The sequence below is a fragment of the Panthera leo genome, chromosome E2, assembly GCF_018350215.1.
Source record: "Panthera leo isolate Ple1 chromosome E2, P.leo_Ple1_pat1.1, whole genome shotgun sequence".
NCBI lineage: Eukaryota > Metazoa > Chordata > Mammalia > Carnivora > Felidae > Panthera > Panthera leo.
This window is the reverse complement of record NC_056693.1, coordinates 11,317,253-11,454,034: the sequence shown is the minus strand read 5'-3', so window position 1 is coordinate 11,454,034 and position 136,782 is coordinate 11,317,253. Positions and strand designations below refer to the sequence as shown.

General features: G+C 55.0%; 7 protein-coding genes and 1 pseudogene across 11 annotated transcripts in view; 3 read left to right on the top strand and 5 right to left on the bottom strand.

Moving 5' to 3' along the window:
- MARK4 (microtubule affinity regulating kinase 4) overlaps positions 1 to 26,168 on the top strand; it is a 29,853-nt gene extending 3,685 nt beyond the window's left edge. The window contains exons 2-18 of one of the 3 annotated variants that reach the window (XM_042918481.1): positions 1,138 to 1,338; positions 3,831 to 3,884; positions 3,988 to 4,036; positions 4,755 to 4,820; positions 4,898 to 4,968; positions 5,599 to 5,655; positions 7,629 to 7,865; positions 11,139 to 11,258; positions 11,739 to 11,838; positions 13,116 to 13,225; positions 13,334 to 13,493; positions 16,346 to 16,563; positions 19,469 to 19,572; positions 21,684 to 21,962; positions 22,160 to 22,239; positions 23,097 to 23,141; positions 24,844 to 24,908. In XM_042918481.1, coding sequence (XP_042774415.1) covers positions 1,138 to 1,338; positions 3,831 to 3,884; positions 3,988 to 4,036; positions 4,755 to 4,820; positions 4,898 to 4,968; positions 5,599 to 5,655; positions 7,629 to 7,865; positions 11,139 to 11,258; positions 11,739 to 11,838; positions 13,116 to 13,225; positions 13,334 to 13,493; positions 16,346 to 16,563; positions 19,469 to 19,572; positions 21,684 to 21,962; positions 22,160 to 22,239; positions 23,097 to 23,141; positions 24,844 to 24,908 — 2,016 coding nt within the window. Of the gene's footprint in view, positions 1 to 542; positions 1,339 to 3,830; positions 3,885 to 3,987; positions 4,037 to 4,754; positions 4,821 to 4,897; positions 4,969 to 5,598; positions 5,656 to 7,628; positions 7,866 to 11,138; positions 11,259 to 11,738; positions 11,839 to 13,115; positions 13,226 to 13,333; positions 13,494 to 16,345; positions 16,564 to 19,468; positions 19,573 to 21,683; positions 21,963 to 22,159; positions 22,240 to 23,096; positions 23,142 to 24,843 lie in introns of those variants that run through there. The other 2 variants (XM_042918480.1, XM_042918479.1) reach the window with 2 other exon arrangements.
- Positions 26,169 to 29,222: 3,054 nt separating this feature from the next.
- On the bottom strand, positions 29,223 to 39,999 carry CKM (creatine kinase, M-type). Its single transcript, XM_042918571.1, has 8 exons — positions 39,907 to 39,999; positions 37,433 to 37,643; positions 36,512 to 36,666; positions 35,983 to 36,115; positions 32,592 to 32,763; positions 31,469 to 31,592; positions 30,143 to 30,332; positions 29,223 to 29,627 (listed from the first exon to the last, which is right to left on the bottom strand). Exons 2-8 carry the CDS (start codon positions 37,623 to 37,625, stop codon positions 29,449 to 29,451), a joined length of 1,146 nt encoding a protein of 381 aa, XP_042774505.1. The 5' UTR covers positions 37,626 to 37,643; positions 39,907 to 39,999; the 3' UTR covers positions 29,223 to 29,448.
- An 11,627-nt stretch (positions 40,000 to 51,626) lies between these two features.
- On the top strand, positions 51,627 to 58,162 carry KLC3 (kinesin light chain 3). Its single transcript, XM_042919310.1, has 13 exons — positions 51,627 to 51,831; positions 53,449 to 53,714; positions 54,193 to 54,423; positions 54,731 to 54,800; positions 55,156 to 55,375; positions 55,710 to 55,797; positions 55,871 to 55,972; positions 56,398 to 56,571; positions 57,100 to 57,190; positions 57,268 to 57,308; positions 57,392 to 57,498; positions 57,686 to 57,749; positions 57,929 to 58,162. Exons 1-13 carry the CDS (start codon positions 51,828 to 51,830, stop codon positions 57,998 to 58,000), a joined length of 1,530 nt encoding a protein of 509 aa, XP_042775244.1. The 5' UTR covers positions 51,627 to 51,827; the 3' UTR covers positions 58,001 to 58,162.
- Positions 58,035 to 74,566, bottom strand: ERCC2 (ERCC excision repair 2, TFIIH core complex helicase subunit). 2 transcript variants are annotated; one of them, XM_042919308.1, is made up of 23 exons: positions 74,536 to 74,566; positions 74,116 to 74,215; positions 72,707 to 72,784; positions 72,566 to 72,628; positions 72,258 to 72,371; positions 69,064 to 69,180; positions 68,861 to 68,977; positions 68,509 to 68,632; positions 68,329 to 68,425; positions 67,999 to 68,132; positions 67,754 to 67,922; positions 65,937 to 66,055; positions 63,601 to 63,670; positions 63,451 to 63,520; positions 63,263 to 63,364; positions 61,673 to 61,736; positions 60,927 to 61,048; positions 59,707 to 59,799; positions 59,534 to 59,606; positions 59,213 to 59,283; positions 58,958 to 59,101; positions 58,715 to 58,858; positions 58,035 to 58,354 (listed from the first exon to the last, which is right to left on the bottom strand). In XM_042919308.1, exons 1-23 carry the CDS (start codon positions 74,538 to 74,540, stop codon positions 58,262 to 58,264), a joined length of 2,283 nt encoding a protein of 760 aa, XP_042775242.1. In that variant the 5' UTR covers positions 74,541 to 74,566; the 3' UTR covers positions 58,035 to 58,261. The 2 variants fall into 2 exon arrangements, with proteins under 2 accessions (XP_042775242.1, XP_042775243.1); XM_042919309.1 differs by lacking the exon at positions 74,536 to 74,566 and adding an exon at positions 74,475 to 74,514.
- Positions 74,567 to 78,423: 3,857 nt separating this feature from the next.
- On the bottom strand, positions 78,424 to 79,968 carry LOC122208896 (annotated as a pseudogene).
- A 3,505-nt stretch (positions 79,969 to 83,473) lies between these two features.
- On the bottom strand, positions 83,474 to 100,480 carry PPP1R13L (protein phosphatase 1 regulatory subunit 13 like). Of its 2 annotated transcripts, XM_042919292.1 has the most exons (15): positions 100,443 to 100,480; positions 99,049 to 99,329; positions 97,982 to 98,085; positions 94,804 to 94,880; positions 94,555 to 94,697; positions 93,661 to 94,174; positions 93,473 to 93,571; positions 93,285 to 93,376; positions 92,496 to 92,976; positions 90,876 to 91,339; positions 87,438 to 87,569; positions 87,222 to 87,355; positions 86,942 to 87,108; positions 85,187 to 85,386; positions 83,474 to 84,176 (listed from the first exon to the last, which is right to left on the bottom strand). In XM_042919292.1, exons 4-15 carry the CDS (start codon positions 94,856 to 94,858, stop codon positions 84,138 to 84,140), a joined length of 2,520 nt encoding a protein of 839 aa, XP_042775226.1. In that variant the 5' UTR covers positions 94,859 to 94,880; positions 97,982 to 98,085; positions 99,049 to 99,329; positions 100,443 to 100,480; the 3' UTR covers positions 83,474 to 84,137. The 2 variants fall into 2 exon arrangements, with proteins under 2 accessions (XP_042775226.1, XP_042775227.1); XM_042919293.1 differs by lacking the exon at positions 97,982 to 98,085.
- Positions 100,481 to 100,766: 286 nt separating this feature from the next.
- Positions 100,767 to 103,350, top strand: POLR1G (RNA polymerase I subunit G). The gene is made up of 3 exons (XM_042919294.1): positions 100,767 to 100,871; positions 101,238 to 101,379; positions 101,569 to 103,350. The coding sequence occupies exons 1-3, from the start codon at positions 100,850 to 100,852 to the stop codon at positions 102,842 to 102,844; spliced, it is 1,440 nt and encodes a 479-aa protein (XP_042775228.1). The 5' UTR covers positions 100,767 to 100,849; the 3' UTR covers positions 102,845 to 103,350.
- ERCC1 (ERCC excision repair 1, endonuclease non-catalytic subunit) lies at positions 103,188 to 117,656 on the bottom strand. The gene is made up of 10 exons (XM_042919296.1): positions 117,566 to 117,656; positions 116,986 to 117,096; positions 115,808 to 116,023; positions 113,850 to 113,951; positions 112,896 to 112,995; positions 111,859 to 111,935; positions 104,780 to 104,879; positions 103,884 to 103,955; positions 103,615 to 103,683; positions 103,188 to 103,291 (listed from the first exon to the last, which is right to left on the bottom strand). Exons 2-10 carry the CDS (start codon positions 117,075 to 117,077, stop codon positions 103,238 to 103,240), a joined length of 882 nt encoding a protein of 293 aa, XP_042775230.1. The 5' UTR covers positions 117,078 to 117,096; positions 117,566 to 117,656; the 3' UTR covers positions 103,188 to 103,237.
- Between the last annotated feature and the right edge of the window lie 19,126 nt (positions 117,657 to 136,782).

Genomic DNA, 136,782 nt, shown 5'->3' with positions numbered 1-136,782 from the left:
GGGGTAAACGTTGTCCAGCTCTGGGCCTCGGTTTCCCTGCCTTAAAAACGGGGATGAGGACACATTAATGGCCAGTGCTCATTAAGTCGCAGTCATCATCACTTAGTTAAGTAGCCACGCGGATTCCCTGCGGCAAGCCCTCGTCCTTGGCCTTCTCTCTTCCTCAGCTCCCTTTGTCCACCTGCTTCCCACCCCCGCCCTGGGAAGGGCATGGGGGCAGCACAGGGTCTGAGCAGAGCCGCCTTGGCTCAGGCCTCTGGCTGCCTCCGTCGCCTGCACCCTGGGCCCCAGCGCTGAAAGGGAGGCACAGTCCCTGGGGCTGACAATCAGGACAGGGCAGCCCGGAGCAGGCAGTGACCTGCGGGGGAGAGGCCCAGGAGGGACAGGACGGCAGGAACAGAACATCGGGGCCAGATGGGAGGGCTGGCGTGGGAGACGGCCGGTCAGGGCGTGGATGGAGCCACAGAGGTTCCCAGGGCGGTGGGGGGTGGGGGGAGCGACGGTTGGGGGTGGGGGGGAAGCAACAACGTTTTCCACGGAAGGAAGGTGACCGTGCAGGGCCAGCCCGTCAGGGCAGAATGAAGGACTGTTGGTCACAGTGTTTGAAGTCGGATTTGGGGCAAATAGTGGAAGAAAATGTTAGGGCCAGTAAACTGGGAATAAAATGTTGTTCGTGGGCTTCAGAGCAGAGCTGCGGGGCCTGACAGGGAGGTGATGGGTGACCTGGGACGTCAAGAGCAGTAAGAGAGACCTGGGGCCCGGTGTGGCCACCAGATTGAGGACCCGGACTGGGGTTGAGGGCCGCAGCATTTCGAAGAAAATATTATGTGGCCTCAGCAGCTAGAAAAGGAAGTTGGGGGTAGGCCGCAGGGAGGGGTGAGGAGGAGGCCTGATGTCGGGGACCCCCAGCTGCTGCAGAGTTGGGGCGCGTTTATGTTCTTGGAGGCGTCTGTTTGTAGAGGCGGTGGGGGCGGGGGGACCCAAAGGCATCGTGCTTCTCTCGGGCCTGGGTTTGAGAAGGACCACGAAGGGGCCGGTGGCCAAGGCTGGCATCGACCGCCCCGGCCCACAGGTGCCATTGACGGTGGGATCGGGCAGGCGCTGCCCCACCGCTCACACTCTGTCTCCGCTGTCCAGCATGGCACCTTGGGCAGTGGCCGCTCCTCGGACAAGGGACCATCCTGGTCCAGCCGCTCCCTGGGTGCCCGCTGCCGGAACTCTATCGCCTCCTGTCCCGAGGAGCAGCCCCACGTGGGCAACTACCGCCTGCTGAGGACCATCGGGAAGGGCAACTTCGCCAAAGTCAAGCTGGCCCGGCACATCCTCACTGGCCGAGAGGTGAGTGGGGGGATGGGTGGGGCTCAGGGCCCAACCCTGCAGCACCCGCGTGCGTTGTGGGAGGTGGGGCGAGGTCAGACTTGGCCCTCACTCTGCTTTGTGACCTCAGGTACATCCCTGGACTCTCTCCAGGGCAGGTCAGGACATCTCAGATTTTTCTAGAACAATCCAAGTAGAACTGGGCTACCGTGGGAATTAAATGTACCTGAGGTCCTTATTAGCCCAGGACTTAGCCCACAGTAAATGCTGTTTAGTAAAAATGATGTGGGCGGGGCGCCTGGCCAGCTCAGTCCGGTAGAACATGTGACTCTTGATCTCCGGTCCTGAGTTCAAGCCCCACGTTGGGCCTAGAGTTTACTTTAAAAAAAAAAAAAAAAAAAAAAAAGGTGTGGGAGTGTGAGGTGATGAAGATTGTCAACTCCGGAGTAAACGTTGTCCAGCTCTGGGCCTCAGTTTTCCCACCTTAAAACAGGGATGATGATGCATTAATGGCCGGCACTCATTAAATATTGGTCATCATCCCTGGAATTGTTGGGAACTCTCAGATGGCAGGCAGAGAACTGTGTGTCGTAGCTCTAAGAATTCTCACGGCTTCTGTGGCTAAACCTGGACAGCATCCCTGTTTCACTGGTGACTTTTGTTCCACCGAATCTCGCGGCAATCTCCATGAGAATTCGTGAGAACTTGAATTCTCTCTCTCTCTCTCTTTTTTTAATGTTTATTTTTGAGAGGGAGAGAGAGAGAGAGAGAGCATGAGTGGAGGCAGGGCAGAGAGAGGGAGACACAGAATCCGAAGCAGGCTCCAGGCTCTGAGCTGTCAGCACAGAGCCCGAAGCAGGACTCGAACCCACGGACCGTGAGATCATGACCTGAGCCGAAGTTGGGTGCTTAACTGACCGAGCCACCCAGGTGCCCCTTGAATTCTCAGTTAGGCACAGTCTGAGTCTCCCCACCTCCCCTCCAAGAGTGGGCATGTGTTGGGAGTATGGCAACATTATTGCAGAAGGGCCCACGCAGACCTTGTAATCTGGATATGAAGCCTCTCACTCACTCTTGGGAGGAGGGTATGACTCTTCTGTACCTCCTTTAATTTTAGAGAACATGGCTGGAGCGATTTCTCCTGCCTCGGATGAACTCTCTTCCTGCCCCCACGCCATCTACTCCAGACACACAAAAGATACCAGGCCCCAATGGTTTTATGGGCACATTCTACCAAACATTCCAATTTTATGCCAATACTTCCAGAGACTGAGGAAAGAAATGCCGCTGCCCAGCTGATTTTAAGTGCTAGCTGGACAGTGACCAAAATGTCAGAACCGGCTCTGAACACCATGATGGGCCGGCCTTACACGCGAACATCAATACAAAAATCTTAAACAAAATCGGAGCGGATAGACGCGGGCACATCCGTTAAAGAAGGCTGTGTGATGACAAAGCTCGGTTCGTCCCAGGAATACACAGTTCTTTTCAAATTGACAATTTATTCATGTACTTCGCCACATTCACAGACTTGAGGAGAGAGACCATATGATCCTCTCGATACTGGCATGAAAAGTGCGTGACAAAATTAAAAACCCGTTTTTGAGGATGTGAGGAAAGCTAACGGACCCTCTCCCGCACGAGGAACGTGTTGTTCCCCTCGTGTGGATCTTGAACATGATTCCAGGGGCTTCTCAGAGGACCAGCTTCTAAGGAAACAGGATCTCCCGGGGGAAGGGTTCTGTAATCCAGGATATCTGGAGGTGACCAGGCCCCAAAACCCTTCAGGGAAACGAGGCACCTAGAGCTGAGTTTGGCCCCTCGCTACTGAAAAACTTACGGTGCTCTGCCCCAAAGTGCAATTCAAAATAAAAACTCAACCACACTGCAAGATAAATATAAGGAGAGTTTCATAACTTTCTGATTCTTCCTCCGTGCTGACTGCCTCAAAGCTCTTTTAGAACAAGGGGTGCTGGGGCGCTTGGCTGGCTCAGTTAGGAGAGCGTGCGACTCTTGACTTCAGGGTCTTAAGTTCAAATCCCACGTTGGGCGTGGAGCCTACTTAAAGAAATGAAGGGGGCACCTGGGTGGCTTAGTCCGTTAAGCGTCTGACTTCAGCTCAGGTCATGGATCTCACGGTTTGTGGGTTCGAGCCCCGCATTGGGCTCTGTGCTGGCAGCTCAGAGCCCAGAGCCTGCTTCGAATTCTGTGTCTCCCTCTCTCTCTGCCCCTCCCCGCTCATGGTCTGTCTCTCAAAAATAAATAAACGTTAAAAAAAATTTTTTTTTAAATTAAGAAAAGCCAAACACAAAAAAGTAGGGGCGCCTGGCTGGCTCAGTCAGAGGAGCGTGAGGCTCTTGATCTTGGGGTCGTGAGTTCAAGCCCCACGTTGGGTGTAGATGTTACTTTAAAAAAAACACAAAAAAGCCCTTGCGTGATCTGAGCTGGGGTAGCCTTTCCCAGCTCAAGAGCCCTCAGCACTTTGATCTTTTCCCCCTTCCTTCCACCTCCAGGTCGCCATCAAGATCATCGACAAAACCCAGCTGAACCCCAGCAGCCTGCAGAAAGTGAGGCCCAGGGAGAGGGAGCGGGGGGGGGACAGGTCGGGAAGACAGTCTTTGAAACCACCCACCATCATCTTTCTCTTTCTTCTGTTTTGGCCGTGTCCAGCTGTTCCGGGAAGTCCGCATCATGAAGGGCCTAAACCACCCCAACATCGGTGAGGAGGGGAAGAGGATGGGCTCAGAGGCTACGAGCTGGGGGCACTTGGCAGAGGAGGGAGTCAGGGGACAGAAGAACCGGCAGCTCTAACAGTTAGAAAGACCTGTTTGCTCTTGGCAGTACTGCTGCTCGCTGGCTGGGTGACCTTGGGCAAGTCATTTCACCTCCCTGAGCCTCAGTTTCCTCCTCTGGAGTGGGGCTGATAAGGGACCTACTTCAAGGTCATTGTGAGGATTGGATAAGATCGAGCATTCGAAACCCTTCCTTCAAAGCTGCGCTGTGGGAGCTGGTCTGATTATCGGTAGCAGCCGCTGTCATTGTCATCGTTAGGCAGAGGGGGGAGGGGGGTCTTGACCTAGAGAAGCAGGATTTGGCCTGGCCTGGATGGGGCCACGGCATTTATTCATCCATTTGTTTTTTCACTGGGAAGTGTTTATTGAGTGGCTGCATTATGCCAGGGGCTGGGGACATCAGACATAGGCAGTGAAGAAAACCGACACACACCTTGGCCTCACACAGCCCGCTTTCTTGCAAGAAAGTAGGAAAGGTGGTGAAGTAGGGCTGAGGAGTTTGGAAAACGGTGCCATCAGTAGGGAGCCATTGAGTGTTCGTGAGTGAGGGGGTTCTGGTTAGCACACGCATAGTTAGAGATGTGGGTGGAGTTGGGGGGAGTGCGTCTCTTCCCGAATAACCCCCTCCCTCCCCGGTCATTGCAGTGAAGCTCTTCGAGGTGATCGAGACGGAGAAAACTCTGTACTTGGTGATGGAATACGCAAGTGCCGGTGAGGCCTCCCTCCCCGCCCTGCCCACCGCGCCCCGCACGCCCCTCGCTGACCCCACTTTGGCCTCTGCCCTGCAGGAGAAGTGTTTGACTACCTCGTGTCACACGGCCGCATGAAGGAGAAGGAAGCTCGAGCCAAGTTCCGACAGGTGGGGGGGCGGGGGGGTCACAGCTGCTGGCCGGGCTGGACACAGTGCCTCGGTCCCCGGGGAGGAGGGACGGGGCGCTCCGCGCGGGTCTGGGCTGTCCGCTGGCCCCGGGGGGCTTCGGCCTGGGTGGGAGTGAGGGTGGCCCGCTGGGTGCCCACGAGCGTGCAAATGCCCAGGTGTGAGGATAGCCTGATGGCAGGCGTGCGGGTGTGTGGGTAAAAGGACACGCTGAGGGGTGTCTGGCCAACAGGGGTGAGGGGTGGAGCGCGGGCGGTGTTGGCCCGGGGCTGTGCTGCGTGTGCTGGGGCCGAGTGTTTCTCTGCAGGTACGCAGCGTTCTTATGTGTGTTTCCGGAAAGCCGGGAGGGGACTCGTGGTGTCCCGGTTCTGGCGCCCCTGCCGGGAGGGTGTCTGGGGGTCTGAGGCCGTCTGGGGGGTCTGAGTGGAGGCCTGCAGCCGCGGGTCCCAGGGGCGTTCCCTGCTGTGACCGAATCGGAGCGTGAGGCCCCAGCATCTCGGCCTGTGCCTCGGGGAGGCCTGGGGTCCTGGGTCTCGGTTGTGAGTAGGGGTCTGAGAGAGGCCGCGGGGTTCGGGGTCTCGAGGGACTGACCCTCCCTGCTCTCCCCTCCAGATCGTGTCGGCTGTGCACTACTGTCACCAGAAAAACATTGTACACAGGGACCTGAAGGTGAGCCCCCCACCCCCGCGCAAGCTCCCCAACTCGGCCCACAGACCCCCCCCCCACACACACACGCACGCGTATTTGTCCCCGGTCCTGCCTTCAGTCGCCCTGGGGTTCTCCAGTAGCCTCCGCATTCCCCCCTCTTCTCCCGTGCTCCTCCCTCAGCATCCAGGGCTCCTTGACTTTTTCCCAAGCTGTTTCGGCAGAGGAAGGGCCAGCAGATAGGGGAGCAGGTAGGGCGGCGGGGACAGGAAGAGAGAACAAAGGGAAAGAGACAAAATGTCCTGGGGCGCCCCGCACGGTTCCGTGTGTGCCGAACAAGGACACAGGCTGCGATAAAAGGGTTCGCCACCCTCAGAGCCTCTGGAGCCTTGGCATCTCTCAGACTTTAGAACATTCAGGAATCTTCGAGAACTGAGGTTCATAGAGCCCCAGAGTCACAGAGCCTCCGGGTCTCAGAATCACAGGCCTCTCAGAAGTTGAGGAGGACCTTTGAGAGGGAGCCCCTGAGGCAGCCCCGGGCAGGGAAGGGACTCAGCCAGCCTGGACCCCGGCCGCCTGGTCGAGGTGAGCAGGGGCAGCCCCTCGAGCCCTGCCCCCCACCCCGAGAGAGCCCCCCACCCTGAGAGAGCCACACTGAGTCAGGGCTTCTTGTCCTAGACCGGAGAGAGAGAAACGTTTGTCCTGCTCAATCAATCGAGTTGTCTTGACTATCGTTTCTTGAGCCACCTACTGTGTGCTAGGTGCTGTGCTTTAAGGAAGGTCTTCTCGAGGTATCTGTAGTGAAGGACCAGGTTTGTTTTAATATTTTCAACTCCCAGTCCATTGTGATGGATACGCTTGTGAAGTACATACGATAAAGGTGAAAAAAAAAAAAAAAAAAGTCCAAAATACAAGACCCAATTTAAAAAAACAACAACAACTATGATTACATTCAAAAGACATAAAAAATCAACTGTCACGTTGCTGTAGAAGTTTCTAGACGTTCTCTCTGTGGGTACCCGCCCTCTGAGAAAGCCCCTTAGAGGCTTGGGGGTTTGTTTGCCCTGTGCCGGTGCTGGAGATTCCCGTCACCCAGAGGAGGCACGCCCCCTGGTGGAGGGTCCTGGAAGTGGCTGAAAGGGATTTCGGGGATCTGGTTGGTGCACCCAGTGGGGAACCAACCTAAGGGACCAGCCCACATGTGGGGTTGCGGCTGGATTGTGGAGGCTCAAATTCTGGGACCAGAAGTTATCACCCTGAGCGAGATCAAGAGGCCATTACATTGAGGTTTGGGGACGATCCCTCTGAAGCGTGTGTCTTTGTGGGTTCGCTCCCCGCTGTGGGGTTGGAGGTGGGGGAGGGTGGGTAACCCCGAGGGTGAGGAGGTAGGGAGACCATGAGGAAGCCAGAGGTGCTGGCGGCCTGACTGGGGAAGGGCCGTGGTCGGGAGGGGCCACACGTGAACGACACTTCGAAGGGTGGATCTGTGTGCCCCCAAAGCCGCAAGAGGCAGGGAGCTGGAGCCTCCTTCCAACGCCCAGGCCATGGGGACACCGGTTCTGCCACTTTCTTGCTGTGGGCATGACTTGCGTCCTCCCTAAGCCTCTGCTTCCTCATTCGTGAATGTATTCCTCGTTATACGAACACGTACCACCAAAGGTAGACAGAACCTTGATTTTTTTTTTCATTTTTCATGGGTCTTGAGCAGTCAGTCCTCATGTTTGTTTGTTTGTTTGTTTGTTTTCCTGCTGGGTAAACTAAGGCCCAGAAAGGGGCAGGAGGTTGCCTGAGGACCCCCGGCTCTGCAGACCCCATAGGATAATGCCATAAGGCACTTACTGCATGTGAAAGATTGTTCTAGGCCTTTTAGGACTCACTGAGTCCTCAAACAGCCTGCTGAGACAGAAGCTGTGATTATCCCCCTTCTGCGGATGAGGAAACTGAGGCCCAGGCAAAGCCACTGCCCCAGGTCATGTCCACCTTCTACCCTCTGCCAGGCCGAGAACCTCTTGCTGGATGCCGAGGCCAACATCAAGATCGCCGACTTTGGCTTCAGCAACGAGTTTACCCTGGGCTCAAAGCTGGACACATTCTGTGGGAGCCCCCCGTATGCCGCCCCGGAGCTGTTCCAGGGCAAGAAGTACGACGGGCCAGAGGTGGACATCTGGAGCCTCGGTGTCATCCTGTACACCCTCGTCAGCGGCTCCCTGCCCTTCGACGGGCACAACCTCAAGGTGCTGGGCGGGGCTGGCGTGGAGGTCTTCATCTCCTGGGGAGGGTCTCTCCGGTAGGCCCCCAGCCCCTCCCCCCACACCTCCTCTGGAGAGGGCCAGAGGGGCGGGGCTGGCCTGAGGTCACACGGCAAGAAGGTTGGGGGGGGGGGGCGGGTCCAGGCAGGACCCGGGTCCCCACCATGGGTCATGTGGCCAGCCCCAGGGGACCATGCTGCGCTGGGGTTCAGGGCATGGGCTTTGCAGCCGGCAGGCTTGAGTTCAAATCTCAGCTCACTCCCTCATTCACTCAGTAAATATTCATTGCCCACCATGGGGGGGGGGGGGGGATCAGGTTGTTTTAGGTTTTCCAGATACCATATGAAGAAAAGAGACAAAAATCTCTGCCTTCATACGTGCTGGGCCATGGGTGAACCTTGAGAAGACAACCAAAGTGGGAAAAGCCAATCACAAAGGCCACCCATCATATGATTCCATTTCTATGAAGTGTCCAGAACGGGCAAATCCCTAGAGGTGGGAGCAGATGAGTGGGTATCTCAGGCTGGGGGAGTTGGAGAACAGGCTTAACTGACTGGTGATGGCCACACCACTCGGTGAATGTACTCGAAACCTTTGTATAGGGTACCGCAAACAGAAAAATTCCTGCCCCCGGGGGAGGGAGCAGAGCGGGGCCAAAAACAAAATAAATAAGCAAACTGCATAATATTATGTCAATGTCGAATGCTGACCAGTGCTGGGGGGGAGGGGGTGCGTGGAGGGGTGGGAAGTATGTGGTGAGTGGCAGGATGGTGTGAGGTTTTCTTCTCTGACCTTTTGGGTTTTTTTTTTTTAATGTTTTATTTTTGAGAGAGAGTGTGTGAACAGGGGAGGGGGAGAGAGAGAGGGACAGAGGATCTAAAGCGGGCCCTGCCCTGGCCTGATGCGGGACTCGAACTCACGAACCGTGAGATCATGACCTGAGCCGAAATCAGGAGTCAGACGCTTAACCCCCCGAGCCACCCAGGTGCCCTCCGTTCTTTGACCTTTTTATTCTGAAACGTGGCCAGTCTGTGGAGAAGTCGCAGGACTGGGACAGAGAACACATAGGACCTTTCAGGACATGCTCCGGCCACGTTTTCCATCAGTCTGTACGGGCACACGCCGTTGCCTCTGCCGTTACTGATGGAACGTTTGGGGGTCGGCCGCAGACACGATGCGCCTCTGTCCCTGCGGGGGACACACAGCAGGTATCTCCTGAGACTGGACGTTTTCCTGTCTACAGTCACACTCGGGAAAATCCAGCCAGGGTGCAGTCCTGGCCTGCAACCCGCGACCATCCTCCGATGTCCCCAGTCGTCCTGAGAATGTCCTCGTAGCTGTTTTTCTCCCGCACCGGCACTCGGGCTCCCGAGTCGTCTGCAGCTGACCTGTATCTTTCATCTCCTGTCATGTGGAGCAGCAATTCTGTCCCGCGTGGCATGGCTTTGTGGCCATCAGGCCACTTGTGCCACGGGGCCCCCCTCGGTTTGGGGTGACCCGCGTCTCCTCGCGATGGGGTCCCAGGGGTGCGTTTTGGGGCAGGAATTCCACAGCCGGGATGCTCGGTCCTGCTCGAGGTGGCCCGCAAGGAGCGTTCAGAGGTCAGGAAGCCACTACTGGGGACAGGCCACCAGAGCAGGGACCTGAGTGATGAGCAGGAAGGAGCCCCTTCTTCACAGAGGCCTCAGCTGAGGCGCTGACCCCTCTGAGCCTCAGTCTCCCCTCTGTTCGGTGTCCAGCTATGTAGCAGCGACTCGAGGGCTCGCTAAGATCAGACATGCGAAGTGCTCACCATCACAGAGTAATCTCTCTGAGCCCCGGGCATCAAGCCAAGAGACTTTTTTAGAAGGCTAGGCCACATCCCACCTGCCCCAGGCCCTTGTCACCTCCTGCTGTCCTGGTTTCCCACCCTCAGCCTTTCTGGGCAAAGGAGACATGCAGCTAGGGACAGGTCCCCGCTCTGTCATTTCCTTGCTAAGCGACCTGGGACATACTCCCTTTCAGAACCTCAGTTTCCCTGTCTGTAAGATGGGGACATTGAGAGTATCCACTGACGGCCAGCCTGGGTGTCTAAAGCCCTCCACCAGGGCCTGGCATCTGGCCAGGGTGTTACACTTGGGAGCCACACTGGTGGTGGCGATGGCGATGGCCCCTTGGCGACTCCTCATTACCACATGACAGTGGCAGTGTGGTGCGGTGGTCACGTAGCACGGGCTCCGGAGCCAGACTGCCTGGCTTGGAACCCTGGCCCTGCCATTTCCCGGCTGCACACTCCTAGCACCAGTGACTTAACCCCTCTAAGCCTCAGTTTCCTGGTCTGAAAAACGGGCAGCACAGCCCTGCTTCACAGCATCGTTGGGAGCACAGAGGTAACTTGCGTAAAGCACTCAGAACATGGCCCGCGCGGGGTAAGTGCCCTGCTCGGAAAGCGATACTCGTTAGTATTAAATATTCACGACCCTCCGGGCTGTAGTGATCTGGAGACCCAGGAGGCTCCCAGCCCTTTCAGGAGGATGCCCAGGAGGAGAGCTCCCAGCCCAGAGCTCCACCCAGAGATTCCGCCCCCCCCACCCCCCTACCCAACACCGGTCCCCCCTCCGTTTCCTGTCTCCCCCAGTTCTTCTTCAGGATGGAAGGGGCTGTCCCTGGCCTGCCATGCGGCTGGGAGTTTCTTTTCTCTGTCTTGGCAAGGTCCCTCAAAAAAGGCCCTTAAAAGAGAGAAAAAAGTCTGCCTGTAAATGGGCTCTCGTGCTTTGAGACTGCCAGTGTCTCACAGTTCTTTGGAAAGACAGGCATGCCCAGGGAAGGGGGGAGCCGAGGGGTGGGAGGCGGGAGGGCAGGATCCCCACCCTCTTCATAAACCTAACAGTTAAGTCGCACTTACCCTGGGCCAGACGTGTGCTGTGCATTTTACTTATGTAGCGTTATGGGTGCTGTGAGCCCTGGGTCCCCAGACGAGGAGACTGAGGCCCGGATGCTGACTCCCCTCTTCCTGGCTTGTAGAATTTGCTTTCTCGGTGGGATTTCCTCTGAATGAAAAATCCTTTTTTTTTTTTTTTGAAAATGCCTACACCTGGTACGGGGTTTCCATTTTATAGATGGGCAGCTGTGGGTCAGGAGAGAGGGGTGGGGGGTTCTGCCACCTGTCGCTTCTGTCAGGAGATTGGGAGAAGGAGAGTGTGTGTGTGTGTGTGTGTGTGTGTGAGATGGGTCAGGGAGGCCGGGTGGATCCCTCCCCCAGTAACCCCGTCCCCCTAGGAGCTGCGGGAGCGAGTCCTCAGAGGGAAGTACCGGGTCCCTTTCTACATGTCAACAGACTGTGAGAGCATCCTGCGGAGATTTTTGGTGCTGAACCCAGCTAAACGCTGTACTCTCGAGGTAAGCCCTGGTCCCGGCCCCCTCTCACTACAGCCTTCTTGCCCTCACTTTCGTCTCCTGTGCCCATCTACCTGAGATCGCTGCTGGAAGGTGGGGGGAGCCGGGCAGCCCGAGAAAAGGCTCCCGGGCCCGTCTCGACGCCACCCCCAGCTTCGCCCACTCCCTGCCATGCCAGTAATTAGCTAATGAGCTCCTAGGCTGATTACAGGGTGCCGGGGACCCAGATGATGCGGAGGAGGGAGGTGACATCGGGAGGCTCCGACGGTGGGGGGGGGGGGGGGGGGTTGCTGGGGTTGTGGTGAGGAGGCGCTGGCTCTCAGGAAGCCCTCGATTCTGGGGTGTTAGGTCTTGGAGGGGGTGGGGGGGGCAGGGCACGCAGCCCTACTTGAGGGCCGGCCTGGGAGACGAGGAACTGTATTTTCCCCGGTTTTGTCTGACGTCTGTCTTCCCCCTTCCCTATCCTGCCCGCGATTCTTGCAGCAAATCATGAAAGACAAGTGGATCAACATTGGCTATGAGGGTGAGGAGTTGAAGCCATACACGGAGCCCGAGGAAGACTTCGGGGACACCAAGCGAATCGGTGAGGGTCGGGGAGAGCAGGCGCCCCAGCTCCTCAGAGCCACGGGCCCCCCCGAGCCAGGGGGAGGAGCTTCCCAGCACCTACAATACCCCTTTGATGAGCGCAAGGCAATTAGGGAGAGTGAAGTCGGGGCTCTGATCCCCGTGCTGCTACTTCCTCGCTGTGTGACCCTGGGCAGGCGGCTTCCCCTCTCTGTGCTGCCATTGCCTCATCGGTAAAATGGGACAGCCATAGAACCTGTCATAGGGCTGTTGTGACTATGAAGTGAGTGAACCCCCATAAAGCACTTGGTTTTGACTCTCAAGACACAAAAAGAAATCACAGCTCACTTCCAGAAATGTTGGGGCACAAGTCATCGGTAATCTGTACGTTTGGGGAAAGCCCCTATGTTGGCATGTGCCTCACCCACCAACCCTTTGGTCTCAAATCCTCCGGCCTGGAACCCTTGAACTCTGGACCCCGAAGGCATTAGCCCCGCAAGAGCCCCTTAGGAGCCGTCCGCTCACTGGCCGTTATACAGTGGAGGAGACCAAGGCCACCGTCAGAGCTGGTTACATTAGTCAGGACTTTTGTGGTTATATGTTAATGGAAAACCCAAGCCATTCTGGCTTCAACCAATAATAATAATAGGCTGAGCCATTTGAAATTGGTATTTTTGTGGGTCCAAATTTGTCAGCGTTAGCACCTTTATCTGGTATAACCTACAAGTGGTAACTTATTCACATAACTGAAAACGCCAGAGTATGTCGACCTTCAGGCACAGCTGGACCCAGGCGCTCAAAGACAGTCGTTGGAAATCTTAGTGGTGGCTCCTGTCCCCAGGGGCTCACGTCACAGGAGCAAGCTGGCAACAGCATATACTAGGGGCCTGGACACCCCGGCAAGGAAAGAAGCCACTTTCCTAAATGTTCCAAGGGAAGCTCTAGGCTGGTACCCATTGGCTACCCCTGAACCAGGCCGTGGGGATGGAGTGCTCTGATTGGCCAGAACTGGGTCATACGCCTGCTGTGAACCAATCAGTGTGGCTATGGGGATGGACTACTCTGTTGGGTCAGGCCTGGGTGTTACACCTGCCCTTGGGGGCTTGGCGCAGGCAGGAGTGGGCCAGGTGATCCAAGCGGGAAAGAAATGTTCTTCCAAGGAAATCGGGGTGCTGCCGACAGAAGGGGGAATGGATCCTGAACAGGCCAAAGAGCAGGTGTTGCTGTGTGGGGCAGAAGCGAGTCCAAGGGAAGGGTCTGGGGAGATTGAACCTCCTCTCCATCCCCCTCTCCCAGAGGTGATGGTGGGTATGGGCTACACGCGGGAAGAAATCAAAGAGGCCTTGACCAGCCAGAAGTACAACGAAGTGACCGCCACCTACCTCCTGCTGGGCAGGAAGACTGAGGTCAGAAGGCGCCAGGGGCATTTGGGATGCGCGATGCCCGGGGTGGAGGGACTTCTGGGGCAGAGCGGGGGCAGAGGCTGAGGCTCTTCGTCTGTCATCCTCCTGCAGGAGGGTGGGGACCGGGGCACCCCGGGGCTGGCTCTTGCACGGGTGCGGGCGCCCAGCGACACCACCAATGGAGCGAGCTCCAGCAAAGGCACCAGCCACAGCAAAGGGCAGCGGACCTCCTCGTCCACCTACCACCGCCAGCGCAGGCATAGCGACTTCTGTGAGTATGGCCCCACGCCCTCCCACACCGTCCCTGCGTCACATCGGGGTCACCTGCACCAGAAGCCCACTGGAGCCAGCTGCAGAGGAGAGAGGAATTTTGCATAAAGATTGCAGGGATGGTACAGGGAACTTGGAGGCGGGAATGCCCAGCCAGGATCAGGAAGGGATTAGAAACTGGAAAAGCAGCTGGAGTAGACACCCTCTGTTCCTCTGGTTTTGCCTTTTTCTCTCACTTATCTCACCTTATCTTTTTCCTAGTTTCTCAATTCCTTCCATCTCTGTTTTGGAGACCAGCCCAAATGGTAGCATGAATCCCTTTGGTCCACTTGTCAGGCATAGAGTTCTCATGTCAGGGTCCACTTGGAATTTAGCCACTGTGATGGGGACACAGGAGGACACATTGCACAAAGTGGCTGCCGAGAGCTTGCCCTCTGGCTCTCCTCCACGCTGAAAGGATGGGAGGCCCTTCCTAGTGGAAAGGGGCTGGGCGGACACCTACTTGGACCCCACATTCTGTAACTGAAAGATAGTCATCACCCACAGAAAATAGATCCCACAACCACCACCACACATTAGGCATGGACGCTTCTCTTACCTACACCCTCCTCAAATGTTAATCCTCCCAACTATCTTTCTTAAGATTGTTTTATTATTTTTTTTAATGTTTGTTTATTTTTGAGAGAGACAGAGCATGAAACGGGGTAGGGGCAGAGAGAGAAGGAGACACAGAATCCGACGCAGGCTCCAGGCTCCGAACTGTCATCACAGAGCCCGATGCGGGGCTCAGACTCACGAACCAGGAGATCATGACCTGAGCTAAAGTCCGACACGTAACCGACTGAGCCATCCAGGTGCCCTGCCCCCAACTATTTTTTAAGCAGCTTTGTTGAGATATAATTCACATACCATACGATTCACCCAAAGTGGACAATTCAGTGGCGTTAGTGTATTCACAGAGTCGTGCGGCCAGCCCCACAATCCATTTTAGCCCATATTCATCGCCCCAGAAAGGAACTCCACAAGCCCCAGCTAGCCATCAACCCCCAAACCCCCATCCACCGCCCCTAGCCCCTGAGAACCACCAGTCTATTCCCTGTCTCTACAGATTCCCCTAGTCTGGACATTTCTTATAAGAAGAAGTTTACAACACGTGTCCTCTTGTGTCTGGCTTCTTTCACTTAGGCTAACGTTTTCATCCATGTGTTAGTGGCCCTTTTTCCACCTATAAATAGCCGGATCGGTCCAGAAAGTCCCTAAGGAGCTCAAGACTCCAGCATTCTATGGTTACAACGTGGTAACCTTAAAAAACACCCACATGGAAATCTTCTGGGTTCCCGGGGTTCCCGGAGGGTTGTCGACAGGTGCCCTGTGTCCGTCATTTACAGACCTTATTATGCTTCTGGGACTTCCAAGCATTAAGGTTCTTGAGAAATTAACACATAGACGTTTCAATTGTCTGAAGTTCGTGAACACATTCAAATCCGCTGGTTCTAAAACCGTAATCTCCTTACTGAGATGTTCTAAGGGACCAGATTTGTTTGTTTTGTTTTTGAAACGAATACATCCTTCAAAATTTGACAGTACAAGGAGGGTAGACAATAAAAAAGTTTTCATCGAACACCTGTCTCCCGGTTATCCGTGGAGGCAGCCACTGTTAATCAGTTTTATATGACTTCTTTTGGGGAGATTTTATTCACGTATAAATAAATAGAGTTAATCCTTGAACAATACTGGGGTCAGGGCACGAACCCCCTGTATGTTGAAAATCCACGTATAACTTTTGACTCCCTCAAAATGTAACTGCTCATAGCCTGCTGTGGACTAGACGCCTCGCTGATAACATAGCCCGTCAACACATAACTTTGTATGTTGTCTGTGTTATATACTGTAGTCTTACCGTAAAGGAAGCTAGAGGAAAGAAAATGTCCTTTAAGAGAATCGTTAGGAAAAGATAATTTGCAGTACCGGATAGTCTTTATCGAAAAAATCCCATGCGGAGTTCAAACGCCTGTTGTCCAAGGGTCAACTGTATATATAAGATAGATATGAAAAGGAGAGACAGGAAAAGAAAACAGCCATAAAGATGTATAAATACGACGCTAACATAGTCACGCACCATAAAGGTAATATTCTCACCTTGTAAGACAAACGATTGCCTCTGAAGATGTTCATGTATAAATATGTAGATAGAGATAGATAGAAATAGATCTGCACATTTCCCCTTTTTGGTACAAATGATAGGACACCGTGGACCTCAGGCTGTTGCCTTTCCTGCTGTACAATCCATCGTGAAGATCATTCTTTGTTGGTACACAAGCAGCTTCCTCCTAGCTGCAGAGTATTACATCGGATAGAAATATCTTGGGGCGCCTGGGTGGCTCAGTTGGTTGAGCGCCGGAGGTCGGCTCAGGTCTTATCTCACCGTTAGTGAATTCGAGTCCAGAGCCCGCTTCAGATCTTTTATCCACCCCTCCTCCCACCCTTCCCCTGCTTGCACGGTCTTTCTCGATCTCTCTCTCAAAAATAAATAAATCTTAAAAAAAAAAAAAAAATCTTGACTTGACTTAGACATTTCCCCAGTGACGAGCACTCAGGCTGTTGCCAGTCTTTCGGCCTTAAAAGAAAAACAAGGCTGCCGTGAATAAACCTGCGTGAGGATCACGTATCATGTACGTGATGTTGGGCAGGGGGATCAGTGCACGCATTTGTCACCCGGACGGATACTGTCAGAATGGCCTGCGCGGGAGCTTGTAGCCTGCGTGGGGAACTCTCCGGTTCCGAGGGTCACCCACAGTAGGTTCGGGCTCTTCCAGGGGACGCGAGCCCTAAACTGCCCCCTCCCTCCCCCAGGTGGCCCCTCCCCCGCACCCCTGCACCCCAAGCGCAGCCCAACCAGCACGGGGGAGACGGAGCTGAAGGAGGAGCGCCTGCCAGGCCGGAAGGCGAGCTGCAGCGCTGCCGGAAGCGGGAGCCGGGGGCTGCCCCCCTCCAGCCCCATGGTCAGCAGCGCCCACAACCCCAACAAGGCAGAGATCCCAGAGCGGCGGAAGGACAGCACGAGCACCCCGGTGAGTGGCCCGGCCTGGGGGCGGAGACCGCCTGGTGCACGTTTTCCAGACCCTGCTGTTTCCCAGCCTGCTCCCCCAGACCACCACGCAGGACTCCTGGTTTCATTCATTCATTCATTCATTCATTCCATAGACATTGGAGCGCGCTCTCTCTCTGCCGGAGCTTGTGCGTGACCGCTAGTGTATAAATTAGCATTCAGTGTCAGAAAGAAGCACGTTACTTGCTTTAGGTGGGAAGGACTTTATTTATTTACTTTTTAAAGCGTATTTATTGATTTTGAGAGACGCTGGAGCGGGGGGGGGCGGCGGGGAGAGAAAGAGAGAGAATCCCAAGCAGGATCTGCACTGCCAGCACAGAGCCTGACTCAGGGCTCGATCCCATGAAACCGTGAGATCATGACCTGACCTGAAACCGAGAGTCAGATGCTTAACCAACTGAGCCCCCGGGTGCCCCAGAAGAATTTTTTAAAAATATTTATTTATTTATTTATTTATTTATTTATTTATTTATTTAGAGAGTGACAGAGCGTGGGGGAGGGGCAGGGACACAGAGAGGGAATCCCAAGGAGGCTTCCGAGGGTCAGCACAGAGCCTGATGTGGGGCTCGATCCCGTGACCTCAAGATCACCACCCAAGCCGTCATCAAGAGCCAGACAGACGCTCAACCGACTGAGCCACCCAGGCACCCGGAAGGGTTTCAATACGGGGAATTAGGTACTTACAAAGTTGTCAAAAGGACCAGCGGAGCAGGCAGGGGATGATTAGACCCGCAGGGGATGATTAGACCCGCAGGGGTCACACCACAGCACAGCAGGTCTGACCCGCCACAGGGGCTGCTTAGCCCCTGGCACTGTGGAATTCAAGAGCACGTGGTGGTGACGATAATCCAAGGCTCAGAAACTTTCTTCTCTACCAGAAGGGCTCCTGGATGCCCGGAAGTCTGGAAAACGGGCACTGGGGCCCTCCGGAGGCAAAGACCCTCATCCCGTGACCTTGCCCATGGAAGGAGGAGGCAGAGGGGACATGAAGGCAATTACCATCCCATTTCCACCTTCCAAATCTTCCCGCGGGCAAAGGTGGCCAGAACCAGAGCTTCAGAGGAGTCTGGGGGATATAGTACTGGGCTTCCCTGCCTCTGCAGCTCCTTAATGTTTTTTTAATGTTTATTTCTTTTGTTTTATTTTATTTTTTGAGAGAGAGGGAGACACAAAATCCGAAGCAGTCTCTGAACTGTCAGCACAGAGCCTCCGATGCGGGGCTCGAACTCATGGACCGTGAGATCATGACCTGAGCTGAGGTCAGACACTTAACCAACGGGGCCATCCAGGCGCCCCTTTAAAATTTTTTTAATGTTTGTTTATTTTCTTTTTAATTTTTTTTTTTAACGTTTATTTATTTTTGAGACAGAGAGACAGAGCATGAACGGGGGAGGGGCAGAGAGAGAGGGAGACACAGAATCGGAAACAGGCTCCAGGCTCTGAGCTGTCAGCACAGAGACCGACGCGGGGCTCGAACTCACGAACCACAAGATCATGCGTGACCTGAGCCGAAGTCGGACTCTTGACCGACTGAGCCACCCAGGTGCCCCGGCTCTTGTTATTGTCAAGGTAAACCCACACCTTAAAAAGGTAGAAAAGAAGAGGAAATTAGCCCCCAGAACGTAGAAGAAGGGAAATAATAGACGGTAATAAAGGAGAAAACAGAAGGACCCTAGAGAAAACCAAAAAAAAGCTGCAGTCTGGTTCTTGAAAAGGTTGGTGCGATCATTGGACCCCACGAATTACTAATAGCAGAAGTGAAAGGGGCACCTGGGTGGCTCAGTCATTTGAGCGTCCAACCCTTCATTTTGGCTCAGGTCGTGATATCATGGTCGTGGGATTCAGCCCTGAGTCAGGCTCCACGCTCTAAGAATACTTGGGATTCTCTCTCTTTCTCTTTTTAAAAGAAAGAGGGAGGAAAAAATGAAGAAGGAAGCTATGTTCTAACATAAAGAGACAGTCAAAAGCTATTAGGAACCACCTTATGCCCATAAATGTGAGAGCTTAGATGAAATGGATAGATGCCTTCAAAAAACACAAGTAACTAAACTTGTCCGAGAAGAAGCAGAAAATCCGAACCGCCTTATATTCTTGTTCAAGAAACTGAATCCGTGACTTAAAACTTTCCCATAAAGAAAATTCCAGACCCTAAGTGGTGGGATTCTGCCAAACACTGAAAGAAGGAATAACACCAGCCAACTTTAGAAAGGCTTCCAGAGGATAGAAAAAGAGGGATCACTTCTCAGCTCATCTGGGGAGGTGGCATAATCCCGATGGGCACCCCATGATCCAAGAGAGCCCACAGTCCCATGCGGGGGTGGGGGGTGTCTAAGGGGACAGACGTCAGTGGTACAAAGTGATCAGGGCTGCAGCGGGGGCCCTGAGAAGGCTCCTGACTCAGCCGGGGGCCAGAGGCGGGGGTATATTATGAACCGACACCAGAAAGTTCCATAGGTGTGTGAGTCAAGGGGAGAGGTGGGAGGAATAGCCAAGCAGGTGGGCTAGCCTGTGCAAAGGCCAGGAGGAGGCACCAAATGTACCCGGAAGAAGTATGCTCCAAAAAGCTTGACGTGGCTGGCCCGTACCCAGGTGGGGCAGAGCTGGGAGAGGAGTGAGCAAGGCGCCCCCCACACCCCCCCCAGGCACCGCCCCTGAGCCACCCTCCTCGGCACCCGTCTCAGCAACGTGACTCTCGGCCTGGGTTGCTGGGATGGCTCATTAACCTTCCCTTTCTCCTGGAGTAAACCATCACCTACCCGCTCTTGGGCCCCTGCCTCCTTCATAATGAGGGAGGCCAGAGAGGGTAAACGGGGAGTTAAGGGGTGTCCCTTCGCCCCCTCACTCCCTCCTGGCCGTGTTCCCCACAGAACAGCCTCCCTCCCAGCATGATGACCCGAAGAAACACCTACGTTTGCACAGAACGCCCTGGGGCTGAGCGCCCGTCCCTGTTGCCAAATGGCAAAGAGAACAGGTATGGAGAGGGGACAGCAGCGGGGAGTGGCGGGCGGGGGGGTGGGGGGGAGTAGGGGAGCAGGACCCTCCTTTGAGCTAAGATGATAACCTTTGTGGGGAAGGGGTGCCGTGGGGACTGGGGAGCGTGCGTGTCTCTTCTTCCCAGAATCTGCCCAGGTCCTCCTCCTCCCAGACCCCCCTGAAAATCTTCCCCTCTTAATTAATTAATTAGTCATCAGCATCAGGAAAGCAGTTTGCCCTGTTCTCCGCCTACGAGCCTTGGGAAACAGAGTTGAATTTTTTTTTTTTTTTCCTCCTTGAATGATCAATTTTTAGAACTTTGAGAGAAGCCCCAGAATGTCACAGCTTCAACATCCTCTTGTTGGCTGGTTTTCAGACTAGTTTTCCTGAGTCTGTTCGATGTCGTTCAGCTGGCAAGTGAGGGAAACCAGTGCAGACTGGCTGGAGCCTAAAAAAGGGAATGAATGAGTTCACATCGCGGTTCAAGTTCAGGAGGGGGGCGGGCTTCAGGATCACGGCACTCCCGCCCACCGGGACTATAGGGCACGACACCGAGGTGGTGCACGCTGGGGAAAACCTGATAAACAGGTGGTACTGTGTGGTGGGGACAGGATGTGGGGTGCTCGAGAGCACTGATTCTGTGGCGGCTAAGTTCTGAGTTCACATCTTGCCTCCGCGCTCTGCTAGTCGGATTGTCTTGGCCAAGTCCCTGAGCCTCGCTTTCCTCCTCTGTAAAATGGGGCTGACGTTCCCTGCCTCTGGGCCCCGTGAGAGGGATCCGGTGGAGATCGCTTGTGTCCCGTACCTGGCGCAGGTTCTGTGACACAGAAAGCATTTGATGAGTGACCGCTAGTTTTGTGATTATTAAATAAAAATAATAACAGCGGATGCTCATCAAGCGGTAAGAGTATGCCAGGCCTTCGTGTGTATTTGCTGGTTGAATGCCCCTAACGACTCCGTGAGGTAGACCCCGGTGTCTCCATTTCACAGCTGAGGAAATGAGGCACAGAGAGATGAGGGAACTTGCCCAAGGCCACACAGCTGGTGAGTCAAGGAGCAAAGATCCCACACTGACGCCAGCGTGTGTCTCCAGTGTGAACGCTGTAACACACAGCCTTCCAGTTCTGGCTTCGATGAAACCGAGGCTTAGTCTTCCCCGATATAACCAGCCAGAGGTAGGCAGGCAGTCTCCTCCAAGGACCCAGATTGATTCTGCCAAACTCAGCGTGAGGCTCCAGCTCCGGGACCGAGGCCAGTGCACCAGTGCACCATTTCCTAACCAGAAGGAAGGATGGAAAGAGAGTGGAGCGCGGGCTGCATTTTTTTTTTTTTTTTCCCAGAGGCATGACCCAGAAATAGGACAAAGTACTTCTGTTTGTGGCCCACTGGGCAGAGAATAGTCCCATGACCATCCCGAACTGCAAAGGAGGCTGGGAAATGTAGTCTCTCGCTAGGTGGCCATGTGCAACATGCCTGCTCTTAGAAGTTTGGTCACTAAAAGTAAAACAAGGAGGACGGATTCCAAGGGAGGGGTGGTGGCATCTGTCATGGTCAGGCCCTCCTGTCAGGACTGCGAGGGCCTGGAGGAGGGTCCTGGGACACTGGAGCCACCACTGCCCACACAACAACAAAAGTTAGGAAAAGGGTCCCTTTTCACCTGTCAGCACATTCTCATAAGTGCCTATGATGTTCACACCTATTCCTATCCCGAGTTTGAATAATGATACTTGATATAGCAAAGTACAGTGTTTGCAAAGTTGACTCGGCTCCTGCGGTTTGGAGGCAAATGGCAAGGGATTCATCAAAAAATGTAATCTGAATCTATTCAGTTGCCGCGTTTGGAGAGAGGAGAGTCAGGATACGTTTGGAGCGGGTAGGGGTTGAAGAAAGGGCAGTTTGAAGAAGGGATGACTTAGGAAGACAGAAGAGTCCGTAAAACAACTAGGGTCATATAGTACACAGCCTGCCCAACTGTACACGGCAGCCCTTTCTCTGAGCTCTAGGTCTTTCGAGGTTTCTGATCTCAGGACAGGACAGTGAAGAATCAGAGGGACTGGGGCCTCGGCCTGCCTCGAGGCCCCACTCTGACTTGTCCCTCTCTGCCCACAGCTCGGGTACCCCACGGGTGCCCCCCGCCTCTCCCTCTAGTCACAGCCTGGCTCCCCCATCGGGGGAGCGGAGCCGCCTGGCACGCGGTTCCACCATCCGCAGCACCTTCCACGGTGGCCAGGTCCGGGACCGGAGGGCAGGGGGCGGGGGAGGCGGGGGTGTGCAGAATGGACCCCCTGCCTCTCCCACGTTGGCCCATGAGGCCACACCCCTGCCCACTGGGCGGCCCCGCCCCACCACCAACCTCTTCACCAAGCTGACCTCCAAACTGACCCGAAGGTGAGCCCCAGGGGACGTGGGGGGCAGGGGTGGGGTGGGGGGAATGGGACCTAACCTGTCTTCTGCTCTGCTCTGCCTTCTGTACCCTCACATCATCATCATCACCTCCTCCTCCTCCTCTTCCTCCTCCTCCTCCTCCTCCTCCTCCTCCTCCTCCTCCTCCTTCGTCACCCTTCACCTCGCCCCTCACACTACAGGGTTACCCTCGATCCCTCTAAACGGCAGAACTCTAACCGCTGCGTTTCGGGCGCCTCTCTGCCCCAGGGATCCAAGATCAGTAAGTCCCGCCACCCTCTGCTGTCCCCGGCTCTGCCTCCCTGTCTGCATGTCTGACCTGTGTGTACGGGCGAGGGGAGGGGGACTCTGTGCGAGCGGGAGGGGCACGGGTTGGGGGATCTGGCTGTTCGTTTACTCATTTAATAAACAATAGTCTGGCCTCTGGAGCCGGACTCTTGAGGGGTGGACCCTAGCTCTGCTGAGTGACCTCGAGGAAGTCACTCAACCTCTCTGGACCTCACTTTCTTCTGTAAGACGGAGTAGCGGTGACAGTGCCTTCCTCAGAGGGTTATCGGGTGGACTAAAAGGTGGTGTACGGGCTGAGCTTAGAATGTTGCCTTGCAAAAATGACGTTATGTTTACTTACTGAGCGCCTGGCGCGATCTTAGACCCCGGATGGAGGGAACAGAACGTGTAAAATCCCAGCCCAGGCAGAGCTGACGTTCTACACGGGGACCCAGACAGTAAATGAGTACTGAGAAGAAAAAGGGCAGGGAAGAGGGGGGCAGTTTTAAATGGAGCAGGCCTCACTAAGGAGGTTTGAGCAAAGCCGGAAGGAGGGTGTATGTATGTGTGTCCGTGGCCTTCTATACGTACCTGTGTGCCTCTGCCCCCCCCCCCCCTTTCTCTTTCGTCTTCCAAATTCTTCAGTATCTTTCCTACGACCTGCACTAACCATTTCAGAATGGGCTCCCCCCTCCTGGGCACGGAGACTCCCAGCCCTCCCCAGCCCAGCTCCAGCCAGCAGGGAGGGACCAGGGCTGAGGCAGGGGCTGCCCAGAGTCCTGGAGGCAGTGGGTTGGGGGAGGGGGCTCCGTGTGTGCAGATTAGACACTCTGCCCCCCTCCCCTCCTCTAGGGTCACAGACGAACCTGAGAGAATCGGGGGACCTGAGGTCACAAGGTGAGTGCATGAGCCTACCCTGACTGCCACACTAGCCCCTCCCCCTTTGCCTGCCTCAGACCCAGCTGCCTCGTGTCTGCACCTCCCCTATCCACCCCCCCCCCCCCCAACACACACACACCATTAGATGGGACCTGAGCCTCCTCCAAGCCAGCTGCCTGAATGTCCCTCTGACCCTTCTTCCTCTGCCGGCCCCTCTTATGCCCTGTCCCCCGTGACTTCCTCCGATTTCCACCCCCATCCATGAACATTGTCCCTTGACCATATTTAACGTCAGCCTGTTCCACCTATGACCAACTCCTCCTGTTGGCACACCTTTCCCCCCCTCCCCCCTCCCCTCCCCTCCCTTATCCAACGAGGCATAAGTGTTGCCAGGAGCTCTGGCACACATTACCTGTACAGCCCCACATGGTAAACAGTTTAGACTTTGAGGGCCAGGTAATCTCTCGTCGTGCCTATTCGGCTGTGCCATCGTAGCACGAAAGCAGCCATAATCAGTACAAAACCAAGTGGGTGGTGTGGGGGTGCGATAGACCTTACTTACAAAAGCAGGCAGCCCCATGCCACCTCGCTGAGCCCCGCTTCAGCTTGACACAAGCCCAGTCCCTGTAAAGACCCCAGTGCAAATAAAGAACCGCCCCTCCGGTTCCAAAGGTCCCAGGACTGACTCTCATTGGCTGGAACGGAGTCACGTGCCCATCCCTAAACCGATGCCTGTGGCCAGAAGGGTGGAGGACTCTGATTGGTGGGATCTGGTCATATGCTCAGCTTTGAACTAATCGCAGTGGGCAGGGAGGTGGAATGTGTTCATTGGCCAGAGCCGAGTCACGTGCTCAGCTTGGAGCTAAGAGGCCAAGGCCGCCCCGCCTAGACCAGAAAGACGGGATGTGCGATGCATCTCAAAGAGGAGCGCTCTTGGTGCTTTGGGTGGGATGGTTCTTCATTGGGCTGGACCCACTCACACACTGCAGCACATGCATCATCCCTGAACCCCCCCCACCCCCCCCCCCCCAGCTTAATGCCAGCGGCACCCCCATCCCCAAACGTTGTGGTGCTCCATAAGCCTCCAGAAATTTCCAGATACCTCTGGAGGGACGGTATGGCTTTTAGGCGAGAATCCCTGGTCTAGAGTGAGGAGGGTTGGTCCTCTGAGGAAAAAGGGATTATTCCCAGGAGGAGGATGTATTAGGAAACCAACCAAGCAAAGAGACTCCTCCCCCCCCCCCCCCCCCACCCAATAAGAGACAGGAATCAATTTCTCTGTCACATGAACCATGTGACTGGGCCAGGCTGGCAGGGCCCCTCTGTTCCATGAGGTCATGCAGGTACCCAAAGGTTCTTCAATCCCCAACACTTAGGGCTCTGTCTTCCTACAGTCGAGGTTCGTTCTGGCCGCAGCCGGGGCGTTCTTATAGGAGGTGGGGCAGGAGAGCCGAGGGCTTGCGGGTTTCCTTGGAAGGGGTTCCCCCCACCGCTTGCACTCACATCCGGGACTTTTGCACTCAGGCCGCAGCAGAGGCCGGGCAACGTAGTCTCCAGCCGGGCAGCCGTCTGTACCACTGAAACTCTGTCCCCGTCCCTGGGATCAGAGAGGGAGGTGGGTTTTGAGGGACGCCTAGGAGCCCGTCCCCGGGTGGGAAGCGTGGGTTACCCCTTTCCTCTCCTGTCCCCGTCTTTGACCCGTGATCTCTCCCCGCCCCAGTTGCCATCTACCTTGGGATCAAACGGAAACCGCCCCCCGGCTACTCCGATTCCCCTGGAGTGTGAAGCTGACCAGCTCACGCCCGCCCGAGGCCCTGATGGCGGCTCTGCGCCAGGCCACCGCGGCCGCCCGCTGTCGCTGCCGCCAGCCACAGCCGTTCCTGCTGGCCTGCCTGCACGGGGGTGCGGGCGGGCCCGAGCCCCTGTCCCACTTCGAAGTGGAGGTCTGCCAGCTGCCCCGGCCGGGCCTGCGGGGAGTTCTCTTCCGCCGCGTGGCGGGCACCGCCCTGGCCTTCCGCGCCCTCGTCACCCGCATCTCCAACGACCTCGAGCTCTGAGCCACCGCGGGCCCGGGTCCCCTCTTCTTCCTCTCCCTCGTCCCCTTCGCCTCTACGGCAGGGAGAGGGGGCAGGGAGGGGAGTCTCCCTCCGTCATCACCTCAGCTCCCGTGAATCCGACGTGGGGACAGAGAGTGTCCCCTGCGCTGTTGTCCGGGGCCGCTGGGCAGGAGAGAAAAGCTTGGGGGCAGAGCAGGGGGAGCTGGCACCTTCCTCGAGCCTCCAGCCGGTCCTGCCCCCGCCCCCCATCACCCCAACGTGGGGCACCTGAGGAGACTCTGGGGGCAGGGCAGGCGCAGAAAGGGAAACCGAGGAAACTTCCATTCCCACCCCCTTTCCCCCAACAGCTCAAGAATTAGGCCTTGGGCGGGGGCCGGAAGGGTTGCTGAGCCTAAAGACTGTAGAAGAGGGGAGGGGGGCTGGGAGTGGGGGTCAGAGAGGCAGATTCCTTCCCCTCCCCTGCCCTCCCCTCATGCTCGAACCCCCCCCTTCCTGCCCCAGGCTGGCGCGGGGCACTTTGTACAAATCCTTGTAAATACCCCCCACACCCTCCCCTCTGCAGAGATCTCTCGAGGAGCTGCCGGTTTTTAAGTTATTACACCCCCACCCTCCTCCTGTCAGCCCCCTCACCCGCAGCCTGTCGCCCAATAAACTTAGGAGAGTCCCCCCTTCCCCACGCGGACCCCGGGCTTTTCCTTCCCTGCCCTCACCTGCGGCTGAGATGAGGAGGTGCGTGACTTTGGGCCAAGTGGTTCCTCCTCTCTGAGCCTCGGTTTTCTCATCTGCAGAATGGGAGTAGTGGGGGGGTGAGGGTCAAGGATGATTGTGGACGAGGGCAGGACAGAACTCAGCCTCATCCAGGAGGCCCCCGGTTCCTATATCGGTCCCCCATTCATCCACTCACGTGCCCACCACATGTTATACCGGACTCTAAGCCACTTCTTAACTCCAGTAGTACATTTATTCAATAAACAGTCATTGACCTGTGCCTACTCCGTGCCAGGCCCGGTGCTGGACACGGAGACACAAGGAGCCCCTGTCTGTGGGGGACGGGGGTTCTGACACAAACACTAGAGAAACCATTGCTTTGGGGAGGCCAGGAGAGAACGTGAGGGGAGTCGGGGAAGCCACTCCAGAGAGGAGAGGATACCGGAGTTGGACTTTGAAGGACGAGTAGGAGTTGACCGCGCATGGGGTATGCGCTGGGCAAAAGCCGGTTTGTAGGAGTGCGCGATAAGCCTTCAGAGAACTTCGGGTAATTTCGGTGTGGCTGCTATGTTGGGGCCGGTGGAGAATTAGCAAGAGAAATACCGTGTTAGGACTAATAATCCATCTACACATAAGCAAAAGTTATTTGTTTGCTTATGTTCCTTAATAGTCTGGGGGTGCCCGACTTCAGGTACGGCTGGATCCAGGCAGCAGGCCACCTCACCTCTGGTTTTATTTTACCGTGAGGTTAGTGGTTTCACCCAGCAGTTCCAACCTCTCATCCCTTTGTCTAGTTTCCCTTCGTCTAGCAGAAAGTTGCTCATTGCCTACTTTTGTCAAAAATCCCAAGACAGGCTCTTATTGGCCCAGAGAAGTCATGTGACCATCCCTGAACCAGTCACTGTTGCTCTGGAGTGGCCAGGCCCCTACCTAGAGCTGGACTTAGAGGGGTTCCCCAGAGGAAAGTCCAGGTGACCTTAGCCAGAGGAAGGAAATGGAAACTGAGTAGAGTTAAGCAGTAGGTTGGGGGCGGGGGGGGGGGGGGGGGGGGGAGCGGAGGAGCTTGTTTACAAAAGGCCAAAGTGAGCGAGGGGTGGGCTCTCATCCAAGGGCACTGGAGAGCCATTGGAGGATTGTATGTAGGGAAGAGGCTTAGTTTACTGTGCCTCAGTTGCCCACTTGGGGCGTGGTAGAGTCTGCCCTTGTGTTCTTCATGGGGCTGATAGGAAACTAAAATGAAAACGGGGGGTTGGTAGAGACTGAGTGGTCAGCGTGGAAAAATTCAGGGTCTGGGGCAGAACCGCATTCCTGCCTTAAGAGCGAGGCCAGAATAGGGGTCTGCTGCAAAGTGTATATATTGAGTCGTGGGAGTGGGTGGGGTGGGGACCCCACCAACCCTGTCTGGAAATCTCAATCCCTGAGGGCTTCCCGTATGCCCAGCCCTGTGCTGGGGACATAGTGGTGACCAAGACTGCCCCAGCCCTGCCATCATCAGGCTCAGTCTAGTGGAGAAGGCAGCTGCATCCTCAGTGATGATCCTGGGTCCGGGGGTGGGGTGGGCAGAGGCTGGGGAGGGCCAAGGGGGTGCCAGTCGTAGCCAGGGAGGGCTTCCTGGAGGAGGAGGAGCTCAGCAGCAACTGGGAGAATGATGAGCAGCTAGCTAGACATGGCGGGTAGGGAGCTGGTGTTCTAGGTGGAGGGAACGGCTTGTACAATGGCTAAGAAGCAGGAGAGAGCACGGCAACTGGCCTATGGCTGGCAGTGAGCAGAGTCACCGGGAGACACGAGGCTGGAGATGTTGGCAGGGCCCTGAAGGCCGTGGAGAGGGGCTTGGGCTTTCTTCCAAGGGCACTGGGGAGCCACGGCAAGGTTGTGAGCAAGGGAGAGGCAGGGTCAGGTTTATGCTGTGAAGGGAGCGAAGAAGACAGGTCGGGAGGTTAGGGAGAAGGTCGAAGTGGGACAGAAGGTGGGGAGACAAGGGCCAGATTTGAGGCTTATGAGGCAAGATGGGCAGAACGGGCACCTGGACCGCAGATTTGGCTCAGACCGGGCGGCTGGAATGTTTGTGGTCTGTGTGGCTCCCCGGCGGCCGGGGGGGGGGGGGGGGTCAGAGGACGGAGCTGGGGTTAGTGATGGGATCTTCATTTGGGGACAGTGTTGTAAAGGACACCCTGACATCTGACAGATCCTGCCTTTCTCTTCTAACCTTCCTGTTTCAGCAATTTCTCTGGGAATTCTCGGAGACCTCCTCTGGCCTCAGTTTTCCCCTGGAAAACAGAGTACATTTCTTGATCTCTAAGGGCCCTTTACCTGTGTGCCTTCAGGTTTGAAAAATTCCCTCCCCCAGGTCCCTGAGGACTCTGTCTAACACTTACTCTGCCTCACGTTTCCTTCTGAAAGCTTTGCCTCTTTTTGAGGCCGCCGCTCTGCCTGTGCTGGTGGAGACCTCAGCCTATTGGGTCGAGCAGAGGTGATTGACGTGGTCAACACCCAATCCACGTTGACCTGCTTCTGGCCTTCTATTCCCCGCCCCTCCCCCTGTGCCCGACCCTCCTTCCTGGGACCAAGCTCTCCAAAAGGTGGGTCCCTGAAGACTTCGCGGGGATGCTAGGCGCCAAGCCCCGGTCTGGAGGAGGAAGGCGCATGGGCACATGCGTTAAGGTGGGAATTGCAGGGTGTCAGGAGCAAAAGTGTACAGACGAGTCATGGGCGAAAAACGGGAGCGATGAGCCTTCAGGGAAAGGTGCGCACCTCAGTTTGAAGAATCGAAACTAATAGGACTGCATTCTAGGAGATGTGGGGAGCTATGGCAGGTTCTTGAGCAAAGAAAGGGAAGTTTAAAGGACTGGCAGCAGCTATGGATGGATGAGGGGAGGTCACACAGAAAGAGGCCGGTGAAAAGTATAACGGGGTATATGTGAGGAGATGCACGTTAGGTCTCCAACCGGAGGCCCGTGGGCCAGATTCAAGTCTCAGACATTTTGTTTGGCTTACGTTTCTCCCTGGTGTGGGTCCTGTGTCTGAGATCCGAGCACGAGTGATTGATTGGGAGCGGAGGTTGGGAAGGGGTCACGCCTCTCTGGCTCTCAGATTCCTCGTAGTTTGGGATCGGACTGTGCACTTGCCTCATTTTAGGGATGGGGTAAGACATGACTAGGGAGGGCAAGCCGCACAGCGGCCAATGGCAAAAGCCCCTCGTCCTCTTGCTCAATTGCTATCGCACGAAAGCTAAGGCCGCCGTTTCTTTTATTTGTTGCTTTGAGTGTAGAAAAAGCATGAGCTCCAGATGTGCCTGCCAGCTCTCCATTAGCCAGAGTTCCTGGTGGTGGGCGGAGCTCTGGGAAAAGGAGACTCGGGGGGAGGTTTTTCACTGGCCACAACTCAGAGGATGAAGCCCGTTGGTTGGAACTCTGGCTGGAAATGGAATTCCGAAAATGGTGGAAAGAGCCCCCGGTGGACCGAACCCTTTTGGAGGGGGGGGGGGGAGGGGCGGGGCTCCGATGGGCCGAGTCCTCCCTTTGGCTGGGGCTCCAGCAGTCGGCGGCGGGTGGGCTGGACGCCTATTTCTGGGCGGGGATCATGTCGTCGATGGACTGGCCCTTTTCCAGTTTCTTCTCCATCTCCACCATGAGCTTCACACCATCCACCACCAGCTGCACCTGTTCCACTTCGGACGAGCCCAGCCGATCGGCGTTGGACACGTCGAATACTGAGCCCACAGCAGCTGTGTCCACACCACCTGCAGCAGCAGGAGGCAGGGGCATAAGGAGCGAGCGGAGATGCAGGAGCGGGGCCTGCGGCCCCTGTGCCAACTGAGCTGGCCGCACGTACTGAGGGCCTACTGTGTGACAGGTTACGTGCATGCAGAGCCTCCTAAATGTCTATTCATGGGCTCACGCCGCCGGCTAATTTAGGTACCTCGTGCCTCAACCCTCCAACATGAAAATAGAGCTTGATGGCCAAAAGTGAGCTCTGGAGCGAGAATGCCCCGGGGTTGAGTCCTGGCCATCCTCTCCTTTATAGATGGTAAACCGAGGTTCCTAGGGGGCACGGGGTATACACATGCGTGTTATATACCCATGATATCGTATCGATTCCTACGGGATAAGGCGTGCTGATGCCCATTTACAAGAGGAGGAAACTGAGGCTCACAGAGGGGCAGCCCTCGTCCACCCCACAACTCGCGTGGGTGCTCCGCCCCCACAAAGGGTCCGCCCCCGACGCCGCGGCGCGCGCATGCAAGCAGAGCCGCACCTGTGCCCCGCTTCTGCAGGCGCAGACGGGTGAGGATCTCCTCGAACTTGGGGTGCTTGCTCAGGTGCGCCAGCTTGACGTGCACGCCTCCACGCAGCCCGGTGCCCAGGTTGGATGGGCAGGTGAGCACGTAGCCCAAGTGCTCGTTCCACATGAAGGGGTGGCCGGCCTTCTTGAAGATCTCCTCAATCTGAGGTAAGGGGAGAGGATCTGGGGTCAGCGCCAGGGGGCGCCCCCCAAAGACACCCGCAACTCGAACGGGGCTGGGAGGGACACAGCGTGAGCACGTGGGTAGGGGGTGGGATTCCGACAGGGTGGGACCGGAAAACCGTGAGGGGTGAGCTTCTGAAGGGAGGGGCCCGACGACCCTGGTGGAGCCAGGGCTTGAGAACGCTTTAGAGCCGAGTTCTTAGGGGCGGGGCTTGGGCAGGATAGGGATGGGTGGAGCCAGGTGCGTGTGGGCGGGGCTTAGGCATAGGGTGGAGCCGGCCTCTTGGGGGCGGGGCTTAAGCATAGGCTGGACCTGGTCTCTTGGGGGCGGCTTGGGCGCTGGGTGGAGTCGGGTTCTTAGGGGCGGGGCTTGGGCGCTGGTGGAGCAGTCTCCTTGGGGCGGGGCTTAGGCGTAGGGTGGACCCGGTCTCTTAGGGGCGGGGCTTGGGCGCTGGCGGAGCCGTCTCCTTGGGGCGGGGCTTAGGCATACGGTGGACCCGGTCTCTTAGGGGCGGGGCTTGGGCAGGATAGGGGTGGGTGGAGCCAGGTGCTTGTGGGCGGGGCTTAGGCATAGGGTGGAGCCGGCCTCTTAGGGGCGGGGCTTAAGCGTAGGCTGGACCTGGTCTCTTGGGGGCGGCTTGGGCGCTGGGTGGAGTCGGGTTATTAGGGGCGGGGCTTGGGCGCTGGTGGAGCCGTCTCCTTGGGGAGGGGCTTAGGCAGAGGGTGGACCCCGTCTCTTAGGGGCGGGGCTTGGGCGCTGGCGGAGCCGTCTCCTAGGGGCAGGGCTGAGGCATAGGGTGGAGTCGGTCTCTTAGGGGCGGGGCTTGGGCACTGGCGGAGCCGTCTCCTTGGGGCGGGGCTTAGGCATAGGGTGGAGTCGGTCTCTTAGGGGCGGGGCTTGGGCACTGGGTGGAGCCGGTCTCTTATGGGCGGGGGTTAGGCATCAGTTGGACCGGGTCTGTTGGGGGGCGGCTAGGGCGCTGGGTGGGGTCGGGTTATTAGGGGCGGGGCTCGGGCGCTGGGTGGAGCCGGGTTCCCCGGGGGGGCGGGGTCTTGGAAAGCGGGTGGGGCGTTCAGCGGGGGTCAGAAGTCTGCCGTGAGAGGCAGGCTACCCACCTTCTGCAGCCCCACGCAGAAGCGGCGGAAAACCTCCTTCATGTTGCCCCCCTTCTCCATGGAGATGACTCGGAGGTGGTCTTCCTCGTTCACCCACACCAGGAAGCTCTTGTTGTCATTGTGCCTAGGGTGGGGCGCAGGAGGAGGCCAAGGGATCAGTCCCGCGTGGCCACCCCATTCCCGCCCCCTGGCAAAAGTACCCACCGCAAGGGGGCCCCGGGCCTGAGGAGTTTGAGGTGGTGACACCGGCTCCTGAAAATCGCGGAAGCTTACACCTGTAGACCCTAACGTCCTAGAATCTGAGAAATCGCCAGTCCTAGGATCAAAGACTTTTAGGGTCTTAAGTCTTTGAACAGCATTAAATTACAGACTCTTGGAATTTCAGAATCTTTGAAAAACAAAAGCTGGGAATCAGAATTGATAAATCTTGGAAATCCTACTACTGGTCCCAGGACCAATCTTCCCATCACCCTGTGACATCTCAGATAAAACATTAAGATCTGGAAATGTCTGCAACCGTGGAATCACAGAATCTGAAATTAGTGGAATCTTAGAACCCAAAAATATTTAAAATGTGTATGTCTTAGAACTCACACATTCTCCTGGTCATCGGAAACCTAGGCTTTTGAAACCTTTGAAAATCTTTGCCTATCAGAATCAGGGATTCAAGGATTCATACAAACCTAACTAGCAACAGTCGAAGATAAAACTAATAGCCAAGATGTTGGTCACTTACTATATACCAGACACTGGTGTATATATAGAGAGAGAAAAGGAGAGAAAGAGCAGGGGAGAGGAGCAGAGGGAGAGAGAGAATCTCACGCAGGCTCCACGCTCAGTGTGGAGCCCAATGTAGGGCTCGGTCGGCACAGAAATGTTAAATAATGTGCCTGAGGTCACATCTAGTAAATGGCAGTGCTGGGGTTAGAACCCAGGGAGTCTGGTTCAAGTCTAAGTCCCTAATTGCCACTTCCCTGGTCCAAGTTTCCTAAAATGTGACTCACAGACCACAAAGTAGGCAGGGGTGGAAGGCGAGGTCATTGTCTGGGGCGCCTGGAAACATAATTGTTTTTATGGTGTTGGCTTTGGTGAAGGAATGGGGAGGGGAGTGGGGGGACCTCACCAGATGCCGCGGGCGTCGGGCCAGTCTCGGGCCATGCCTGAGGCCAGCAGCAGTGGGGACACGGGCTTGTCGAACAGGAAGTGATCGTCAATAAGCTGCTGCTGTTCCTGCTCGGTCATGCTCTTCAGAGGGTAGTACTTCCCCTTGAACTCGCCTGTCAGGCTGTTGAGGGCTGAGGGGCCACACGAGGGAATGGTCAGCAGCCTGCGCCCCCACAACCTGGACGGGGAGGCCCCCGGAGTCCCCACACTGCTGCCCCCAACGAGCCTGGGGTTGGGCCCGTGGATGTCCTAACGGCACCCGAACACTAGGACGAAACCCAAATTCGCGACCTGTCCCCGAAGCATGCTCCCTCCTGCCTGCCCAGGCTCCGGGAACAGCCACGCCATGCGCTCTGCCCAGAAACAGGGAATCTCCCTTTCCTTGACCCTGGCATCCCATCCGCCTGGGAGCAACGGTGTGCTGGGGCCCCTTCAACCGGCCAGCCAGACAGATGATCAAAATCTTAGGAATGTGGGGAACCATCAGTAAAAATTATTAAAATATACCACACAAAATATTTGTGTACATTCATATGTAGAATGAATGTATATTATGCACATATGCATAATATATATTTCTGTAATATGTATGTATTTATATACATTTTATACATTTTTATGTAATGTTCTATATCACATACTATCTACTTACTATATCATATTGTTAAAAATAACTTATATAGGGGCACCTGGGTGGCTCAGTCAGTTAAGTGGCCAATTCTCGGTTTCAGCCCAGGTCATGACCTCACGGATCGTGGGTTTGAGCCCTGCATCAGGCTTCGCGCTGAAGGGCCTGATTGGGATTCTCTCTCTGCCCCTCCGCCCCTCACGCTGTCTCTCTCTCTCTCTCTCTCTCTCAAAATAAATAAATAAGCTTTAAAAAATAATAAACATTTATATAAACTTACAATTAAATATATTATATTTAATTTTTTTAATGTTTGTTTACTTTTGAGAGAGAGAGAGAGACAGAGCCCAAGTGGAGGAGGGGCACATAGAATCCGAAGCAGGCTCCAGGCTCTGAGCTGTCAGCATAGAGCCCGACGTGGGGCTCGAACTCCTGGACTGTGAGATCATGACCTGAGCCCACATCGGATGCTCAACCAACTGAGCCCCCAGGCGCCCCTTAAATATAGTTAAAACATAGGTAATAAATACTCAAAAGTATTGCTTCCTAATTATTTTACTCTTTCTTTTAAATTTTAGAGAGAGGGGGCACGAGCAGGGGCGGGGTCAAAGAGAGAGAGAGAGAGAGAGAGAGAGAGAGAATCTCAAGCAGACTCCATGCTCAGTGTGGAGCCTGACACGGGGCTCGATCCACGACCTGGGGACCATGACCTGAGCTGAAACCAAGAGTCTGACGCTCAACCGACTGAGCCACTCAGACGCCGCCTACATTCTGGAAGTTATTTTCATTTTTATTATCTACATCCTTGAAGTTATTTTCATCTGTATCTGTAAGGTGGGAATACTATGTAAGGATATGTTACCGCCCACCTTTTCCCGTCTTTCTATGACACCATGTTCATAGCTCAAAATTGGCCGTGGTAGAATTTATACCATAGAAATTGGCAGTCGCTATAGATTGGGGCTTTTTCTTTTTTCTTTTTTTTGAGAGCTAGTTGTTTAACACTTACCAGAACAATATGCCTGCCCACCTTGATGATTCTACCTCCCAAAGATCCCTGCTGTCTCTCCCCATCCCGTTGCCTATCTCCTACCCTCACCTGAACGACTGTGCCTTCCCCTCACGGTCTCTCTGCTCCTACCTTTGCCCACAGTCTGTTCCCCACCCAACAGCCAGAGGACTCCATGGCTTCCATCTCCCTCAGAGTCAAAGCCAAAGCCCTCCGGAGGGCACACAAGGCTCTGTGCAACCTGGCCACTCATACTCCTCGGACCCCATCTCCTCCCCCCGCCTCCACTCAGCTCTAGCCACACTGGTCTCCTGGCTGTTCCTCCCACACACTTGCCCACCTCAGGCCCTTTGCACTTGCTGCTCTGCTGGCCTGGAATTCTTCAGGCTCCTTCCTTGTCAGTCAGGTCTCCTCCTTTCTAAGGGAGCTCCCCTGAGTCATTCTGTGACCCACCCTCGTTTCTTGGCTACATGGCATTTGGGAATTATTCTTTTGTTGGTTTCTGTGTTCCCTCTTATCTCCTCACCAGGCTGACAGATCTGTGAGAACAGCGACCTCATCCATCCTATTCATCATGAAAGCCCCCAGCTCCCTACTCAGGACCATAACAGCTGTAAATGTTTGCTGGTTGGATAGATGGATAGATGATGGATGGATGGATGGATGGATGGATGATGGATGGATGATGGATGATGGATGATGGATGATGGATGGATGGATGGATGGATGAATGGATGGATGATGGATGATGGATGGATGGATGGAGGGATGGATGAATGGATGGATGGATGATGGATGGATGGATGGATGGATGGATGATGGATGGATGATGGATGGATGATGGATGATGGATGGATGGATGGATGGAGGGAGGGAGGGATGAATGGATGGATGGATGATGGATGGATGGATGGATGGATGGATGATGGATGATGGATGGATGATGAATGGATGGATGGATGATGGATGGATGGATGGATGGATGGATGGATGATGGATGATGGATGGATGATGGATGGATGATGGATGATGGATAGATGGATGATGGATGGATGATGAATGGATGGATGGATGATGGATGGATGGATGGAGGGAGGGAGGGATGATGAATGGATGGATGGATGATGGATGATGGATGGATGATGGATAGATGGATGGATGATGGATGATGGATGATGGATGGATGATGGATAGATGGATGGATGATGGATGATGGATGATGGATGGATGGATGGATGGATGAATGGATGGATGGATGGATGATGGATGATGGATGGATGATGGATAGATGGATGGATGATGGATGATGGATGATGGATGGATGGATGGATGGATGGATGAATGGATGGATGGATGATGGATGATGGATGGATGATGGATAGATGGATGGATGATGGATGATGGATGATGGATGGATGGATGGATGGATGGATGATGGATGATGGATGGATAATGAATGGATGGATGGATGATGGATGGATGGATGATGGAGGATGGATGGATGGGTGGGTGGATGGATGGATGGATGGAAGTCAGGTCCCTGGTGTCTACAGGCAGAGATCTGCTCAGATCTGACAGCACCCTCAGACTTCCACCAAGGGTAGTGCTGCCAGCCATCACTCACCAAGCAGCTATGATTTACCAAGCTCTTTCCATGGAGAAGCAGGGCCAGAGCTGGGTGGCCCCAATGGTGGGCAGGGTGGGGGTTCTCACCTTCCACGGAGAGCTTCTCCACCGCCCGGCGCTCGCCCCGGGAGCAGTGGGGGGGCAGCGTGTAGCCCTTGATGCTGCGGCCCGTGCGGACGCGGCTGCTGAGCACATAGTTGGGATCCAGATCGTCTCCGCCCTGGAGGGCAGGAGTGGGGGGTCAGGGCTGGGCATGCCGCCCAGGCTGCCCCTTCCCCAGCAAGCCTGTGACCCCCCAGATGCTCCCCGTTCTTACTCTCTGCTACTTTTTTCAGCTCCTCCTTGCCCCGCTCGCTGGGTTCTCCCTTCTCTGTCCGTCCCTCCATCTGTCTCTCTCCCCGCCCCTCATGCGTCCCTGTTTTTCTCTCCAAGCATCTCTTTCCCCACCTTGGCCCCCCACTTCCTGTGTCTCTTCATCTCCCTCCCTGGCTCCCCTCCCATCTGACCCCAGCCTCCTGGTCTGTCTTCTGTGCCTCTCTGTCCCTCTGTCCCTCTGTCTGCCTCCCTCCCTCCCCCATCCCTCCCCTCTGGTGGCGGGTGGGAGGGGGTGGCTGACCTTGAGGTTCTCATGGTTGAGATCGGTCTTGTGCTTGTCGGTGGGTTTGTAGCCCCCGTGCCGGTCCTGGATGATGGGGTCGAAGAGATCCTTGAAAACCTGGTAGGACTCCTCGTCGCCAGCCACACAGCCCACGGTCATGATGAAGGGGTGACCTGGGGATTCAGGGTGAGGTCAGAGCTGCCTGTCCCCAGCAAGGAAGGCCTGGGCTCCTGGGTCCAGCGTAGACTCTGTGTGTGTGTGTGTGTGTGTGTGTGTGTGTGTGCGCGCGCGCGCGCGCCTGTGAGTGTGTGTGTTTCAGAACTGCAGAGGCTGAGGGTTATGTGGATGGGGAGGGAAGGCTAGGAGAGGTCTAGGCAGCATCTGGGGTGAGGGCAAGGTGCTGGGGGCAGGGCAACGGAGAAAGGAGAGTCTTGGGGGGCCAGTTACAAGGTACTAAAAATATGACCACTTCAGAGTCCCCAAATCACATACTCTTCCTTTACCTAAACATTTTCAAAAGCTTATTAGACTATCGGCTCCCACAGATGATAAGAGACTTGAACAGCCCTCGTGTTCCCAGAGGGGAAAATAGGGGTCTGGAAAGAGGGGCCCTCCCTCCTCAATGGCACAGTGAGTTGGAGGCTAGGACGTGCTCTTTTGCCTCTGGTGCTGCTGACCCTCGCAGGGTGTCCTTGGAGAAAGAACCAGAGCACCAATGACATCCCTCCTCAGATCCCGAGTGGTGGCCCTGTACCAGGGGCTGCTCTAAGCACTTGTGTGCGCCGACTCCTATGTGTTCGCAACACGGGTGCCCATTTTTCGGATGAGGAAACTGAGGCCCAGGGAGGTGGGATCGAGGCCTGGCAGGCAGCTCCAGAGCCCCCCTCCCCCCCCCACTGCCATTCTAATCCCTGTCCCCGCTCCACCAAGGAGGCTTACCTGGGTTGTCCACACCTGTCTGGATGACGTCGTCCAGAGTGAAGCCGGATGGAGTCTCCTTGTCCCGCAACTTCTTGTAAATCTCAAGGGTCAGCGCCTTGGCCATGTGGTTGTTGTGCTTGCTGAGGTCAGGGTACTCCTCCTCAGGCTTGTAGTTCAGCTTGAACTTGTTGTGGGTGTTACCGAACGGCATGGTGGCGGCGTGGGGGGCCTGGTGGGCAGGGAAGGTGGAGAAGGTTAGCTCGCGTCCAGCAGAGACCAGCAAGGGAACAGAGCAAGGTCTGGGGGTCGACGGCTGCATGACTGGGGACAAGAAGGGCGCCCTCTCTGAGCCCCTGCGCCTTCACAGGATGCATCCGAACTCTATGGCTAAGATCCCAGCTCGGTCACACCCTGACAGGTGACCCCAGACTAATAATCTTGCTAGAGACAGTTTCTCCAGCTGGAAAATGAAGCGGGGGGCCTTTGGGATGGAATAGTAATGCCGGCATGGATAAAAGCGTAGTTTCCAGGATCAGACAGCCCGGGTTTAAATTCCAGGTCTGCCACTTACAAGACGCTGTGTGACCTTGGGCACCTTGCTTAACTTCTCTGTGCTTTCAGATTACTCATGTGTGGAATGGGGGGGTCATAATAGCACTCATCCCATGGGGCTATTGGGAGCACGAAAGGAGCCAAACTACGTAAAGCACTTGGGATAGTCCTGGCTCACAATAAGCATTATTTTGCTTGGCCATTATTATAATTATTGCTGTTATTTTTTTTAATTTTTTTAATGTTTATTTTTGAGAGGGAGAGACAGAGCACAAGCGGGGGAGGGGCAGAGAGAGAGAGAGAGAGAGAGAGAGAGAGATACAGAATCCGAAGCAGGCTCCAGGCTCTGAGCTGTCAGCACAGAGCCCGACGCGGGGCTCGAACTCACGGACCGTGAGATCGTGACCTGAGCCGAAGTCGGCCGCTTAACCGACTGAGCCCCGCCCCGGGCACCCCTGTTGTTATTATTTTAAAGGCCTGCGTGAGGAGTTTCAGAGAAGGTGGAGGGTGCTGCGGAGAACGAGCGAGCGTGCGAGCAGAGAAGGGACATCCTGTCTGCGGAGGTTCCTGGGTTCAAGGGATGAGGGGCAGGGTGGAAGGGAAGGCTGGGTGGCCGTCCCCACCCCTGTCTGCTGGCAGCCCTCCCTCAGGGCTCCGTTGAGAAGAGCTCAGCTGCGGGAGTCGTCAGAGCTGGGTTCAAATGCCACCTGGGCCACTTCCCTGCTGTGTGACCCCCAAGCCGGTTGCTCAGCCTCTCTGAGCCTCTGTCTCCTGTGGACTAAGCCTCGCCTAGGGGGTGGCCAAGAGGACTCTTCAGACTCCATCATGAGGCCAGCTGATCACATGCCCTCCCGTGGAGCTGGGGCCTGCTACCTGGAGGGCCGGCTGCTGTTGTTACCCTTACGTTTATCCATAAGAGCCAGGAAGGGGGAGGGACTCTTCAGTGGCCGTGGCAGGACTGGGAGCTCGCTCCCGGCTCCAGGAGTGGGAGGCAGGTAGGATGGTGAGAAGGGAATCAGGACCAGGGGGGAGCCGAAGGCTGCGGCATCAGGCCAGGGGCGGGTGGAATTCACCACGGAGCTGCCGTCCAGGGTTGGGGATTATTTATAGTCTGGCAGACTCCTCCTCCTCCCCCCCCCCAGCTGCTGTCCCCCCCACCCCCACCCCCCACATTCCAGGGGCTCGGCTTGCGCCAAGTCAGCAGGCCGGAGACAGGTGGGCCAAGGAGGCCGGGAGGACACGCGTCCAGGCCTCGGGCCTCAAGGGCTTCCAGCCCAGAAACCCCCCTTCATGCTCTCCCACCCCCACCCTGCAAGAGACATGTCAGCAGAGGGCACGGAGGCAAGGCGGGGGTGGCCCAGAGACACAGACAGAAATAGCCCCAGCACCACACACACACACACACACACACACACACACACACACCCCTCCAAGCTCAGGGACACACCCGGGGTGCAGGCACCCATGCGGGAGCCACAGAAAGTCCAGAACACAAGGTCACACTGTTGTGGGACACCACGGGGACCCACAGAATCACAAATGCCAAGACCCCGCGGAGCCTGCTCTTGCAGACCCTGCCGGTGGACATACGGACACTCCCCGCGGCTCGTGCCATCACCCCCCCCTCCCCCCCGTCGTTCTGGTGACAAACCATCACAATCACAGGCCCCGGCCTGCAGCCCTGCAGCCCCTCAGCCCCTTGCAGGGGTGACAGCTGGCAGCTGGCAGGACTCCCTTTGTCTCCAAGATCCCTCCCCGTGGCCCTGCGACACGGACCCTGCGGGCGGTGGGGGGGGTCACAGGTGGAGGTGACTTCCAGACGCAGGGCCAATCTCCCCACACACCAACCCTCCTGTGTGTAGGACCAGATCGGCTGCTGGCACCAGGGGGGGGGGGGTCCCCATTCTGGACCCCACCCTGATTCCCACCCCCAGTGGTACCTGGCTGGGCTGTGCTGAAAGGGGCTGTCTGTATCCTGGAGGCGACACTGACCCAAAGGAAGGGCCTGTAGCCCTGGCCTTATATAGGGGGGCCGGGCTGTGCAGCTGGGAGGGGCTGCCCCCCGGGGAAGGGAGCTGGAGGGCGGCTGAGCCTCTCACCTCGCTGCCCGGGCACCGTGCCCACCCTGAACCCAGGCATGCCTTGTGCCCAGCCCCATGGCCTTGTATGGGCTGCCCCAGGGGCTGAGCGTCACATCAAGCTGATTCCCTGACCAAGTGCTGAGTCGGGCTGGCAGGGACAGCTGGCCCCCCGCCCAGGACACGGGACCGTGGCAGGGGACGTCCCAGGCACGTAGAAGCCACCCTCCCCTGGCCCTGCACTGGGCCGCCAGCCCCTCCTATGCCCAGACCTCTCCTCCAGCCCCCAGTGGCCTTGACCTGGGCAAACAGCGGGTCCTGAGGCCTGCACCTGGGGAAGCCTTGCAATAGCCCCCCGGGAGGCCCGGTATCTGGTTTTGCGGAGACTTGCCCGTTGTCACCCAGCTATGGGGAGCACTTGGCCAAAGCCCAGGCCTGAACGCAGGACAGTGTAAGCCCAGAAGCCTGTGCTTGGGTGCACAGTGAGTAGGAGGGAAACTGAGGCTCTCCTGAGTCGAGAGGATTGGAACTCGAGGCCAGGTTGGGGGAAGGGGTTGCCCGCCCCCCCCCCAGCCACGGGGCTGACGCTGAGAGATTTCCGCTGGGCTGGCAGGGAGGGGACAGGGAGGGACTCATCCTGGAAAGGAGCTTATTTTTAGAGGGCGCTTCGCTGTCGCCTCTGCAAAGACCTAGACCCCAGGCGCTGGGGCTGGGGGGACACAGGGACAGGTGTTGGGGGGGTGGGGTCGCCACGTGTCTGAGTTAATTATAACCCGGCGTGTCGGGTGTCCGGGGTGTCACCTCCTTACAAGGGCAGCCGCTGACCCGGGAGGCCGCCCCCACCGCAGGGCGCAGGGGAAGGGGGCTGGGCAGCCACTTGGGTCAGAGCAGAGCACCCGCCCGCTCCTTCCCGCCAGATCCGGGCGGAGCAGGGACACTCCACCGTGACAGGGACCTGAAGGGCTGAGGAGCACATTCTGTGGACGCAGGGGTGGCTGAAGGAAGCTGCTTCCTCTGCCTAGAGGGCGCCAAGATTGCTGGGCAGGCGAGGCGAGTCCAGGGGCCAGGAGGAGTCCAGGGATCACCCAGGATTACAACCAAGAAGAGACCGTCCTTTTTTCCTCTGGGGCTCCTCCCTCCTCCCAGGTGTCCCCCATTTCTTCCCAGGCAGGTGGGGACGGACCTAGGGAAAGGGGGGCCTCTCTGCCTTTCCCCAGATTCCTGGTGGGGAGGGGGTGCTTAGAAAACTTTTCCTTGGGGCCCAGCCCCTGGTCTCTCCACCCACTGTCCCTTCCCACCAAGGTCGGAGTGGCAAAGCTCTCCTGCATGGCTAGGGAAACTGAGGCCCAGAGAACCAAAAGGAACTACACTGCAATAGTGAGGCATTTATCACGTCAACAATATTTTTTAAGTCTATTTATTTATTTTGAGAGAGGGAGGGAGGGAGGGAGAGAGAGAGCACGCAAGAGCAGGGGAGGCAGAGAGAGGAAGAGAGAGAATCCGAAGCAGCCTCTGCCCCGGCAGCACAGAGCCGGGCCCTGGGGCTCGAACCCACAAACCGTGAGAACATGACCTGAGCCGAAACCAAAAGTCGGATGCTTAACCCACTGAGCCACGCAGGCGCCCCTCAACAATTCTTTATTAAGCACTTACTGGGGAGACAGCAGAAAACAACCAAAACCACTGCCCTCATGGAGGTGACACTTTAGTGAGCGTGGAAAGTAAACATATGCTGTAATGTCAGGGGCCACAGGGCTCTGACAGAAAATCAAAGAGGGTAAGAGGTGAGAGCGAAGGCACAGCGGAGGAGGTCAGGTCAGGCATGTCAGGGGAAGTGACATCTGAGCAGCGACCTGAGGGGGAGAAGGGAGCCAGCTATGTGAGGATCTGGAAGCGGAACAGCAGGTGCAAAGGCCCTGAGGTGGGAGTGGCTTGGAGTATCTGAGAGACAAGGAAGAGGCTGGAGGGCTGGAGCAGAGGGGAGAGTGGGAGGAAGAAGATGAGGGGATAGGAGCAGACCCATGGGACCCTAGGGACCATGGAGGAGTTTCCAGCACGCTGTGAGTGGACGGGAGCCCCTGAGGGCTGTGAACAAGGGAGAGACAAGATCCGGACACATCACACACACGTGCACGCACACACATACACACACACACACAGGATTCAGCCCAGCCCAGCCCCCTGGAGCCCTAATAACCACTTATGGGGACATTTGACATTCCTTTTGGCCACACAACATAAGAAGCACTTTCTGTGTTTGGGGAGGTTGCTGCCCTATGACAGCCTCCTTTAGAGAAGCCAAAAATGGCAGAAACTCGGTTTCCCAGAATCCTTTGCAGCACTATTCCAGTCGTGTGACCTGGGCTGGGTGGCTCAAACACAGGGACTTGGGTCATGAGCTCTACTCCTTTACCTTCTTTGAGTCTCATAGAAACAGTCGGCCCTGGGGAGCCAAGACCCCCCCCCCCCGCCCGGTATATTCATCCCGGGCTCCAACCTCCCAAAGCCCGTCAGTCTCCCAGGCCTCCCCCTACCCTAGCTCAAGACCTCCTTCATGTTCTTCCCTTCTGCCCTCACCTCCTCCCTGATCTCCTGCCCCAAGCTGCCCCCTCCCACCTACTCTCTACCTGCAGCTTGCTCCGGCGCATAGAACTTGCCATGGCTCCCCAGTGCCCTCAGGCTACATGAGTATTTGTTGACTCCGGAAATAACAGTAGCCTTATCGGTCCATTGGAAACCATTCTACCCAGCTCATGCAGAAAAGGGCCTGACTACCAAATATTAGGTGCTTACAAAAATCATTGAAAGGGTTGAACATCTCTCGCCTCCCCCCCCCCCCCCCAGAACCACGCTCCCTTTAGAATGCTGGACACGCTAGAAGGAGGTTAGCATGGATGTTGAGTGGCCACTCCACAGTCCCCACCCTAACCGTTAAGTCTTAGGGAGCACTCCTGTATGTCAAGTGTAACGCGAAGTGCATTGTATATATTAACTCACTTAACACACCCAACAGTAAAGCTCAGAAAGGTGAAATGACTTGCCCAGGGTCGCGCAGCCTGAGAAGGGGCGGAGCTGGGAATCAAACAGGCACAAAGCTGCCGAGAGTAGGTTCAGGCTTTGACGAAGACAATGTACAGGCCTCTCCGCAAAGTCACATTGTCATCCCAGAGTCCCTTTCCTGGGGGACCTTCGGGCCCTGGTAATTTGGACCTCCTTCCCATGCCCCCTTCATCACCCCGGCCTTCTGGCTTCAGGGCCCAAGCATTGTATGTGTTTCAACCAATTTAATTCCCTGACCGTCCTAAGAGGTGTGTATTGAAAATTTCACAAATCAGAAAAGTGAAGCCCAGAGAGGTCGAGTTACTTGCCCAAAGTAACACAGCTGGGAAATAACAGAACCAAACTGGCCCAGGTAGTTAGTCCCTGAGTTTGTCTTTCTTATCCCTCCCCAATCCCACCTCTTCCTGCTGAGGCTCCATTTTACAGAAGATGGACACTGAGGCTGCAAAAAGGGCCAGGAGGGGGTGCCTGGGTGGCTCGTCCGTTGAGCCTCTGACTCTTGATTTCAGCTCAGGTCATGATTCCAGGGTCGTGGGATCGAGTCCCACATTGGGCTCCATGCTGAGTGTGGAGCTTGCTTGAGATTCTCTCTCTTTTCCCTCTGTCTCTCTCCCCAACTCGTTCCCTTTCTCTTTAAAATAATTTTAAACGGGGGGGGGGGGGGGGCAAGGATTGACCCAAGGCAACAGCCGGCATACTAGAATTTCAGGATTCTAAAATTTTAGAATTTTCCTTTCACCCCTAAGCCCTGGCATTACAGAACATCCCTGCTCCCAAACCCTCCCTTTTATCTACCACCTCCTCTGTCCCCACCCCTCCCCTAGGGATGAGGCTGCCACCTCCAGGAGAGGCTCCAAGAAGCAGCACTTCACCCCCATGAGCCATCACCCCAGAATGCTCTCCTCACCCAACTCCAAAATGCCTCTCCCAATCCTGGCAGTCCACGAACCCAACGGTTCAGGGAAGACAAGACATAAATCCAAGCCAGTCCCAGAACTGAAGAACCAGAGAGTTAAGGACGTGTCTGCTCCTTCTTGTTCCCCAAGAATCCCTGCGATCCACTGGATGTCAGACCTCCCGGTGGTGGAGCTGGTGGCAGAAAGACAGGCAAACAAGATAGTCTTTCATGACTCCCCACCAGCCCTACTCCAGTCCCTCCAAATCCATCTTTATCAACATAGCTATACATTTTCCTCTAGGGGTCGCTTTAGCTGCATCTTAGTTTCTTGCTGTTGTTTTTTGGTTGTTTTTACATTCTACTATTTCGAATGTGTTCTTTACTTTGAAAATGTTATATGTGGAGTGTATGGACGGTCACATTTATTAATATTTTAGTCTCTTAAATTTACCTCTGTGTTAAGGTATAACTTATATACCGCAAAGCGCTCTAATCTTAAGATCGATGAACTTTTATGTATATGTATATCTGAGTCACCAGCACCAAGATAAAGCCCTCCAAAAAGCTCTCCCATTCCCCCTCCCCATCAGAGTCCCCTCTTTTCTCCAACGGAACCACTATCCTGGCTTTTAAAACCCTAGTTTAGCTTTGCCTGTTAATTGAACTTCATGTAATATAATCATATATTCTTTTATTGAGTTTCTTTTGCTCAACATTCTGTCTCTTGAGATTCATTCATATTGTCACATGCAGCAATAGATTGTCCTTTTTTAAATGTATGTTGAGACAAACAGAGAGAGAGAGAGCACAAGCGGAGGAGAGGCAGAGAGAGAGGGGGACGGAGGATCCAAAGTGGGCTCTGTGATGACAGCAGAGAGCCCGATGCGGGGCTTGAAGTCAAGACCAGTGAGATCATGACCCGAGCCAAAGTCAAAGCTTTACCGGCTGAGCCACCCAGGTGCCCTCGGCAATAGATTGTCCTTTAGCAAGTTTTGTTGTAGAGTAGTTTGATGATTGGTCATTTCTAAATATTTTCTCATTTCTGTTATGATTTCTTCTTTGTCTTATGAATGGCTTTTTTTTTTTTTTGAATGGCTTTTTAAAAAAATCTTTTTATTGGGGCACCTGGCTGGCTCAGCAAGAAGAGCACGCTGCTCTTGATGTTGGGATCGTAAGTTCAAGCACCAATTGGGTGTAGAGATTTCCATATGTAAATGGATAATATATATATATATATATATATATATATATATATATATATATATGTATATGTATAAATGGATAAAAGATGAGACATCACTTAATGAAATAATGTGCTAATATGCAGCTGATGGGGCCTGGGTGGCTCAGTCAGTTAAGCATCAGACTTCAGTTCAGGTCATTATCTCGTCATTCGCGAGTTCAAGCCCCACATCGGGCTCTTTGCTGTCGGTGCAGAGCCCGCTTTGCGTCCTCTGTCCCCCCCCCCTCTGCCCCACTCGTACACACACACACACACTCTCTCTCTCTCTCTCTCTCTCAAAACTAAACATTTTTTTAAGTTAAAAGAAAGAAAAACTTGGCAGCTGTTAAAAAGAATAAAGGTAATCTAGGGGCACCTGGGTGGCTCCGTCGGTTGAGCATCCAACGTCAGCTCAGGTCGTAATCTCCCGTCTGTGAGTTCGAGCCCCGCGTCGGGCTCTGTGCTGACAGCTCAGAGCCTGGAGCCTGCTTCGGATTCTGTGTCTCCCTCTCTCTCTGCCCCTCCCCTGCTCGTGTTCTGTCTGTCTCTCTCAAAAATAAACGTTAAAAAAAAAAAAAGAAAAGAATAAAGCTGATCTATAGGTACCGCTTTGGAACAATTGCCAAATGTCTTAATCCATTCAGGATGCTGAATTACCGACTGGATGGCTACTAAACAACAGAAATTTATTGCTCATGGTCCTGGAAAGCGGGAAGTCTGAGAGCAGGGTGCCAGCTGCTCAGGTGGAGGTCCTCTTCTAGAACACAGACTGCTTGTATCCTCACGAGGGAGGAAGGATGAATCCTAATATCATCACCTTTGAGGGTTAGGATTTCAACATGTGAATCTGGAGGGAATACAGACATTCAGACCATAGCACCAAGATATATCGGGGGGGGGGGTTGGAATATGTATCTATTGCCACAAAAATGCCATGAAACACACCACACCAAAATGCAGTCACTTTATTTTTTTTTATGTCTATTTTTGAGAGACAAAGAGCACGAGTGGGGGAGGGGCAGAGAGAGCCCGGGACAGAGCATCCCAGGCGAACCCAGTGGTGACAACAGAGAGCCCGATGTGGGGCTCGAACTCATGAACCGTGAGATCATGACCTGAGCCAAAGTCGGACGCTCAACCGACTGAGCCACCCAGGTGCCCCAAAATGCAGTCACTTTATTTTTTTAAAATTTTTAATGTTTATTTTTGGGAGAGAGAGAGAGGGAGAGAGAGAGAGAGAACAAGCGGGGGAGGGCAGAGAGAGAGGGAGACCCAGAATCCGAAGCAGGCTCTAGGCTCTGAGCTGTCAGCACAGAGCCCGGCGCGGGGCTCGAACCCACAAACTGCGAGATCATGACCCGAGCCGAAGTCAGATGCTTAACTCACTGAGCCTCCCAGGTGCCTCCCGAAATGCAGTCACTTTAAAACAGATGTGCGTTTGGCTGAGAGGTGGCTGATCTGGGCTGGGCTCAGCTGGGAAGGTCTGCCCAATACTGTTAAAAGCAAGAAGAGCAGGCCCCAAATAGAGCCATTTATGCTAAGCCCCATGTCACCAAACTGGGACTTAAGACGGTTTCAGCTCTCCTGGAAATGCAATGTTAACCCGGTCAGTCAGGAGTCACCTGATCAACACTAGGAAGGTCATTCTCCTGATAGATCTCTGCCATCCCCTAAAGGAAAAAGTAACCTCGAAGTAATCAACCCACTTTTTTGCATCGTTTAAATTCCTTGTTCCTGCTCCCTCTGCCTAAAAGGTCTTTGATTTTCAACAGCTCCTGGGGACCCCTTTCCATCTGCTGGGCTGGGACGGGTTCAAATTGATTTTTGCTCAAAAAAACTTCTAAACTTTGTAACGTGCCTCAGGTTACTTTTTAACATTGTGGGGTGTGGGCCAAAGGGGGGACAGCCACACGAGGGAAGCCTTTCTCACACCTCTTGTTGGTTGCAAACGGAAACACTCTCAGCCTCTTAAGGTCTAAGCCCAGACCTTAGGGGGACAGAGGATCCGAAGCAGGCTTTGCCCTGACAGCAGCCAGCCCAATGCGGGGCTCAAACTCACGAGCCATGAGATCATAACCTGAAGTTGGATGCTCAACCGACTGAGCCCCCCAGCAATGCCCCAACATTAGTGAACTTTTTAAATTAAAAAGAAACTGGTGAGTTTAAGAAAAAAAAAAAAAAAAAAAAAAACATGGCTAAGAGGGAGGGGCATGTGGCTGGCTCAGTCAGTAGAACATGCAACGCTTGATCTCAGGGTTGTAAGTTCGAGCCCCATGTTGGGTGTAGAGATTCCTTAAAAATAAAATCTTAAAAAATAATAATAAAAATAAAAACTGTAGCCAAGAGGCGAAAATAGAAAAGCCCGCAAGTCATGTGCCCATTTTCCCGGCACGGCAAACTGAGGCCTTCAGTGATAGGATAGAGGTTTTGTTCAGTGCCGTCTTGGCGATGATCTTGGGCAGTGGATTTCTCCTCTCTGAGCCTCAGTTTCCTCATCTTTAGATAAGGCTAGTAATGGGGTGCCTGGGTGGCTCAGTTGGTTAAGCGTTCAGCTTCCACTCAGGTCATGATCTTGCAGTTTGTGAGTTCAAGCCCAGTGTCAGGATCCATGCTGACAACTCAGAGCCTGAAGCCTGCTTCAGATTCTGTGTTTCCCTCTCTCTCTGCCGCTCTCTCGCTCTCTCTCTCGAAACAAATAAACATTTTTTAAAAAAAAGTTTCTTTTTTTTTTTAAAGATAAGTCTAGTAACAATGCCTACGGCGGCCGTGTGGATTCAGGGGCTTTGTCACTCCTTGGCTGTGTGATCTTGGACAGGTCACTTGGCCTCTCTGTGTTTCATCTTCTTCACCTGTGGAATGGGTTAATCGTGGCACCTCCTCTGTCAGGCTGGTGTCGATTCACAGTTCATTTACAGGATTTGGCATAGGGCCCATCCTGGGCCAGAACTCAGAAACCCCAGCCCTCATGGGTTTGTGCAAAAGTGCGTGGCACAGGGCCAGCCTGAAGAAATGGTATCTTGGTTAATAATTTCGTCTTTCAGTCTTGATCTCACTTAATCCTCACCACTATGGTCTATGGACAGCGTGATCATTCAGGTTTTATAGATGAGGAAATGGGCGCTTAGAAACATCGCTTGCCCCGGGTTACGAGGAAACAGCAAGATCAGAATTTGAACTCAGATCTACCTGGCTCCAACTCCCTCCCCCCACCCCCCCAGCGGTACGAGCGCAGACACACACACACACACACACACACACACACACACACACACACTGTGTTTACCACGTGCCACTCTGTTCTAAGCCTTTTACAGGGATTACTCACTAATCCCACAACAGCCTCGAAAAGTAGGTTTCCTGTGAGTCCTGTTCTGCAGACCAGGAACCTTAGGCCCAGAGACGTTAGTTCCTGGCTCGGGGGTCACACAGCCAGCACATGATGTGCAGGTCCCGCACTGCCTCTCCGTAAGCATGTGGCAGATCCAGAGCCTGATGTCCAGTCCCCTGAGGCCAACCCGGTGAGGGGAGGGGGGGGAAGAGTTTGACCCTTTCTACCCTGTTCCTTAGAAATACCTGGAGAAGTTAGAGCGTGAATTTGAGTTGTGTTTTCCATTATTCAACCAACAGTTATTCGCCCAAGTGACTCCTCTGTGTTCAGCCTGTGCTGGGTGGCACTGGGGACACAATGGTGACTGAGACGCCTTGGCCCAGCAGTCCCCTCTTGGGACTACATTCGAATATTGGGGATAGACCTGTCTTCAAGACAGTGATGACCCAGAACGGGCACGACTGAGATGTGGGAGCCCAGAAGGCTACCGGATTCAGAAAGGGACGTCTCATCCGGCCTTGGGGTCCCCAGAGGGCTTCCGGGAGGAGGGAGCATCTGCACTGGGGCTCAGAGAACAAGGGAGCAGAAGGCAGGTTGGCTGAGGCTCGGAGGGAAGGTGCTGATCTGCGCTGTGGTCTGGGGCCTGGATCACGGGCCCGCAGCGCTCTCTGCTGGAAGCATCCTGTAGTGCAGGGACTGGGGTACGGCAGGAGTATGGAAACGCCTCCAGCTGAACCGAATTCCACGATGTGAAAATCCTGTGCGCCCAGCTTTGGCCGATCTACGTTTCTAAGACCTGACTTCACTCAGTCAACCGCTCGACAAATTGCTTATTGAGCACATACTTGGCACCAGGATCTGCTCTAGTGTTGAAGATCCGATGCTGACAATACAGAGTCCCATCTATATATGACCTCATTCAACCCTGGCAGCCTTTGACTATCCCCATTTTACAGACTCAGCACGTTGGGCACACACACAGAGTTTAAGTTACTTGCCCAAGGGCTTCGCAGCCAGTAGGTGCCGAAGTCAACTTTGAACACAGACCCCAAGCTTTAGCCATTACATCACCTCGCCAACCACGTGATGAGACACAGCACTAGGACATAACGTTACCTAGAATCATTTTAGGCCCTGAGAAGTTTTGCGAACCAGATCAAGCCGGGGAATGCGGGAGTGTTTTGGTGGGACAGTGTCATTTAGAAGGGGCAGTCGGGGAAGGCCTCTGGGACGAAGCGGCCTTTGAGAAGCTACCAGACGGACGGATGGGATCCGTGGGCAGAGGGGGCCGAGAGCGGCCGGCCCTGCAAGAAAGCCATCGGTCTGGGATCCAAAGTTTCCAACATTCCAGCTTCTCTGGGACCCGGCTGGCCGGACTCCATTGCGCCGGAATCATCCTCAGATTCGACGGGCCCCGCGGCCTGCGGGTTCGGCCTGCGCGGTGGTGCTGCTCCCGCAGGGCCGGGACCGCGGGGGCTCCGGTGGAGCCGGGCGGGGGGCGGGGCCGGCCTCACCTGCGGGGGCGGGGCTCCAGGCCGCCCCGCCCCTCGGAGGAGCCGCCCGCGGCCGGAGACCCGGGGCGCCGCCGGGAGCGGCGGGGCGAGCGCGGCGTGCCGGACGCGGGCGGGCGCGTAGCGGCGGAGCGGGTCCCGGAGCCGTCCGCGCTCAGGTGGGCGCCGAGGTGCCGGGCGGGGGGTCCCGGGGCCTTCGAGGATGGGGGCGGGGGCGGAGGGTGAGGGCCGGGGCCCGGCGCACCCTTGGGCCCGCCGGCCTGGGGACGGGGACGGGCCTTGGGGCCCCTGAACCCCCCCTGCCCCGCCCTGGGGCTCCCCCCCAGCTCCCCGGGTCTGGAGGCCTAGCTGGGGCCGCGCCCCCTCCCCCGTGCGCAGGTAAACAGGAGCGAAGACGGGGCGGGGCCTGGGGAAGGGGGGGGGGGGGCCCTTGTGACGCCCCGGCGCCGCGGGGGAAGCCCGGGTGCGCGGGGTCGGCGGGGTCAGACGGCCAGGGGTAAGGTGTGCGGTTTGGGGGGCTGGCCATGATGGGGGCCGCCTGATGCAGGTGTGTGTGTGTGTGTGTGTGTGTGTGTGTGTGTGTGGGTGGAGAGACGGTGTGCGAAGCTCCGGTGTGGGCGCGGTGGTGTCAGGCCGTGGGTGTGGGTGAGCAAGGGCGACGGACGGGCGGGGTCGCCCTGGGAGGGGCGCGGAGGGACCGCGTGGATGACGGGGAACGGCTTCCGAGAGATGGGAACGTGGGCGACACCTCGGACGGTGTGTCTCATGCGGGGGAGCGGGGGGCGCTGCGGGTGTGGGACGCAGTTGCACTGTTTATAGGATTAGGTGTGAGGGTGCGGGCGGGGTGGAGGAGGGGTGGGTGATGGGGGACCCACGCGGACGTGCAGGGTGGCTGTGTGATTCTCCCCGTCGGCCGTGAGCGTGTGCGCACGGGGCTGAGCGTGCGAAAGGGAGTTTGTTGCTTGGGGGGGGCGGGTACCGAGTGCGGGAACCGGTGTGTGTCGAGGCGGCGGGCCACGTGGCGTGTGGCTGTGGTCAAGCTGGTGGGTGGCGCCAGCAAGAGCGTTCGGCTCGGCGGAAGTCCACGCGGGCAAAATGGTGGGGACGGTGGTTGTGGTCGTCAGGCTGCCTCTCCGTGAACTTGGGGGACGGTGACTTCGTCTCGTGGGGCTCGTGTGGGAGGCGTGACACGCAGTATGGCGTGGCGTGCGCGCACGTACGTACGTATAGCGAGAGACCCGCGTATCCGTAGAGATGGCTGGCGAGTGAGAGCCGACGGTGTATAAAATCCATGATTCCGCGACCCCCTGACCGTGTGTCTAAGCGCACAGGTTTGGGAGCACGTGCGTAGGTGCCCGAACCGCGGGGCTGCTTCCGACGGAGCGGCCGCTTAAGTGACGTGTGCGTGAGAGGGTGTGTGTCCAAGCCGCGGACCCGCCTCTGCGGGTCTCCGCCGCTGTCTGTGCCCACAGTGGGCGCCTGCTTGTGACGGCACAACGGAGCCTGAGTTCAGGGGTCGTTTGCACGTCCACGCTTGAAGCTCTGTGTGTCCGTGTGTGTGCTGCGTGGGTGTGTGAATCCCTGGCCGGCCCGGCAGGGGGTGGGGGGTGCTGGAGGAAGGAGGAAGGTGCACAGTGAATCCGGACTTTATGTGTGTGTGCGTGCGTGCGCGCGCGCGCGCACTCTTACCCCTGGAGGAGACTATGGGCATATAATGGAGAGTTAGCTCCTTGCAGGACCATATGAGCGTGGGAGAGAGATGTCATGGGTAAAAGTGCACGAGAAGAGGCTGAATGTGATTTGGGATTTGATGGTATTTTCACTAGTGAGGGGGCACAGAGTTTCTATGTGTGTTGGCTTTTATTTCGTTTTATTATTAATGTTTATTTATTTTTGAGAGAGAGAGAGAGAACACAAGCAGAGGAGGGGGAGAGAGAGAGGGAGACACAGAGTCTGAAACAGGCTCCAGGCTCTGAGCTGTCAGCACAGAGCCCGACGCGGGGCTCGAACGCACGGACCGCGAGGTCATGACCTGAGCCAAAGTCGGGCGTTTAACCAACTGAGCCACCCGGGGGGCCCCTGTTGGCTTTTACTTCTGAGAGGAAAATATACTTTTGTGCTGGGTTGGAGTTCCACGAGGAAAGCGTGTTATTTCTGTGTATGTGTGTGTGCCCGAGTTAGTATGTTGCATTAGGATTTTTTTTTTTTTAACGTATTTATTTTGAGAGAGCGTGACCAGGTCAGGGCAGATAGAAACCCCAGCAGGCTCCCCACTGTCAGTGTGGGGCTCGAACTCACGAACCATGAGATCACGGCCTGAACCGAAGTCGGACGCTCAACCGACTGAACCACCCAGGCACCCCACGTTATATATTTAAGAAGGGAGTGTGTGTGTGCGTGCGTGTGTGTTTCTGAGAAACTAGGTATGTGTTGTGCTGTATTTGAAAAAAGAAAGAGCATGTATTCTGTTTCTGAGAGGAGAATGCGTGTGCCACCCTGTGTGATTAAGAAGGGAGGTTGTGGGGCGCCTGGGTGGCTCAGTCGGTTGAGGGTTCCAGAGGCCCCACCAGCTGTGTCACTGACTTTGTCACCCACATACAACCACATGAAGCGCCACATGTGAGACCCCCACGCGTCACCCTCTAGGCCTCGGACTCTGAGCTGTCACATGGCCAATGTGACATCCATGGGCCGTGCCTGGCACACGTGTGTCCCGACATGCCTTGGGCTGGCGGAGCCCGTCTGCCGTGGAGGGCGGAGCCCCTGTTCCCTTGGGATCTGTCGGCATCTCAGGCCCCGGGAGCTGACACATGGGCCCCCCCCTTTCCTGACCCCCCAATTCCAGAGGGCTCCTTTGCTTCTGGTGCCCCAGCCCCTTGGCCCTCATCTCTGGGCCCCACCCCACCCCCAGTGGTCTGACTGGTTCCCAACAAAAACACCCTAAGAATGAGCTCACGGAGAGGCTGCTGCCTCCACACGCCCCGCCCCACACGCCCAGCCGAGGAGGGCGCCTCCAGTCCCAGGTCACATAGCCCGGAGTGCTGGGCCAGCGTACCTGGGGCCCTTGGGGTGGAGGGGCCTGGCCAGGTGAGCTCAGGGCAGGTGAGAGGCCACAAGACCACCGTTTGCCCTCTTTTGGTCAGTGGCACACGGGGTTTGGAGTTGCCCTCAGGGCAGGGCCCTGGGCTGAGGACAGGCAAAGCTAGACTAGAACGTTTCCAGTTGCTGGAATGGGTGTGGAACAGGGAGCCGGCTGGCGTGGGGAGGGCACGGAGGCAGAGGGCTGGCGGGCTGGGGAGAGAGTCGGGAAGGGTCCTGCTGGCGGCTGACGGGCTGGCTTGCCTGGCTCCGGCAATGACGATCCCCCAATCCCTGCCGCCCCCAGGAGCGGCGATGTCCGTGCAGGTGGCGGCCCCCGGAAACGCGGCGCTGGGCCCCGAGCGCCTGAGCCCCGAGGAGCTGGTGCGCCAGACGCGGCAGGTGGTCCAGGGGCTGGAGGCCCTGCGGGCGGAGCACCGTGGCCTGGCCAGGCACCTGGCGGAGGCCCTGGCAGGGCAGGGCCTGGTGGCGGGCTCGGAGCTGCTGGAAGAAAAGCAGCAGGTGGTGAGCCACGCGCTGGAGGCCATCGAGCTGGGACTGGGTGAGGCCCAGGTATGAGGGGACCGGCCATCCCGCTGTGGTGCGGGGGAGGCTCGGAGCTGGGAGGAGGCCCAGGGATGAAGGGGGCAGGTGTGTGGGGTGGGGGAGGGAAGCCTGGAGCAGGGAAGGCCTAGGCTGGGTTAGGCTTAGGGGTCCCTGGGCAGCATCACCGGGTCCTTGTGTGGGACGGGGGCCCCTGAACCAGATAGTGGCCGTCTATAGAACTTGTCCTGGGGAGACTTTGGGGGTTACCTGGGCAGAATGTGAAGTGTCCCTACGCATAATTTGTGTGCCTAGGTAAAATCAGAAGGGTCCCTGCCCCTGGGAGCCTCTGCGTATGTATCCTTGGGGGTCACACGGAAGGGCCTCTGTAGAATCCGGGGGATCTTGGGTGGAATGGGGGTGCGCTGGCACGATCGGAGGCCCCGGGGGTGGACCAGGGGCTGTCTGGCAGGGTGGGGACCGGCCCCTGCTCCCCAACCCCCTACAGGTGCTGCTGGCCCTGTCCGCGCACGTGGGCTCCCTGGAGGCTGAGAAGCAGCGGCTGCGAGCGCAGGCCCGGCGGCTGGCCCAGGAGAACTCGTGGCTGCGGGAGGAGCTGGAGGAGACGCAGCGACGGCTGAGGGCCAGCGAGGAGGCCGTGGCCCAGCTGGAGGAGGAGAAGAGCCACCTCGAGTTCCTAGGGCAGCTGAGGCAGTATGACCCGCCCGCGGAGAACCAGGTGCTTCAGGGCCAGCGGGGGCCAGGGCCACAATGCGCTGCCCCCCCCACCACTGGCCCTCCTTAGGTACCCCACAGACCTGCACTCTCCACGGAGCCCCCAGCGCCGTAGACCCTTCAAAGAACCCCCTTGAATTTCCACAGAAGCCCCCCAGCTTCCACACCCCCTCTCCAGATCCTCCCCGAGCCCTCCGGAAACTTCCCGAGGCTCCTGAACGCTACCTCCCTCAAACCCTGAGATCCAGGACCCCGGTCTCTAAAACAAACTTCCCAGCCCTCATGACTCCCCGCTTTCCTGTCCTCTGCAGCGGCCTGAATCCCCGCCTCGCCGGGACAGCCTGGCCTCCCTGTTCCCCAGTGAGGAGGAAGAGAGGAAAGGTGGGTGTGGGGGAGCACGCGATGGTGGGGCCGTGAGCCCCCAAGGTCTCCGGGCAGGGATGTGGGCCTCGGGGCCGGCTATCGGGAGTAAGTGGCTGGGCCAGGGTGGGTGGCAGCTGGCAGGGGAGGCTGGTCGCCGTGAAGCCAGCCCTCCACCCTTGCCTACCCCCCACCCCGGGTAGACCCCATGTTCACAGCCCTTGGACCAGTTAGACGCCTGCGATCCCGATCTCAGACGTCAGCCCAGCGGCCGGTGGGGCTGCGAGGCAGCTATAGTTCTGGGGGTGCATGCGTTCCCTTTCGTGGGGTGGGAGGGGTAGGAGACCTGCAGTGACTCGACGCCCCCCACCTGCAGGTCCGGAGGCAGTGGGGGCCGCAGCCGCTCAGCAGGGGGGCTATGAGATCCCCGCCCGCCTTCGGACCCTGCACAACCTCGTGATCCAGTACGCAGGGCAGGGCCGCTACGAGGTCGCCGTGCCACTGTGCCGCCAGGCCTTAGAGGACCTGGAGCGGAGCTCAGGCCACTGCCACCCTGACGTGGCCACCATGCTCAACATCCTGGCGCTGGTGTACCGGTGAGGGCCGCCGTCGGTCGTGGACCCGTTGCTGGGGGCAGGGGAGCCAGCATGGGGCACCTGGACTGGTGGGTGGGGGCGTCGAGAGGGATCTGGGGAAGCCACTGTAACCCAGGCAAAGAGGAATCCGAGAACGTGGGCAACAGACCCCAACAGACAGGGAAGAGACGTTGGGGTGGTTGGAGGCAATCTGGGGGTAAAGGGACCCTGTGCTAGACTTGGGAGGTGCGGAGACCCAGAAGGGACCACGGAAGGGTGTTGCCACCCCGCTTGGTTCAGCCAAGTACTACCCAGCACAGCTGACCGCCCCCTCCGTCCCTGGGCCACCCCGCAGGGACCAGAACAAGTACAAAGAGGCCACAGACCTCCTCCACGATGCCCTGCAGATCCGGGAGCAGACGCTGGGCCCCGAGCACCCCGCGGTGAGGAGGGGACGAGGAGTGAGGGCTGCGGGGCCGTGCCTCCCACCCCTGACCTGCCTCCCCCGCTCCACAGGTGGCCGCCACCCTCAACAACCTGGCTGTGCTCTATGGGAAGCGCGGGCGTTACCGGGAGGCCGAGCCGCTGTGCCAGCGTGCCCTGGAGATCCGCGAGAAGGTATTGCCACCACCCCCTGCCCAGCACAGTCCCCTGCCCCTTCCCACTCGATCCTGATGCGCTGAAATCAGTGGCTCTCGCGTTGGAACCCTGATCCCATGATGTCCTTGCCATCTGATATCATGAGCACCCAGTTTGAGCCTAAATTACCCCATCACATGACTCACTACCCTTGACCTTCGGTGAGCTCCGCCTGATCTTGACTCTGATCCTCCTTAAAAATCCCCTCATGTGCCCTCCAACCCGGTCCTGACCTTCCAACCCCATCGGACCCCCCCCCCCCCCATGACTCTGTGACCTGATAAATGGCATTTGTGTGACTTCTACCCTCCCGCAACTCCCCCCATTGATCCTATAAACCTTAACTCCTGGCCCCCATCACGGCTGCTGGCATCACGTGGCCCACCAATCCCACTGACCCCTAGGTCCTGGGCAGCGACCACCCAGACGTGGCCAAGCAGCTCAACAACCTGGCCCTGCTCTGCCAGAACCAGGGCAAGTTCGAGGAGGTGGAACAGCACTATGCCCGAGCCCTGAGCATTTATGAGGCCCTGGGGGGGCCCCACGACCCGAACGTGGCCAAGACCAAGAACAACCTGGTAGGCCATGGCGGGGCACAGGTACAACCTGGGGCGGACTGCCAGGGTCCCTCGGGAACGAACCCCATTGGCTCAAGGGTGGGACAGGCTGGAGGCCAGGATCCCCCCTCCTCTGCTGAGCCCCTGGAGGAGGGGGTCCTCTCCAACCTGGCCTCAGCTCGAGATCGCTCAGCACAGGAAGGACATGGAAACATCAGGAAACCACGCACATAGGTGGGGCCAAGATGTCAGTGTCCTATTTATTGAGCTCTAGCCTCCCCCCCCCCCCCCCCTTTTTTAGTACCTTCCCGGTACCCTCCACTTCTTAAAGGGCCCTAGGAGGGAGTGCTGTTACCGTCCCATTTTGCAAACGAGGAAATGGAGGCACAAAGAGGTGGTGTCACTAGCCCAAGGCAGAGCAGGAACCAGTCACCTGCCCTTGGTCACTAGGTGGGAGGCTGGGGGCGGACGCGTCTGGCTCCTCCTGTAACACCGGGCCCAGGGAGGTAGATCGGAGCCGAGATCACCCAGGCCCTCCCCTCCCCGCAGGCCTCGGCCTACCTGAAACAGAACAAGTACCAGCAGGCAGAAGAGCTGTACAAAGAGATCCTCAGCCGGGAAGACCTGCCTGCCCCTCTGGGTGAGCCCCCTTCCCCGCCCCCCCCCCCCAGGTGACTTCTCAGTGTCCCCACTGCACTGTCCCCCATCTGTTCTTAGGAGCCCCCCCCACAGGCACGGCTGGGGACGCAGAACAGCAGGTGAGGATGGGCTTCGCTTCCGCCACAGGGGTGGGGCCTGGCTGAGAAGCGGGGACTGACCCCTTCCCCGGTGCCCTCCCCAGCCCCTGCGTCGGAGCAGCTCATTCTCCAAGTTCCGCGAGTCCCTCCGGCGTGGAAGCGAGAAGCTGGTCTCCCGTCTCCGAGGCGAGGGGGTGGCTGGGGCAGCAGGGTGAGTGGTCCACTGGGTCAGCACAGAGCCCGACGGCTGCAGCCTCTGCAACCCACCCCACCCCGTCCTGCTCGAGAACCGTCTATGGTTCCCATCTGCTCTGGGACACGAACAGTCAGATCAGGTGCTGGGACAGTCTTCCCCAGAGCAGGAGCCGGACCCTCCGGGACTCCCCCTCTTCTTACAGAATGAAGAAAGCCATGTCGCTCAATATGCTGAACGTGGATGGTCCAAAGGCTGCAGGGACCCAGGTGAGGGGGGCACTCGGGTCAAGGCTGGAGTAGGGGGCCACGCTGGGAGACCCAGAGGCAAGGCTGGGTCCGGTCAGGCTAGAGTGGGGACAGGGATGGACCAGCTAGTGAGCACGCTGGGGGGCGGCCCTCACGGTGACTGGAGCCAGGCCTCGTCCTGCCCACGTGCCTGTCCGCAGTTCGCCAACCAGCACCTGAGCAAGGCTGCTCGGACCCTCAGCGCCAGCACCCAGGACCTGGGCCCCCGCTGAAGTTGACAGGACCACACGGCTCCAGCTTCTCAGGAAGAGTGGGGAAGGGGCGGAGGGTGGCCTTTCAGCTCCCGGATGACCTCTCCCCTGGGGGGGCCCCCGGGGTATCGGGCTTCGCTGTGTCCCGCTCTCCTCCTGCGATTAAAGGCTGTACATTTGGAAGCCAGGAACGTCTGCCTGCGGCTTCGTGCAGGGATCCGGGGCGACTTCCAGGCTGCTGGGACCCAGGGCCAGGTAGGACTCTGGAGTCCCCGCCCTGAGCTACAGCTGCTGAGCAATCTGCTCTATCCTCCGCAGCGTCTCCTCCGATTCCAGCTGCTCCAGGCTGAGCAGGGACAGGCCCAGCTGGTCCTCCTGGAGGGGACGGAGCGATCAGGTCAGGGGCAGGCGGTGTAGCGCTTCCCCACGGGACTCAGGGATCCAAGACTTGAGCACCAGTAGTGACAGGAAGTGGCCTGCATCGGGCCTACTGGGGCTTTAGAAACACCCGTACGCTGGGGAACATACCATCCCCTGGCAGGCCAAAACAGGCCTGAGGGAGGGAGAGGGGAGCCGGCCGGACTCCCACACCCCTGCCCGATCACTACAGACGCCCCACGGGGCCCCCATTCCAAAGGCCTCTCTGGGGGGGGGGGGGGGGCAGGCTAGGGTTAGGGCTTGGGGAGAAAGTCAAGGGACCTTCCTGGACGAGGGGCTTAGCCACGTCCAGCTCACCCGGTGGAAGGGCTGAGCCATCTGCCTCAGGAAGTACTTGGCGACCTGGACCCCCTCATCCACCGTCAGGTTGAGGTTGGCGTCAGTGAGGTGCTCCTGGATCCAGCGGGGAAGCTTCCCGCGCTTGTCTGCCCGGGCGAACCGCTTTCGGCAGGCAGGCAAGGGAGAAAGGATAGACATCAGGACCCTGGGGGTGTGGGGGGGGGGGAGCACCCTGGCAGCCAGAGGCCCCTGAACCCCCACCTTATCGGCAAAGACCATGAGGCCATAGTCCGTCTTGCCCCTGATGGCCCGACCCACACACTGGGCTGCGTGGCGCATGGCATCGAAGGTGAGAAAGTCGTTCTCTCGGATCTGGAACTGGTCCCGCAGGTACTCCAGCCGCGCCTGCCGGTGAGAAGGTGGCAGAGCGGTCCCTCCGGCCCCCTCCACCAGGCACCCATTCTAGGGGTTGGCCCGAGGGGCCCTAACATCCTAGCGCCCCCGGGGGCTGCTCACCTTGAGAATGCGGCTCTGGGTGTAGACGTAGGGAACACCAAACATGATGACGGCCCTCCCGTAGTGGTGCACTGGGGGGCGAGCACAGGAGGGGCACGGGGTTACCGGGCGGCCTGACCTCGCGTGGGCCAGGAAGTTGTGCTGTCTCAATGGGAAGAGCGCGGCTACGCTCCGAGGGCCCCACTGGGTACTCGGGACTCAGGAAGGGGAGATCCCGGTGTGTGCGCAGGCGAGGGGGGGGGGTGCTGTCCCCTGGGGGACCAGAAACAGCCAGAGCTCCACGCAGACAAGGGGGGGGGGGGGGGGAGCTAGTCCACTCACCAAAGTCAATTCCCTCGGACACTTTGCCTCGGGCCACTGACAGCAGGATGGCTCCGCGGCCGTTCTCGCAGGCCTGGGGAGGGGAGGCCGAGACAGGAGCTGCGTGCCCTCGGAGCCGCCTCCTTCAGGCCCTCTGCACGCCGTCTCCCGGCATCCCCCACGCCCCTACCCACCTCCTGGTACTTCTCCAGGGCGACGCTGGTCTCGGCCCCATCTTGCGTCTCGATGAAGAGCAGCTTGTTCCTCTGGATGTTTTCGAGAATGCCCTAGGGAAGGACACCAGGCAGGTCGGGCTGCAGGTGGGCCGGAAGTGGACTAAGGGCACAGGCCTCCTGGCTAAACCCAGCTCTGCCCCAGCTTCTGTGCGCCAGCCTTGCACCTTCCTTCAGCCTTCCTCGTGGGAAGCTCTGTGATCTGCGGGGGGTGGGGGGGCAACCCCCGCACGCCATCCTTCGGACAAGTGGGGCGGCCATATGCCCCGAGGTGGCCCATTGGGACACTCCGGCCCCCGGCTGGTGGTTAGTAGAGAGGCTGATGTAGGTCAGGCAGAGCCAAACAGAGGCGGCCCAGGGATTTCCTGTGACACTGCATTTAACTGGGTGAGATCAAGGACGGACGCGGGGACAGACCAGAGGGTCCAGAAACGCACCCCCACACAGGTCATCCGTACCTGTGTCCGTCTCCAGTGGGGAGAGTGCTTTCCAGTTCTCCACACGGAGAAAAAAGAACCTGGGCCCTGACCTTACCCCCTACACAAGGACGAATCTGAGGTAACTCACAGACCCACATGTGAAAGCCAGAACTACAAGGCTTCTAGAAGACACACACGAGACCACCTTCATGACCCTGGGCCAGGCGACGTCTTCTTAAAGAGGACACCACTCAGGATGCAGATTCAGGTGGCCGGAAGCCACCTTCCCCACCGTGTGGGAAGCGCCCACGTGAGGACAAGACAAAGGTCTTGGCCAAGAGGATGAGGCCCCTCCCCCTCCCCCCCTTGCTCTGTTCCTGGGTCCTTGGATCAGCCACGTTCTCTCATCTCGCCCTCAGGAAGTGCCCACTTCCCCTCCCCCCCCCCCGAGAGCTGGGCCGTGGTGCACCAGGAGAGAGGTCACAGCAGCCACCCGGTGCCCAGCTGTGGTGAGCCCCTTTTCCAGAAGGCCCATGATCTCACCCACACACTGCCTAGCAGGGGCTCGAGTTTTTAACCTGGAGGGGGGGAGGGGGGAGAGGCACATGCGAGGGTACACACTGTGTATTCTTCGAACTGTTCGCTGTGTTCCACACGCTGTCCCGTCACCTGTGGTGCCCGTCGCCACTCAGAACGCAAGACAAAGGAAACCAACACGCTGAGGGGAGAGGGGACTTCCGGGGAGGGGGCGGCTGGGCGTACCTGCTCGTACCAGGAGGCCACGGTGCTCTCCATGTACTGGTAGCTGGTGAAGAAGGCCACGATGCCGTCGGGGACCACGGCGGACATCTCCAGCAGGAGGTTCCCGTAGTTCCGGATCACCGCTGGGAGGGGTCAGAGGGCGGCCTCGGTCCTCCTCCTCCCCGCTCCCTGTCAGGGCGCTCCTATCTAATGCCCTGGTTTTGGCTTTTTGGTTTTTTTTTTAAAGTAGGCTCCACTTGAACTCACGACCCTGAGCTCAAGACCTGAGCTGAGACTGAGCTACTCAGGCGCCCCTCTAGTGCCCGATCTTCAACTCGGGGTCCCCAGAAGCCCCACTGAGGCCAGCTGTAGGGCTGTTCACACACACACCACTTTTTCCAGCCACGTGGGTGGACTCCTCAGGTTAGGTGTGGCCACGTGACTCGTCTTGACCAACGAAATGAGTGGCCGGGAGTCACTTCTGGGGGCCGAACGCCTTTAGGAGGCACAGCACGATCACCAGGATCCCTCCCGTCACATCTCCCCACCGCCATGATGTGTCCAACAGTGAAGGTGCCCAGAGGGAGGGGACACCTGGGGAGGCCCCCCGCCCAACCCACAATGGCACACACCACGAGCAAGAAGCAAGAAGCACCCTCCGTGTGAAGCCACTCTGATTCGGGGCTATTTGTTACTGCGGCCTGACTCAGCCCATTGATACACCTCCCCTCTCGCAACCCATGCACCCAGCCCCGCGAGCAGCATACCAATATCTTCCCGGGTCTCAAATTTGGAGCTGATGGCCACCTGGTCATTGCCCCGACCGATGATCTGGAGAGAGCGAGAGCCATCACGGTAAGCAACCGGCAGTCACCACTCTAATGCGTTAGCTGCCAGCGTTTTATAGACACAATGTCACTGGACGAACCCTCAGCTACGCCGTTATCTGCCCGGCACAGATGAATGACCTAAGGCTCTGAGAAGGTGAGTTGCCTGCCCAAGGTCACACGGCAGATAAACGGCAGAGGCAGGACTGAACCCGTCTGTCCGTGTCGCTAACCAGCAAGGGTGTTCTACCGGCCCCAGCCTCCAGGTCAGGCGGCTCCAGGAGAACGTGTCACCCCGACCTCGACAGCCACCAGCCCCCGGCGCGTCCCTCCCCGGGCACCTCCACAAAACCGCAACGCAGTACGCGGTCACCACCGGTCCACGACCCCCAAGGGCAATTCCAAGAGCCAAAAGCCTCCAGAAACTCCCAGCTATTTGAATTTGGCACAAACACGTACGACAGCAGAATCTGCTCCGACCGGAGTCTGTTCAGAGTCCCGGCTTGCCTCCCTTTGACGTCTTAAAACCTCTTCCTGCTAAAACACGACTTGCACTGGAGGGAGCTGCCCACACCCCGCTGGCCATGTTTACATACCACACGGCACGTGCTTTGTTTTTAAAGTCTGGAAAAGTCTCAATTCTAAATTTTTTTTTTTTAATGTTTATTTTTGAGAGCGAGCAAGCGCGCAGTAGCGGGGGAGGGGTAGAAAGACGGAGACACAGAATCTGAAGCAGGCTCCAGGCTCTGAGCTGTCAACACAGAGCCCGACGCGGGGCTCAAACTCACAAGCAGTGAGATCACGACCTGAGCCGAAGTCAGACAACCAACTGAGCCACCCAGGCGCCCCAGGAAAAGCCTCAATTCTAACATACATCTGGCCAGGGCACCTGGGTGGCTCAGTTGGTTAAGCGTCTGACTCTTGATCTCAGCTCAGGTCATGATCTCACGGTTCGGGAGTTCGAGCCCCACGCTGGGCTCTGTGCTGGCAGTGCAGAGCCTGCTTGAGATTCTCTCTCTCCCCCCCTCTCTGCCCCTCCCCTGCTCGCGCTCTCTCTCTTGCAAAATAAGCTTTAAAAAAATAAAATACATCTGGCCCAAGGGATTCAGATAAAGGACGGAGGGCCCATGTTTTGATACCTGTTGACAAAGGAAACTGAGGCAAAGCAAAAAGGTCACTCACCAACGTTATGGCCCGATGACGAACCAGGCAAAGCCACGTTAACCGAGATGTTGACTGAGTGCCTACTGGCAGGCCCTGGGCTGCAGAAGCGTTTTATGCCCCTGATCTCACTATCCCCTCAAGCAGCCTGGGACATCAGCGAGGATGCATTCCCATTTTACAGATTAGAAACTGAGGCTTGCAAAGTCCTCCCTACCGGGAGAAGTAACATCAACCCCAGGTCTGTCTCTGAATCCAGAGTCTGTGCCCTCAGCTGTAAAACTCTCCTGCTGAGCAACAGAACAGAGGGAGGAAAGGCGGCCCCCATTCCCATCTCCCCTGCCCCAGCATCCACCCTCTCCCACGCACCATCGGGCAGAGGCACACCCGGGCCAGCGTCATGGTGAAGGTTGCCATGGTGACAGGATGGAAGTCCAGAATCTTGGGGTAGATGTCCAGTGGGGACAGCGTCTGTAGCAGAGACAGCAGGCGGGACCTCAGCAGGACTGGGCCAGGAACCCCATAGTGGAGGGCTGGGGGCAGAAAAGGGTCCTCACCCCAGATGTGATGATGACAGACTGGAAGCGCTCGAACACGGGTTTGATGGCCAGGGAAGCGTCCATGCAGCTGCAGGAAGAAGAGGGTGTTGAGGGCCATGCTGGGGCCCCTGTGGTCCGTTCACACCCCCCACTGGGGTGGGGTCTCACCTGAAGTGCAGGATGGGGTTGGCAATGGTGGGGGTCCGGTCATCAAAGGGCTCGATGATGATGGTGAAACCTACGAGCCAGCGAGATTCCAGGTCACCGGTCGGAGCCACGCCCACCTGGCCACACCCTCTTCCATCAGTGACCTGGACCACCAACCCTTTGCCCCAGCATCCAGAGTCCAACATACGCCCCAACCTGTCCGCTTCTCCCAGAGCCGACACCCACTCAGCATCATGAACAGAGAGCACCGAAGGTTTACTCCTGACTCTCCCAGAGCCTCGAGAACCTACCCCGCCACTCAAGCCAGAACCTGGAGCCTTTCCCCCAGATCTATCCAACCCATCAGGCTGGTCAGCTCTGCCTCCAAAGCCCATCTGCAACCTGACCACTCCTCCAACCCCCTTCCCAAGACCATCACCTCTGGCCTGGACCACTGCAGTCACCACCTCACTGGGCTTCCAGCTCCCACCCCCGCTCCCTTCCCAGCAGCCAGAGAGACCCTGTGAAATCCTAAGTCAGGTCATATCCCTGCCCTGCTCAGAAGCCCGGTATAGCTCCCCACACCCCTCTCAAGGTGCAAAATCATCTAGGACCCTGCCACGCTGACCCCATTTCCTCACTCACAGGCCTCCTGCCTAACTTTCAAAAACCACTGGGCTCACTCCACCCCAGGGCCTTTGCACTTGCTGGACCCACAGTCCGAAAAGATTCCCAAGGCAGCTGGTTCCATTTGGTCATTTGGGACTCAGCTTAAACGTCCACGCCTCAGGCCTCCCCTGGCCACCCCAGCCACCGCAGGCATGCTCCAACATGGCAATGTTTTTGTTTCTCATGAAAACGATCCCTTTTTAGAATTATCTTTCTTATCTGAGTCTTTGCTACCTGTCTTCCTTTCTACAATATAAGTTCCAGGAGATCAGAAATGAGGTCCCTCTTGATTCCTGTCACTTCCCTAGTGCGGGGCCTGGCCTGTTTGTTGAAAAAAAAAAAACAAAAAAAAAAAACAGGTGAATGGGGTCGTCTGGGTGTCTCGGTTGAGCCACTGACCCTTGGTTTCAGTTCAGGCCATGATCTCACAGTTTGGGGGTTTGTGCCCCTTTGCACTGGCAGTGCGGAGCCTGCTTGGGATTCTCGCTCTCCCTCTTTCCCTGCTTCCCTCCTGTGTGTGCGTGCACACACACTAAGACAAACATCAAAAAAAAAAAAAAAAAAAACAATAGGTGAATGAATGAACTCACATACTCAATTTCACCTAGTTAAAAAAGAAAACAATCAAGTTCTCTATGCCCAGCTCTGTACTGGGGACAGAGTGGGAACCAAGACAGCTCTGGCCCTGCCCTCTCAGGGCTCACAGTCTAATGACGGGGACGCAGTCCTGTCCCCAGTGAGTGACCAGGTGACCAGAGAGGGTTGGGACAGGGGAGCCAAGAGGAGGGGAGCCTGACGCAGCCTGGGGTCAGGAAGGGCTTCCTCGAACAGGGGCCATCTTTAACCAGCTAAACCGAAGGATGAGTAGGAGGTAGCTGGGGGCTGAGGAGTATCGGGCAAGATGTTCCAGGTCAAAGAACGGGAGGCGCTAGTGGATGGGAAGAGACGAGAAAGCCAGCCCCGGAAGAAGGTGGGCTGGGGCAGGAGAGGGATACAGAAGGAAGCCTGTAGCGGGACTTGCTACTGATGTGCGCCGGGTGGGGGGACAGACTCTCCATCCTGCTGCAGGGTGTCAGGAAGTCTGACCTGGTTTCCGGGACAGAGCAGTAATCCCTGGGGATCAGACTGAGCCCTTGGCCAGCTTAACACGTGCTGACCAGTAAAGCCTCGGGAACGGGAACAACATCCCCTCTCCCTGGCAAGCTGGAAACCTGAGCCGTGCACTCAGCTCCTTGCTCCCCAGCCCCCCTGCCTCCCCGCCCCCCCCACCCCAGACACCAGGTCCCACATCTCTCTCCAGCCCCTCCCGTCCTCCCATCCTTCCCCAGGCCCCTACCCCTCCCTTGCTCAGAACCTGCCATGGCTCCCTACTTCCCGGCAGTAGAAAGGCCCACTCCTTACCACACCCAACAGCGTGAGGGACCCCACAGAGTTTCTCTGGCCTCGTCCCCCATCCTACTCCACTTCGAAGCTAGAAAATACAAATCTGAGCGCGAGGCTTGCGCTAACCCAAGAACTATCTGTGGATCCTCACTGCGCTTGAAATAAAACCCAAACTCCCGAGCCCAGCCCTACAAGGTCCCGAAAGTCTAAGTCTCACTGACAACTCTCTGGACTCTGCCGGGCTCCCGATTCCACCTGCCGGGGCGGGGGGGGGGGCTGGCAGAGGTAGGAGAAGATGAGCTTACCCTTGGCGTAGGTGCTGACGAGGGTGGCGAAGTTAGCGAGGAGGGTGAGGGGAGAGAAGTCGGCAAGGTCGGCGATCTCCAGGGTGTGCAGCAGGGAGCGGAGGCGTTCGGCGCAGAATCTGGTGCGAAGGCCGGACGGGGTCAGGGGGGCGGCAGAGAGCCAACAGGACCAGCGACCTCCTCCGCCCTCGCCAGCACTCGGTCACACATCGGTCTCCCCGGGTGACCGGGTGCTCCGTGAGGGCAGAGACCGGGGCTGTTTCAGTCACCCCCGTGTCCCCACACCGTACAACTGCCCATCACGCAGAGCCACAGCTGTAGGACAGCGCACGCGGAGAAGTCACGCGTCATACGTCCAGAGTCCCGCGGTCATACGTCACACACGGCCACACCACCCCGTGCAGGCTCTTGGTCAAAAGAGGGGACCCACGAGCACCCCCAGAATCCCGGTCACAGCCCGAATCCCGCACGGCCGCAAGCAGCTCACAGCCACGACCTGTCACACCGTGTCAGTCACACCTGGCCACCGTGGTGGCACATCCAAGCATCAGAGCCCCGCGTACTCACAGAGGACAATCTCACATATGCCGTGTCGCCAGCCCTCCCACACAAGGCCGCCCAGGCACCTGACCGGTGGTCAGGCTTGAGGCTGTCGCCCCTCAAGGGCGGGTCATGGAGCGGGAACGCCTGGTTTCAGAGCCCGGGGGATGCCCGGAGCTTTAGAACCTGCCTCCGAATGCCACCGCTTCAAGCCTGTCATCTGTACGTCCCCACCCCGGCTGGATCAGGTGCCCCCTTTGAGCTCCCCCATCCCAGCCATGCTCACCCTGGTCATCCTGGTCTGGGGACAGACAGAGCCACCCTGAGGGCCGCCCCAGCCCCTTAGAGGCAGGGCAGTGAGGGGCTTTGGGGCCCTAAGGACCTGGCTTCGCACGACTGGCCCACAAAGTGCCAGGTGACCCCGGGGCAGTGGCTTCCCCTCTCTAGGCCACATCGTCCTCCTCTGCGGCACAGGAGTGCCCTCCCGAGCTCCCACAAGATGCAGAGCGTGAAGTGCTTAGCTCATCACCAGTGCTCAAGACAGGGCAAGTAAGTTATTTCTGTCAGTGCTTTCTCGTTTCACCACCAGAAACCCGGGAGGGAACATGACGGCCCTCCTACCCGTTGGAACAAAAGAGGAAACTGAGGTTCAGAGAAGACCAATGACTTAATGCAAAACAGCCAAAGCAAAGTACAGGAGGCCCCACCCCTCTCACAGGTCCATTCTCTGCTTGTTCCGTGCTAGGGATGATCCCCGCCAGACTGCCTGGCGGGGGGAGGCGGGGGGTTCCTGGTCCCTGCCGTCAGGCTTCTTGGGGACAAAGAGAAGCACCAGTAGGAGGCGACAGGGGTCCAGGGGACCTACAGCATTTGCCCCCAGCTCCCACCCTGCTGGAGCTTGTCAGGAGCCCCCTCCGGGGCCGTCCCTCCCCTGCCACCGTGGCCTCAGGCAGAAATACCTGAGCCGGACGAGGGTCCAGGACCCCTGTCGGACCTCCTGCCCTGCCCGCCTCTGTCAGTCACGCCTCCGTCAAGCTCTCTGGTTAAGCCACGCGTCGCCTGCCGGTTTCCCGCCCGACACACACAGGGACGCGGGGCCGGCTCCGACCTCCCCGGGGATCTGCCCGGTCTGCCGAGTCACCGCACACGCTCGCTCTGCGCCCGTCACTTACTCCTGACACCGGCCACGCGGCGGCCCCAGGCACAGAGGACGGGGCTGGGGGAGGCCCCGAACCCCCCGCGGGGACCGGACGCCCCGGCCGTGGGGGGGGCCGCACCTGAGGGGCTTGCGCTGGATGCACACACGCTGGGCCAGGCCGCTCAGGAAGGCGGGGGGGCTCTCCTGCACCACGTGCTGTACCCGCAGCCGCCACTTGACGTACTCCAGCAGCCGCCGGAGGAAGCCCAGGAAGTGCTCGGCCGTGCGGATGGAGCCGGGTACCGCCTCTGCGGGGAGACGCAATCAGCCACCACCGGGGAGGACGGGACCGGGGGCAGGTGGCAGCAGGGAGCGGCAGCTCACCCTGGAGCACCTCGTCGGGAAGCACGGGGTTGGCCAGGTGGGCATCGGTCTCCCGGGCCGCACTGGCCTCGCGCAGCCCCTCCACCAGGCGGCGGTACTCGTCCCGCAGTCGCTGCTCATCGGTCTCCTTGATCCTGGGCGGCGGGGGGGGGGGGGATCGGGTGTGGGAAGAGTGGGGGACATCTGGGGGGGGGGGTGGGGGGGCACTGGGATAGGCCCGGTGTCCCCGGGAGTAAGTCGGGCAGAAAGCGGGGGCCCGGGAGAAGCTGGGAACCAGACGGCAGGGCGCAGGGTGGGCGCTCAGGTCCGGCAGCCACCCGAGGCCCCCACCTGAGCACCGTCTTCTGCAAGGTCTCCAGGTTGCCCTGGCACCGGTCGAGGGTCCGGCGGGTGATGTTGACGCTCATAGAGTCGATGCAGACGTTGTCTAGAGAGGAGACGGGGGAGAGCCGGGCTCAGGCGGGCGGCCGGAGGGGCCGAGTCTCTCCTCTCCTCTGCCTCCCGCCTCACCGATGTTGTGGGCCTCGTCGAAGACCACGACAGCTTTCCGGGCCAGCTCCTTGGAGACCAGCTCCGCGATCTTGGGGTCCAGGAGGTAGTGGTAGCTGTAAACCACCACGTTGGCGTGCAAGATCTAGGGGCCAAGGAGGGCAGGGTTACCCCGGCCCTGTCCCCCCCCCCACCTACCCCTCCCCTGCCGGCACCCGCCTCCCTCACAGGCTCGTAGACGCAAGGCCAGGTCTTGCCAGGCCAGACCTGGGCAAGGTACAAACACAAGCTGATGGACAGACAGACCGACAAACAGGCAGGCAGGCCGTAACGCACACCCCCGGCCCTCTGCCCAGCCCCCCAGCCTTCTCACCGAATAGCGGGCAAGGAAGTAGGGGCACCAGCCCTGGCGCCGCCCCAGGGCCTTCAGGTCATCCAGGTTGTAGATGCCAGCAGGGAGGGGCACCTGGCGCCCATGGACGTCAAACTCCTGGGGGGGAGCGGGGGTCAGGGAGGTCGGCTGTCGCAGCCGGCTTACCCTCCTGCCCTCCCTCCCTCAGCCCATTCGGCGGGCACCTCGTAGAAGCGGCAGTGGGGCAGGCTGGAGTCCTGCTGGTACTGTGCGCGCACGTAGGAGGCCGTGAGGCTGTGGCATTTCCCATCGACGTCTTTCCCAAAGCGCAGGGGCATCACCTGGCGGCCGGGGGGCATCTTAGCACCGAGAAGCTCAAGCATTCCTCGACCCTGGCTCTACACCCACCAGCTACGTGGGATGGGGGGCTGTCCTGGCCGTCTGGGGTGAGAATCGGGAATTGTGGGGAAACTCGAACCTCAACTTGTTTCGTTACTAAACAGTTAAGACGCTTGCGAACTTAACCGAGGAGGTATCAGAGGGGAGCAACTGCCAGACTCCTATGCTGACCTTGGGATTGTGAGCTCGAGCCCAATGCTGGGTATAGAGATTACTTAAAACATAAAATCTTGGGGCACCGGGGTGGCTCAGTCGGTTAAGCATCCCGACTTCGGCTAAGGTCATGATCTCACAGTTCATGAGTTCGAGCCCCACACTGGGCTCTGCTCTGTCAGTGTGGAGTCTGCCTGGGACTCTCTTTCCCTCTCTCTCTGCCCCTCCCCCACTTGCACATTCGTGTGCTCTCTCTCTCTCTCACCAATAAACTTAAAAACAGTAACAGTGATAAAATAAAATCTTTAGGGGCACCTGGATGGCTCAGTTGGGCAAGCGTCCGGCTCTTGATCTTGGCTCAGGTCATGATCTCACGATTCGTGAGATGGGAGCCCCATGTTGGGCTCTGTGCTGGCAGAGCTCAGAGCCTGCTTGGGATTCTCTCTCCCTCTCTCTCTCTGCCCCTCCCCCATTCACACGCTTGCATGCGCTCTCTCTCAAAATAAATAAACTTAAAAAAAAAATCTTTAGGGGCGCCTGGGTGGCTCAGTCGGTTGAGCGACCGACCTGGGCTCGGGTCATGATCTCACGGTTTGTGAGTTTGAGCCCTGCGTAGGGCTCTGTGCCGACAGCTCAGAGCCTGGAGCCTGCTTCGGATTCTGTGTCTCCCTCTCTCTCTGCCCCTCCCCTGCTCATGCTCTGTCTCTGTCTCAGAAATAAATATTAAAAAAAAAAAAAATCTTTATATAAAAAAAAAAGAACAGATTGGTGGTTGCCAGGGGAGGGGAGTGAGAAACGGGTGAAGGGGATGAAAAACGGCAAACTTCCAGTTTTGAAACAACTGAGTTCTAGGGATGTAACATACAGCACGGAGACTATAGTTCATAATACCGTACTGCATTATTGCAAGTTCCTAAGGGAGATCTGAAAAGTTCTCATTACAAGACAAAAAAAAAATTTTTGGAATTATATAAAGTGATACATATAACTAGACTTAACCATGGTGATCATTTTGCACACTATACAGGTACCAAATCTTTACGCTGCCCACCTGAAACTAACATTGTATGTCAATGACACCTCAATTTTTTAAAAAAATCAAGCTTTGAAGAATCTTTAGCGCGTGGGGTTAAGCCCCAAGGCTGGAGCTACTTCTAATGATCACCGACCTCATCTATCATGTCTCGTGTTCTCACAAATAATGTCATGAGGGGTGCCTGGGTGGCTCAGTTGGTTAAGTGTCCGACTTCGGCTCAGGTCATGATCTCACGGTCCGTGAGTTCGAGCCCCGCGTCGGGCTCTGTGCTGACAGCTCAGAGCCCGGAGCCTGCTTCGGATTCTGTGTCTCCCTCTCTCTCTGACCCTCCCCCATTCATGCTCTCTGTCTCAAAAATAAATATTAAAAAAAATTAAAAAAAAAATAATAATGTCATGATATATATTCCACGCGTTTACCACACGCAAAGTGCTTAGAACACTGCTTGGGCGTGAGCCCCGATGGTTTTGAAACGTAACTTAACAATAAGTAATATTCTACGTGTCACAGATTATTGTATAAATAGCATGGTCACTTGTCATGTTTTAGATTTTTGCACATGCTAAGGGCTATACGTACATTACCTCGCTCGGTCAGTTATTTATGTATAACATTTATTCATTTTTCAGAGACACAGTGCCAGCAGGGGAGGGGCAGAAAGGGAGACACAGAATCTGAATCAGGCTCCAGGCTCTGAGCTGTCAGCACAAAGCCCGACGCGGGGCTCGAACCCACGAACTGTGAGATCATAACCTGAGTTTAACTGACTGAACCACCCAGGCACCCCTTAATCTTTTTTTTTTTAATTATTGAGATATAATGGACATACAACACTATGTTAGTTTCAGGCTGTACAACGTAAGGACTCGATGCCTGTATATACTGCAAAATGACCACCACGATAAGTCAGCTAATATCTGTCACCACATAGTTACAATTCTTTTCTTTTTCTTTTTTTCAACTTTTTTTTTTTTTTTTTTTTTTTTGGGGACAGGGAGAGACAGAGCATGAACGGGGGAGGGGCAGAGAGAGAGGGAGACACAGAATCGGAAACAGGCTCCAGGCTCCGAGCCGTCAGCCCAGAGCCTGACGCGGGGCTCGAACTCACAGACCGCGAGATCGTGACCTGGCTGAAGTCGGACGCTTAACCGACTGCGCCACCCAGGCGCCCCTCTTTTTTTTTTTTTTTTTTAAAGGAAGCTCTATGCCCAATGCGGGGCTTGAAACTTACGACCCCGGAGATCAAGAGTCGCATGCTACACTGAGCGACCCAGCCAGGCACCCCACAGTTTTTTCTTACGATGAGAATTTTTAAGATCTACTCTCTCGGCAACCTTCAAATATATGATACAGTATTATTTACTGCAGTCAACATGCTATACGTTACAACCCCGTGACCTATGTGTTTTATAACTGGAAGTTTGTACATTCTGACCCCCTTCGCCCACTTCACCCACCCCCCTACCCCCTTGCCCAATCTTATTAACAGCTATATGAAGCAGGTAACTAATCACCCCCATTTTACAGAAAGGGAGACTGAAGTCTGACTGTAGAAACCACCTATCCGAGAATACAGGACTATTAAGTTTCAGAGCCAGGAAACCAGGCCTGCTGGATTCCAGGAAGTGCCTTTTTAACCTCTCTCAGGCTAGGGAGGATGTGCGTTTGGGCCTCGAATGAGGACTCAGAATTTGACGAGTGAGGAGGGAATTCTGCGTGTGGTCCCTGCCTATCACCCTGAGAGGTATGGTCTAGGGCTCTAGGATTCCTGGTTGGATGGCAGTCTCCCCAACCCTGAGGTGTGGGGAAAGGGGAGAAAAGGGCACTCACCTCGGGATGAATGCACAGGTTCTTCCGGGAGCTCAGAGCCAGCCCCAAAAACGGCAGCTTCTCACCCTCCTGCTTCTCATAGAAATGGAGCAACTTTCGAAGCTCTTCGATCACCTGTTCCCGTGGAGGAGGGAGGGAGGACTCCGGCACAAGTCCCTGCCCAGCCTGGCCCCGCCCCTCCCCCAGCTTCTCAAACACCCTCCAGCTACAGGAGCTTCTCAAACACCCCCCAGCTACAGGAGCAACCACCAGAGGGACCAACAAGTCCTACAGAACTTGGCCTTGGCCGGGGATTGGCCCTGGCTCACCTTCTCAATCTCAGGCACAGTCCTCGAGCAGTAGATGAGTTTAGTCACCTCCAGTGGATATGCCTGCCGATGACAACGGGCTCAGCCCCTGCTGGATCCCTTCCCTCTGCCTCCCCCTCCACGGGCCCAGGGGTCACTTACCCTCTGGTATGCCATGATCAGGGCCAACAGGGACACGGTCTTCCCAGTGCCTGAGGGCATCTCCAGGACTCCATGACCCTGCATGTGGAGAGAGACAGAACTTCAGGGACACAAACTCTGGGGACTGCCCCCAGAATGCCACCATCTTGAAATAAGAGGGACAACAGCAGTTAAAAGTCTAGGCCCCAGGGACAGTGGGTTTGAACCCCACTTTGGCCACCTCTTTGTTGTTGAGTGGTCATAGCAAGTGCCTTCACCCATCTGACCTTGGTATTCTCATCTCTAAAACAGGCCAAGGGCGCCTGGCTGGCTCAGTCAGAAGAGCATGAGACTCTTGATCTCGGGGTTGTGAGTTTGAGCCCCACACTGGGTATAGAGATTACTTTAAAAAGCAAATAAATTTTTTTAAAAATAAGTAAATAAATAAAATGGGCCTACTAAGCACTTCCTTACAGAATTACTGTGAGGACTAATGAGAAACTGAGGGTTATACATTTAGCATGGTAACTGACAGGTAGCGACCTGCCTTTTAATTTAGCAAACCCTTTTACAGCACTTACCCTGTGCCTGACGCTTTTTTTTTTTTTTAACGTTTATTTTTGAGAGAGAGACAGAGAACGAGCGCGCGCGTGCTCGCACAAAGGGGGAAAGGGGCTGATAGAAAGGGGGACAGAGGATCCAAAGCAGGCTCCATGCTGATAGTCGTGAGCAGATGCGGGGTCAGAAATCGGGAGTCCGGAGATCACGACCTGAGCCAAAGTGGAAAGTTCAACCAACTGAGCCACCCAGGAGCCCTTGGCACTGCTTCTAAGGGTCTTCCATCAGAATCTCTCAACCTAGGCTCTCTGGACATTTGCGGGTCAGATACTACTTGGCTGTGGGGTGAGGGGGCCTGTCCTACGCACTACAGGATGGTTAGCAGAGTCCATGGCCTCTACCTGCTAGATGCCGGTAGCACCCGCCCCCCTCCGCTAGTAGGACAACCAGGAATGTCTCCGGACACTGCCTCGGGTGGTCAAAATCATCCCCAGTTAAGAACTGTTGCCTCACTTACCGAATTAACTCCTAACAACCTGCACACTAACCTCTGAGAGTAGGCAGTCTTAACTAAGCCCGTTTCACACACGTGAAAAGCGCGCAACAGGGAGATTAAGTGATTCACCCAACTGCACACGGCTGTGGGTCCAGGCTTCCCACCCGAGAGCCGGCTCTAAAGCAGCGCAGCAGCCTCTGATAAATGTTAGGTGCTGCTTTTATGAACTATTATTTTAGATGCCAGGAGTTTGGGGAGCGCTGGCCTCCCAAGGACCTCAGATTCCTAAAACCTAGACGTCCAGAAAGTTCAGTCTTAGAGGCACGCGTGGCCGTCCCACTTGTCAGGTGGGAAGCGGAGGGCCGGGCCCCCCCACCTTGGCGTCCAGTGTGCGTTTGAGCTCCAGCATGTAAGAGAACTGCTCCGGGTAGATGTAGTCGTAGGGGAAGTAGACCAGCAGCCCGTCCACGTTGAGCCTGGCGGCGGGGGGTGGGGGGCAGGGTCAGTCCCCCGCCCCCTGGGCCCCTCTCCAGCCCCCGCACTCCCCTGTCGTCCGGCCGAGAGGAGTTACCTGCCGGGAGCCGGTCCCCCCGAGCATCCCCCGCTTCCCCAGGACCCGCGGGTCCCTTCGGCATCGCCTCGCTGACCGTCCTCGTTACCGCCCCGTGGGGCCCCGCGGCTAACTTCACCCCACTCCTCCCGCACCCCCGCGCCCCGCCCGGGCCCCGGGCGCACCCACTGGTCCCCCCCCATCTTTTAGACCCCGGCGAGCAGCGAACCCCGACCCCGCTCTCACTTCATGGCGCCGGCCTCGGCGAGAAGCGGCGTTGGCCCGCCTCCCTCATAAATATTCAGAGACCGGGATGCGTGGGGCGTCCACGAGGTGCCGCTCCGCCTTTCTCACGACGCCATTGGCTGAAGCCGCCCGTCACTCTACTGGGGCGGGGGATAATGCGCGTGCGCACTGCGATGCGGGGGGGAGGGGGGCGGACCCGGGGAGAGGAGGTGTCGGAGGCGTCGCTGAGGATCGCAGAGTGCCAAGAACAAAACTTGAAGGGAGAGAACCGAGATAGTCGATCCCTCCCATTCATTACTGTTTGGTCTCTCTGCATCTACGTAGTTCATCTAGCAAATAGTGGAAAGGAAATGACAGGAAAATTGGGGACCCCTACAGACCCCACGATTAAGGAATGTCTTCGCCGCACGAGACAAACATGCATCTATAAAATCCCTGCTGTGCCGTAGATTTTTCTGGGGAGAAATAACTCCTCCCATTTAGTGACCGCCTACTGTTTGCCATCAGGCAGTAATGCAAAGGCACTGTGGCTTGTCGGCTAAGGTGTGGACTCTGGAATCAGAGTGCCCGGGGCCAAATCCTGGCTCCACTGTCTATTAGCTGTGTGACCTTGGTCAAATTAACTTCTCACCTGCAAAGTAGGAACAATTAGATTATCTACAGTGTAGATGATGCTTAAATAAACCCACATAAGGCAGTTAAAACTGGGTTTAGCTCATACTAAGCATTCAGTAAATGCTAGCAGCTTTTATGTGATTATTCAACAAATAGAAATGGGGCCTCTACTCTGCTAGGGCCTGGAAACACAAAGGTGGCCAAGACAGCCCCTGTTCCTGTCCTCAAAGAACAAAGATTAAACCTACAAGTGAATATATGGTTACAAGTATGACAAGTGCTGTGATGGAAAAATTCTGGAAACCATAGGGGCTACATACAGAAAATGGGCTGTTGACAACGGGGTGCGGAGTGGTCAGAAAAGCCTTTGTGGAGGAAATGAGGTTTGAATAGAGACAGGAAGTACGAGAAAGTACCAAAGGGGATACATGAGAGAAGTGGAAACGGTATTGGTGTTCCAGCCAGAGGGAATATTGTACACAAAATCTCTGTGGCCAGAAGGAAGCACAGGAAGCTTGCGTGCTGGAAGGAGAGAAGCAAAGAGAGAGAGTAGAGAGATTGTAGCTGGAGGGAGTGGGCAGGGCCAGACCAAACATCTTGATAGCAGCCTACAGAACTGTAACGATTGTACCCCCCCATCACCCCCACACCAACCCACCTTCCCTCTCTAATTCCCTCCTCTCCCACCTAGCTCATTCTATTTCAGCCACATTATCCTCCTTGCTGTTTCCAGAACACTCCAGGCACATCCCACCTTAGGGCCTTTGCACCTGCTCTTTCCTCTGCCTGGAATGTTCTTTCCCCTGACGTCCATATGTCTGGACGTCCTCACATTCTTCAGGTCCTTGCTCTCGGTGGCACCAAATTAAACTTAACCCCTTACACACACACACACACACACACACACACACCTCACACACTACCCACCATATCTGCCTTTCCTGCTTTATTTTTCTTCGGAGCCCATCTAACCACCCGACATGCTAAATATTTGACTTATTTATTTTGTTTAGGTCAGATCCATAAGGACAGGGATTTTTGTCCATTTTGTTCACTCCCATACTGCAGTCCTTGCTACTGTGCCTGGCACAAAGTAGGGCATCAATAAACATTTGTGGAAGGAGTAAATAAGCAGCGGGGAGGAAAACGGTCAAATTTGCGTTCTGAACCCATACGTCACGTGGGGGTGCCTTGAGACTGGCAAACAGAGCCAGTCAGTGGCTAAGGCTGGGGAAGCGGGGTGCCTGGGTGGCTCAGTCGGTTAAGTGTGTGACAGCCAAGAAAGAATCCTTAAAGACGTCTTTGGTGCAAAAAGGGGATTTTATTAAAGCACCGGGACAAGGCCCGTGGGCAGGAAGAGCTGCACTGGGGTCGTGAAGTGAGGGGTAACTCATTATTTACCCTCAGGTTGGGGAGGGGGTCAGGGATAGTACATCTCTAAAGGAATCCTGGAAGCAAGGTTTCCGGGACCTTGAGGGGCTAGCTGTTGCTAGGGAAACGCCATTTATTACCTTTTGTAAGAAACAACAACAACAACAACAACAAAACTCAGTCATGAGACCCTTCCGATGTATATGGGGGGGGGCATAAACTTGGAGTAGGATTGCCAGCATATTTTGGGGGCAGTTGAGATAAAAGAAATACATTTACAGGATCCTGGGGGGTCAGGATAATGTTAAGCCAAGATTCCCTTTTGCCCCCAGCAAAGTGTCATCATCCAGGCAGCTGAACTCCTGGAGGGAGGTCACTCTGTCGGTTTCAAGGACGTGCCAATGGGCTGGAGGTAGCAAGGGAATTTAAGTTTTCATTTGCCTTAGTTCCCCACAATCACCGTGGCAAGCACTTAAACCCCTTTCCTTTGTTCATGGGGAGCCAGGAGGTCTGGGGAATATCACACATTTTCCACCTGGGGAGGGGGGGGTGCCAGCCTGTATTTTGCCCTCAGCTTGCCCCACCTCCCTCATCACCTGCCATTTCCATTTCCGAGAGGCTTGTGCCTTTCCATGCAGTAACTAGCCCCATCTCGCTGCTTACTCCCCTGCTTCCTATTTGTCTCCAGCGATGTCCTCTGCCTACAATGCCATCTCCCCCACCCTACCCTTGCTCATTCCTATTCCTCAACCCACCTCCAGGTCTCAGAGACAACCCCTCCTCCAGGAAGCTCTCCCTGACCCCCCCCCACCCCAACAACTGGGTCAGACCCCATCTCTGGCCTCCCCCATCCTATCCCTGGTTACTTTATTCAAGTGGGGGGAAAGGAGGAAGGACATCTTATTTTTTTAATAAAATACCTCTTTTTTTAATGTTTATTTATTTATTTATTTATTTTGAGAGAGAGAGAGAGAGAGAGAGCGCAAATGGGGGAGAGGCAGAGAGAGAGTAAGAGAATCCCAAGCAGGCTTGAACCCATGAACCGTGAGATCATGACCTGAGCTGAAATCAGAGAGGGACACTTAACCAACCGAGCCACGCAAGAATATGATGAAACTGAGATTATGATGATGGTCACTGCTCCCTCTGTCTGGAAGGCTCTCCCCCCAGATCTCTGTGTGGCTCCCTCCCTCCTCTCCCTCAAACCTTCCATAAAGCTCCTTTCATCGATTTAAACTGCAATACTCCCGGGGCACCTGGGTGGCTCTGTTGGTTAAGCATCTCACTCTTTTTTTAAAGATTTTTTTTTTTAATGTTTTATTTATTTTTGAGGTAGAAAGAGACAGAGCATGAGCAGGGGAGGGGCAGAGTGAGAGGGAGACACAGAATCTGAAGCAGGCTCCAGGCTCCGTGCTGTCAGCACAGAGCCAGACGCAGGGCTCGAACTCACAAACTGTGAGATCATGACCTGGGCTGAAGTCGGACGCCTAACCAACTGAGCCACCCGGGCGCCCCAAGCATCTCACTCTTGATCAGCATCAGGTTGATCTCATGGTTCCTGGATTTGAGCCCCATGTTGGGCTCCACACTGCCAGTGTGGAGCCCACTTGGTATTCTCCCTTTCCCTCTCTCTCTGCCCCTCCCATGCTGTCTCTCTCTCTCTCTCTCTCTAAAATAAGTTAAAAAATAAAACTTAAATTGCAACACTCCCTGGATAGGCTGGAAAATGGTCTGCAAAGACCTCCGAGCCCTTGATCTCTGGGTTCAACACACTTTGCAAGTGTGATGAAGTTAAGGCACTTGAGATACCGAGGTGTGCCCCAAGTATAATCACAAATGTCCTTACAAGAAGGAGATCCAACAGCAGGACAGAAACAGAGACAATGTAACACAGAACGTAGGCTACACTGCAGGAGGAAAGGGGCAGAGCCAAAGAAAACAAGGAACACAGCTCCAGAAGCTGAAAGAGGCAAGGAAACTGATTCTCCCACAGAGCCTCAGGGAACACAGCCCTGCCAATGGTTGATTTCAGTCAGTGAAACTGATTTTTGTTTGGGCTTCCCACCTCCAGAACTGTAAGAAAATAAATGTGTGTTGTTTTAAGCCACTGAGTTGTTGCAGGCAGCCACAGGAAATGAATATAGCACTCAAGCAGGTGCAATATATCCGCCTCTCCTGATTCAGTTTTTTTTCCATAACGGTGATCAGTGTCTGAGATATTTTTCTGCTTAGTATTCTATTTATTGTCTGTCTCTTCCACTAGAATATCGGCTCTAATATCACGGTCATTTTGTAACTGTTTATTATGGGCAACTTCAAAAAATTTTTAATGTTTATTTTTGAGAGAGACAGAGACAGAGCGTGAGTGGGGGAGGGGCAGAGAGACGGAGACACAGAATCCAAAGCAGGCTCCGAGCTGTCAGCACAGAACCCGACACAGGGCTCGAATCCATGAACTGTGAGATCTTGACCTGAGCCGAAGTCGGACGCTTAACCAACTGAGCCACCCAGGCGCCCTTCCCTTTCTTTCTTTAAAAAATGGCTTTTTACTACATCTAAGAAAGAAAAAGTATTAATATATATGTTGTTCGAGCATAGAAAAAACAGTGTAAACACATTACATTTCTAAGAGATATAAGGTTAAAGGAGAAAATCTTTGGATAAGCTCTAAGTTTGTACAAAGAAGCTAGATTTGCTATTCTCCTAAAAGTGAAGGGACCTACTGTATTATACCCAGAAATCATCCAATACCTTTCCGCAAGAATGTAACTCAAGCTTTGCTGAAGCTCCATATTCCGTGAAGGCATCTAAAATGTCAATCGGGGTGCCTGGGTGGCTCAGATGAGTGCCTGACTTCTGATTTTGGCTCAGGTCACAATCCCAGGGTCGTGGGATCGAGCCCCGTGTTGGACTCTGCACTGAGCATGGAGCCTGCTTGGGATTCTCTTTCTCTCCCTCTCTCTTCCCCTCTTCCCCACTTGCTTCCTCTGTCTAAAATAATAATAAATAAAATAAAATAAAATAAAATAAAATAAAATAAAATAAAACAAAAGGCCAATCCACAGGCAGAATTGCTCCTTCCTCCCCTGTCCATTTATGCAGTCGTCTTCATGGATTTCTGGCCAGATGTCACAGACAAAGGCTGAGAGGTTGTCCAGGATTTCATCCCTATTCAGCTAGAAGTAGGTCTGGAGGATGGTCATCTCTCCTGCATCTCCTTCTCCCCTCCAGTGCTGCACCTGCGGTGGGATTCCAGAGCAGCAGCTTTCTTGGCCTTGAACTCCTCTCTGCACAGATGGTATTGTTCAATTTCAGCCGACCTTCTTTGGCCAGCTTCCGCCTCTGGTTCTTTCACCTGTGGGCCTCAGACACCTTCTCAGTGGCCCCCTTCCCGGTCTGTAGCAGCTGCAGGATGCCCTGCGACTGGTTGGAGGTGGTGGCAGCCATTCCGAGCCCAAGGGGAGCAGCCTAAATCGACTTGGTCGCCCCCTCGGGTCCCCATTTCAGACTTCTGACCCCCCCAGAATTATAAGATAATAAATGTGTGTTATGTAAGCTTGTGGTAATTTGTTACAGCAGTCATAGGAGACTAACATACCTCTGTTGTGAAAAAGAGAGGTCAGACTGAATAAAGAAGCCCACACAAGGGGTGCCTGGGTGGCTCAGTGGGTTAAGCATCCGACTTCGGCTGTGCCGACAGCTCAGAGCCTGGAGCCTGCTTCAGATTCTGTGTCTCCCTCTTTCTCTGCCTCTCCACTGCTTGCACGCTGTCTCTCTCTCTCTCTCTCTCTCAAAAATAAATAATAAACATTAAAAAAAAATTTTTTTAAAAGAAGCCCACACAATATAAAGAAGCCCAGAAGAAACAAACATCATACAGAAAAAAATAATAATAATAACAAGAAAGCGACAAAAGAAACACAAAACATCTATAACTAAACGCTTTGTGAAATACTTAGCAAGATAATGGAAACTATCACATTTATAAAGAGCTGGAGGCTATGAAGAATTAATAATTAAATAACAAGAAAGGTTCTTGGGAATTCAAAATTATAGGGGTGCCTGCCTGGCTCAGTCAATGGTGTGTATGACTCTTTTTTTTTTTTTAATGTTTAGTTATTTTTTTAATGCATTTTTAAAATTTTTTTAAATTAACGTTTATTTATTTTTGAGACAGAGAGAGACAGCGCATGAACGGGGGAGGGGCAGAGAGAGAGGGAGACACAGAATCGGAAGCAGGCTCCAGGCTCTGAGCCATCAGCCCAGAGCCCGACACGGGGCTCAAACTCACAGACCTCGAGATCGTGACCTGAGCTGAAGTCGGACACTTAACCGACTGAGCCACCCAGGCGCCCCAATGTTTATTTATTTTTGAAGGAGAGAGAGACAGAGCATGAGTGGGGGAGGGGAAGAGAGAGAGGGAGACACAGAATCCGAAGCACGCTCCAGACTCTGAGCTGTCAGCACAGAGCCTGATGTAGGGCTCGAACTCACAAACTGTGAGATCATGACCCGAGCCTTAGTAGGACACTCAATGAACTGAGCCACCCAGGCGCCCCAGTGTATGACTCTTCATTTCAGGGTCATGAGTTTGAGCCCCACATTGGGTGTAGAGATTACTTAAAAATAAAATCTTAAAAAAAATTCTAGATGAAATATAAATTTGAAGAGAAGGATTAGAAGTAAAGTCAGGGAAATCCCCTAGAAAGGGAAAATTGACAAAGGGCTGGAAAATAGTAGTGAAAATATAAGAAAATTGAAGGCTCAACTCAGAAGATTGAACATCCATAATAATGAAGATTCCAGAAAAAGAGCAAGCAAATGAAGGGGAAGAAATCAGCACAAAAAATGTACAAAGAAAATGTCTCAGAACCAAAGGGTGTTCAATCTCCAGATTGAAAGAACAGACTTAAGGTCAGAATGATTAATGAATAAAGACTACAGTAAGGCATATCTTAGTGAATTTTTAGAACCAGAGAAAGAGGGAAGATCACAAAAGCTCTCAGAAAAAAAGAAGAAAAAAAAAGCTAGCAAAAAAAAATAAAAAGTCAAATATAAGTTCAAAGGAAAGGGAGAATGCAAACAAATCTGAGGGGAAAAACAGTTTTCCCTTGTTATCTAAAATTGCATTCCAACTCAGGGTGCATACAGATTTGAATGGAAAAGGATACATGTATTTCCAACCTAGAATTTTATACCCAGCCAAACTATAATAATGTGGGAGGATAGAATGAAGACATGTTTAGTTTTGTAAGAACCCAAAAATATTTACCTCTTCTTCACTCTTTTAAGGGAACAATTGGAGGATGTGCTCCACCGAAATGAAGAGTCAACGAAAAAAGACAAAGACCTGGAATCCAGGAAATAGTGTCCAACTCGGGGAAATCCCAGGATAGCTTAGCACAGGCCTGGAGAGCAGCAAGTCCAGATTATATTAAAAGAGGACTGCAGGGTCGCCTGGGTGGCTCTCAGTCGTTAACCCTCTGACTGTTGATTTTGGCTCAGGTCATGATCTCATGGTTCATGAGTTCAAGCCCCATGACAGGCTCTATACTGACAGCATGGAGCCTGTTTAGGATTCTCTCTCTCCCTCTCTCTGCCCCTCCCCCCTCAAAATAAATAAACATTTTTTTAGAAAGAAAAAGAAAAATATTAAGTATATATAGGTGCATCTAAAATTAAGGTAATTCTTAATTCTCAATTTTAAAGTTTGAGAAAGAAAATGCTAGTATATTACATGGCTCTGCAATGAAAACATTTACATATCATATTGTAAAAAACATTGATATAAAAATTATGACATGATTTCGTTGGGAGAGGGAAACTGGGTCAGCACGAGCTCAAGCCTCACCTACTGTAGTAGGAAGTCAGTAGAGAATGTCTAAAATTGGCTATCACGAAATAGCAGTGTCAGCATATTTAGAAACATGGAAGAAAATACTAGAAGAAACTGGTAAAGTCGTTGAAAGTGGTTGCCTCTGGCGAGCAGAGGGGAGTGGGGAAAGATAGTACATAGGACTGGGTTTTTTTTCATATTTTAGTACAGTTTGATTTCTTTTTTCAGTAATCTCTATACCCAACATGGAGCTCAAACTCACAACCCCAAGACCAAGACTGGGGTCAGATAGGTGCCCCAGTACAGTTTGATTTTTAAAGTATATTCACGAAAACTAATCAGTAGTGATAAAAGTCCCAACTGTGGTTAACTGCAAAGAGGCACCATGGAGCTTCTAGAAATGCTGTGTATCAGCTGTATCCGAGAGAACTTTCTGGGATAATGAAAATGTTCTCCATCTGCACTGCCCAAAATGGTAGGCACCAGCCACGCACGGCTACTGAGCACGAGAAAAGTGGCCAGTGTGACTGAGAAGCAATCCTTAATTTTTATTTAATTAAAAACACTTTTTAACGTTTATTCATTTTTGAGAGACAGAGAGAGACAGAATGCAAGCAGGGGAGGGGCAGAGAGAGAGGGAGACACAGAATCCGAAGCAGGCTCCAGACTCTGAGCTGTCAGCACAGAGCCCAAGGTGGGGCTGGAACCCACGAACCGTGAGATCATGACCTGAGCCGAAGTTGGATGCTTAACCGACTGAGCCACCCAGGCACCCCTTTTTTAAAATTTATTTATTTTTTCATGTTTATTTATTTTTAAGAGGGAGAAAAGGAGATAGAGCATGAGCGGAGGAGGGACAGAGAGGGAGGGAGACACAGAATCCAAAGCGGGACCCAGCAAATTCTAGAACTAGATGGCTCCAAACTTCAGATGATAGCATTATCAAACATACATTATAAAATAACTAAGCTTAAAATGGTTAAAGACATAAAGGAAGAATCCAAAATATGAAAGAGCAAGACACTACCAAAACAAACAAAACCCCCAAACACCAAAAAGGCCCCCGCCCCCCACCAAAGAAAACAGACAAAAGACGCAGGGGTGCTTGGAGGAGGAAGGATTAGATTTACAGGAGGGAGAAATCCCTTAGAAAGGGGCTACCTGAATACTGGTGTGAAAACACAGTAACAATGATGAGCTCTTATTAAGTCAGAAGGGGATCCGAAGAGAGAGGAGCCAATTCCTGTGCAAACTACCTTTATTTATAAGGAAAAACTTCCCCATCTGGTTATAAAACCAGCACTGCGTGAAGGCACTTGACTGGGGAGAGGCGGTGGCAGGGGTCCGGGTAGAGACCAGGGTGTCTCTCCTAGCCCTGGGGAGGTGGGGGCAGAGGTGACTCCCAGGGAAATCCAGTGGAGGCGACACATCGCAGGCTCTCCTAGGCTGGGGTGTTGGCTTGTGTCGAGGGGGTGGGAGGGGGTGGCAGCAGGAATAGGAGGCACTTGGGACGGAATCTGATTTGACAAATGGAGGGGAGGGGGGTGTCTCTTGCCTCCAATGATTCCCAGCCCCATCGTGACCTCCCACGGCTATGACAGTTTCTAGGCTGAGGTTCTCCTTCTCCCCTGGGCTTCCGGGGAAGCAGAGAGCCGGAGGTGAGGACCCCACCCCTGTAGGGCTTGGGGCCCAAGGAGAGGCAGCAGTTACTGAGGGACAGGTCTGGAGCAAAGGCAGGGTCGCTTCCTCCTGTCTCCCCTGGAAACGTCCTCCTCTCCAGCTAGACCTTATTCCTCTGGGTCTTCACCCTGGGGAAGAGCTGAGGGAAGACAGGATCTTTAGACACCAGGAACTCTCACTCCCTCGTCCCACCCCCAAACTTAATGGAGTCACCCGCCCCCGAAACAGGTGGGCCGTCTCCACCCTCCCCTCCCTTCCGAGGACTCCGGCATCTCCCAAACCACCTCAGAATCCCCGAGGTCCCTGTCACGACCAAGCACCAGATGATGCCTTAGGTCAGCCGCCCAGGTGATGAAATGGAATGGAGTTTTCCATACGGCCACGAAGGAAACACCTACTGCCCCCATGGGGTCTGGTTGGGACCCGCCTCCACCTGTCCCCCAATTAAAGGAATCTTCTCCCCTGGGAATATAATGGGATCTTCCTGGTCTCCTCCCTTGACTAGAACCTCCCGCAACCCTACCATAGTTTTACTAATGGAGTCTTCTCTCCCTGCCCAGTGCGGCGTAGGGAAACCTGCCCCGCCCCCAGGCCAGTAACATACGCGTCTGTAACATCCCCCGTTACTAACAGGGTATTTTTCACCCCTTCCCTTGGCTAAAATACATTCTTCCTTGGGGCGCCTGGGTGGCTCAGTTGGTTGGGCACCCGACTCTTGGTGAGAGTGCAATCCGGCTTGGGAGTCTCTCGCTCTCCCTCTCTCTCTGCCCCTCCCCTGCGCTCTCTCTCAAAACAAATAAATAAACATTAAAACTGAAAAACAAAAAATGCTTCCTTACCTCCCAGTAATATTATTAGGGATGATAATAAAAATATTTGATTGAGTTCTGCTCAAGCTACTAAGGCAGCGCTGGGGAGTTCCCCCACGAAAGGCCGTGAGGAGGGGGCTTTTCTTTACCTCTCGCGTTACTATAATGGGCTTTTCCTCGTCTCCCCACGAACCCTAATGGGTTCTTCTGACCTCCCTCGCCGCCCACCCCCCCGCCCCGGTATAATGGACTGTCCCTCTTGCCCCTCTTTTTCCCGTGTAATCACCCCTTTCCCCCAAATAGCCCCAGGAGGCCCCCACAACCTCTCTTCCCGGCTCACCCCGAAGTAGTTACGAGGTACGTAGCCCTCCTGGCCATGCAGCAAGGCCCACCACCAGTCTGTCTCCTCTGGCCCGTCCCTGCGCAGCACGGTGACAGACTCGCCCTCCCGGAAGGACAGCTCGTCCCCGAACTCGGCGCTGTAGTCCCAGAGGGCGTACACGACGCCGTTGTGCAGCAGCCCCATACTCTGCTCCACGTCTGAAACATAAAACGGCAGGGATCGTGAGCGCACGGGGGAGGGGGGGAGGGGGGGGGCAAGGACACTCAGGGACACGAGACACGCCGAGGACAGGGAAAGTCCCTGGGATTTGGCGCCGCCCCAGCTGAGGGATGAGCCACCTGCAAAGCTGTGTCTCCCCGCCTAGAGCCGGGCGCCTGAGCTGGAGTCGGCCGCCAGGGCCCCGCAGTCTCTAAAATTCGAGAACATCGGGGTGCATCCAACTGGGTGTCCAACCCCAAGGCAAGATCAGTGGTCCCCACCCCTCCCGTACATCGTTAAGTCCCTCCCAGAGGTACAGTCGTCCGTGCACCACCCCCCTCCCCTACTTAAGTTTACAGTCTCTCTTCTCAACCCCTCCTTCCGATGGTACAGCCTTTCCCTTCCTCCCCCTTAAGTGGTCCCATCTCCCCCTTTCCAGATGGCGAGTCCACATGGCTTCCCCCTCCCCGAGGGGCAAAGTCTCCAAAGAGGATGCGATAACTTCTCCCGAGGGTACAGCCCACCCGCCCCCGCCTCTGCCCCCCCCCCAAGGGGTACAATTTCCCTCAAGAATTTAACCCCCTTTCCCAATGGTACAGCCCAGCATGCCCCCTCTCTCCAGTGGTTCAGTCCACTGTGTTCCAGTTTCTCCTCCCCTCCCGAACTCTCCCGGGCGGAGCCTACGGTCTTCACATCTCATAGGCTCCACCTACCTGCACAAAGGTGTAATGGCCCGACGACAGGGCACTCCCCGTCTGCCCTTGCTCACCATAAGCCCCGTGGCCCCTGTCCACTTTCTGCCGCCGGGTGGCACAGACAGCAGGCTGTCGTGTAGAGGCTCACCTCTCAAAAGTACTGTCCCACCCCCAGGTCCTAGAGCCTACCTGACGCCGACTCTGTGATGTCCCCAACCCCACCCTATGATACAGTTTGCCCGGGTGTGCAATACAGAGGCTATTCACACCCCCATGCCATTGCTGCCTACTTCCTCCCGTCACCTGGTTAGATGATGTGGCCCCTCTCGTGAGGTAAGCCTCATGTCTCACTACACGCGGAAGAGTCCCCAAGCCCCTCCCCAGAAGCCATGGCTTGCTCACCTGCCAGCTGTGTGGCACTGTATCTCCCACTGGCAGCACAGCTCACCTGCTCAGCCCTATGCCAGGCAGATGGCATAGTTGGAACGTCCAACCGCCCACGCCCGCACGCGAGAAAGCAGGTGAGCAGTGCCATTTGCAAGACCGCTCATATCCGCACAGGGGTCCAGCCTGCATGGCAGAGTGCCCATGTCCCCGCATCCCTCGAGGTTGGCGCAGTCTGCTCACCCCACACACCCAGCTTGCACCTGCCCGGTGGGAGGCCCTGTCCTCCACCCCACCCCTGGGGGTCCGTCCCACTGCCCTTCTGCTGCGATCCTGCCACTTGATTGGTGCAGCCCCCACGTCTTCTCTCCTGTGATTGGCGGCCTGCCTTCTTCCCCTCCCCGACTGCTAGCTGCGTGGCCCAGTCCCCACGACCCCCTTCGTCCCACCGAGGCGTCCCAGCGCTGCCTCGCACCTGCCAGGTAAGTGGCGCAATCGGCGTAACCCTCGCGGTAGGGGTCGCACTTCTCGATCGCCGTGGCGCCGTCGCTGAGCGTGGTGGCGAAGATTGCTGCGCCGTGCTGCACCAGCGCCGTGCAGATCGCGGTGTCGTTGCAGGACGCAGCGCAGTGCAAAGGTGTCCTAGGTGGGGAGGCGTGCGTGAGAGGCCGTGCACGCGCCCCCCGCCCCCTGCAGGTGCGTTAACCCGCAGCGACGTCCTGCCCCCCTCCCGCCCCGTGCGGGTCTGGGCTCACCAGCCGTGGCTGTCAGGGGAGTTGACGTTGGCCCCAGCCGCGATGAGGAAGTCCACGATGGGGTAGTTGGCGCCGCAGATGGCGTTGTGCAGAGCCGTGATGCCCTCCTCGTTGGGCTGGCTCGGGTCGTTCATCTGGGCGGACGGGGGACGCAGAGACTCAGTCCCGCGTCCCCCAGCCTCCACCCCGCCGGCCCTGCACTTCGGCAACACTCACCTCCTTCACTGCCTGCTGCACCACGTCCAGCTCCCCGGTCAGCGCGGCGTCCAGCAGGAGCACAAGCGGGTTGAGGCGGGCGCGGCGGACCTTGCGCGGGGAGCCCGCCTTCCGCAGCACCGAGCGCGTCTCCTGGGGGACAGGGAGGGGGGCTTCAGTGACTTGGGAGAGTTTGTTGATATACCCGTTACTCAAAGGGGAAAATAGACGACGGTAGCTGCCCCAGGTCGTCCAACTAGACAGAGGTGAAGGCTGGGATTGGAGGACAGGGAGGTACAGAGCCTGAGTCCAGAGGGCGGGGTGGGGGCGGGGCGGGGGTAGGATCCCTCAGTTCTACAGCCTCTGGTTCCCTACAATTGTCAGGGAATCTGGTGATTATGGAATCCTGGGCCCTGAGAACTGAGAGGAAGCTGGGAGACCATGGAGTTGTTGATTGTGGAAGCCAGATAGTCAACCCACCCGCAGTCTTATTTCTTTTATAAAACATACATGCTGTGAAACGCACGGGACAACAGGTTGCCCAGTGTTAATTCCGGATGTTCGGAATTAGAATATTTATCCTCTTATTCCTTCTGCTTTCTTGTTTTTGATGTTCAAGTTCAAGTATCCTACAAGATTCGTTTATTCTGAGCACATAGCATTTGTGATTCTGGTCTTTGATGTCAATGATGTCCAGATCCTGGAATTCGGAGATCCCAAGAGCCACTGGTTTCCAAAATTCTCTGATGTGCAGCTATAGGTCAGATTTCCAATGTTGAGTCCAGGAATGCTAAGCTGTGCCATTTCAGATCGCTGAAGACCCAGCATGTCACATTCCCAAGATTCTATGATTGGGAACTTTAATATTTTAAGTTTAGAATTTCTTCCAAAAGATTGGAAGGAGATACTCAGTGTTAATCCTTGTTCTCTCTGACCGCTGTGATTTTGGCCTCTTTATTCTTTTATCTATTTCCTCCTGCTTAGTATGGTGTTTGTGTATTCCTTTCTAGTGGAAAATGTTCACTTAAAATATAATTCTGGAGGCACCTGCTTGGCTCAGTGTGTAAACCGTGCAACTCTTGATCTTGGGTTTGTGAGTTCAAGCCCCATGTTGGGTGTAGAGATTACTTAAAAAAAATAAAATCTTTGGAAGTGCCTGGGTGGCTCAGTTAAGTGTCCGACTTCAGCTCAGGTCATGATGTCACAGTTTGTGAATTCGAGCCCCAAGTGGGGCCCAGTGCTGACAGCTCAGAGCCTGAAGCCTGCTTCCAATTCTGTCTCCCTCTCTCTCTGCCCCTCCCCTGTTCATACTCTGTCTCTCAAAAATAAAAATAAAACATTTAAAAAATGTAAAAAATAAAATAAAATCTTTGGGGCACCTGGGTGGCTCAGTTGGTTGAGCATCTGACTCTTGATTTCAGCTAGCGTCATGATCCCAGAGTTGTGGGTTCGAATCCCACATCAGGCTCTGTGTTGGGCGTGGAGATTGCTTGAGATTCTCTCTCTCCCTCTGCCCCTTTCCTACCCCCTCTTTAAAATAAAATAAAATAAAATAAAATAAAATAAAATAAAATAAAATAGGGGCGCCTGGGTGGCGTAGTCGGTTAAGCGTCCGACTTCAGCCAGGTCACGATCTCGCGGTCCGTGAGTTCGAGCCCCGCGTCGGGCTCTGGGCTGATGGCTCGGAGCCTGGAGCCTGTTTCCGATTCTGTGTCTCCCTCTCTCTCTGCCCCTCCCCCGTTCATGCTCTGTCTCTCTCTGTCCCAAAAATAAATAAAAAACGTTGAAAAAAAAATTAAAAAAAATAAAATAAAATAAAAATAAAATAAAATAATAAAATAAAATAAAATAAAATAAAATAAAATAAAATAAAATAAAATAAAAAGGGGCTCCTGGGTGGCTCAGTCGGTTAAGCGCATGACTTTGGCTCAGGTCATGATCTCACGGTTCGTGAGTTCGAGCCCCGCGTCGGGCTCTTTGCTGACAGCTCAAAGCCTGGAGCCTGCTTCGGATCCTGTGTCTCCCTCTCTCTCTCTGCCCCTTCCCTGCTCATGCTGTGTCTCTCTGTCTCTCTAAAATAAATAAACATTACCAAAAAAATGAATGAAAAATAAAATAAAATAATAAAATCTTAAAAAAAAATAGAATTCTGTATTACAGCGTATTCGTGCACTAATCTGTGATTTCCTGGTGTGTTACTGACTTAAATTCTAAGATCCTGTTCTTCAAAACTTCAGTGCCCGAGGGTTCTGAAATTTCACTGTTCTGAGACTGATAACAAGATTTAACTCTTGAATTCTGTGAGTTTTCAGGTCTCTCTGTGGCCAAGACTTTGTGATTCTATGATGAGGTCATTTCAAGACGTTGTCATTCTTCCATTCTTGATTTCAAGATCCTGAATCTTGGCTCCGCCCCCAGGGGGGCTTGGGAATAGGCATTTTGGGGTGTCTATCCGGTCCCTGCTTCTTCTCCGGGAATCGTTCCCCTCTCTCCGTCCATCCACACTGAGAGAACAGGACTGTTCTATGTGACTACACCCGCCCACCCCAAGCCAAGATGTAGGGACTGGACCAAATTCAGCAGGAGACCATCCATCCCCCGGTCAAAAGCTAACAATGATAATAGTAGTTACCAGTTAAGTGCCAGGCACTATTCTAAGCACTACGTGCTTAATCCTTACAGCGACCCTGTGGTTATTCTCCACGCCCACCCCCCCGCCCTGACCCGGCCATTTTACAGATGAAGAAACTGAGGTCCAGAGAGGCTAAGTATCTTGCCTCAGGTTGCACAGCTGATAAATGCCGTGGAGCTGGGATTTGAACCCAGGCAGCCCAGCTCTGCAGCTGGTGAACTTAATCACGACACCCACAGCCTCAGGGACCAGAGACTTGCTCTTGCAGTTTTGAATGAAAGAAGCTCTGAGTGGCGTCCGAGGACACCATGGGCTTGAACTCAGAGGTCATTTGGGGTCTTGGGCGGGGGCGCATTTCTAGCCATGGCACAGGCTTGCTGAGGTCTGAGAGGAGACAGCGGATCCCCAGAGAATGCAGACATGAGCCTGTGCAGCAACCGGGGAGAGAAACGGGGAATACTTTGATTCAGGCAGGCTTTTCAGGTCCCGGAATAGACCCACTGTTGTGCCAAGATACACTCATTTCCAGGTTGTAAGACTCCCAAGATTCCCGAAGGGATGCCCTCGGGGGGGCAGGTTATCGGAGAGGAGCAGAGAAAGTCTCTGTGTGGCCAAGGCTTCCGAATGCCTCCCCGTATACGTCCTCCCTGTCATCAGAACGCAGGCGCGCCTAGATTAAAGACTACATTTCCCAGCCTCCCTTGCACCTGGGTTCCTGGCCAGTTGGAAGAGGCAGATGTGATGTGTGCCACGTCCAGGTTCTGCCCTAAAAGGGAAAGGGCGCTTCCCTGTGCTAACATACCCCTGTTTCCTCCTGTGTTACTTACCATGCTCTGTAGCTGGTCTGATGGGCTGAGCTGGGGCAGGGCCGGGGGTGGTACGGGCGCTGGTGGGGCAGGAGCAGGGGGCCCTGCCCTGGCCTCGGACGCCTCAGTGATGGGGGACAGGTCGGGCTCAGGCCCCCCGGGCCCCCCGGGCCCCCCGTGGCGATGGAAGAGGCGGCTGATGATCTGCTGGTATTGTTTCTTGTGGGTGGGGGGCAGGGCCACAGCTGGGCTCTGCTCCATGGAGCCCCTGCGTTTGAGGGGCCGGGGTATCTCTGCCAGCACCCGGGCCACCTCCTCTAGCTCGGGCACCGACTGTGCCTCAGGTGGCAGTGCTGGCTGCAGCCTCGTGGGGCTGAGGGGCCGAGTTACAGCGCCTTCATCTGCGTCCCCGGCCTCCAGCACTGGCGTCAGCAGCCCTTCCAGGTCCGGCTCTGGCTCCAGCTCAGGGGGAGGTTTGGGAGAGCCTAGAAGGAACAAGAAGCCCATCAGAGGGTGAATCCCTGGGAGAACCCCAAGACCCCCTCCCCACAACCTCCAGGACCTGCAGCCAGCATCTGATTTGCTGTGTGACCCCGGGGCAGTTCCTTGCTGTCTCTGGGCTACTTTCCATGAGCGGCGAATACCATCCAATTGTGACATCTCCCACGTGTCGAGTGCTTAGCACGCGCCTGGTGCTTTCCGCGCCTGCCTTACTGAATTCTCACCACTACTTTGTGAGGTAGGTATTACTATCATCTTCTTATTTACAGAAAGAGAAGCTGAGCCTCAGAGGGGGTGGTCAGTTGCCCAAAGCCACATGCTTGGGATTTGAACTCAGTGCTCTCTGACTTCTGAATCGTGTGCCCCTGCCATCGTGATAGATTTGACTTTCGAAGATTCTAAGACCTTCCTCGCCTACCCTCTCAGGCAGAATACTCAATCCTGGCGCTTGATGGTCTCTTCTTGGTCTGATCCCTCTCTATCAGAGCGTCTAGAGCAGGTAGAAATAGTAACGATCACTCCATACACACATTACTCCACTGAACGCCCATCAAAATCTACGAGGTAGAGACTATTAATCTGTCTTCACAGATGACAAAACAGAAGCTCGGATAGGTTAGCTAATGTATCCTGAGTCATACAGCAAGTCCATGGTGGAAAGGAGCTCTAAACCCATTTCGCTTTCACTCTAGGCTCTGTGCTAGTCACACACACACACACACACACACACACACACACACACACACACGTTAATGATTATAATACAATAGCTATCGAGAACTTCCTATACATCAGGCCCTATTTTAATGACTTTATACGGATTAAATAATCTAATACCATATCTGAGTGAGATGGGCTCTATCACCTTTTACACTCAAGGAAATTGAGGTCCAGAGAGGTTAAGTGACTTGCCCGAGGTCACACAGCACAGAGCCAGGCAGTCAGATTCCAGGGTCCATGCTTAACCACTGTGCTGTCCCTAGCTCCCGAGCAAATTCCCAAGCTCCTGTAGCCTAGCTCTCTGTAGGGACAATGTCCGGAAACGGGTGTTTGGCTGTGATGTCTCCCCCAGCTGTTCTGGTCTCCAGCCAAGTGTCCTCCCTCTAACCAGCCCTCTGGCCCCCCCCACTGTTGACTCACCTTCGCTCACAGGGGCCCAAGTTTGTTGGGGAGGTTGGGGGGCTGGGGCGGGGGGCTGAGGCTGGGGCTGAGGCTGGGGCTGGGGCTGGGGCTGGGGCTGGGGCAGAGGCTGGGGCTGGGGCTGGGGCAGAGGCTGGGGCTGAAGGGGCACCTGGGGCTGGGGAGGCAGCTTAGGCGGGGGTGCTCGGGAGAAGATGGGGGAGCCCGGGAGCATGGCCCTGCTGGCCCCGTGCTCCCAAAAGGCATTCTGCAGCTTGAATATCATGCTGAGGGGGATGGGACGCTGGCGCGGGGCACTGCGGGGCTGGGGGCTGGAAGGAGGCATGGGGATGCGGCTAACAGGCTGCCAGCTGCGGGGCAAAGTGCCTGATGGCCCCGCGGAGCCCAGGGATCTGCGGTAGCCGCCCACATCGGAACGCCGGTCGTTGGCCAGAGGGGAGACCTTGTAGTTTCGGGGCAGAGTGGCACTGGTGAGGTTGTCCTGGGGGAGAAAGAGGCAAGGAGGAAAGAAGGGGCTCAGGTGGGAGGAAGTTAGGGACAAAGAATGATAAAGGAGGAGGCAGAAGGGGGAGGGAGGTAAGGGTAGAAGGTCAGAAGGGAGAGAAGGGGAGGGAAGGCAGAGGGGGTGAGGGAAAGAGAGGGTCAGGGAGAGGGGCAGAAATCCAGGATGAAGAAGGAAGAGCTTAGGGTGGAAGGCACGGAAACTGGGGGCTGCAGCCGGGAGTGGGAGCTGGTCCTAGCCTCATTCCTGGCCCCTGCCCACCAGCCCCCTCCCCGGCAGCCTCTCACCTTGCTGGTGGCCCCCAGCCCGTCCAGGCTGCTTTCTCTCCAGGGTAACAGCTGCAGGCCTGGCGAAGCAGGCCGCGAGAAGACGTCCAGGCCTGCAAGGCGGGAGTCATTAGGGTCTGGGGGACACCTCTCCGCCCTCCCTTCCCCCTCCCCCCCCTCCCCCGCTCCTCTGGCCTCCCACCACTCACGTTCATAGCTCGCTGTCTGCGAAGGCTTCTTCTCGTACGCCACGTCCAGGTCAGACTCATTCCAGGCTTTGGGGGGCCGCCGGCGCAGCGTCAAGTCGTCTAGGGAGAAGTTGCAAATGGGGGATATGGCGGGAGGCTGGTCCCAGGCCCGCGTCCCTCCCATCCCCCAAATAGGGCTACTGGTTCACCTTGAGCGCGCAGAGGCGGGGCGAAAGCGCTGCCGCCCGCGCCCAGTAGGGGGCTCCCAAAAGCGACAGGCGCATCGTAGGCTGAGGTCTGGGGGCGTGGCGAGGGCCCGCGCTCAGGGAAGAAGGCCTGGGGCCCTTCGGCCAGGGGGCTGCCACGCGGAGAGCCGGTGCGGCCCAGGAAGTCGAAGGTCGTGGGGGGACCCTGCTGGCGGAGCGGGCCCGATCCGGGCCGCGGGGAGGGCGCACGGCCGAGGGGGCCGCCCGCGCCATCGAAGGCGCGGGGCCGGGGCGAGGGCGCGCGGTCCAGGCTGCCGTAGGCATCCGGCTGCAGGTAGAGCGGGGTGCGCGGTGACGAAGGCCGGCCTTTAGGGGACAGCGGGCTGTAGGGGAGCAAAGCCGGGGCGTTCTCGGAGCGTCCGAAAGAGGAGGTGTCTGCGCCGTCGCTGGCCGCCTTCCGGGGAGACCCACGGCTGCTAAAGTGCTCGGGGACCGGGCTGGAGCTGTACCGGGACAGCTGCGGGGAGGCCCGCACATTGAGGGGGCAAAGGAGACATTAGTCGAGGGGGTTAGTAGAAGATCAAAAGAGGTCATCGAAAATTCACGCGGGGGAGTTAGACCGGCGCTGGAGATTCAGGCACAGGGAGCCCTGGTGAGGGGGTACTGGTGAGACAGCCCTGAAATTGGGGCCGAGGCTAGCCCATACAGTGTGCCTTTCTGCCGCTTAGGAAAAGGCCCTGTTCTTCCGAGGGTCCTGTTAGATGTCCATTTCTACTGGTCCCCGCCTTCCGGTGCCCTTAAATAGCCCACAGACTCTATAATCCCATGCGACAGAACTCCAGGCAGAAAGAAGCTGGCTTTGGGGGCCAAGGTGGGGACCAAGGCGAAGAGGCTCACCCTAGAGGGGGCTCCCGCCTGTGAGCCGACAGGCGTCGGCGAGTCTGACCACAGCGACTCCAACTGTTTGGTCAGTTCATCCACCTTGGCCGCCGCCGTGTCCAGCTCCATCTGTTTGAGGTCCATGTGTCTCATGGCCAGCGCTGGGCAGGAGGGAAGGGCGGTAAGGACCCGGGTCGTGCGGGCAGAGCCCCGCCTCTACCCTGGAGGGCCCCTTGCGGGCAAGCCCCGCCCCCTACCCCAGCTCACACTGGAAGTTCAGGTCCAGAAGGTCCCTGGTGCTCTGGAATGCCTCGCTGTCCATGGTGCCGGCCGAAGCGGGGCGCCTGCGTGGGGTGTGAGGAGAGAGCCTTCTCAGACCCGGCCCGCAGGGAGCCAGGGGTCCTTGAGGAGCGGGACGGCACCTTTACTCTCCTAATTTTTTCCACTGGAAGCGCTATACCCCTCCGCTTCCCTGGCTGGGAAATGCTAACTCCTTCCAATCTCCCTGGGGGCGCCTGGGTGGCTCAGTCGGTTAAGCTTCCGACTTCGGCTCAGGTCATGATCTCACGGTCCGTGAGTTCGAGCCCCGCGTCGGGCTCTGTGCTGACAGCTCAGAGCCTGGAGCCTGTTTCAGACTCTGTGTCTCCCTCTCTCTCTGACCCTCCCCCGTTCATGCTCTGTCTCTCTCTCGGTCTCAAAAGTAAATAAAAACGTTAAAATCTTCCTGGAAGTCTCGGGGCAGAGTTCACTGTCCACCTCTCTATCTCAGTCCTAATGAGAGTTGAATCACTCCTTCATCAATTATCTACCGATCACCTACCGATCACCTACGGTGTGTGCCAGGGCCTGTGTAGTGGCTCGAGGGCATAATGAAATGAAATAACAACTATTTGTCGAGGGGCCACCGCCTGGGAGAACTGAGCTGAGTGCTTTGCACCCTCACTTGACGGTCACGATCAGTGTAGCAGGCCAGAAAGTGGGGCTCCGAAACATTTGTTCAACATCACTCGGCAGTACTAGGTTTCACACCTGCACCTAACTTGTGAGTCTGGGTCCTCTCGACCAGACAGGAAGAGTCCCCCACAGGGCAGGGACCAACTCAGCTTCCTCTCCCCAGAGTAGACCTTGTTCACAGGGACCCAGGGTTAACGGGAAGAATAGGGAGGTGGCTGGGCTGCTGTGGTCACGGGTTCAGAGGAACCGGTCAAGCCAGGACCATCCCCATGGTAGCCACCACGCCCCACCAGCTTTGCCACCTCCCCTGTCTGCACCAACCCCTTAGCTTTGGAGGTGCAGGCGTGGGAAGCAGGGCAGGCTGGGGCACGCTGATTCTGGCCTCTGGGAAGCCTCGGAACAGAACCTGTTGGGGCTGGTGGTTCATCTGGGTGTGCTGGGAGCATGTGACTTTGGGCAACAAGTCCCTTCCACTCCCCGGGCCTCAGTTTCCCCAACGGTGGGAGGAGGAGGCCAATCAGCTATTCTCAGAGGCCTCTTCAATCTCTCAGAGGCCTAGATTCTGAAATGGTAGGACCTTGAGACTGCACTTAAAGCTCTACAGAGCCTAAAACTCTCAGCTTGAAAGTCTACTGTCTGAAAGTCCTGAGTCCGAGATTCCATCTTTGGAACATTCTAGAATTCTCCAGTGTCGCTAGCCTAGATGTCTCCATCTTCCTGCACTGTGGTCTCTCTATCCCAGGATTCCACTGTCCTGAAAGTCTAGCTGAATGCACGGTAGAGAGAACGATTGCGAGGATCGTGGCCAGAGATCGCAAGAGGAATTAAGGCTCTGGGAACTCAGGCCTCAGAAAGTAGAAACCACAGGAATCAGAACTCAGGGCCCTTAGAATCTCAGACACACGTGAAAACGCTCTTGTCTGTTAAAATATAAAAACGGACAACTCCATGCGGCCTCCAGTGCGCGCATTCTGGCAGTGAGAGGTTCTTCTGGGGGTTTCAGGACTCCCACATTTCTAAGGCTCTCAGATCCCATGCTTGACAGCCTCTGGCTCTAAGGAAATGCCAAGGCTGGGCGTGGGGCCCTCGCGGGGCTGGAGCGGGCAGAGGGGTTGTCCGGGCCGCCAGGGGGCGCTCTGGGTCACGGCCCGAACGTGGCGGGGCAGGCGGACAGCGAGTGAGCTCAGACCCCGGGAATGCGCTGCGGGCCCGGGCAGGTGCCTCACCTCCCGCGACAGGCGAGGCGTGGGGGGCGGGGGAGGGAGCGGGCGGGGCGCGAGGGCGGTACAGGCCGCGCCTCTGCTCCCAGGTCCCTGCCCTCCACTTCCACCTCCCGGCTCCCCCTCCTGCGGACTCCAATCCACCCCAGGATACCCTCTAACCCCAACTCCCACTCCTCCCCTCCCCTCCCCTCCCACCCCTAACTCTCCTTTCCCCCGCCCTCGTGCACGCGGCCAAGTTCTTCGCGGTTAAGGATCTCGGGGGCTTCCTGGAGGAATCATCCGCAGTGGGAACCAAGTCAGAGCGCCAGGCTAGGCTGGGAATACCCTACTTGAAATCCTACATTTCCGTCCGGACTGACTGTCGCCAGGAGAGGCCCCACCCTCTCTAGGACTTGGTTTTCCCCTCTCTAAGTCTCTACCCTGGGCTAGTTATATTCTGTGCCTCAGTTACCTCGTGTGTATAATGGGGGAATTAATACCTTCACCTCAAAAGGGTGTGAGGTTTGAGTGACATAATTTAGGTACAGTGTTTAGAACAATGCAGGCACCAAATAAAGTTCACACATATAGGATTCTTAATTAGGGACTTTTCATGGCTGTTCATTAAGATAACATAGGATCTGGCACACAGTGAGGGCTCAAGACCCAGAGTAATCTGTTGGTTTGTTTTTTTTTCCCCCCCTCCCAACAAGAGAGCCCGTTCGGCTCTTTCTGAGATTCTAAAAGCCATGAGTTTTGACCTCTGGAGTCTCGACTTCCTAAGCCCTCAATCCTCTCCGGTCACTAGTGAGTTCTGGCTAGTGGTCATCCCCAGTAATCTAGGCAGAGGTGCATGGGGAGAGAGAAGATTCCAGAGAGAAGGTGGCAAAAGCCCAGGATGTGGGCTGTGCCTGCTCTCCAGCCTTAGTTTCCCCAGTGGAGTAGAGAGGAGTCATTCCCTGGGGTGGAGTCAGTAAGCACCTTTGGGCAGTTGCCCGAAACTTCTGTAGACAATGGGGACCATCCCATCTACCTATCAGCGCTGAGCCTGGCTCACAGGGAGCTCTGTCTTGGCAGCCACGGTTATTATTTTTAATTTCATCTCAGGCTATCACCAAATGCCCTTCAAGCCCAGACATTAGGAAGTTCTTCCCTCTCTCATCAGAACCCCCTTCCTCCCCCACCCCCTTGTTTAATCCCATCACATGACTCATGGGGGCGGAGAGAGGGGGGAGACAGAGGGAGGTGCAGGTCCCTGCCCTCCCCCAGCTTCAAGGACAGACACACACCTCCAGAATTAGCCTCTATCCCTCGCTTATCTCCCACACAACCTCAGGTCAGACAGATGGGGGTGGAGGTGACATTTCTCACCTCAGGGTCAGGGCGAGGAGCCCTAGGAGAGAGAAGGTTAGTCAGAAAATCTGGTGGGAATGGATGGCATCCCGTCTCCCAGACAGGCTGCAGAAAGAGGAGGAAGCCAAACTCCAATCAACTCTGCTACCTGTGTGACTTCTTAGCCTCAGTTTACCCCTGTCCTCTCTGTGCAATGACTGCGTAGGGCCCAGGCATGCAAGCCTCCCAGAATCCAATCCTACCTTCTGGAATTCGGCCCTGGGTTCCAGAACCCCCTCTGCAAACCCCAAGTTATTTCCCACCTCCGTGGGGTAATGGGAGGATCCCGCTCCCACCAGGGGGCGCCCTGGGGTGGAGGTCCCTCCTCTGGTTAGGCAGGTCTGACGCCCCGGTTAATGATACGTTGGCGATGTCGCAGCCCCACAGAGGTTGGGAGAGCTGCCTCGGTTCCCCTCCTCGCCCCCACCCCAGAGCCGGAAAGTGTAGGGAGCGCCGGAACCTAGCCTCCAGGGGGACCTCGGGGGCTTGTCCTGCTACATTCCAGGGACCCGAGTTCCACTATCCCCATCCCACTCCTAATTCCACCTTGAGACCTAGAGGCTTGGTCGAGAAGGCAGCTGGAGGGAGGCAGGGATGGCCGCCCTTTCCAGGGTCCAGAAGTCCGAGTCTTGTCATTGCTGCCCAAGACTCAGGGATCTGATACTCCAATTCTACTCAAAGACTCAGGCTTTCGAGAGCGCCCAAGTCGTGGAACTCGGGAGTCCCAGCTCCAGCGTCCCCCCAGGACCACGGCGTCCGAGCCCTCCACCCCAAGAACTCAGGCATCAGGGTCCCCTTTCCTTCTGCCCAGTGAATATGAGTTCTTTCCTTCGAAGGACCCTGGCATCTGCGAACGCCCAATTCCGCCCTGGGAATCGGTGTCCGAGTCCCCTCCCAGTCCTCCCAGGGACGCGGTGTCGGGCTCCCCCCGAGCCGCTGGACCCCAGGGGTGGGTGGAACTCACGGATCCGGGGCAAATCCTGGCACCGGGGGACTTCCTCCGGCTCCGGCTCCGGCTGCGGGGAGCGGAGGACGGGGCGGGGCAGGCGCCGGGAACAGGTTAGACGACGTGACTCCGGCAGACGGGAGGCGGGTCCCAGAGAGGAGGGGGAGTAGGGGTCGCCTCGAGCACCTTGGGACTTGTAGTCCTGCAGGGGCAGTAGGCCGACTTCTCGAGACGTTCCCATTGGGAATCACCCAAAGTCCATTTCACAGACAGGAAGGGCGAGGTCCAGAAGCCGAGGTCTATGTGGCCACGCAGATAGAATTCAGACTTTAATCTCGCCGGGGCTGCAGGAGGCAGACTCCTGAGTCCCTGTCCCACCCCTCCAGGCTTAGTTTCCCCCTCCTAGAAAGAAGATTTGGACGCCACTAAAGGGTTAGAAGGTTAGAGGTTGGGGGAGACTCACATGCCCCGCCCCTAAGTCGAGAAGACACCCTCGCTAAATCAGTATCCCCTCGAGTCTCTGAATCTCAATCTCCCCGTCGGTAAAAAGGATGGGTTGGATCTTTATACAATTTCCTAGCAAGAGTCCAAAGTCTTAGGCTGGGACTACAATCCCCAGCAGCTTCCACGATGGACATCGGGCGTCTCCCCTCCTTGCGCCCTCTGGGAATTGTAGTCCCGAGCCCGCAGTCCCGGAGTCTCGCCCACGCTGGGGAAACTGTCTGGTGATCCCGGGCTGAGGGAACGCGTTCCCTTCCCCTGACCCTCCCTCCGCTCTGAGAAGCCGCTCACACCCAGAGAAGGAGGGACGCCCCAATTGTGGAATAGGATCCGAAATCACGGCAGAGGGGGCGGGAAGTGGCTCTGACACACTGGCCAGGAATGCAGTCGGGTCACCCTGTCTAGCCGCCGTCCCGCGGCTCCGCCCGCCGCCCCAAGCGGTGTGGTCCCTGTGGAAAGGGGCGTGGATGCGACCCCCAAATCCGCGGCCGCGTGCCTCTGTTTACACGCGCCCCCCGGCAGAGAAAGGGCGCTGCTCAAGCCTTCTACTCCCTCTCTCTTCCTCAGAGCCTTACAGGAAGGTCCCCCACGCACTAGACTAAATTCTCGGGGGCATCTATATGTCTCATTTGATCCACAAACCCCGCCCTTTAGTCCGCACCGCCCCACGCGTGATTAGCTCGTCTGGAAGCCCCGCCTCGGAGCCCACAGGCTCCTCCCTCTAGGTTTCCCGCGCCCTAGGAGTTCAGAAGCCCCGCCCCTGGCTGGTACTTCAACGCCCTCCGGAGGAATTACACCATTTCTCCATTTTCCCACCTGTCCCACTCAAGTTCCGAATTTCCCAGGCATCTGGGCCTCCCAAGAACGGATTGTGACACTGAAAGCACAGCCCTGCCAACCTACACTCTTACCTGTCTCTTTAAGAATCTCAGACCAATCGACCTTCCTGTCTCTTTAAGAGTTAGAAGCTACCAATGTGGCTGCCCCTTTAAGGCGACGTTGGCGCAATTAAAGTCCGAGACATGGAGGGGGATGTGCGCCGAGACCTGATGAGGCGCTAACTCCCGCCCAGGAGCCAGGCAGCTGTTTTCGGGAGCAGATTTTCGGGAAAAGAACGTCTTCCTCGGCTGTCTGCTCTGCGCAGGCGGAAACTCCCCCCAGTTCTGCTCGTAGAGAGAGCGTACTCCGAGCGACACCCCCGCGCTCCCGCGCCACATGGGCGCTCCCGGACCAGGCCCCGCCCCTCTGGTTCCACGTGGTCGTCCACGGAGCTCCTGAGGCTCCGGCGGCTGGGTCTGAGGGAGGCACGGGTCCGGGGATGGCGGGGACCCCGTCCGGCGGTGAGTTGCATCAGGGCGGGCCGACGGGGTGCAGAGAGTTGGCTGCCGGGAGGAGAACGGGGCGCCCAGGAGCGTTCGGACGGAAAAAGGGACATCCTCGAGACAGGACCTGTGGAGAGTGTATCGCCCGCGAGGAAGGGACTTCAGACCGAGGGAGCGTACGGGGTGGGGGAAACTACCGGTGGAGCGAAGGGCGCCCCCCGGGATTGGATCGGTGGAGACAGGGATGCCTCTGGGGAGCAGGCAGAGAAGAGACCGGGTGAGGGGTTGAGGCGCTCAAGAGGCTGGGGCCAGTGGGCCCCCTAGGCGCCCTGGAGAATTGGATTCACGGGAAGTGTCAGCAGACCCCCATTTCCCCTTCTGCAGGTGCTGCTCAGTTCTCTTGCCCCCCCAACTTTACCGCGACGTCCCCAACCTCAGAGCCCACCCGTTTCTCTTTGGAAGTGTTAACAGACCCAGATACGGAACTGTGGCTTATCCAGGCCCCTGTAGACTTCGCCCCAGACTGGTGAGTGGTCCCAGGCCACCTCCTGGGAATATGCTCCATCCTAGTGGCTGAACTTGGGGGAAGTTTAGAGGGGCTTTTCTTAGGCTTCCAGAAACGCGGTTTTCAGCTCTCCCCCCCCCCCCCCCCCCCCCCCCCCCGTTTCACGGAAAGAATCTGACGGAGCTCCTGCCTTCCCCTTTCTCCTCGCAGCCTCAACGGGCGGCTAGTGCCTCTCTCTGGCTCCCAGATTGTGAAGGGCAAGTTGGCAGGCAAGCGGCACCGCTACCGGGTCCTCAGAAGCAGCGGTCCCCAGGCTGGAGGAGCAATCCTGCTGGCTCCCTCCGTGGCGGCAGGGGGGGGACTCACCTGTGCCCCAGCCCCCCAGGGCAGCCTGAGGATCTTTGAGGGTTCCCAGGAATCCCCACCAGGGACCCTGCTGCAGCCTATTCCAACGAGCCCCCCGCCACAGATCCCCCCTGACCTGAGACCCCGGTTCTGTGCCTTTGGAGGCGGCCTACCAGTAACAGGGCCTGGGTCAGCCTTGGCACTGAAGTCACCCGCCTCAAAAAAGAGGAAAAAGAAGAGGCAAATACCAGAGGCCCCAGCTCCCCAGGAGGCAGTGAATGGGCTGGGGGCCCTGGCGGTGGACACAGCTTTGGGGTCCCCGGATGTGGCGAAGAAGAAGAAGAAGAAAAAGCAGGAGCCGCCAGAACTAGACGTGATGGAGCTGGTGACAGCCGAACCTGCGGCCGAGATGCCGGAGCCTCCGGAAGCGCTGTTCCCATCATCCACCACCAGGAAGAGGAAGAGGCTGAAGGGGACAGAAGAGAGGGAGCCTGGGGAAAGGATGCCGATTGAGTCTCAGCCGCAGTTGAAGGAGGAGCCACGGGAGGAAGCCGTCCCACTGCCATCTTCGAAGAAGAAGAAGAAGAAAGACAAGGGGCACAAAGTCATGATGGAGCCGGGGACTGATGAGGCTCTAGAGCTGGAGAGGAGGCCTCTGGAACTCCCAGGGGAGATGATAGAGCCTGAACCACCACAAGAAGTTGAGCTTCAGGCTGAGGCAGCTCCAACACCCGCCAAAAAGAGGAGGAAGAAAGAAAAACGGCAAGACGTGACAGTGGAGCCAGGGGCAGAGGCGGTGGAGCCTGAGTCGCCAGGTGACCTTGAGGGTCAGGCGGCTCTAGCATCCACCAAGAAGAAGAAGAAAGAACGGGGGCTCAGAGCAACTGAGCCGAGGACCGAGGTAACGGACCCACAGGGTGAGCCGATGGAGCCTGAGCTTCCGGAAGAGCGTGAACCTGAGGCAGGGGCAGATCCAGCATCTGCTAAGAAGAAGAAGAAGAAACGGGGCCGGGAAAGCGGGGTGCCAGAGGCAGCACCCCGGGAGGAGATGCCAGAGCCGCCGCGGGGTCCAGAGCCTGGGGAGGTGGCTTCCACAGGCCGGGAGAAGAAGTCGAAGAGGCTGCAGCCGGATCCTGTGTAGCCTCCTCCAGGGAAACTGACGACTGTGGTCAAGAAAAGCTGGAGGGGCGCCTGGGTGGCTCAGTCGGTTGAGACTCTTGATTTCGGCTCAGGTCACGATCTCGCGTTTCATGAGATCGAGCGCCGCATCAGGCCGTGCACCGACAGTGTGGAGCCTGCTTGGGGTTCTCTGTCTCCTCTCCCTCAAAATAAATACACTTTAAAACAAAAAAAAAAGAAAGAAAGAGAAAGGAAAAGAAAGGGGAAGAAAAGAAAAAAGCCGGAGGTGACCGCCTGGGCCAGCAGAGAGCGAGAACAGAGAACCCCTTCCCGATGACGGCGCCGCCGCACCAGAAGCAGCCCGAGCCTGGAAAATGCTTTATTGTTACAACGAGGGCCTCTCTGGCGGCTGGGGTCATCGGGGCACTTTCAAGAAGGGCTCGTGTAGGACATCAAACAGCCTCCGGGCCTGTGTGAGAGCAAGAAAGAAACAAGGAACTGGTCATTAAATGAGCCATCTGCTTGCTACATCCAGAGTGGGCTTTGGTTCTTTCGGTTTCGGCTCGGAGGGGACTCTGGGGGCTGGGAGAGAAACATCCTGATCTTGATTCTGTCCCAGGCTGCCTATGTGAGTTAGGGCTGGTCCCCACCCTCTCTGGGCCTCGGTTTTCCCCAACTGTAGGAGAAGCACTGTGGGCCTTCCACAGCCTTAGAACTTTGGGATCTGAGGTGCCATCTATGTAGTGCTCCCTCCTGTCCCCGACCCCTCAAGCCCATTCCCACAGTTCTTACCTTTTGGGGCCCCAGGCCCGGGCACAAAGCCAGATCTTCTCGGGACGCAGCTATGAGCTGTTCCAGAGACTGAGGAAGGTGGAAGGTGAGGGTCAGAGATGGGGAGCACAAAACTACCCTGCCCCAGCTCATCGGGGGTCTAAGATCTCCCTGGAAGGAGGTGAGGTCCTGTGGGAGGGCAGGGGAGGCGGTGGGGGGGGGGGGGGGGGGCATTCCTTGAAAAAGCAAGGGGGCAGAAATGCCATCAGGACAAGGGAACCATTCCTTACCCCAAAAGTAGTTAGGAGGGTCTGGCTGTCGGTTTTATTGACAGACTTCACGGTGGTCAGGCATTCAGTCACCTGGAAGGGAGGGGAGGAGGCAGAGGTGCGGCAGGAGAAGAAATGACAGCCATCTGAGCGCTGGGTCACCACTGTGTCCCCAGACTGCCCCGCAGGCAGGAGGTATTCAATAAATGCTCCCCCTTTTGGCTGATTAAAAGTTCATCTCAGGGTGGGTCCCCCACTAGCTGAGAGAATATTGGTCACATCACGAGAAGATAAATGCCATTTCTCTTGAGTTGGTTCTGCCCAGGGTAGACCATAGGCTCTGGAGTCAGATCTGTGTTCAAAACCCGGCCCCACTGCTTGCTCCCTATGAGGGCTGGGCAAGGGAATTGACCTCTGGACTTTCTTTTCAGGCAAATGGGGGTCCTAACAGTACCCGCCTCGGGAGTGGTGGTGGACATCCACCATTACTCAGGCGTTGGAGCTCAGGTTAAATGCTTCATTTGGTAAATACTCCCTGCGCACCCAGGAGCTCAGGTTAAATGCTTCATTTGGTAAATACTCCCTGCACACCCACCGAGTGCTGGGTGGTGCTGGGGACACAGGAGGGACTGAGCCAGCCAGCCTGGCCAGAATGCATGCAAGGTCAGGGGTGGACAGAGCTGCTGGGCGGAATAGGCAGGACCTTGTAGGGTGTGGTGAGAAGGCCAGGCTTTCCCTGAGGGTACTGGGGAGCCATGGGAGGATTCTGAGCTGGGGAGGACAGAAACAAGTTTGTGCTTAGGAAGAGAAAGGTGATGAACTGAGGGGGAGACTGGGGAGGAGAGGTAGGATTCCAGCAGCAGGGAGGGGCTGGGGGCGGGAGGGGGGGGGCAGGCAGGGGGGTGTAGTGGCCTCACCCGGGCGACGAAGTCCTGTTCCAGCTTCTCCATCAGGAGGTCCGCCGGCTTCTGCTCATAGGCCTTGTAGGTCTCCAGGTACCGCCCGGCCTCCTCAGGGCTGGGGTGAGAACATTCGGGTCAGCCAGTGTGGTGAGGGCAGTGGTCATGTTTTAGATTCATTTCATTGCCGTAGTAGTAGTCAGTGTCGACGCTAAAAGTTCCAAACTCGAATACAGAGCAAACCGAACTTTCCTCCCCGAAAAGGTCCCTGGCGGTAACCCCGGCCAGGCACATCTTTACACATCTTTGCTGGCAAAGGGAGAGAGCTTGGGAGCCTGACGAGTTGTTGGGCTCAGGTTCGCCCTTCCCACCTGCGTGACCCCAGGGCCAGTGATTTTCTCTCTCTGGGCCTCAGTGTCCTCATCTGCAGAGTGGCGTGGATAGCGGAATTGTGACAATTGCACGCGTCATCGCTCCCAAGCGCTCAGAACCGTGCCTGGCACTTAGAGCCCGTTTAAGAAATGTGAGCTATTCTGGAAGGGAAGTCAGCGCGGTGGAGCCGGGGCGGGAGAAAAACCAGAAACACTGTTACTATTTTCCCAGCGGCAGGAAGACAAAACTCAGGATGCAATTCAGTTCCCACTGAAGATTTTTAATATAGCGCACTTTCAAGAGAAAGGCTGCGGGGTGAGCCGACTGCTGAAGCTTTTATAGCAACTAACCTGATTTAATAATCGCCATTAATTTTCACGTCAGGCACTGAGGTTTTTTCCTTTTTTTTTGACATGTAATGAACAGTTTCAAAGGTAGGTGGGACAACCGAATCTTAAAAAGGGTTTGTATGTGTGCGCAATAAAGTAACCCAAGTTTATTAGCACTGGGAGAAAGCTGGCCTTTTTTGTTCTTTGAACTTGAGACTAGGGAGTTGAGTCCAAGTAAAGGAAGGACTTGTGCCGAGGCATTTTCTGTGAGCCTTCAAATCCCAGCTAATAAGCCATCTTTGCTGATCAAGTGTTGGTCCATATTCCTGAAAGAAACCTGCATTTTTCTAATTCTGTTTTTTTCCCGTTACATGGGCTTTGTGGCTCTCCCCTCACTGCAGCAGGATTATCGTTCCGGTTCTTAATTTGTTCAGGGCACACAGTGAGCACATTGCGTCCTGTTCTACAATTTGCTTTCATTTTTGCCCTCTGCAGTTCTCAGCAGGATGTCTTCCTATGTCAGCAGAAAGAGCTTGACCTCTTTCGTGGGATGGTTGCAAAATATCCCATAATTTGGATGTAAAGACATAGGAAACATTCCCCTTCCGGGGGCCGACGCACTGTTCTAACTCACTGTGTTCAGAAGCTTCCAGAGAAGGATCCTCTAAGGCAATTATTATTTTCAAACCATTATACACAGAGAGGGAAAGAGACCAGCGGGGGGGTTGAGTCACTTGCCCAAGAGCCTGGTCGGTAAAGTATGCAACTCTTGATCTCTTGGGGTCATGAGTTCAAGGTCATGACCTGGCCTATCTCCACGATGGAATATTACGCAGCTGGGAAAGAATGTGCATCCGGACAATGGGATATTATTCAGCAATAAGAAGACTGAGCTACCACGGCGCCTGGGTGGCTCAGTCGGTTAAGTGTCTGATTTCCTCTCAGATCATGATCTCATGGTTTGTGGGTTCGAGCCCCGTGTCGGGCTCTGTGCCGACAGCTCGGAGCCTGGAGCCTGCTTTGGATTCTGTGTCTGCCTCTCTCTCTCTGCCCCTCCCCACTCATGCTCTGTCTGTCAAAAATAGACAAATATTAAAAAAAAAAAAAAATTTTTTTTTTTTAAAGAAGAGTAAGCTACCAAATTACAAGAAGGCACGGAGGGAGGTTAAAAGAATACTGCTAAGTGAGAAAAGCCGGTCTGAAAAGGCTTCTGTGAGGTAATAGGAAATATATATGGTCTCTTGCCCTGGTTCCCGGCACAGAGCCCCCGAGAACCTTCCAACTCCTCAGTGATAAGAACACAGAGGAGCATCTTTTGTCCTACAGAGATGACTCTGGGTGGGCTCCTGGATGGGGGCTGGAAATGGAGCTAATACTCAACCGGGTCCACATAAGGAAGACTCCATAAAATCCCAGTACTAGGGGACTCAGAGCTTCCAGAAGGGCAGCCACTGGGAAGTGATACACTCCAATTCCACGGGGACAGAAACTCCTGCACGCAGGACCCTCCCAGACCTCTCGCCCTACGTCTCTCATCGTCTTGCTGTTGATTCTCTTAACATCATATCCTTTATTAAACCGGAAAATGTGCTTCCCTGAGCTCTGAGCCTCTCAGGGAGTCACTGGGAGCGGGACGGTCAGAAGTACAAGCGGGGTTTATGACTGGCGTCTGAAGTGGGGGGGGCAGTGTTGGACTGAGCCCCTTCACCTGTGGGACCTGAGGCTATCCCCAGGTAGTGTCAGAAGTGAGTTAAACGATAGGACGCCCAGCTGGTGCTGCAGAGACTTGCTTGGTGTGGGAAAAACTTTGGCGCATCTGGTGGTCTGACTTGGGCTCAGGTCCTGATCTCACGGTTTGTGAGTTCGAGCCCCACACAGCCCTGTACTGTAAGCACAGAGCCTGCTTTGGATCCTCTGTCCCCCCCCCCCCCCTCTCTCTCTCTCTTCTGCCCTCCCCCACTTGTTCTCCCTCTCTCTTCTCTCTCAAAAATGAATAAAGATTAAACACACACACACACACACACACACACACACAGGATAAAGACCCACATTAGGGAAGAACTGGCATTTTTTTTCCTACACACAAGAAGAACCGTGGGTTTTTCTATTTCTACTACAGATTGTATGATTCCAACTATATGATATCCTGAAAAAGGCAAAACTAAGCAGACTGTGAAAAGATGAGGAGTTTGGGGGTGGAAGGGATGAATAAGTGGAACACGGGAAATTTTAGGGCAGTACAACTATTCTGTGTGATACAGAATTTATGGACACATTATCATACCTTTGTCAAGACTCAGAATATAAAACAGAGAGCAACAGGTCATGATCTCACGCTCCTTGAGTTCGAGTCCCATGTCGGGCTCTGTGCTGACAGCTCAGAGCCTGGAGCCTGCTTTAGGTTCTGTGTCTCCCTCTCTCTCTCTCTGCCCCTCCCCACTCATGCTCTGTCTCTCTCAAAAATAAATAAACATTAAGAAAAAAAATTTGGGGGGCAGTTGGGTGGCTAAGTCGGTTAGGCGTCCGACTTCGGCTCAGGTCATGATCTCAGAGTTTGTGGGTTTGAGCCCCACGTTGGGCTCTGTGCTGACAGCTCAGTGCCTGGAGCCTGCTTCAAGTTCTGTCTCCTTCTCTCTCTGCCCCTCCCCCACTCTCACCTTGACTCACTCTGTCTCTCAAAAATAAATAAATGTAATAAAAAAAATTTTTTAAAAAATTTTTTTAATGCTCTAAAAAATTAGTATTTTTAAAAATATGAACACCCTGCGTCGGGCTCCGTGCTGACAACGGAGAGCCTGCTTGGGATTCTCTCTCCCTCTAGCTCTCTGCCCGTCCCCCGCTCACACTCTTGAGCACTCTCTCTAAATAAATAAATAAACTTAAAAAAAAAAAATGTTTTTTTAAAGGGGCGCCTGGAGTGGCTCAGCCGGTTAAGCATCTGACTCTAGGCTCCGGTCGGATCAGGTCATGATCTCACAGTTTGTGAGTTCAAGTCCTGCATTGTGCCTACTTGGGCTTCTCTCTCTCTCTCTCTCTCTCTCTCTCTCTCTCTCTCTCTGTCTCCCTCTGCTTCTTCCCTGCTTGTGTCTCTCTCTCTCTCTCAAAATAATAAACTAAAAAAAAAAAAAAAGAGAGAGAGAGAGAGAGAGAGATCTCCAGGTAAGGACACGACCACGTAAGGCACAGAACAGCATCTATATATAACCATATGTCTACACTGCCACATGTATATACACCGTGTGTATGTACCATATATATGTACGACTAGACGTATGCACACACATAACATTTTCGTGTCGCTTCTCATCTGTGAACTTCGTGAACGTGCCATCTATTTAACACAAGAAAGTTTAACCAGTGTCTATATTCAGAACAAAGAGAAGCAGAAGACAACAGCCCCGCTCTCATCCCCATCTATGCCTCATACGGTCCCCAGAGGTCAGCACTGTCCAGGGCCTGGAGCCTCTGGAGCCTCTGGAGCCCTTTTTGGTTTATCCACATACGAGTCTGTTCATAAACACAGCTCATTTTCTTCCTCCCTTCTGTATATAAATACAAATACGAGGCCGTTCGCTTCTGCAACTCTGGTTCTCACCCACTGATGCTACAGTGATGGCCCATGTCACTTCGGACACGCGTGAGCACGCACGGGCAGGGACTATCCTAGTGCAGGAGTTTCTGTGTCGAAGAGTGGTGTCTATTTTCTGTTTCAATAGCCCGTCAAATCTCCTGCCAAGCAAATATGCGGGTGCCCGTTTCGTACTATCCATACGAGAGATTTGCACCAAATTTAGGGCACCTCACTTTGGTGTTTTTTTTTTAATGTTTATTTATATTTGAGAGAGGGAGACAGACAATGTGCAAGCGGGGGAGGGACAGAGAAAAACAGAGACAGACTCTGAAGCAGGCTCCAGGCTCCGAGCTGTTAGCACAGAGCCCGATGTGGGGTTTGAACTCTCGAACCACGAGATCATGACCTGAGCCAAAGCCGGACGCTTAACCAACTGAGCTACCCAGGCGCCCGTGAATGTTTCTCATTTTTGAGAGAGAGAGCACAAGCAGGGGAGGGGCAGAGAGAGAGGGAGACAGAGGATCCAAAGTAGCCTCTGCACGGACAGCAGAGAGCCCCACACGGGGCTGGAACTCAGGAACTGCCAGATCACAATCTGAGCCAAAGTCAGACGCTTAACCAACTGAGCCACCCAGACGCCCCAGCACCTCGTTTTTTAAAATGTGCTTTTTTCTTGATAAACCATATGGTTGATATTTTTTCATGTGTTTTGGCAACCTGCATTAAACTCTTATTTGGGTTCTTATTGACTTGTGGGAAGTTCTTTACATATATAAATATATAATAAACATGTTTAAATATATGCATATGAATATAAACATTTAAATGTATTTGCACTGTATAAATATAACTTATATATACATACATAAATTAGAGATGTTAAGTATTTTCTATTTATATGTATGTGTATATATATATATATATGTGTATATATATATATGTGTATATATATATATATATATACGTATATATATATATATACGTATATATATACACACTTGTATATGCAATATATACACAGCAAATACTTTTTGGTAATTTGTCACTTGTCTTTCAACTTTATTTACAGTATGTCTTACCACCCAGAAGTTTTAAAATTTTAATTTTCTCAAATCAGCCAACCTTTTCCTTTACGGCTTTGGGGTTCTGGGTCTTGCTTTGGAAGACTTTTCCTACCCCAAGATTATAACAAATATTCTCCTGGGGTGCCTGGATGGTTCAGTCAGTTAAATGTCAGACTTAGTTCAGGTCATGATCTCAAAGTTCATGGGTTTGAGCCCCGTGTTGGGCTTTGTGCTGACAGCTCAGAGCTTCGAGCCTGCTTTGGATTCTGTGTCTCTTTCTCGCTCTACCCCTCCCCCGCTTGTGTGTGCTCTCTCTCTCTCTCTCTCTCAAAAATAATCATTAAAAAAATTTTTTTTTAATAAATCAAAAATAAAAATAAAAAATATTCTCCTGGGGAACCTGGGTGGCTCAGTCGATTAAGTGTCTGACTTCAGCTCAGGTCATGATCTCGTGGCTTGTGGGTTCAAGGGCTACAACAGGTTCTCTGCTTTCAGCAAGGAGCCCCCTTCAGATCCTCTGTCCCTCTCTCTGTCTGCCCCTCCCCCATTCTCTCTCTCTGTCTCTCTCTCTCTCTCTCTCTCTCTCTCAAAAATAAAATAAACATTAAAAACTAGATATATATTCCCCTATAAGATTTCTTCTAGGGCACCTGAGTGGCTCAGCTGATTAGGCATCCGACTCTTGATTCAAGCTCAAATCATGATCTCACAGTTTGTGAGCTGAGCCCTGGTGTGTCAGCTCCAGGATAGAGCCCAGCTTGGGATTCCCTCTCTTTCCCTCTCTCTCTGGCCCTCCTCCTCTCTTTCTCAAAATAAATAAATAAACGTAAAAAAAAAAATAAATAACGAGCCTAATTACTTAAAAAAAAAACGATTTCTTCTAACACCTTTTTTTTTTTATGTCAATTTCTCAGGATTTAATTTTTTTTTTCTTATGGGGTGAGGAAGGTATGTCTTTTTTTCCAACTGGAAATTAGCCAATCTAAATAGTCTTCAGAGGGGCGCCTGGGTGGCTCAGTCAGTTAAGCATCTGACTTCAGCTCAGGTCATGACCTCATGGCTCATGGGTTCGAGCCCCGCGTCGGGCTCTGTGCTGACAGCCTGGAGCCTAGAACCTGCTTCAGATTCTGTGTCTCCCTCTCTCTCTGCCCCTTCCCTGCTCATACTCTAGCTCTCACTCTCTCAAAATTAAATAAACATTAAAAGAAAAATTTAAATAGTCTTTAGAAACCTAGTGTGGAATTAATTATTCAGGCAGACTTTAGGTCTGATTCGTAAGTAAGCAGTATGGCCCTGGCAATTTGATCTATATCACCTGCTTTTGTGACTATAGCCCTAGAAGACAAATATTAAGATCCTATTTTAAAGATACAGAAATTGGGGGCGCCTGGGTGGCTTGGTCGGTTAAGCGTCCGACTTCGGCTCGGGTCATGATCTCGCGGTCTGTGAGTTTGAGCCCCGCGTCGGGCTCTGTGCTGACAGCTCGGAGCCTGGAGCCTGCTTCCGATTCTGTGTCTCCCTCTTTCTCTGACCCTCCCCCATTCATGCTCTGTCTCTCTCTGTCTCAAGAATAAATAAACGTTAAAAAAAAAAAATTAAAAAAAAAAAAAAATAAAGATACAGAAATTGAGGCCGAGAGAGAGGCAGTGCCGGGACCAGGCTCACACGGGGAGCTCATGGCAGAAGGAAAGGGCTGGGGGGCAGAAGGGTGGACGGACTCTTAGGATAGAGCCTGACCTGGGCGGGGAGCCTCGGTCTCACCTCCAGGCAAGGACCAGGGTGCAGTCAGCCAGGATACACATCTTAGCCAGCTCCTTGAGGGCCTGCTGTGGATCTTTCTGGGTGGAAAAGAAAATCAGAATGGGAAATCTGGTAGTAAACAAGGAATTATAGTCTTGAAAACCACAGTAGGTTATGCCACAGTAGATGCCAAGAGCCTTCCACTTAAGGCACTCCCTAAGCTCTGACTGCGTGCCCGCCTGTGCTGGGCAATGCTGGTAACACACAGTAACCAAGAGAGCCCGGGCTCTGCCCGCTGGGGCTCACAGTCTGATGTGGGAGATCAAACTGTCCCCACACAGTGATGACCCAGAGTGGCCAGGATTGGGATGGGAGAGCAGGAGCGGATACCTGACTTGCCCAGGGGATCAGGGAGAGCTTCCTGGAAGAGGGGACATCTGAACTGAGACCTGAAGGAGGAGGAAGAGTGAAGGAGGCAAAGGAGAACGAAAAGGACATTTTAAACATAGGGAAGACCGGAGGGGGGGGAAAGGACTTGAGGAATTGCAATTCACACGGAATGTGATGGAGAACGTAAAAGAAAGGGCGACCACATGGAAGCTGGGAAATGAACCCAGAGAGCAGGGCAGGGGTCCGGTCACATGGCCTCACGGGCCATAGCGAGGCACTGGGGAGCCATGGAGGGGTCTGGACATCAGATCTGTGCTTTAGGAATCACCCCCCCCCCAGCTGCTGTGAGGATGGAAGCCATTGGGGCTGGAGGCCCTGAGACGAGAGAAGAGGCTGGGGCAGAGACCCAGGCAGGCCAGGCTGTGAAGATAGGATGACATAGCTTCAAAACACGCTCAGGTGGCAGAGGGCTGGGACCAGCGGAAGTGGTGTAGGGAAGGAGGAGACAGGAGTTTACCCTCGCGCCCCCTTGCCAACACAGGGTGTTAATGTCCGATGTGAAAATGGTTCAACTTGCACCTTCTCTTGGGATTCAACAATCCACTTGGCTGCTGCGTGGCCCGACAGATGAGGACAACGAGGCCGGGGGGAAAGTGACCCCTGCTTACCACGTCCACCTGGACGAGCAGGACCCGCAGGGCGAAGCTCTTCCCCAGGCTCTGCAGCCGCCCGTGGATGTAGTCCGGGTGGAGGTTGTGGTAGCGGAGGCTGGGGGGCAGGGGAGAGGGAGGGATTGAGAGGTCTCGCTCTCCCCAAAACCCTGGGAGCCCTTCTTTACTCTCACTGGAATGCAGACGGCGCGGGCGACACCGGGACCTAAGGCTCAGAGAAGTTAAGTGACTTGCCTCAGGTCACCCATCAAGGAAGGGGATGGCGGGGTTGGCAGAAAGGACTGACTGGCTCTGGCTTCCCTGGAGGGATGGACCCCAGGTTCCTCACTGGGGAAGGGAAGAGACTTGGGCTTCGGGTAGAGGACAGGAGACAAGCGCCTAGAGGGTGTGGACTGGGGGACACGGGGCAGCTGGTCTTGGGAAGCAGGCCCATCCCAGGGACTGTCTGCTTTAGCCTCAGAAGGCACTGGCAGGGAGGGGCTGGGGTGGCTTCTCCACCCAGGGAACTAGGGGACATCTCTGTCCAGCAGCCACCGGCTCTCGTACCTTGCAGGGAGGACAGGAACTTAGAAGGTTCACTTCCCCCATCTAGCTCTGTGTGCAGAGGGGCGCCCGGGAATGGAGAGGGAACTTGCTTAACTGCGGTACAGGCTGGCGAAATCCTGGCTCTCATCGACTCACCCTGGATGTCTGGGACCTGAGGGACCCTACCCCCAACCTGCTCAGACCCAGGACTCCAGGCGCCCAGCCTGTCCTCCCTCAGAACCAGAGTCTGGGCCTGCCGCTCTCGTCCCTCTGGGCACCTCCAGGAGAAGACCTCTTCCTCCCGGCCAGGTCACTAGGCCCAGAGCTGACAGGGCCACACCCCGAGGTCTCCCACCCAATGGTCCCAACATGGGAGCACAGCCTCGCAGGCCTTCAGGAAGGTGGGGCAGCCCCCTCAGAGCTCACCTGAGGAACAGGGCACAGGTGCTCTGGCCCAGCACATAGTCGGGAAGCACGTCACCAAACTCCCAGGGCACGTTACGCACAAACTTCAGCACGGGGTTGCCCCTCTGGGGAGGGAAGGGCGGAAGCCATTAACAGGGAGGGCCCTGGGACCACTGCCAGCCCCAGGGCTCCCCTCCCCCTACCTGTGTCGACACCTCCCCATCCCCCCTCCTGCCTGTGCCTGTTCCCCTCCCTCCGGAGTCCACCTCCTCAGCCGGGAATGCCCTTGGGTGCTCTGGCTTTGACCCAGACCTCTCCCCCAGACCTGGGCCTTGACTAAAGGGTCCCTGAGTCTGTCTCTCGGGCCCAGTCCTCTCCCCTAGCCCCACGTGTGTGCCCTGGGGTTGCTGGGCACTCCCCCCAGGATGTCCGCCTCACTGCACCCCGAGTGCCTTCAGCACCAGCTCCCGCACCTGCCCCTCCTCCCCTCATCTCAGGGACAGGCCCATCATCCAGAGACCCAAGCCTAGTCACGGACCCGTCCCTCTCCTCCAGGGGGGACGTCTACCTTCCAGGATTTTTTTTTTTAAGTTTATTTACTTATTTTGAGAGACAGAGAGAGAGAGAGAGAGAGAGAGAGAGAGAGAGGCAGGCAGAGAGAGAACTCCAAGCAGGCTCTGCACTGTCAGCGCAGAGCCTGACACAAGGCTCAATCTCACGGACTCTGAGATCGTGACCTGAGCCGAAATCAAGAGTCGAATGCTTGGCTGAATGGGCCACGGGCACCCCCAGGATGACATCCCCATCAAAGTCTCCCCCTGCGCTGCCATAGCCCATACCCAGGCCCCTACCCTGCCTCCTCCTGGTCGCCTGCCCCAGTAGGGCCCCCTCCTGGCCTCCGAACAGAAGCCAGTGCTTCCTAAAGCACAAACCTGCCCCTTGGCCTGCTCTTAACCCCACCATGGCCCCCAGTGATCTGAGAGGAAGCCCCACGTGGCCTGTGACCCCCACCCCCAACAGTCAGGCGTCTGCTGGACAGGCTTCGGGCTCTCACTCCACTCTGAACATACCCTGTAGCCCCAAATCGAGATTCTCTGAGCAAGTCAGCCTCTAACCCATCCGAGCAGTATTTATTGAGTGCCTATTGTGTGTCTAAGTGCTGTGATACAGCAGGAACCAAGACAGACAAAGATCCCTGCCTTGTGGGGGACACAGATGTTACACAAAACCATCTCGGGGATGAACGAGTAATTATTAAATGAGGTAGAATGTGCTTTTAATAAAGAGGGTAGGACCTGCTCCACGGTGGGGTGTGGGTTGGGCAGAGTCGGTTAAGTGTCCAACTCTTGGTTTTGGCTCGGGTCATGATCTCACAGTGTTGTGAGTTCGAGCCCCACGTCGGGATCCGGGCTGGCAGCATGGAGCCTGCTTGGGATTCGCTCTCTCCCCCTCCCCCACTCACGCTGTTTCTGTCTCTCTCAAAATAAAAACATAAACTTTGAAAGAAAAAAAAAAAAAAAGGAGGCGGGAGGTGAGGAGCGGTGATGAGGTCAGGAGGGTAGAACCTCCATGAATGGGACTGGTCCTCACAAAAGGGACCCGAGAGAGCTCCTTCACCCCTTCTGCCAGGTGAGGACACAGAAAGTAGACAGCAGTCTATGAACCAGGAGGCGGATCCTTCCTGGACACTGAATTGGCCAGCGCCTTGACCTTGGACTTCCTGGCCCCCGGAAGTGTGAGAAATAAAAGTCTGTTGTTTGAACGACCCAGTCTACGGTATTTTTGTTTTAACAAAAGAATAGACACGGTGCAACCTCAACCCACACCTGGTAGTTAGATGGATGAATGAGAGAATTCGCGTCGCCCAGAGCGCAATGGCAAGAGCTCTGACTTCCTTCCACTGCCCACCTGAGTGCCACCCCCGTACCCGTGTTTCCCACCAGAAAGCTCAAAGCCCCGCTACTCCTTCCCCTCCTCACCTGCCGGGGCTCACAATGATGCTGCTGGATTTCGTCCCCGCTTTGGGGGCCTGGTTGGGGCTCTCTCCTGCCAGGGGTTCTGGCCCCGTGGGGTGTGGAGCCCCAGCCCCTCCTGGAGGTCCCAAGATGGCATACTCAGCGTAGGTCTGAGGGGCGGCCTGGGCTGAGGTCTCCGTGGTGGGAAGGCTCCGCGTGGACTTGAATAAGGGCTTGAACTGTGGGGGAGGGGGAGGAGTGTCAAAATCTGAATCTAGCCACTCCTCCCTGCTCCTCAGCCGCTATACTGGTCCCGGCCACCAACTTCTCTCCCTTGGACCAGCTCCCCACCTACATCCTCACTCCCCGCGGTCTGTTCTGTTCACGGTCATTTCACATCCCTCTGCTCAGAGACCCTGGTGGCTCCCATCTCAGAGTAAAAGCCAAAGCTGTCGCCACAGCCCACAAGGCTCTAGAAGATCTGTCCCTGCTCCCCCTGTCTCCTCTCCCACCTCCTTCCCTTTCCTTTCTCGATTCCAGGCCCACTGGCCTTCTTGCTGCCCTCAAATCTGTCAGGCTCCCTCTGATCCTGGGCCTTTGCATCGGCTGTTCCCTCTGCCCCAGAGGTTGCCACACAGCTCACTCCTTCACCTCCTTCACATCACTGCCAAGATGTCACCTCCTCAGAGAGGCAGCCCCTTGACCTAAGGGAGCGCCTCTCCCCCATCACTCCCTGTACCCTTAGCCCACTTTTTCTTCCTAGCGCATTCGGAGCGGCCAGTACTCAGCACCAGCCAATTGTTTTCCTGCGGGAACGTGATGTCGGCGTGGTCAGATCCTTCAATTTACCAAGAGATGTCAAAAGTGCCGACTTTTCCTTTTAGTTGCAAGGCCTTCCAATTCTCCAATGTCAGCAATAAATTCATCCTTTGCAAACCAGGGGGCTGACCACATAAAACACAACCCAAAGCCACCCGCTGCTTGCGTTTGCAGCCTCTGCCAGAGCCCTGTCTTGGAACCACCATGACATTTTACAGATAGGGAAGCAGACTCGCGGAGAGCAAAGGACTGTTTTCCCAAGGTGACCCAGGCCACAACATTTCCTAAACCACACCATGGGCCTTGGAGGCCCCTTCCTCTCAATCCACCCCACCCCCCACCCCAGTCTGCCAGCGTTCTCCCCATCTCCTCCTCTGTCCTACCCCGCAGGAGGGGCCTCATCCTCATCCAGTGGTATGAAGAACTTCTTCCTCGTGGGTGGCCCGGAGGGCTGCCGCACTCCCTCTTCGTCCATCCCAAGGTTCTTCTGGGGCCTGAAAATGAAGACACGGCGGCGGGGGCGAGTGAGACAGCAACGCCTGCATGCCCATCCTTCCAGCAGGAACCCCCACTCACAGCCATCCCGCCCCAAGAAATCCCAGGGCTCCAGAGCATCAAGTTCCAAACACGGAGCGCCCCAGATTCTACAAAGCCCCGCCCACACGGAGCCTCACCTTCCGTCCGCCCCGCCCCTTACCGGTCCAGACTTTTCATTCGCCCCGCCCCTCGCGTTCTAGTTACCCCGCCCTCACTGTTCCCCGCCTTCCGTTTGCCCGCCCCAGCCTCCGTCCCCCTCCGTCCCGCCCGCAGGGCTGGCGCCTGGATACCCTCCCCTCGGTCCATCTCGTCCATCTCTCAGGCACTGCAACGACTGGTTGGCCTCTGCGGCTGCCAATCGCCACCGGAGGTCCCTCCCCGCCCCTCTCGACCCAGCCCCGCTGTCTGAGCGCCGCGACGACTCACCTCCTCGTTCCCCGAGCCGGGAGTAAAAGACCGGAGAGGGACAGAGGCGTCCCACCGCCCGCGCGGCCAGCGCGTCCCTGGGCTCGCCGCACTTCCGGCCTCTCTAGCCCTCGATCCCGCCCTCACCGTTCCCCAGAGGGGTAGAACTTCGACAGGGGCCGTCCCTGCGCAGCTCTCTATGATCCTGGAGGACTGCGGAGATTTGGGTTGGAGAGAGAGCCGTCCGTCTACCCCCCTGAACGTCCCTGGTTGCCGAGAATTTCAATTTTGATGCCCTTATTAAGCACCAACTTGTGCTCGGGCTCCGGGCAGGAATCAGTGGGGAAAAACGGCGGGAGAGCAAATTAGGTTCCTCCCCTCAGTACAGGCTTGGATGGAATCCCGGCTCTGCCATTGACTTGGCCTCAGTTTCCACATTCATTCATTATTTCATTCCACTCATATTCCCCCAGCGCTTCCTCTGTTCCCGGGCCTGTGAGGGGCAGTGTTACTGACTCAGAGGTGACCAACGACAACCATAGCCCCCTCCTGCCCTCCTGGAGCTCACAGTTCACTGGGAGAGGCAGACTCGTCCCCGAAAAGGGACGACCTGGAATGGTCAAGGCTGGGTTGGGAGATCCCAGACGCCCGGGAGAGGGTGGGGGAGGGGCCGCCCACCCAGCCCGAGGGTAGGGAAGGGCTTCCTGGAGGAAGGGACATCTGAGCTGAGACCTGGTTGATGAGTTAGTATTAGTCATTTCCTGAAAGAACAGTATCACACTGTTCTAACTTGCGGCTCTCTGATTACTAAGGAGAGAGAACATCTTTTTTGTGAGTTTATTGGTCTTATGTAGTAGTTTGTCCTATGTGGATTGCTTGCTCATATCCTTTGCCCATTTTTTTTTTAAACGGGATTGTATGCCTTTTCTATTAGTATTAATTTGTAGGAGTACTTTATGGATTCCGATTCTGATTCTTAGTCAATTTAATATATATCCCAAATATTTCCTCCTAGTGTGCACTTTGTATTTTTAACTATTCGTTTATGTCACAGAGAAGTTCTTAGTGTTTATTCACGCCCATTTATCAGTCTGTTCCATCCTGACTTTGGCTTTCGGTGGGTTGTTTAGGAAGCCTGCTATAGGCTAAGGTCAGAAATATATCCTACAGTTGCTTAGAATACTTTTCTGAGTCTTGATTTTGTTTCTGTTTTTCATCTGTATCAGACTTACTTTTGAAAATACACTATGGTAGGAACTTATGATGAATGTAGCCAATTGTCCCCAAACCATTTATTTTTTTTTTTTAATTTTATTTTTTTTTTTAATTTTTTTTTTCAACTTTTTAAATTTATTTTTGGGACAGAGAGAGACAGAGCATGAAGGGGGGAGGGGCAGAGAGAGAGGGAGACACAGAATCGGAAACAGGCTCCAGGCTCCGAGCCATCAGCCCAGAGCCTGACGCGGGGCTCGAACTCACGGACCGCGAGATCGTGACCTGGCTGAAGTCGGACGCTTAACCGACTGCACCACCCAGGCGCCCCCCAAACCATTTATTTTAAAAAGCAATCCTTTCCCCCGGGTGCCTGGGTGGCTCAGTGGGTTAAGCATCAGACTTCGGCACTCAGAGCCTGGAGCCTGCTTTGGATTCTGTCTCTGTCTCTCTCTCTCTCTCTCTCTCTCTCTCTCTGCCCCTCTACCACTCCCACTCTGTCTCTCTCTCTGTCTCTCAAAAATAAACATTAAAAAAAATGTAATCAATCCTTTCCCCAGTTTTGATATTTCACCTTTATCGTGAACCAAATTCCCATATATACACGGGTCTATTTCTGATATTTCTAGTAAGTTGTATTAAAAATCTGTATATCTGTTCCTTGCCTCCATGCTGCACTGTTGGATGATTTTATTCTGATGTTTTGTTATCACATCAGGCAAGTCGCCCCTCTGTTCCGTTTCAAATCTGTCTTTACCATTTTTATACCTTTTCTAGTGATTTTAGCAACTGATTTCTACTTCCATGAAAAATCCTATTGAGACTGAGATTGGAATTTCATGGAATTGATGGGTTAATTAAAAGAAGTTTGACATCTTTTTCATATACCTGAATATATTCATTGTCTCCATCTTTCCAACGATTCCAGCTTCTGTGAGGAGACTACGATAAAAGTTTTTTTGTAAATAATTTTCTTTTTTTTGCACAATCGATTCGTAAATACATTTTGGTATTAGTATCCTAGGACAGCTGTAGCAAAGCTCCAAAAACTGGATGGCTTAAGTAACAGAAATGTATTGTCTCACAGTTCTGGAGGCTAGAGGTCCAAAGTCAAGGTCTTGGGAGGGTTCTGCTCCTTCCAAATGCACAGAGGAAGAATCTGTTCCAGGGCTCTCTCCTAGCTGCTGGGAGCCTCAGGAGTATCTTGGCTTGTAGATGACCATCTTTCTTTTCCCTGGGTCATGGTCTTTTCTCTGTGTGTGTCTGTCTCTGTGTCTCAACTCCTCTGTTTTATAAAGACACCAGTCGTATTGGATTAGGGCCCACATTAATGACCTCATTTTTAACTTGATATCTCTGTAAAGACCTTATTTCCAAATATGGTCACATTCTGAAATATCAGGGGTTAGGATTTTAACATCTCTTTTTTGGAGGACAGGATTCAGCCCCTAACAATTCTGTTACTTTTTATAACCTGCTTCTTCTTCTTCTTCTTCTTCTTCTTCTTCTTTTTTTTTTTTTATGTTTATTTATTTTTGAGAGAGACAGAGCATGAGCAGGGGAAGGGCAGAGAGAGAGGGAGACACAGAATCGGAAGCAGGCTCCAGGCCCCTAGCTGTCAGCACAGAGCCCGACGCAGGGCTTGAACTCTGGAACTGCGAGATTATGACCTGAGCCAAAGTTGGACGCTTAACCGACTGAGCCACCCAGGCTCCCCCATAACCTTCTTCCTTCTGAATTCATTTTACTACCTGCCAGAGTCCCTTCACTTCTAATTCTTTCAGGGACAATCGTGGATAGTAAGGTTCTGAGTCTTGCTCATCTGAAAATACCTTCATTTCATCCTCCAAATTGAAATCCCTAATTCTGGGTTCCTTATTATTTCCCTTGAAGAGTTAGGAGAGGGGCGCCTGGGTGGCTCAGTCGGTCAAGCGTCCGACTTCGGCTCAGGTCATGATCTCACGGTCCGTGAGTTCGAGCCCCACGTCGGGCTCTGTGCTGACAGCTCAGAGCCTGGAGACTGCTTCAGATTCTGTGTCTCCCTCTCCCTCTGCCCCTCCCTTGTTCATGCTCTGTCTCTCTCTGTCTCAAAAATAAATAAAAAAAAAAAAAAAAGAAGAAGAAGAGTTAGGAGATACTGGTTCTCTATCTCCCCGGCTCCTGGGTCTCTGATGAGAAGCGTACTATCTCTGTGATTCTCCCTCCTACATAAGCAGCCTCGTCACTGGGTGTAACTCTCCCCAGAAGGTCATTTACTAGCAGTGTGGCCTTGGGCCAACAACTCAGCCTCTCTGTGTGTGTCAGTTTGCTCATTTCTAAAATGGGGATGAAGGACCCTGGCTGACTCCGTCAGTGGAGGGCGCGACTCTTGATCTCGGGGTTGTGAGTTCGAGCCGATGTTGGGTATACAAATGACTTAAGCGTCAATAAATAAAAGAAACTTTAAAAAAATAAATATGGGGCTCCTGGGTGGCTCAATCGGTAGAGCGTCTGACTCTTGATTTCGGCTCAGGTCGTGATCCCAGGGTCTTGGGATCCAGCCCCTTGTCAGGCTCCACACTGAGCATGGACCCTGCTTAGGATTCTCTCTCTGTCTCTGTCTGCTCTCCCTCTCTCTCAAATGTAAATAAATAAATACATAAGATGGGGATAATAATAATAGCTTTATTAGCAGGGTGAAACGACCTATGTGCAAAGTGCCCCAAACTGTACTTGACACACAGTAGGTGCCACATTCGAGTCTATCATATAAATAAAATACCACTAACCAAGTCCTGGGCAGGGGGGGCTGGAGCTGTTGTGGCCGTTGTTATGTCACAGGGCACCCACCGCCCCCCAGCCCCCAGCAACCAGAAGGGGCTCCCAAACCTTGTACTGTGTGAATGAACAGAAAACCGAGGCCAAACACTACGGCAAGCGACTGCACTACTCAGAGCCTCAGTTTCCCTGTCTGCAACTCCCGAGGATTCAATAAGACCACAGAGAACTGTATTTAAAAAAAATTTTTTTTTAATGTTTATTTATTTTTGAGACAGAGAGAGACAGAGCATGCACGGGGGAGGGTCAGAGAGAGAGGGAGACACAGAATCCGAAGCAGGCTCGAGGCTCCGAGCTGTCGGCACAGAGCCCAACGTGGGGCTCGAACTCAGGGACTGTGAGATCATGACCTGAGCCGAAGTCGGACGCTTAACAGACTGAGCCACCCAGGCGCCCCTCAGAGAACTGTATTGACGTGGATGGCTCACGCATTCCTTGAGTGACTACATATTGAGCACCTATTGTGTGCCAGGCGCTGGGGGCACAGCTCCGAACAAAGCAGTCCATGTCCCTGCCCTGTGCAGCTAATGGTCTCATGGAGGACACACACCATGAGAACGAAATACACACGGGGGCGTCCGGGTGGCTCAGTTGGTTAAGGGCCCCACTCTTGATTTTGGCTCAGGTCATGATCTCATGGTTTGTGAGTTCAAGCCCCGTATCGGGCTGTGCGCTGACAGTGCGGAGCCTGCTTGGGATTCTCTCTCTCCCTCTCTCTGCCCCTCCCCTGCTCGCTATCATTCTCTCTCAAAATAAATAAGTAAACTTAAAAAATAAATAAATAAAAGCACACAGGGGCGCCTGGCTGGCTCAGTAGGTTAGGCTCAGGTCATGATCTCACAGTTCGTTCGTGGGTTCCAGCCCTGCATGGGGTTCTGTGCTGACAGCTCAGAGCCTGGAGCCTGCTTTGGATTCTGTCTCCCTCTCTCTCTGCCCCTCCCCTGCTTGCATTCTGTCTCTGTCTCTCTCAAAAATAAATAAACATTTTTTCAAGAAAGCTCCAGACAGCCATACCTGCTATGAAGAAGATAAAACACAGTGTTGTGAGGCAGGTGATGCGGGAGGGGGTCACAGCGTCACACGAGGAGGAGGTTTGTAAATAATAAAAATAGTACCATCAACTGGAATACCAGCAAAATAAATTGAGCACTTACTATGAGCTAAGACCTCATGATAACCCTCCCCTTAGGAATCACTAGGTCATTTGACATATGAAGGAACTGAGAGGCCCCAGCGACACAGAGAAGGACCATGGAAATGTGCCCCTGAATCCAAGGGCTAGAGAGTGCTTCTAGGAGGCCATCCCCGGCGGGACTTAGTTTCCCCCCTCCAGGGAATGGAATTGCCAAACCAACTTGCAACTCGTGCCTTTTGCGCCAGGGGGCGATGGTTCCCCACAAGAGGATTTTGGGGTGTAGGGGCGCTGGGAGCTACTTCGCCAGAAGCCACCCGGGGCAAAACCTCTCGAAGGCGGCAGGCGGCCCCTTCGCTTCTTCTGAACCCGTTTCTTTATCGCAAAAGTGTGGCAAAGGCCCCACCGCCTGCGGTCAATGTAACGCTGAGCCTGTCTGCATTAGTTAACGTGGGGGAAAAGTTGCCCTTGATTCTACATCATTTTCAAGTTTGATTTCTTTCTGCTCGATGCCCCTATGGAACTTTTGGATCTTGGATTGGAATCTTCTGGGCTCTCAGTTGTGAATTCGAATCTTGCAGCTGTCCCTGCTCTGATCCCGCGTCCTCCTTGAACGTTCCAAGTTCAAATTCCAGCCTCAATTCAAGTTCCTCCTGGTGACTTCAGGCCCCTGCTCCACTCCCAAAACTTGCCCTCATCCCAACTTCCAGTTTCGTCTGCGCCTCGGAGGCACTGGGGTGGGGATGGAGACCACGGGGACCCCGGCCCCTAATTCCGCGGGAGGAACTCTGGGCGGGGGGCAGAGAGCCGCCAGCCGAAGGCTCTGGAAGCGGGGGCGCGGCCGAGGGGCGCAGTGACCAGGCCGGCGTCCCCACCCGCCTCTAAACTTAGCCACGGTGACGCGCGGCGGCCCGGCGAGTCGATCGCGACGGGGCTGGGGACGCAGGGGGGCCAGAGCGGAGGGGGGCGGCTCGGCTCTGCGAGCCTCTATTTATAGCGCCCGGAGCCCGAAATAGCGCGGAGCCGAGCGGCCTGCATGACGCGGGAGCCGCCGGGGACTGACTCACCCGGCCCGGAGCGGCGGCCCCCGGATGGGGGGCAGTGGAGGGGCCCGGCCCGGACCCCGCGCCGTCCCTGGCACCTCTTCTGCTGGGACGTCCCAAGTTTTCACCGGGCGCTGTGGATTGACATGCAGCAAAAGGCAGGATCTGCAGCATGAGAAACTGAGGTTAGATCAGAGGTGGGACTTACCCCCAAAGGACCCGGAATCCAGAAACTTTTTGTTTGTTTGTTTGCTTGTTTGCTTGTTTGTTTGTTTGTTTGTATTAAGAACGCTCTATGCCCGGGTGGCACCTGGGTGGCTTAGTCTGTGGAGCGTCAGACTTTAGCTTGGCTTGGGTCATGATCTCATGGTTTGTGAGTTCAAGCCCCGCGTCAGGCTCTGTGCTGACAGCTCGGAGCCTGAAGCCTGCTTCAGATCCTGTCTCCCTCCCTCTCTATCTCTCTCTGTCCCTCCCCTGCTCACGCACTGTCTCTCTCTCAAAAATAAATAAACGTTAAAAAAAAATTTAAGAATGCTCTGTGCCCAACGTGGGGCTTGGACTCACCACCCTGAGATCAAGAGTCCCATGCTCTTACCGACTGAGCCAGCCAGGCGCCCCTCTAGGAACTCACTTTAATACGAAAAGAGAGATTGGGAAGGAAGGGAGAGGAAACAGATAGGCACACCTCCTATTTCTCCCCAGCCACAGAAGGGAAGCATCCTGGGGGCAGAGAAAGAAACACGCTAAGCTGGCCAGTCCGTCGCCCTGTTGCCCCAGTTTTAAGAACTGGGTGCTAAGGGCAATCCCTCACAAATGAAAACTCTGTGACCCCCCTCGACTAGGAGCAACCCCCCACCGCCCTCCCCCCAGGGCAGGGCCAGGCACGTCTCAGTCAACACCACTCAGTCCTTAGCACTGCCCAGCACCAGGCAAGCCTCTGGAGAAATTAACTGCATGAATGCAAAGTGCTGGTAATAAAATCAAATGACGTTTCCCAAATTCTAACAGCAAATGTTTATTGTATGCTACGAGCCAGGCGTGGGTTGGAGAGTCATCTCTTCTGGGTCTCACTATATAACCTTAGCAGGGAGAGGTGCCTTTACTGTTTTCATCATTAGAGATGAAGAGACCACAGCTCAGAGAGTATCTGAGCTCATCCTGAAATTAGGCAGAGGCATCTCCTGAACGGGGCTACCTGCCCCCCCCCCCCCCAAAGCCTTCAGCTCCCAGGATACTGTCTCTAGGCTCGATAGAACCCAAAGCTAATGAATGATTCTCAAAGTGCAGTCCATGGAACCTGGGGCGGGGGTTCCCCAGCACTCTCTCCAGGGGCGCAAGAGGTCAAGACGGTTACAAGGTTACAATAATATTAAGACACCTGCCTTTTTCGCATTCACTCTCATGACTACCCAGTGCAGCCTGTAGAGTGTCACAATACAGTAGGCACACAAGCAGATGTGAGGACATACAACTATCTTCTGTTGAGCCACACATTAAAGTGGTTTGCAAACATTTTATTTATTTTTTATTTTTTTTTTAACGTTTTATTTTATTTTTTGAGACAGAGAGACAGAGCATGAACAGGGGAGGGGCAGAGAGAAAGGGAGACACAGAAACGGAAGCAGGCTCCAGGCTCTGAGCCATCAGCCCAGAGCCCGACGCGGGGCTCGAACTCACAGACCGTGAGATCGTGACCTGGCTGAAGTCGGACGCTTAACCGACTGAGCCACCCAGGCGCCCCGCAAACATTTTAAACAATGCCCTTTTTCACTAATTTTTTTTTCCTCATTTTGGAATATCTGGTTATTTTTAATTTAAAAGAAAATGGGGGCGCCTGGGTGGCTCAGTCGGTTCAATATCCAGCTTTGGTTCAGGTCATGGTCTCATGGCTCCTGGGTTCGAGCTCTGCATCGGGCTCTGTGCTGACAGCTCAGAGCCTGGAGCCTGCTTCAGATTCTACGTCTCCCTCTCTCTGCCCCTCCCCTGCCAACGCTCTGTCTCTCTCTTTCGCTCTCAAAAATAAATAATCATTGAAAAAATTAAAAAAATATATATATATATGATTTGGGAGCACCTGTTTGGCTTTAGTGGGAAGAGCATGGGACTCTTGATCTCGGGGTTGTGAGCTCGAGCCTCACGGTGAATGTAGAGATACTTAAGTACATAAAACTTAAAAAAAAAAGATATTTCAAAAATATATGATTTTATGTTAACATGAAATCGTTTATTTTTTTCAAATGAATGAAACATTTTTAAATTTCTCAGTTTTAATTTATAATACAGCCAAATTGATAGAATCCACATTAAAAGAAAAATTCTTTGAAAGAAAAACACAACTCTTTGGAGTCCTCAATATTTTTTTTTAATGTTTATTTATTTATTTTGAGACAGAGAACGCATGAGCAGGAGAGCGGCAGAGAAAAGGAGAGAGAATCTCAAGTAGGCTCCACACTTAGCATGGAGCCTGACATAGGCTTCGATCCCATAACCCATGGAGATCATGACCTGAGCCAAAATCAAGAGTCAGAGGCTTAACCAACTGAGCCACCCAGGCGTCCCTGGAGTCCTCAATAATTTTTAAGAACATAAGGGGTCTTGAGACCAAAAAGTTTACAAATCACTGAACTAATAATCATATACACCTAATGAGGGTTAGATAAAGGACAAGAATGTGGAACATCATTTCAACTGAGGGCAGGACGGGTTTCTCTGTCAAAGGAGCATTGAAGAGGAGACCTGAAGGACGACCGGGAATTGGCTAGGGAGAAGGGAGGGAGAGCTTTTCAAGGGGGTGGGAACAGCTCGTGCAAAGGCCCAGTGGGTGGGAAATTGCTAGGTGAGTTTGAAAAAATGGAAAGAGCTGGGGCCCAGGGAGCAAGGGGAGAGTGCCAAGAAATAAAGTCTGGGCCATCAAGGGACCAGATTACGTAATAAAGGCCTTGAAGGCTATGATAAGTACTTTAGATTTTATTCTGAGTGGAGAATGGACTGTGGAGGGGTTCGGGGGGGGGGGGGGGCGGCGGGGGAGGGGAAGGATGAAAGCGGGAAGCCTAGTGAGGAAGTGACCGCGGTTGCCAGATGGTCGCCTGGACTAGGGTGAGGGACGGTCAAGAACAAAGCTTAGGTTTGAGGGACTGGCATGGACGTGGATCAGAACTGCCTTCCACGGGCAATCTGGCCAAATTCTCATACTCAGATAGCTTGTCGATTCTTTTAGTTTTCCCTTGAAAATGATCCGAATGGCAGTTTTCTCTCTTGCCTTCTGATCTGTTTTTGTTTGCTTTTTTTTTTTTTTTCCCCTTGCCTTCTGATCTTTACACCTATTTTCTTGTCTTGTAGCATTTGCAAAGACTTTCAGGACCTTGCCAAGCAGCAACGTAGATCAATTGTCATATACTGCACATCACAACCCTCTGAGATGACTTATCCCATTATCCCCATTTTATAGGCAGAGAAACTGAGGCACATTGAAGTTAGTCTCTTGCCCAAGGCCACACGACAAGTAAGCGGTCAAACCAGGACTCCAACCAAAACCTGTGTTCTCAACCACTGCCTTAAAAGAAAACTCAGCAAACATTCGATGTATTTTTTCCAACATGCAAAATACCCTGGAAGTTTCCACAGTGACCTCTGGATCTTAGATGTGGAGCTGGGGGCCTGAGGTCTGGCTCCGGCTCCGCCCCCTTTCCTAGACTCAGTTTTCTCCTATGACGGAGGGTTCGAAGAGATGATATCTGAAAGCCACAGAAACTCTGCCTTCAGAGTGGAGGAGACAGGCCCCCAAATAGATTGTATTCATTTCCTGTGGCTGCCTAACAAATTACCACAAACCCGGTGGCTGAAAACAACAGAAATGAATTCTCTTATCGTCCCGGAGGCCGGAAGTCCTAAGACCAGGTGTTTGGTAACAGGGCCACGGTTCTGCCCCCCTTCTGGGGGGTTCTGGGGGGATCCTTCCTTGCCTCTTCCAGCTCATGACTCCAGGCACTCCTGGGCCTGTGACGGGCTCACTGCAACCTTTGTGACTGTCTTCACGTGGCCTCTCCTGTACCTGTGCAATTGCCTCTCCTGTGTGCAATTGCCCTCTGCCTTTCTCTCTCTTTTTTTTAACGTTTATTTATTTTTGGGGGGGGAGGGGCAGAGCGAGAGAGGGAGACACAGAATCCGCAGCAGACTCCAGGCTCCAAACTGTCAGCCCAGAGCCCCATGAGGGGTTCGAACTCACAAACCATGACCTGAGCTGAAGTCGGACGCCCAGCCAACCGAGCCACCCGGGGGCTTTTTAAAATTTAAGACAGAGAGAGTGTGTATGTGTGAGCAAGGGAGAAGGACAGAGAGAGAGAGAGAGAGAGAGACAGAGTCTTAAGCAGGCTCCATGCTCAGGATGGAGCCCAGTGCGGGACTTGATCCCACGACCCTGGGATCGTGACCTGAGCCAAATCAAGAGTCAGATGCTCAACCAGCTGAGCCACCCAGGCGCCCCTGCCTTTCTCTTTTACAAGGACACTTGCCTTTGGGTTCGGGGGCTTCTCGGACGATCCAAGATGATCTCATCTTGAGTTCCTTCCCTTAATTACATCTGCAAAGACTCTTTTCCCAAATAAGCTCTCATCCACACGTCTCAGGTGGACGTTTCTTGGGCGGGTGCATCATTCGACCCACTCCACAGATCGAAAGAGAAGACGGGGCACCTGGGTGGCTCAGGCGGTCGAGCCGAGCCTCCGACTTCAGCTCAGGTCATGATCTCGGGGTTCGTGAGTTCGAGTCCCACATTGGGCTCGCGGCTGTCAGCCTGTCAGGGCGGAGCCCGCTTCATCCTCCACTTCAAGGACAGGAAGTCTTGGAGGGAGTTGTCATGCTTCGACTGTTATCGTGGAGTTGAGGGATCTTCTCCCACACATAAACCTCCAAACAGTGACAAAAGCCGACACTCACACGGGGCTTAATTATGCCACGCCGTGTTCTGAGTGGTGAACATCTATGAACTCAGTCCCCACAAAACGCCTATGAGATCCTTTTCTAGAAGGGACTAGGAGGCTGGAGGTGCAGCTTGGAAGTTACAGAGCTAATATTTGAACCACGCGCTCAGGTTTCAGAGTCCCGGGTGTTGACCGTAAGCCGTGACTGTCTCCTGAAGGCACCCTGGGGCGTGTTACGTTTGGACGTTGAGGAGGCCGCGCTCCAGGGTCCGTGGTCAGGGAATCGTCCGCTGCCAGGCCGTCAGATGTGGGAGCCGCCGCTTGCACGGGGCTCCTGGGTGCTCGAACCGCGGCTCGTCCAAAATGAGATGTGCCATGACTCTGAAATCCACACTGGAGTTTGGAGAGTTGGAGCGGCAAAAAAGAAGGTAAATTATCTCATTAAAAGTTGCTGCTAGGGGCGCCTGGGTGGCTCACTCGGGGAAGGGTCTGACTTCGGCTCAGGTCACGATCGCGCGGTCCGTGAGTTCGAGCCCCGCGTCGGGCTCTGTGCTGACCGCTCAGAGCCTGGAGACTGCTTCGTGGATTCTGTGTCTCCCTCTCTCTCTCTGCCTCCCCCCACTCCCCACCGCTCATCCTCTGTCTCTCTCCCTCTCTCTCTCAAAAATAAATAAAACAGGGGCACCTGGGTGGCTCAGTCGGTTGAGCGGCCGACTTCGGCTCAGGTCATGATCTCGCGGTCCGTGAGTTCGAGCCCCGCGTCGGGCTCTGTGCTGACCGCTCAGAGCCTGGAGCCTGTTTCGGATTCTGTGTCTCCCTCTCTCTGACCCTCCCCCATTCATGCTCTGTCTCTCTCTGTCTTAACAATAAATAAACGTTAAAAAAAATGTTTTTTAGGGGCACCTGGTGGCTCAGTCGGTTAAGCATCCGACTTCGGCTCAGGTCATGATCTCACGGTCCGTGAGTTCGAGTCCCGGGTGGGGCTCTGTGCTGACAGCTCAGAGCCTGGAGCCTGTTTCAGATTCTGTGTCTCCTTCTCTCTGTGACCCTCCCCCGTTCATGCTCTGTCTCTCTCTGTCTCAAAAATAAATAAACGTTAAAAAAATTTTTTTTTCTTTAAAAGTTTTTTAAATAAATAAAGCACTAAATTTTTTTTTTTTTAATTGCTTATATTGAAGGGTGCCTCGCTGGCTGAGTTGTAAGTACATGCAAATGTGCAGCTCTTTTTTTTTTTTAATTAAATGTTTATTTTTATTTATTTTTGAGAGAGAGGGCGAGCACGAGTGGGGGAGGGGCAGAGAGAGAGGGGGACAGAGGATCTGAAGGGGGCTCTGCACTGACAGCAAGCCCGACCTGGGGCTCGAACTCACGAACCAAATCGTGAGAGCACAACCTGGGCCGAAGTCGGATGCTCAACTGACTGAGCCACACAGCGCCCCTCTTTCTTTATTTTAATGTTTATTTATTTATTTTGAGAGAGAGCGAGCAAGAGAGAGCTTGAGTGCATACACACGTGAGCGGGGGGAAAGGGAGAGGAAAAAAGAGAATCCCAATCAGACTCCATCCACACTGTCAGCGAGGAACCCAATGAAGGGCTTGATCCCATGACTATGAGATCACGACCTGAACCAAAACCAAGAGTTGGACACTCAGCCAACTGAGCCACCCAGGTGCCCCAAGAACATGGCTCTTGATCTCGGGGTTGTGAGTTCAAGCCCCATGTCGGATAAAGCAATTACTAAAACAATAAATAAACTTAAAAAAAAATTACTCTTCTTGAGTACGTGTTGATATAACATTTTGCATGTATCTGGTTAAATAATATACATGAACAAAATTATCTTCACCTGTTTCCTTTTACTTCTTTTTTTTCTAATGTTTATTTTGGAAAGAGAGAGACAGACAGACAGAGCATGAGTGGGGAAGGGGCAGAGATAAGAAACTGAACAGGCTCCAGGCTCTGAGCGGTCAGCACAGAGCCTGACGCAGGACTCGAACTCACGAACCGTGAGATCATGACCTGAGCCGAAGTCAGATGCTCAACCGACTGAGCCATCCAGGCGCCCCTACAGAGTTTATTTTTTATTCATCAATTGTATGTACGAGCGTGTGCTTCTACTGAGAATGCTGTAAAATAAACACTTACAAAACTGAGATAAATACTCAGCACAACTGGACAAGCCAGGCTGCCTCAAGGTCGAGAGTTCAAATCCTGACTCTGTCCCTTCCCTGGCTGCGATTCCTTTGGGAAGTCACTTGTCCTCACGGGCGCTTAGTTCCTTCATCCAGAAACTGGGAATGTTTGTTCCTGCCCCCAGAGGATTATTAGAGGAACTCAGTGAGATAGAATGTGCAAAGGGCCCGGCACACTGACCAGCAGACAATGAGCTAACACAGACCAGGTTTCTTAGGGGTGGGGGCCCGGCTTACGAAGAGGGATTCGTGCTAGGTTTCTCAGCAGAGGGATGGTTGAGTTGGACCTTGAAGGATGGAGAGATATTCACTAGGTGGAAAAGGATGGGAAAGGTATTTCAGGCAGAAATTCAACTTCAGGTAGCATGCCGGAGCGCAATGCGTTTGGGAAAAGGCAAGCAGTTTGGGGACGAGTTGAGGGCAGAATGAATGAGTGTTGGGGAAAGGGAGGGTGAGAGATGGGGTTAAAGAAGCAGCAGCGTTCAGGCCACGAACAGCCTTGTAGGTCAGGGGACTGGAGCACTGGGGAGCCATGGCAGGCTCTGAGCGGGGGAAAGACTTCACAAGAACAAGTTTGTGCTTTAGCAAGATCCTTCTGGATGGGAGGGGGCAGGACTGGGGCAGGGACGAGGGAGGAGTGTAGGGCAGGATGAAGTGGGGATAAGGGCTCAAGTAGGAAGGCGCAAGAGGCAGAACATATGAAATCTTTAAATGATAGAACGGAAAGGAGGGACGAGCTATGAGAGGAAAGAGAAGGAAGGCATCCGGGATGAGGCCAGGCCTCTGGTCCAGGAGACAGGGCCAATCGTGAGACTCTGCCTGAGCTGGGGACCGGGCAGAAGGAGGCACAGGAAGGAAGCTGAGGTTGGGATGAAATCCTGTGGGACATCTTAGGGGAGGCATCTAAGAATTGCCAGACACTTGGGTCTAGAGTGCAGAAGAGATAGCAAGGCTGAGGCCAGGAGGCCGTCAGAGCTCAGATAGGGCTGAAATCTTGGCAGTGGGAGAAGGTGGAGGGTACAGCACGGTAACCTCACCATCAGCCGGCGATGAACGGAAAGTGTCCCTGCCCAGGAGAGTGGCCTCCCTGCCCAGGTTCTCATGTTGGTCTATGCCTAGGGACGTGGGGACGGGCAGACCCAGGCCCCACAGGAGTGCCTGGTCAGCGGCGGAGCCCAGAGGCACAGAAGCAGTCTATGCCTCCACGGGGGATGTGTGTGATGAATGTGGGCTCCAGGAGGTACAGAGACCCATGCCCAAGGACCAGGGACAGTGGAAGTGTCAGGACCAGTTCTGGGAGGGAGTTTGGAGAGACAGAGTGAATTAATCAGAAGTCTCTCAGCTTCAAGCGCAAACACGTTTAGGGAGATGTACTGTTTCACGTTAAAAAAAAAAAAAAAAAGTCTGGGGCGCCTGGGTGGCTCAGTCGGTGAAGTGTCCGACTTCGGCTCAGGTCACGATCTCACAGTTCGTGGTTCAAGCCCGGCGTTGGGCTCTGTGCTGACCACTCAGAGCCTGGAGCCTGCTTCAGAGTCTGTGTCTCCCTCTCTGCCCCTCCCCTGCTCATGCTCTGTCTCTCTCTGTCTCAAGAATAAATAAAAACACTAAAAGAAAAATTAAAAAAAAAAAAAAAAGTCAAGGGGTAAAACCAGCTTCAGTCACAGCTTGATCCAGGAGCTCAAATGATGATATGAAGTCATTCTCCAATCTCTAGGTTCCTCATTTCTCTGGGTTTTTTTTTCCTCAAGAAGACTTTCCTTAAGGTAGCAGAGATGGCCCCAACAGCTCAGGGCTCACATCCCACCCTCTTAGTGACCCCAGAGGGAAGAAAGGTCTCCTGCCCGGTGGTTCCATCATTCACAAACTGGATTGGGCCACATGTCCACCCTTGAGACAAGCACCGTCCTCAGAAGGCAGGACCGGAACGCTCTGACTGGCTGGGCCTGAATCATGTTCCCTTCCCGGGGAAAGGGAGAGCGGAGTGAGATACACAGGTGAACTGACATTTCGAAAGGGGTGGTTTTTCAAAGGACAAGCAGGAGGCAGAAGGCTGGCAAGCTACAGATGCCCACGTGGCTGGGAGACATGGGAGGTAGGGAAGCCGTTTTCCTCATCTGCTAATGGGGCATGGGAACGGTACCTTACCTCCTAGGTCTAGGGAGAGGATTCGGAGAAATAACGCAGGCGAGGCATTGAGCAGACTTTTCTGCGAAGAGTAGGTGAGGTGTTGAATACACGGTAGCTTTTTCTTTTTTAAGGTTTTATTTTTAAGTAATCTCTACATCCAACGTGGGGCTCGAATATACAACCCCAAGATCAAGAGTCACAGGCTCCACGGACTGAGCCAGCCAGGCGCCCCAGCGGCTGTTATTTTTAAAATAACAATATCAATATCGGGGCTCCTGGCTGGCTTAGTCTGTTAAGCGGCGGACTTCAGCTCAGGTCATGATCTCCCGGTTCGTGAGTTCGAGCCCCACGACAGGCTCTGTGCGGCCAGCTCAGAGCCTGCTTTGGTCCCCAACCGGTTTCTCTGGAGGCTTCTGCTTCCAGGTCTATGTATGAAATGGGATGAGGGGACCGAATTAAAACACGGGGTCGTTTTAGACGCCCCTTCTCATCATCCAGGATGCAGCCGCGTCACCTCCCCAGAGAGAGGCCCTCCCTGACTACTCTTGACAAAACATCCCCCTTTATTTATTTATTTAAAAACATTTTAAGTAACACCTATACCCAATGCGGGGCTCGAACCCACGATTCTGAGATCAATTCGCATGCTCTACCCACGGAGCCAGCCAGGCGCCCCCACCCCCCCTTTTTTAAACCATCACGTTTTACTTTCTTTGCAGCACTTATCACAATCTGAAAACATCTTATTTACTTTGTCTCCCCATTAGAACGTTGGCCTCACGAGGGCAGGAATCCCTGTCTTGGGCACTGCTGTGTCCCGGTGTCCTGCCACGGAGCCACCTGCCACACGGCAGGCCCTTGGTAAATATTTGCTAGTGATGAGGTAAATACTACTTCTGGTAGGTGGTGAGTTCTCCATTCAGGGAGGTATCCCAGCTGAAACAGAAGCTTTCGTACCTCTCAATTCACGCTGCAAGGCCCCACCCCAGATCCTCTCCGGCCTCAGTTTCCTCCGCTATAAAGTGGGTACGCGGGCGGGTGGACTCCCGGCCCGGCTCCCGCCTGCGATCCCCGCGGGGGCCACCAGGCGGCGCGGCGCCTCTGCCCAAAGCCCGCCTGCGGCCGCCAGAGCCTCGGTGGACGCGTCCCGATGTTCCTGGAATGTTCTGAGCCCCGCCGAGCGGAACCCGGGAGGCTCGAGCGGATGCGAGGCGTCCGGGACCCACGGGCCGCGCTCCTCGCCGCGCGGGGAGCGGCGGGGGGGGGACGGTGGCGGTGGGCGGGCGGGAAGGTGACTCAGGCGCGCGCCCCCGGCCCCCAGTTCTCGCGAGGGGGCGCGCACGGCCTCGGGAACCCGCGCGGCGCCGCGTCCATTTTTACCCGAGCGCGGCTAAAAATAGTCGCCGCGCTCGGAGCCGAGCCCGAAATAGCGGCCCCCAGATAAGGCAGGACGACTCAGCGCTTCCGGGGAGCGGAAGGGGAGGCAGCGGGGGGCGGAGGATGGTGCCGGGCTCCGCCGGGCCTCGCCGCGCAGTCCCGGCCGGCCCACCCCGCCCCCACCGCGACCTGGCCGCCCCGCTGCCCCCAACTGCCCCCAGCCTGTCACCAGCCTGGCTTCAACCCTCGCCTCTCCCCCGCTGCCTCCCGCATTGCCCATCTCCTGTCCCCGTCCATCCTCAGCTTCCCCTCCATCCCTCATCCCTGACCACCGGCCCTCCTCCCCCTTTGCCCATCCCGATCTTCATTCCCAGCCCTGGCCCCCAACCGTGTCCCCAACAGGTATTCATCCCCATCCCAAAGCCCTGGCCCTATTCTTCCCCACCTTTCTGAATCTGTCTCTGCCCCGCTCGCCATCCCAGTTCTCAGCCCTTCCTTTGGACCCCGGGGTGGGGGTGGGGTGGGGGGAGATCACAGGAAGTCAGACACAGACCAGCTGAGGGTTCGGGGTAAGGCTCTGACTTCTTGGTTTGTTTCTACATTGCCTGTAGGTTTAGGTCTGGGTCTGGGCCGGTTTCCTCATCCTATGCCCAGCGTGAGGATTCTGGCTGGGGCCAGACGGAGGTCTTCCCTCACCAATGTTGGGGTCTTTGTGTCATCAGAGTCAGGGCACAGCCCAGCACTCACTGTTTGTTCCCAGTCCTAAATCCGCTACGGTTCTTTCCACCTTTGCAAGTCCTTGATTGGACAGAATAGCTCCAGGCCTGGGGACAGGCAGTGGGGACAGCCAGAACTCCCCTTTGCCCTTGGATCCACGGAGTCGCCTTCTTATTCTGATAGCCTGTGACTCTCAGTGCTGACTCCAAGAATCAGCCTCAGGGAATCTTACGCTGCAGTTTCCAAAGGTTCAAAGACAACAAATACTTACATCTTCTAGCCTCTGAAACATTACAGTCCGGAGGACCTGCCCTGTCCTGTGTGGCCCTGGAAAGCAGGGTGTAGTAGACAGATGTTGGTTCCGGCAGAACTGCTTGGCTGTGGATGGGAGCCTTTGAGTGGCGGTAAAGTCCCTGTCCCTAGGGGACATCCAGCTTCAGCCAGGTGCCCGGTTGTTTTGCTGTCTGGATGGCAGAGGGACCTCACCACCAGACAAAGGTCCTTTAAAAAATAAAGAATCATGTATTTGGAATCAAGGAATTAAGAAGCTGGAAAGGTCCTCAAGGACCAGATCAAACTGGGTCCTGTGGGCCATGGTGAGGAGCCTCGACTACTGCCCCACGGGCACTAGGGAGTCATGGCAGGTTCTGAGCAGGGAGAGAGACAAGGACAGATCTATGCTTTAGTAAGATCTTTCCAGCCTTGTGGAGGCAGACTGGGGAGGGGAGAAGGAGGAGAGGGTAGATATGAGAGACAGGAGGCAAGAAGGACCAGACTTGGTGGCCAAGAGGCTGTGGAGGGAGGGGAACCCTTGGGATGAGGCCCAAGTCTCTGCCCTGGTGGCAGGGTGGATGGTGGGGTCCCCCCTGAGATGAAGCCTAGGAGGGGGATGGAACAGGTCTGGCTGGGGGACACCCAGATAAGTTTCAAAGTCAGTCCATAGATGGTAAATTTTGAATAGTAACAAGGTTGTTTGGTTGTTTGTTTTTAGTTTTTGGAAAATGTATTGGCAAAACCAAAAAGTTATACCTTGGAAAAGTACATTTCCTTCCTCCCCCTGATCCCCACTTCTCACCGTTAACTATTTCTTTTGTTCGTTGGCGAATTGGATTTAAAGAGGTTTTGGCATGGCCTGTGCTAACCCCCCCTCGCTCAAATCACCTCACTGCTCAGTATATGGGCCGGGTACCAATGCTATGCCCATCTTAGAGAAATGAAGACTAAGGCCTGGAGAGATGCAGGGAAGTCCTTTCACCTGCCTGGATTTGACAGCTTTTCAATATTGAAGGCATGGGACCGGGAATGATCCGAGAGGGAAGGTCCCTAAGGCCAGAGTCCAGGGAACAGGAACAATGGGAGTGGGGGTGCCCACAGTGGAGAGTTCAAGGAGGGCTGCCTGGAGGAGTGAGAGTAGCCAGAAAGGTGGCTTGCAGAGCCTTCTGGTGAAGAGTTTGGAGGGAATTAAATCACTTCTGTGGGGGTGACGTGGCTGAGTTACTACTGGCACCAGGGCAGCGCCTCCTCCTCGGGCCCACAGGACCCCAGGGGTGTTTATAGGAGACTGGGGCTGCTTGATGACATTTCAGGGACACAGTGATAGCACAGCGGGCTGTTATGACGTCTGAGTGATTCGCCAAGTGCCTGTTAGAACCAGCATCTCTAGTCATGCCCTGTGGGGGGGGGGGGGGGAATGAGGATAGG

Excerpts from the sequence above, each read along its gene's own strand:
- CKM (XM_042918571.1), bottom strand. The coding sequence starts at position 37,625 with ATGCCGTTCGGTAACACCCACAACAAGTTCAAGCTGAACTACAAGCCT. Across the intron at positions 36,667-37,432 it reads GACAGGTGTGGACAACCCAG|GTCACCCCTTCATCATGACC; the intron begins GTAAGCCTCCTT and ends CTGAATCCCCAG. Across the intron at positions 32,764-35,982 it reads GGAGAAGCTCTCCGTGGAAG|CCCTCAACAGCCTGACAGGC; the intron begins GTGAGAACCCCC and ends GTGGCCCCTCAG.
- KLC3 (XM_042919310.1), top strand. Across the intron at positions 54,424-54,730 it reads ACCCGCCCGCGGAGAACCAG|CGGCCTGAATCCCCGCCTCG; the intron begins GTGCTTCAGGGC and ends TGTCCTCTGCAG. Across the intron at positions 57,309-57,391 it reads CTGGGGACGCAGAACAGCAG|CCCCTGCGTCGGAGCAGCTC; the intron begins GTGAGGATGGGC and ends TGCCCTCCCCAG.
- ERCC2 (XM_042919308.1), bottom strand. Across the intron at positions 68,426-68,508 it reads CGACGAGGCCCACAACATCG|ACAACGTCTGCATCGACTCT; the intron begins GTGAGGCGGGAG and ends TCTCCTCTCTAG. Across the intron at positions 68,133-68,328 it reads TTGCAGAAGACGGTGCTCAG|GATCAAGGAGACCGATGAGC; the intron begins GTGGGGGCCTCG and ends CCCGCCGCCCAG.
- PPP1R13L (XM_042919292.1), bottom strand. The coding sequence starts at position 94,858 with ATGGACAGCGAGGCATTCCAGAGCACCAGGGACCTTCTGGACCTGAAC. Across the intron at positions 92,977-93,284 it reads GGCTGGGGGCCACCAGCAAG|GACAACCTCACCAGTGCCAC; the intron begins GTGAGAGGCTGC and ends TTTCTCCCCCAG. Across the intron at positions 87,109-87,221 it reads TCCCCTGACAGCCACGGCTG|GACACCTTTGCACTGCGCTG; the intron begins GTGAGCCCAGAC and ends CTCCCCACCTAG.
- POLR1G (XM_042919294.1), top strand. The coding sequence starts at position 100,850 with ATGGCGGGGACCCCGTCCGGCG. Across the intron at positions 100,872-101,237 it reads GGCGGGGACCCCGTCCGGCG|GTGCTGCTCAGTTCTCTTGC; the intron begins GTGAGTTGCATC and ends CCCCTTCTGCAG. Across the intron at positions 101,380-101,568 it reads GTAGACTTCGCCCCAGACTG|CCTCAACGGGCGGCTAGTGC; the intron begins GTGAGTGGTCCC and ends TTCTCCTCGCAG.
- ERCC1 (XM_042919296.1), bottom strand. The coding sequence starts at position 117,077 with ATGGACGAAGAGGGAGTGCGGCAGCCCTCCGGGCCACCCACGAGGAAG. Across the intron at positions 113,952-115,807 it reads ATCATTGTGAGCCCCGGCAG|GGGCAACCCCGTGCTGAAGT; the intron begins GTGAGGAGGGGA and ends CCCTCCCCAGAG. Across the intron at positions 112,996-113,849 it reads ACCTGTGCCCTGTTCCTCAG|CCTCCGCTACCACAACCTCC; the intron begins GTGAGCTCTGAG and ends CCTGCCCCCCAG.